Here is a 144,179-nt window from a genome sequence, read left to right as displayed (position 1 = left end):
TAATACTACGAACTAACGTATAACGTTATATACTGTTACGTTATAACGTATAACGTTATATACTATTACGTACTAACGAATAACGTTATATACTATTGCGTAATATCGTATAACGTTATATGCCATTACGTATTAACGGATAACGTTATATACTATTACGTACTAACGTATAACGTTATATACTATTACGTACTAACGTATAACGTTATATACTATTGCGTAATATCGTATAACGTTATATGCCATTACGTACTAACGGATAACGTTATATACTATTACGCAATAACGTATAACGTTATATAATACTACGGACTAACGTATAGCGTTACATAATACTACAAACTAACGTATAACGTTTTATACTATTACGTACTAACGGATAACGTTATATACTATTACGCAATAACTTATAACGTTGTATACTATTACATTATAACGTATAACGTTATATACTATTACGTACTAACGAATAACGTTATATACTATTACGTTATAACGTATAACGTTATATAATATTACGTTATAACGTATAACGTTATATACTCTTACATTATGACGTATAACGTTATATACTATTACGTACTAATGTATAACGGTTTATACTATTACGCTATAACGAAAAAAGTTATGTAGCATTACCTTATAACGTATAACGTTATATACAATTACGTACTAACGTATATCGTTATATACTATTACTTAATAGCGTATAACGTTATATAATATTACGTACTAACGTATAACGTTATATACTATTACGTACTAACGAATAACGTTATATAATGTTACGTTATAACGTATAACGTTATATACTATTACATAATAACGTATAACGTTATATACTATTACGTACTAACGTATAGCGTTATATACTGTTACGTAATAACGTATAATGTTACATAGCATTACCTTATGACATATAACGTGATGTAGTATTACCTTATAACTTATAACATTATATACTATTACGTTATAATGTATAATGTTGTATAATATTACGTACTAACTTATAACGTTGTACACTATTAAGTAATAACGTATAACGTTATATACTGTGACGTACTAACGTATAACGTTATATACTATTACGTACTAACGTACAACGATATATAATATTACCTTATAACGTATAACGTTATATACGATTACGTTATAACGTATAACGTTATATACTATTACGTTATAACGTATAACGCTATATACTATTTCGTTATAACGTATAACGTTATATACTATTACGTACTAACGAATAACGTTATATACTATTACGTATCAACGTATAACATTATATACTGTTACGTAGTAACGTATAACGTATATCGTTATATACTATTACTTAATAGCGTATAAAGTTATACACTATTACATAATAACGTATAACGTTATATACTATTACGTACTAACGTACAACGATATATAATATTACTTAATAACATATAACGTTATATACTATTACTTAATAACGTATAACGTTTTATAATATTACGTACTAACGTATAACTTTATAAACTATTACGTACTAACGAATAACGTTATATAATATTACGTTATAACGTATAAAGTTATATACTCTTACATTATAACGTATAACGTTATATACTATTACGTACTAACGTATAACGGTATATACTATTACGCGATAACGTAAAAAGTTATGTAGCATTACCTTATAACGTATAACGTTATATACGATTACGTTATAACGTATAACGTTATATACTATTACGTTATAACGTATAACGTTATATACTATTACGTATTAACGTATAACGTTATATACTATTACGTAATATCGTGTTACGTTATGTAGTATTACCGTATAACATATAACGCTATATACTATTACGTTATAACGTATAACGTTATATACTATTACGTTATAACGTATAACGTTATATACTATTACGTTATAACGTATAACGTTATATACTATTACGTATTAACGTATAACGTTATATACTATTGCGCTATAATGTGAAAAGTTATGTCGCATTACCTTATAACGTATAACGTTATATACTATTACGTTAAAACGTATAACGTTATATACTATTACGTACTAACGTATAACGTTATATACTATTACGTAATATCGTGTTACGTTATGTAGTATTGCCGTATAACATATAACGCTATATACTATTACGTTATAACTTATAACGTTATATACTATTACTTACTAACGAATAACGTTATATACTATTACGTATCAACGTATAACATTATATACTGTTACGTAGTAACGTATAACGTATAACGTTATATAATATTACGAAATAACGTATAACGTTATATACTGTTACGTACTAACGTATAACGTTATATACTATTACATAATAACGTATAACGTGATATACTATTACGTACTAACGTATAGCGTTATATACTGTTACGTAATAACGTATAAGGTTACATAGCATTAACTTATGACATATAACGTGATGTAGTATTACCTTATAACTTATAACATTATATACTATTACGTTATAATGTATAATGTTGTATAATATTACGTACTAACTTATAACGTTGTACACTATTAAGTAATAACGTATAACGTTATATACTGTGACGTACTAACGTATAACGTTATATACTATTACGTACTAACGTACAACGATATATAATATTACTTAATAACGTATAACGTTATATACTATTACTTAATAACGTATAACGTTTTATAATATTACGTACTAACGTATAACTTTATAAACTATTACGTACTAACGAATAACGTTATATAATATTACGTTATAACGTATAAAGTTATATACTCTTACATTATAACGTATAACGTTATATACTATTACGTACTAACGTATAACGGTATATACTATTACGCTATAACGTAAAAAGTTATGTAGCATTACCTTATAACGTATAACGTTATATACTATTACGTATTAACGTATAACGTTATATACTATTACGTAATATCGTGTTACGTTATATACTATTACGTACTAAGGTATAACGGTATATACTATTACGCTATAACGTAAAAAGTTATGTAGTATTACCTTATAACGTATAACGTTATATATTATTACGTTATAACGTATAACGTTATATACTATTACGTTATAACGGATAACGTTATATACTATTACGTTATAACGTATAACGTTATATACTACTACGTATTAACGTATAACGTTATATACTATTGCGCTATAACGTGAAAAGTTATGTCGCATTACCTTATAACGTATAACGTTATATACTATTACGTTATAACTTATAACGTTATATACTATTACGTACTAACGTATAACGTTATATACTATTACGTTATATCGTGTTACGTTATGTAGTATTACCGTATAACATATAACGCTATATAATATTACGTTATAACTTATAACGTTATATACTATTACTTACTAACGAATAACGTTATATACTATTACGTATCAACGTATAACATTATATACTGTTACGTAGTAACGTATAACGTATAACGTTATATAATATTACGAAATAACGTATAACGTTATATACTGTTACGTACTAACGTATAACGTTATATACTATTACATAATAACGTATAACGTGATATACTATTACGTACTAACGTATAGCGTTATATACTGTTACGTAATAACGTATAATGTTATATAGCATTACCTTATGACATATAACGTGGTGTAGTATTATCTTATAACTTATAACATTATATACTGTTACGTTATAATGTATACTGTTGTATAATATTATGTACTAACTTATAACGTTGTACACTATTAAGTAATAACGTATAACGTTATATACTGTTAAGCACTAACGTATAACGTTATATACTATTACGTACTAACGTACAACGTTATATACTATTACTTAATAACGTATAACGTTATATTCTATTACTTAATAACGTATAACGTTATATACCATTACGTACTAACGTATATCGTTATATACTATTACTTAATAGCGTATAACGTTATATACTATTACGTACTAACGTATAACGTTATATACTATTACGTACTAACGAATAACGTTATATAATATTACGTTATAACGTATAACGTTATATACTCTTACATTATAACGTATAACGTTATATACTATTACGTACTAACGTATAACGTTATATACCATTACGTTATAACGTACAACGTTATGTAGTATTACCTTATAACGTATAACGTTATATATTATTACGTTATAACGTATAACGTTATATACTATTACGTTATAACGTATAACGTTATATACTATTACGTACTAACGTATAACGTTATATACTATTACGTAATATCGAGTTACGTTATGTAGTATTACCGTATAACATATAACGCTATATACTATTACGTTATAACTTATAACGTTATATACTATTACTTACTAACGAATAACGTTATATACTATTACGTATCAACGTATAACATTATATACTGTTACGTAGTAACGTATAACGTATAACGTTATATAATATTACGAAATAACGTATAACGTTATATACTATTACGTTATAACGTATAACGTTATATAAGGGTGCGCCGTTAGAATCCGGACAAAAGAAGTTTTGTGCAGAAAGTTGTTTATTTAAGTCAATACACAAAAACACATGAAAATGTTGTTATATCTCATTTAAAGGGTCCTTGCTGAGAACTTTTATTCTATGTAACCACCCTCTGCCTCTATGACCTGCTCTATTCTTGCTCTAAAGCGCGAGCACGCTGACTTCAACTGGTCGCGTTTAATTGTCGCGAATTCTGACTCGATAGCAGCTCGTAGGGAGTTGACGTTGGGGTGCCTGCATTTATTAGTTTGTCTCTCGATAACGCCCCACACGTAATAGTCCAATGGGTTTAGGTCGGGACTGTTAGGAGGCCAGAAATCTTTCGACCAAAACATGTCCACATTGTCAGAGAGCCAATTTTGAACAAGATGACTTGTGTGAGCAGGTGCGCCATCTTGTTGAAATAAATACGGCCTTCCAGAAGCCGTAATTTCCATCCACGGCTTTATTACTGTCTTCAGGACCTCCAAATAAACCTCCTTTGTGATTCTTTCGCCTTTTTGGAAGAAGTGCGGAGGCATGACGTCGCCCTCACTTGAGACAACGCTGAACTTTTCTCGCCGGAGAAGGAGAACCCTTCTCGAACCACTCTGAGGCTGCGTATCTCTTAGCAATGTCGTATACCGTCGATCTTGGGTAGCTAAAGAATTTTATAATTTCGACCGGCGTTCTCCCGGCGCGAAGACTTTCTATAATCGCCGCTCTTCTATCGTATTCCGGGTTTTGCTTAACGAGTTCTGTCATTTTGAGGTTATAGAAGACTTATTGACATATTTAACTAACGTCAGAGTCAATCAGCACAAACATCTGAATTCTAATATGGTGGGAACTACAAATTGAATTCTGTCCGAATTCTAACGGCGCACCCTGTATACTATTACATAATAACGTATAACGTGATATACTATTACGTACTAACGTATAGCGTTATATACTGTTACGTAATAACGTATAATGTTATATAGCATTACCTTATGACATATAACGTGATGTAGTATTATCTTATAACTTATAACATTATATACTGTTACGTTATAATGTATACTGTTGTATAATATTATGTACTAACTTATAACGTTGTACACTATTACTTAATAACGTATAACGTTATATACCATTACGTACTAACGTATATCGTTATATACTATTACTTAATAACGTATAACGTTATATACTATTACTTAATAACGTATAACGTTATATACTGTTACGTAATAACGTATAACGTTATATACTATTACTTAATAACGTATAACGTTATATACTATTACTTAATAACGTATAACGTTATATACTGTAACGTAATAACGTATAATGTTATATAGCATTACCTTATGACATATAACGTGATGTAGTATTTCCTTATAACTTATAACATTATATACTATTACGTTATAATGTATAATGTTGTATAATATTACGTACTAACTTATAACGTTGTACACTATTAAGTAATAACGTATAACGTTATATACTATTACGTACTAACGAATAACGTTATATAATATTACGTTATAACGTATAACGTTATATACTCTTACATTATAACGTATAACGTTATATACTATTATGTACTAACGTATAACGTTATATACCATTACGTTATAACGTACAACGTTATATACTATTACGTTATAACGTATAACGTTATATACTATTACGTATTAACGTATAACGGTATATACTATTCCGCTATAACGTGAAAAGTTATGTCGCACTACCTTATAACGTATAACGTTATATACTACTACGTTATAACGTATAACGTTATATACTATTACGTACTAACGTATAACGTTATATACTATTACGTAATATCGTGTTACGTTATGTAGTATTACCGTATAACATATAACGCTATATACTATTACGTTATAACGTATAACGTTATATACTATTACGTACTAACGTATAACGGTATATACTATTACGCTATAACGTAAAAAGTTATGTAGCATTACCTTATAACATATAACGCTATATACTATTACGTTATAACGTATAACGTTATATAGTATTACGTACTAACGCATAACGTTATATACTGTTACGTATCAACGTATAACATTATATACTGTTACGTAGTAACGTATAACGCATATCGTTATATACTATTACTTAATAGCGTATAACGTTATATACTATTACGTACTAACGTATACCGTTATATACTATTACGTACTAACGAATAACGTTATATAATATTACGTTATAACGTATAACGGTATATACTATTACGTACTAAAGCATAGCGTTATATACTGTTACGTAATAACGTATAACGTTATATACTATTACGTATTAACGTATAACGTTATATACTATTGCGCTATAACGTGAAAAGTTATGTCGCATTACCTTATAACGTATAACGATATATACTATTACGTTATAACGTATAACGTTATATACTATTACGTACTAACGTATAATGTTATATTCTATTACGTAATATCGTGTTACGTTATGTAGTATTACCGTATAACATATAACGCTATATACTATTACGTTATAACTTATAACGTTATATACTATTACTTACTAACGAATAACGTTATATACTATAACGTATCAACGTATAACATTATATACTGTTACGTAGTAACGTATAACGTATAACGTTATATAATATTACGAAATAACGTATAACGTTATATACTGTTACGTACTAACGTATAACGTTATATACTATTACATAATAACGTATAACGTGATATACTATTACGTACTAACGTATAGCGTTATATACTGTTACGTAATAACGTATAATGTTATATAGCATTACCTTATGACATATAACGTGATGTAGTATTATCTTATAACTTATAACATTACATACTGTTACGTTATAATGTATACAGTTGTATAATATTATGTACTAACTTATAACGTTGTACACTATTAAGTAATAACGTATAACGTTATATACTGTTACCTACTAAAGTACAACGTTATATACTATTACTTAATAACGTATAACGTTATATACTATTACTTAATAACGTATAACGTTATATACCATTACGTACTGACGTATATCGTTATATACTATTAATTAATAACGTATAACGTTATATACTATTACTTAATAACGTATAACGTTATACACCATTACGTACTAACGTATATCGTTATATACTATTACTTAATAGCGTATAACGTTATATAATATTACGTACTAACGTATAACGTTATATACTATTACGTACTAACGCATAACGTTATATACTATTACGTATCAACGTATAACATTACATACTGTTACGTAGTAACGTATAACGTATATCGTTATATACTATTACTTAATAGCGTATAACGTTATATACTATTACGTACTAACGTATACCGTTATATACTACTACGTACTAACGAATAACGTTATATAATATTACGCTATAACGTATAACGTTATATACTCTTACATTATAACGTATAACGATATATACTATTACGTACTAATGTATAACGGTTTATACTATTACGCTATAACGAAAAAAGTTATGTAGCATTACCTTATAACGTCTAACGTTATATACCATTACGTACTAACGTATATCGTTATATACTATTACTTAATAGCGTATAACGTTATATAATATTACGTACTAACGTATAACGTTATATACTATTACGTACTAAAGTACAACGATATATAATATTACTTAATAACGTATAACGTTATATACTATTACTTAATAACGTATAACGTTATATAATATTACGTACTAACGTATAACTTTATAAACTATTACGTACTAACGAATAACGTTATATACTATTACGTTATATCGTGTTACGTCATGTAGTATTACCGTATAACATATAACGCTATATACTATTACGTTATAACTTATAACGTTATATACTATTACTTACTAACGAATAACGTTATATACTATTACGTATCAACGTATAACATTATATACTGTTACGTAGTAACGTATAACGTATAACGTTATATAATATTACGAAATAACGTATAACGTTATATACTGTTACGTACTAACGTATAACGTTATATACTATTACATAATAACGTATAACGTGATATACTATTACGTACTAACGTATAGCGTTATATACTGTTACGTAATAACGTATAATGTTACATAGCATTACCTTATGACATATAACGTGATGTAGTATTACCTTATAACTTATAACATTATATACTATTACGTTATAATGTATAATGTTGTATAATATTACATACTAACTTATAACGTTGTACACTATTAAGTAATAACGTATAACGTTATATACTATTACGTACTAACGTATAACGGTGTATACTATTACGCTATAACGTAAAAAGTTATGTAGTATTACCTTATAACGTATAACGTTATATATTATTACGTTATAACGTATAACGTTATATACTATTACGTTATAACGTATAACGTTATATACTATTACGTTATAACGTATAACGTTATATACTATTACGTATTAACGTATAACGTTATATACTATTGCGCTATAACGTGAAAAGTTATGTCGCATTACCTTATAACGTATAACGTTATATACTATTACGTTATAACGTATAACGTTATATACTATTACGTACTAACGTATAACGTTATATACTAGTACGTAATATCGTGTTACGTTATGTAGTATTACCGTATAACATATAACGCTATATACTATTACGTTATAACTTATAACGTTATATACAATTACTTACTAACGAATAACGTTATATACTATTACGTATCAACGTATAACATTATATACTGTTACGTAGTAACGTATAACGTATAACGTTATATAATATTACGAAATAACGTATAACGTTATATACTGTTACGTACTAACGTATAACGTTATATACTATTACATAATAACGTATAACGTGATATACTGTTACGTACTAACTTATAGCGTTATCTACTGTTACGTAATAACGTGTAATGTTATATAGCATTACCTTATGACATATAACGTGATGTAGTATTATCTTATAACTTATAACATTATATACTGTTACGTTATAATGTATACTGTTGTATAATATTATGTACTAACTTATAACGTTGTACACTATTAAGTAATAACGTATAACGTTATATACTGTTACGTACTAACGTACAACGTTATATACTATTACTTAATAACGTATAACGTTATATACTATTACTTAATAACGTATAACGTTATATACTATTACGTACTAACGAATAACGTTATATAATATTACGTTATAACGTATAACGTTATATACTCTTACATTATAACGTATAACGTTATATACTATTACGTACTAACGTAAAACGGTATATACTATTACGTTATAACGTAAAAAGTTATGTAGCGTTACCTTATAACATATAACGCTACATACTATTACGTTATAACGTATAACGTTATATAGTATTACGTACTAACGCATAACGTTATATACTGTTACGTATCAACGTATAACATTATATACTGTTACGTAGTAACGTATAACGTATATCGTTATATACTATTACTTAATAGCGTATAACGTTATACACTATTACGTACTAACGTATAACGTTATATACTATTACGTACTAACGAATAACGTTATATACTATGACGTATCAACGTATAACGTTATATACTGTTACGTAGTAACGTATAACGTATAACGTTATATAATATTACGAAATAACGTATAACGTTATATACTGTTACGTACTAACGAATAACGTTATATACTATTACGTATCAACGTATAACATTATATACTATTACGTACTAACGTATAGCGTTATATACTGTTACGTAATAACGTGTAATGTTATATAGCATTACCTTATGACATATAACGTGATGTAGTATTATCTTATAACTTATAACATTATATACTGTTACGTTATAATGTATACTGTTGTATAATATTATGTACTAACTTATAACGTTGTACACTATTAAGTAATAACGTATAACGTTATATACTGTTACGTACTAACGTATAACGTTATATACTATTACGTACTAACGTATATCGTTATATAATATTACGAAATAACGTATAACGTTATATACTATTACTTAATAACGTATAACGTTATATACCATTACGTACTAACGGATATCGTTATATACTATTACTTAATAGCGTATAACGTTATATAATATTACGTACTAACGTATAACGTTATATACTATTACGTACTAACGTATAGCGTTATATAATATTACGTTATAACGTATAACGTTATATACTCTTACATTATAACGTATAACGTTATATACTAGTACGTACTAACGTATAACGGTATATACTATTACGCTATAACGTAAAAAGTTATGTAGCATTACCTTATAACATATAACGCTATATACTATTACGTTATAACGTATAACGTTATGTAGTATTACCTTATAACGTATAACGTTATATACTATTACGTACTAACGTATAACGGTATATACTAGTACGCTATAACGTAAAAAGTTGTGTAGCATTACCTTATAACATATAACGCTATATACTATTACGTTATAACGTATAACGTTATATAGTATTACGTACTAACGCATAACGTTATATACTATTACGTATCAACGTATAACATTATATACTATTACGTACTAACGTATAGCGTTATATACTGTTACGTAATAACGTATAATGTTATATAGCATTACCTTATGACATATAACGTGATGTAGTACAACCTTATAACTTATAACATTATATACTATTACGTTATAATGTATAATGTTGTATAATATTACGTACTAACTTATAACGTTGTACACTATTAAGTAATAACGTATAACGTTATATACTATTACTTAATAACGTATAACGTTATATACTATTACTTAACAACATATAACGTTATATACCATTACGTACTAACGTATATCGTTATATACTATTACTTAATAGCGTATAACGTTATATAATATTACGTACTAACGTATAACGTTAAAATACTATTACGTATCAACGTATAACATTATATACTGTTACGTAGTAACGTATAACGTATTTCGTTATATACTATTACATAATAACGTATAACGTTATATACTATTACGTACTAACGTATAGCGTTATATACTGTTACGTAATAACGTATAATGTTATATAGCATTACCTTATGACATATAACGTGATGTAGTATAACCTTATAACTTATAACATTATATACTATTACGTTATAATGTATAATGTTGTATAATATTACGTACTAACTTATAACGTTGTACACTATTAAGTAATAACGTATAACGTTATATACTGTTACGTACTAACGTATAACGGTATATATTATTACGCTATAACGTAAAAAGTTATGTAGCGTTACCTTATAACATATAACGCTATATACTATTACGTTATAACGTATAACGTTATATAGTATTACGTACTAACGTATAACGTTATATACTATTACGTACTAACGTATAACGTTATATACTATTACGTACTAACGAATAACGTTATATAATATTACGTTATAACGTATAACGTTATATACTCTTACATTATAACGTATAACGTTATATACTATTACGTACTAACGTGTAACGGTATATACTATTACGCTATAACGTAAAAAGTTATGTACCATTACCTTATAACGTATAACGCTATATACGATTACGTTATAACGTATAACGTTGTATACTATTACGTTATAACGTATAACGTTATATACTATTACGTATTAAGGTATAACGGTATATACTATTCCGCTATAACGTGAAAAGTTATGTCGCATTACCTTATAACGTATAACGATATATACTATTACGTTATAACGTATAACGTTATATACTATTACGTTATAACGTATAACGTTATATAAGGGTGCGCCGTTAGAATCCGGACAAAAGAAGTTTTGTGCAGAAAGTTGTTTATTTAAGTCAATACACAAAAACACATGAAAATGTTGTTATATCTCATTTAAAGGGTCCTTGCTGAGAACTTTTATTCTATGTAACCACCCTCTGCCTCTATGACCTGCTCTATTCTTGCTCTAAAGCGCGAGCACGCTGACTTCAACTGGTCGCGTTTAATTGTCGCGAATTCTGACTCGATAGCAGCTCGTAGGGAGTTGACGTTGGGGTGCCTGCATTTATTAGTTTGTCTCTCGATAACGCCCCACACGTAATAGTCCAATGGGTTTAGGTCGGGACTGTTAGGAGGCCAGAAATCTTTCGACCAAAACATGTCCACATTGTCAGAGAGCCAATTTTGAACAAGATGACTTGTGTGAGCAGGTGCGCCATCTTGTTGAAATAAATACGGCCTTCCAGAAGCCGTAATTTCCATCCACGGCTTTATTACTGTCTTCAGGACCTCCAAATAAACCTCCTTTGTGATTCTTTCGCCTTTTTGGAAGAAGTGCGGAGGCATGACGTCGCCCTCACTTGAGACAACGCTGAACTTTTCTCGCCGGAGAAGGAGAACCCTTCTCGAACCACTCTGAGGCTGCGTATCTCTTAGCAATGTCGTATACCGTCGATCTTGGGTAGCTAAAGAATTTTATAATTTCGACCGGCGTTCTCCCGGCGCGAAGACTTTCTATAATCGCCGCTCTTCTATCGTATTCCGGGTTTTGCTTAACGAGTTCTGTCATTTTGAGGTTATAGAAGACTTATTGACATATTTAACTAACTTCAGAGTCAATCAGCACAAACATCTGAATTCTAATATGGTGGGAACTACAAATTGAATTCTGTCCGAATTCTAACGGCGCACCCTGTATACTATTACATAATAACGTATAACGTGATATACTATTACGTACTAACGTATAGCGTTATATACTGTTACGTAATAACGTATAATGTTATATAGCATTACCTTATGACATATAACGTGATGTAGTATTATCTTATAACTTATAACATTATATACTGTTACGTTATAATGTATACTGTTGTATAATATTATGTACTAACTTATAACGTTGTACACTATTACTTAATAACGTATAACGTTATATACTATTACGTACTAACGTATAACGGTATATACTATTACGTACTAACGAATAACGTTGTATACTATTACGTTATAACGTATAACGTTGTATACTATTACGTTATAACGTATAACGTTATATAATACTACGTACTAACGTATACCGTTATATACTATTACGTACTAACGTATAACGTTATATACTATTACGTAATAACGAATAACGTTATATACTATTTCGTTATAACGTATAATGTTATATACTATTACGTACTAACGAATATCGTTATATACTATTACGTATCAACGTATAACATTATATACTGTTACGTAGTAACGTATAACGTCTAACGTTATATACTATTACATAATAACGTATAACGTTATATACTATTACGTACTAGGGTATAAAGGTATATACTATTACGGTATAACGTAAAAAGTTATGTAGCATTATCTTATAACGTATAACGTTATATACGATTACGTTATAACGTATAACGTTATATACTATTACGTAATAACTTATAACGTTGTACACTATTAAGTAATAACGTATAACGTTATATACTGCTACGTACTAACGTATAACGGTATATACTATTACGCTATAACGTAAACAGTTATGTAGCATTACCTTATAACATATAACGCTATATACTATTACGTTATAACGTATAAAGTTATGTAGTATTACCTTATAACGTATAACGTTATATACAATTACGTTACAACGTATAACGTTATATACTATTACGTAATAACTTATAACGTTGTACACTATTAAGTAATATCGTGTTACGTTATGTCGTATTACCGTATAACATATAACGCTATATACTATTTCGTTATAACGTATAATGTTATATACTATTACGTACTAACGAATAACGTTATATACTATTACGTATCAACGTATAACATTATATACTGTTACGTAGTAACGTATAACGTATAACGTTATATACTATTACATAATAACGTATAACGTTATATACTATTACGTACTAACGTATAAAGGTATATACTATTACGCTATAACGTAAAAAGTTATGTAGCATTACCTTATAACGTATAACGTTATATACGATTACGTTATAACGTATAACGTTATATACTATTACGTACTAACGAATAACGTTGTATACTATTACGTAACAACGTATAACGTTATGTAGTATTACCTTATAACGTATAACGTTATGTACAATTACGTTACAAGGTATAACGTTATATACTATTACGTAATAACGTATAACGTTATATACTATTGTGTAAAAACATATAACGTTATATAGTACTACCTTATGACGTATAACGTTATGTAGTATTACCTTATAACGTATAACGTTATACACAATTACGTTACAACGTATAACGTTATATACTATTACGTAATAACTTATAACGTTGTACACTATTAAGTAATAACGTATAACGTTATATACTGTTACGTACTAACGTATAAGGGTATATACTATTACGCTATAACGTAAAAAGTTATGTAGCATTACCTTATAACATATAACGCTATATACTATTACGTTATAACGTATAACGTTATGTAGTATTACCTTATAACGTATAACGTTATATACTATTACGTACTGACGTATAACGGTATATACTATTACGCTATAACGTAAAAAGTTATGTAGCATTACCTTATAACACATAACGCTATATACTATTACGTTATAACGTATAACGATATATAGTATTACGTACTAACGCATAACGTTATATACTATTACGTATCAACGTATAAACGTTATATACTGTTACGTAGTAACGTATAACGTATATATTTATATACTATTACTTAATAGCGTATAACGTTATATACTATTACGTACTAACGTATAACGTTATATACTATTACGTACTAACGTATAACGGTATATACTATTACGCTATAACGTAAAAAGTTATGTAGCGTTACCTTATAACATATAACGCTATATACTATTTCGTTATAGCGTATAATGTTATATACTATTACGTACTAACGAATAACGTTATATACTATTACGTATCAACGTATAACATTATATACTGTTACGTAGTAACGTATAAGGGTATATACTATTACGCTATAACGTAAAAAGTTATGTAGCATTACCTTATAACATATAACGCTATATACTATTACGTTATAACGTATAACGTTATGTAGTATTACCTTATAACGTATAACGTTATATACTATTACGTACTAACGTATAACGGTATATACTATTACGCTATAACGTAAAAATTTATGTAGCATTACCTTATAACACATAACGCTATATAGTATTACGTTATAACGTATAACGATATATAGTATTACGTACTAACGCATAACGTTATATACTATTACGTATCAACGTATAAACGTTATATACTGTTACGTAGTAACGTATAACGTATATATTTATGTACTATTACTTAATAGCGTATAACGTTATATACTATTACGTACTAACGTATAACGTTATATACTATTACGTACTAACGAATAACGTTATATAATATTACGTTATAACGTATAACGTTATATACTCTTACATTATAACGTATAACGTTATATACTATTACGTAATAACGTATAACCTTATTTACTATTATGTAAAAACATATAACGTTATATAGTACTACCTTATGACGTATAACGTTATGTAGTATTACCTTATAACGTATAACGTTATATACAATTACGTTACAACGTATAACGTTATATACTATTACGTAATAACTTATAACGTTGTACACTATTAAGTGATATCGTGTTACGTTATGTCGTATTACCGTATAACATATAACGCTATATACTATATCGTTATAACGTATAATGTTATATACTATTACGTACTAACGAATAACGTTATATACTATTACGTATCAACGTATAACATTATATACTGTTACGTAGTAACGTATAACGTATAACGTTATATACTATTACATAATAACGTATAACGTTATATACTATTACGTACCAACGTATAAAGGTATATACTATTACGCTATAACGTAAAAAGTTATGTAGCATTACCTTATAACGTATAACGTTATATACGATTACGTTATAACGTATAACGTTATATACTATTACGTATTAACGTATAACGTTATATACTGCTGCGCTATAACGTGAAAAGTTATGTCGCATTACCTTATAACGTATAACGTTATATACTATTACGTATCAACGTATAACATTATATACTGTTACGTAGTAACGTATAACGTATAACGTTATATAATATTACGAAATAACGTATAACGTTATATACTGTTACGTACTAACGTATAACGTTATATACTATTACATAATAACGTATAACGTGATATACTATTACGTACTAACGTATAGCGTTATATACTGTTACGTAATAACGTATAATGTTACATAGCATTACCTTATGACATATAACGTGATGTAGTATTACCTTATAACTTATAACATTATATACTATTACGTTATAATGTATAATGTTGTATAATATTACATACTAACTTATAACGTTGTACACTATTAAGTAATAACGTATAACGTTATATACTATTACGTACTAACGTATAACGGTGTATACTATTACGCTATAACGTAAAAAGTTATGTAGTATTACCTTATAACGTATAACGTTATATATTATTACGTTATAACGTATAACGTTATATACTATTACGTTATAACGTATAACGTTATATACTATTACGTTATAACGTATAACGTTATATACTATTACGTATTAACGTATAACGTTATATACTATTGCGCTATAACGTGAAAAGTTATGTCGCATTACCTTATAACGTATAACGTTATATACTATTACGTTATAACGTATAACGTTATATACTATTACGTACTAACGTATAACGTTATATCCTAGTACGTAATATCGTGTTACGTTATGTAGTATTACCGTATAACATATAACGCTATATACCATTACGTTATAACTTATAACGTTATATACTATTACTTACTAACGAATAACGTTATATACTATTACGTATCAACGTATAACATTATATACTGTTACGTAGTAACGTATAACGTATAACGTTATATAATATTACGAAATAACGTATAACGTTATATACTGTTACGTACTAACGTATAACGTTATATACTATTACATAATAACGTATAACGTGATATACTGTTACGTACTAACGTATAGCGTTATATACTGTTACGTAATAACGTGTAATGTTATATAGCATTACCTTATGACATATAACGTGATGTAGTATTATCTTATAACTTATAACATTATATACTGTTACGTTATAATGTATACTGTTGTATAATATTATGTACTAACTTATAACGTTGTACACTATTAAGTAATAACGTATAACGTTATATACTGTTACGTACTAACGTACAACGTTATATACTATTACTTAATAACGTATAACGTTATATACTATTACTTAATAACGTATAACGTTATGTACTATTACGTACTAACGAATAACGTTATATAATATTACGTTATAACGTATAACGTTATATACTCTTACATTATAACGTATAACGTTATATACTATTACGTACTAACGTAAAACGGTATATACTATTACGCTATAACGTAAAAAGTTATGTAGCGTTACCTTATAACATATAACGCTACATACTATTACGTTATAACGTATAACGTTATATAGTATTACGTACTAACGCATAACGTTATATACTGTTACGTATCAACGTATAACATTATATACTGTTACGTAGTAACGTATAACGTATATCGTTATATACTATTACTTAATAGCGTATAACGTTATACACTATTACGTACTAACGTATAACGTTATATACTATTACGTACTAACGAATAACGTTATATACTATGACGTATCAACGTATAACGTTATATACTGTTACGTAGTAACGTATAACGTATAACGTTATATAATATTACGAAATAACGTATAACGTTATATACTGTTACGTACTAACGAATAACGTTATATACTATTACGTATCAACGTATAACATTATATACTATTACGTACTAACGTATAGCGTTATATACTGTTATGTAATAACGTGTAATGTTATATAGCATTACCTTATGACATATAACGTGATGTAGTATTATCTTATAACTTATAACATTATATACTGTTACGTTATAATGTATACTGTTGTATAATATTATGTACTAACTTATAACGCTGTACACTATTAAGTAATAACGTATAACGTTATATACTGTTACGTACTAACGTATAACGTTATATACTATTACGTACTAACGTATATCGTTATATAATATTACGAAATAACGTATAACGTTATATACTATTACTTAATAACGTATAACGTTATATACCATTACGTACTAACGGATATCGTTATATACTATTACTTAATAGCGTATAACGTTATATAATATTACGTACTAACGTATAACGTTATATACTATTACGTACTAACGTATAGCGTTATATAATATTACGTTATAACGTATAACGTTATATACTCTTACATTATAACGTATAACGTTATATACTAGTACGTACTAACGTATAACGGTATATACTATTACGCTATAACTTAAAAAGTTATGTAGCATTACCTTATAACATATAACGCTATATACTATTACGTTATAACGTATAACGTTATGTAGTATTACCTTATAACGTATAACGTTATATACTATTACGTACTAACGTATAACGGTATATACTAGTACGCTATAACGTAAAAAGTTGTGTAGCATTACCTTATAACATATAACGCTATATACTATTACGTTATAACGTATAACGTTATATAGTATTACGTACTAACGCATAACGTTATATACTATTACGTATCAACGTATAACATTATATACTATTACGTACTAACGTATAGCGTTATATACTGTTACGTAATAACGTATAATGTTATATAGCATTACCTTATGACATATAACGTGATGTAGTACAACCTTATAACTTATAACATTATATACTATTACGTTGTAATGTATAATGTTGTATAATATTACGTACTAACTTATAACGTTGTACACTATTAAGTAATAACGTATAACGTTATATACTATTACTTAATAACGTATAACGTTATATACTATTACTTAACAACATATAACGTTATATACCATTACGTACTTACGTATATCGTTATATACTATTACTTAATAGCGTATAACGTTATATAATATTACGTACTAACGTATAACGTTAAAATACTATTACATACTAACGAATAACGTTATATAATATTACCTTATAACGTATAACGTTATATACAATTACGTTACAACGTATAACGTTATATACTATTACGTAATAACTTATAACGTTGTACACTATTAAGTAATAACTTATAACGATATATACTGTTACGTACTAACGTATAACGGTATATACTATTACGTTATAACGTATAACGCTATGTAGTATTACCTTATAACGTATAACGATATATACTATTACGTACTAACGTATAACGGTATATACTATTACGCTATAACGTAAAAAGTTATGTAGCGTTACCTTATAACATATAACGCTATATACTATTACGTTATAACGTATAACGTTATATAGTATTACGTACTAACGTATAACGTTATATACTATTACGTACTAACGTATAACGTTATATACTATTACGTACTAACGAATAACGTTATATAATATTACGTTATAACGTATAACGTTATATACTCTTACATTATAACGTATAACGTTATATACTATTACGTACTAACGTGTAACGGTATATACTATTACGCTATAACGTAAAAAGTTATGTACCATTACCTTATAACGTATAACGCTATATACGATTACGTTATAACGTATAACGTTGTATACTATTACGTTATAACGTATAACGTTATATACTATTACGTATTAAGGTATAACGGTATATACTATTCCGCTATAACGTGAAAAGTTATGTCGCATTACCTTATAACGTATAACGATATATACTATTACGTTATAACGTATAACGTTATATACTATTACGTTATAACGTATAACGTTATATACTATTACGTACTAACGTATAACGTTATATACTATTACGTAATATCGTGTTACGTTATGTAGTATTACCGTATAACATATAACACTATATACTATTACGTACTAACGAATAACGTTATATAATATTACGTTATAACGTATAACGTTATATACTCTTATATTATAATTTATAACGTTATATACTATTACGTACTAACGTATAACGGTATATACTATTACGCTATAACGTAAAAAGTTATGTAGCGTTACCTTATAACATATAACGCTATATACTATTACGATATAACGTATAACGTTATAAAGTATTACGTACTAACGCATAACGTAATATATTATTACGTATTAACGTATAACATTATATACTGTTACGTAGTGACGTATAACGTATATCGTTATATACTATTACTTAATAGCGTGTAACGTTATATACTATTACGTACTAACGTATAACGTTATATACTATTACGTACTAACGTATAACGTTATATACTATTACGTAATAACGAATAACGTTATATACTATTACGTAATAACGTATAACCTTATATACTATTATGTAAAAACATATAACGTTATATAGTACTACCTTATGACGTATAACGTTATGTAGTATTACCTTATAACGTATAACGTTATATACAATTACGTTACAACGTATAACGTTATATACTATTACGTAATAACTTATAACGTTGTACACTATTAAGTAATATCGTGATACGTTATGTCGTATTACCGTATAACATATAACGCTATGTACTATTTCGTTATAACGTATAATGTTATATACTATTACGTACTAACGAATAACGTTATATACTATTACGTATCAACGTATAACATTATATACTGTTACGTAGTAACGTATAACGTCTAACGTTATATACTATTACATAATAACGTATAACGTTATATACTATTACGTACTAGGGTATAAAGGTATATACTATTACGGTATAACGTAAAAAGTTATGTAGCATTACCTTATAACGTATAACGTTATATACGATTACGTTATAACGTATAACGTTATATACTATTACGTACTAACGAATAACGTTGTATACTATTACGTAACAACGTATAACGTTATGTAGTATTACCTTATAACGTATAACGTTATGTACAATTACGTTACAACGTATAACGTTATATACTATTACGTAATAACGTATAACGTTATATACTATTGTGTAAAAACATATAACTTTATATAGTACTACCTAATGACGTATAACGTTATGTAGTATTACCTTATAACGTTTAACGTTATATACAATTACGTTACAACGTATAACGTTATATACTATTACGTAATAACTTATAACGTTGTACACTATTAAGTAATAACGTATAACGTTATATACTGCTACGTACTAACGTATAACGGTATATACTATTACGCTATAACGTAAAAAGTTATGTAGCATTACCTTATAACATATAACGCTATATACTATTACGTTATAACGTATAAAGTTATGTAGTATTACCTTATAACGTATAACGTTATATACAATTACGTTACAACGTATAACGTTATATACTATTACGTAATAACTTATAACGTTGTACACTATTAAGTAATATCGTGTTACGTTATGTCGTATTACCGTATAACATATAACGCTATATACTATTTCGTTATAACGTATAATGTTATATACTATTACGTACTAACGAATAACGTTATATACTATTACGTATCAACGTATAACATTATATACTGTTACGTAGTAACGTATAACGTATAACGTTATATACTATTACATAATAACGTATAACGTTATATACTATTACGTACTAACGTATAAAGGTATATACTATTACGCTATAACGTAAAAAGTTATGTAGCATTACCTTATAACGTATAACGTTATATACGATTACGTTATAACGTATAACGTTATATACTATTACGTACTAACGAATAACGTTGTATACTATTACGTAACAACGTATAACGTTATGTAGTATTACCTTATAACGTATAACGTTATGTACAATTACGTTACAAGGTATAACGTTATATACTATTACGTAATAACGTATAACGTTATATACTATTGTGTAAAAACATATAACGTTATATAGTACTACCTTATGACGTATAACGTTATGTAGTATTACCTTATAACGTATAACGTTATATACAATTACGTTACAACGTATAACGTTATATACTATTACGTAATAACTTATAACGTTGTACACTATTAAGTAATAACGTATAACGTTATATACTGTTACGTACTAACGTATAAGGGTATATACTATTACGCTATAACGTAAAAAGTTATGTAGCATTACCTTATAACATATAACGCTATATACTATTACGTTATAACGTATAACGTTATGTAGTATTACCTTATAACGTATAACGTTATATACTATTACGTACTAACGTATAACGGTATATACTATTACGCTATAACGTAAAAAGTTATGTAGCATTACCTTATAACACATAACGCTATATACTATTACGTTATAACGTATAACGATATATAGTATTACGTACTAACGCATAACGTTATATACTATTACGTAACAACGTATAAACGTTATATACTGTTACGTAGTAACGTATAACGTATATATTTATATACTATTACTTAATAGCGTATAACGTTATATACTATTACGTACTAACGTATAACGTTATATACTATTACGTACTAACGTATAACGGTATATACTATTACGCTATAACGTAAAAAGTTATGTAGCGTTACCTTATAACATATAACGCTATATACTATTTCGTTATAGCGTATAATGTTATATACTATTACGTACTAACGAATAACGTTATATACTATTACGTATCAACGTATAACATTATATACTGTTACGTAGTAACGTATAAGGGTATATACTATTACGCTATAACGTAAAAAGTTATGTAGCATTACCTTATAACATATAACGCTATATACTATTACGTTATAACGTATAACGTTATGTAGTATTACCTTATAACGTATAACGTTGTATACTATTACGTACTAACGTATAACGGTATATACTATTACGCTATAACGTAAAAAGTTATGTAGCATTACCTTATAACACATAACGCTATATAATATTACGTTATAACGTATAACGATATATAGTATTACGTACTAACGCATAACGTTATATACTATTACGTATAAACGTATAAACGTTATATACTGTTACGTAGTAACGTATAACGTATATATTTATGTACTATTACTTAATAGCGTATAACGTTATATACTATTACGTACTAACGTATAACGTTATATACTATTACGTACTAACGTATAACGGTATATACTATTACGCTATAACGTAAAAAGTTATGTAGCGTTACCTTATAACATATAAAGCTATATACTATTACGGTATAACGTATAACGTTATATAGTATTACGTACTAACGCATAACGTAATATATAATTACGTATTAACGTATAACATTATATACTGTTACGTAGTGACGTATAACGTATATCGTTATATACTATTACTTAATAGCGTATAACGTTATATACTATTACGTACTACCATATAACGTTATATACTATTACGTACTAACGAATAACGTTATATAATATTACGTTATAACGTATAACGTTATATACTCTTACATTATAACGTATAACGTTATATACTATTACGTACTAACGTATAACGTTATATACTATTACGTAATAACGTATAACGTTATATACTATTACGTAATAACGTATAACCTTATTTACTATTATGTAAAAACATATAACGTTATATAGTACTACCTTATGACGTATAACGTTATGTAGTATTACCTTATAACGTATAACAATTACGTTACAACGTATAACGTTATATACTATTACGTAATAACTTATAACGTTGTACACTATTAAGTAATATCGTGTTACGTTATGTCGTATTACCGTATAACATATAACGCTATATACTATTTCGTTATAACGTATAACGTTATGTACAATTACGTTACAACGTATAACGTTATATACTGTTACGTACTAACGTATAAGGGTATATACTATTACGCTATAACGTAAAAAGTTATGTAGCATTACCTTATAACATATAACGCTATATACTATTACGTTATAACGTATAACGTTATGTAGTATTACCTTATAACGTATAACGTTGTATACTATTACGTACTAACGTATAACGGTATATACTATTACGCTATAACGTAAAAAGTTATGTAGCATTACCTTATAACACATAACGCTATATACTATCACGTTATAACGTATAACGATATATAGTATTACGTACTAACGCATAACGTTATATACTATTACGTATCAACGTATAAACGTTATATACTGTTACGTAGTAACGTATAACGTATATATTTATATACTATTACTTAATAGCGTATAACGTTATATACTATTACGTACTAACGTATAACGTTATATACTATTACGTACTAACGTATAACGGTATATACTATTACGCTATAACGTAAAAAGTTATGTAGCGTTACCTTATAACATATAACGCTATATACTATTACGATATAACGTATAACGTTATATAGTATTACGTACTAACGCATAACGTAATATATTATTACGTATTAACGTATAACGTTATATACTGTTACGTAGTGACGTATAACATATATCGTTATATACTATTACTTAATAGCGTATAACGTTATATACTATTACGTACTAACGTATAACGTTATATGCTATTACATAATAACGTATAACGTTATATACTATTACTTATCAACGTATAACGTTATATACTATAACTTAATAACGTATAACGTTAGATACCATTACGTACTAACGTATATCGTTATATACTATTACGTAGTAACGTATAACGTTATATACTATTACGTAATAACGTATAATCTTATATACTATTATGTAAAAACACATAACGTTATATAGTACTACCTTATGACGTATAACGTTATGTAGTATTACCTTATAACGTATAACGTTATATACAATTACGTTACCACGTATAACGTTATATACTATTACGTAATAACTTATAACGTTGTACACTATTAAGTAATATCGTGTTACGTTATGTCGTATTACCGTATAACATATAACGCTATATACTATTTCGTTATAACGTATAATGTTATATACTATTACGTACTAACGAATAACGTTATATACTATTACATTATAACGTATAACGTTATATACTGTTACGTAGTAACGTATAACGTATATATTTATATACTATTACTTAATAGCGTATAACGTTATATACTATTACGTACTAACGTATAACGTTATATACTATTACGTACTAACGAATAACGTTATATAATATTACGTTATAACGTATAACGTTATATACTATTACATTATAACGTATAACGTTATATACTATTACGTACTAACGTATAACGGTATATACTATTACGCTATAACGTAAAAAGTTATGTACCATTACCTTATAACGTATAACGCTATATACGATTACGTTAAAACGTATAACGTTATATACGATTACGTTATAACGTACAACGTTATGTAGTATTACCTTATAACGTATAACGTTATATATTATTACGTTATAACGTATAACGTTGTATACTATTACGTTATAACGTATAACGTTATATACTATTACGTATTAACGTATAACGGTATATACTATTACGCTATAACGTAAAAAGTTATGTACCATTACCTTATAACGTATAACGCTATATACGATTACGTTATAACGTATAACGTTATATACTATTACGTACTAACGTATAACGTTATATACTATTACGTACTAACAAATAACGTTATATAATATTACGTTATAACGTATAACGTTATATACTCTTACATTATAACGTATAACGTTATATACTATTACGTACTAACGTATAACGTTATATATTATTACGTAATAACGTATAACGTTACATACTATTACGTAATAACGTATAACCTTATTTACTATTATGTAAAAACATATAACGTTATATAGTACTACCTTATGACGTATAACGTTATGTAGTATTACCTTATAACGTATAACGTTATATACAATTCCGTTACAACGTATAACGTTATATACTATTACGTAATAACTTATAACGTTGTACACTATTAAGTAATATCGTGTTACGTTATGTCGTATTACCGTATAACATATAACGCTATATACTATTTCGTTATAACGTATAATGTTATATACTATTACGTACTAACGAATAACGTTATATACTATTACGTATCAACGTATAACATTATATACTGTTACGTAGTAACGTATAACGTATAACGTTATATACTATTACATAATAACGTATAACGTTATATACTATTACGTACTAACGTATCAAGGTATATACTATTACGCTATAACGTAAAAAGTTATGTAGCATTACCTTATAACGTATAACGTTATATACGATTACGTTATAACGTATAACGTTATATACTATTACGTAATAACGTATAACCTTATTTACTATTATGTAAAAACATATAACGTTATATAGTACTACCTTATGACGTATAACGTTATGTAGTATTACCTTATAACGTATAACGTTATATACAATTACGTTACAACGTATAACGTTATATACTATTACGTAATAACTTATAACGTTGTACACTATTAAGTAATATCGTGTTACGTTATGACGTATTACCGTATAACATATAACGCTATATACTATTTCGTTATAACGTATAATGTTATATACTATTACGTACTAACGAATAACGTTATATACTATTACGTATCAACGTATAACATTATATACTGTTACGTAGTAACGTATAACGTATAACGTTATATACTATTACATAATAACGTATAACGTTATACACTATTACGTACTAACGTATAAAGGTATATAATATTACGCTATAACGTAAAAAGTTATGTAGCATTACCTTATAACGTATAACGTTATATACGATTACGTTATAACGTATAACGTTATATACTATTACGTACTAACGAATAACGTTGTATACTATTACGTAACAACGTATAACGTTATGTAGTATTTCCTTATAACGTATAACGTTATGTACAATTACGTTACAACGTATAACGTTATATACTATTACGTAATAACGTATAACGTTATATACTATTGTGTAAAAACATATAACGTTATATAGTACTACCTTATGACGTATAACGTTATGTAGTATTACCTTATAACGTATAACGTTATATACAATTACGTTACAACGTATAACGTTATATACTATTACGTAATAACTTATAACGTTGTACACTATTAAGTAATAACGTATAACGTTATATACTGTTACGTACTAACGTATAAGGGTATATACTATTACGCTATAACGTAAAAAGTTATGTAGCATTACCTTATAACATATAACGCTATATACTATTACGTTATAACGTATAACGTTATGTAGTATTACCTTATAACGTATAACGTTATATACTATTACGTACTAACGTATAACGGTATATACTATTACGCTATAACGTAAAAAGTTATGTAGCATTACCTTATAACACATAACGCTATATACTATCACGTTATAACGTATAACGATATATAGTATTACGTACTAACGCATAACGTTATATACTATTACGTATCAACGTATAAACGTTATATACTGTTACGTAGTAACGTATAACGTATATATTTATATACTATTACTTAATAGCGTATAACGTTATATTCTATTACGTACTAACGTATAACGTTATATACTATTACGTACTAACGTATAACGGTATATACTATTACGCTATAACGTAAAAAGTTATGTAGCGTTACCTTATAACATATAACGCTATATACTATTACGATATAACGTATAACGTTATATAGTATTACGTACTAACGCATAACGTAATATATTATTACGTATTAACGTATAACGTTATATACTGTTACGTAGTGACGTATAACATATATCGTTATATACTATTACTTAATAGCGTATAACGTTATATACTATTACGTACTAACGTATAACGTTATATGCTATTACATAATAACGTATAACGTTATATACTATTACTTATCAACGTATAACGTTATATACTATAACTTAATAACGTATAACGTTAGATACCATTACGTACTAACGTATATCGTTATATACTATTACGTAGTAACGTATAACGTTATATACTATTACGTAATAACGTATAATCTTATATACTATTATGTAAAAACACATAACGTTATATAGTACTACCTTATGACGTATAACGTTATGTAGTATTACCTTATAACGTATAACGTTATATACAATTACGTTACCACGTATAACGTTATATACTATTACGTAATAACTTATAACGTTGTACACTATTAAGTAATATCGTGTTACGTTATGTCGTATTACCGTATAACATATAACGCTATATACTATTTCGTTATAACGTATAATGTTATATACTATTACGTACTAACGAATAACGTTATATACTATTACATTATAACGTATAACGTTATATACTGTTACGTAGTAACGTATAACGTATATATTTATATACTATTACTTAATAGCGTATAACGTTATATACTATTACGTACTAACGTATAACGTTATATACTATTACGTACTAACGAATAACGTTATATAATATTACGTTATAACGTATAACGTTATATACTATTACATTATAACGTATAACGTTATATACTATTACGTACTAACGTATAACGGTATATACTATTACGCTATAACGTAAAAAGTTATGTACCATTACCTTATAACGTATAACGCTATATACGATTACGTTAAAACGTATAACGTTATATACGATTACGTTATAACGTACAACGTTATGTAGTATTACCTTATAACGTATAACGTTATATATTATTACGTTATAACGTATAACGTTGTATACTATTACGTTATAACGTATAACGTTATATACTATTACGTATTAACGTATAACGGTATATACTATTACGCTATAACGTAAAAAGTTATGTACCATTACCTTATAACGTATAACGCTATATACGATTACGTTATAACGTATAACGTTATATACTATTACGTACTAACGTACAACGTTATATACTATTACTTAATAACGTATAACGTTATATACTATTACTTAATAACGTATAACGTTATATACCATTACGTACTAACGTATATCGTTATATACTATTACTTAATGGCGTATAACGTTATATACTATTACGTACTAACGTATAACGTTATATACTTTTACGCTATAACGTAAAAAGTTATGTAGCGTTACCTTATAACATATAACGCTATATATACATATACTATTACGCAGTAACGTATAACGTTATATAATACTACGAACTAACGTATAACGTTATATACTATTGCGTAACATCGTATAACGTTATATACTATTACGTTATAACGTACAACGTTATATATCATTACGTTATAACGTATAACGTTATATAGTATTACGTACTAACGAATAACGTTATATAATACTACGAACTAACGTATAACGTTTTATACTATTACGTAATAACGTATAACGATATATACTTTTACGTACTAACGTATAACGTTATATTCTATTACGTTATAACGTATAACGTTATATACTATTACGTACTAACGATTAACGTTGTATACTATTACGTACTAACGGATAACGTTATATACTATTACGCAATAACGTATAACATTATATAATTTTACGAACTAACGTATAACGTTATATAGTACTACGAACTAACGTATAAGGTTATATACTTTAACGTTATAACGTATAACGTTATATACTATTACGTTATAACGTATAACGTTATATAATACTACGAACTAACGTATAACGTTGTATACTATTACGTTATAAAGTATAACGTTATATACAATTACGTTTTAACGTATAACGTTATATATATTACGTTATAACGGATAACGTTATATACTGTTACGCAATAACGTATAACGTTGTATAATACTACGAACTAACGTATAACGTTATATAATATTACGAACTAACGTATAACGTTATGTAGTATTACCTTATAACGTATAACATTAAATACAATTACGTTATAACGTATAACGTTATATACTATTTCGTTATAACGTATAACGTTATATACTATTACGTACTAACGTATAAAGTTATATACTATTACGTACTAACGATTAACGTTGTATACTATTACGTACTAACGGATAACGTTATATACTATTACGCAATAACGTATAACATTATATAATTTTACGAACTAACGTATAACGTTATATAGTACTACGAACTAACGTATAAGGTTATATACTTTAACGTTATAACGTATAACGTTATATACTATTACGTTATAACGTATAACGTTATATAATACTACGAACTAACGTATAACGTTGTATACTATTACGTTATAAAGTATAACTTTATATACTATTACGTACTAACGAATTACGTTATATAGTATTACGTACTAACGGATAACGTTATATACTATTACGCAATAACGTATAACGTTATATAGTACTAAGAACTAACGTATAACGTTATATAATACTACGAACTAACGTATAACGTTTTATACTATTACGTAATAACGTATAACGTTATATACTTTTACGTACTAACGTATAACGTTAAATACTATTACGTAATAACGTATAACGTTATGTAGTATTACCTTATAACGTATAACGATATATACTATTACGTTATAACGTATAACGTTATATACTATTACGTTATAACGTATAACGTTATATACTATTACGTTATAACGTATAACGTTATATATATTACGTTATAAGGGATAACGTTATATACTATTACGCAATAACGTATAACGTTATATAATACTACGTAATAACGATTAACGTTATATACTATTACGTACTAACGGATAACGTTACATACTATTACGTTATAACGTACTAGGTTATATATCATTACGTTATAACGTATAACGTTATATAGTATTACGTACTAACGATTAACGGTATATACTATTACGTACTAACGAATAACATTATATACTATTACGTACTAACGATTAACGTTATATACTATTACGTACTACCGATAACGTAATATACTATTACGCAATAACGTATAACGTTATCTAATTTTACGAATTAACCTATAACGTAATATAATACTACGAAATAACGTATAACGTTATATACTATTACCTTATAACGTATAACGTTATATACTATTACGTTATAACGTATAACGTTATATAATACTACGAACTAACGTATAACGTTATATACTATTACGTACTAACGATTAACGTTGTATACTATTACGTACTACCGACAACGTTATATACTATTACGCAATAACGTATAACGTTATATAATTTTACGAATTAACCTATAACGTAATATAATACTACGAACTAACGTATAACGTTATATACTATTACCTTATAACGTATAACGTTATATACTATTACGTTATAACGTATAACGTTATATAATACTACGAACTAACGTATAACGTTATATAATACTACGAACTAACGTATAACGTTATATACTATTACGTTATAACGTATAACGTTATATACTATTACGTACTAACGATTAACGTTGTATACTATTACGTACTAACGGATAACGTTATATACTATTACGCAATAACGTATAACATTATATAATTTTACGAACTAACGTATAACGTTATATAGTACTACGAACTAACGTATAAGGTTATATACTTTAACGTTATAACGTATAACGTTATATACTATTACGTTATAACGTATAACGTTATATAATACTACGAACTAACGTATAACGTTGTATACTATTACGTTATAAAGTATAACGTTATATACAATTACGTTTTAACGTATAACGTTATATATATTACGTTATAACGGATAACGTTATATACTGTTACGCAATAACGTATAACGTTGTATAATACTACGAACTAACGTATAACGTTATATAATATTACGAACTAACGTATAACGTTATGTAGTATTACCTTATAACGTATAACATTAAATACAATTACGTTATAACGTATAACGTTATATACTATTTCGTTATAACGTATAACGTTATATACTATTACGTACTAACGTATAAAGTTATATACTATTACGTACTAACGATTAACGTTGTATACTATTACGTACTAACGGATAACGTTATATACTATTACGCAATAACGTATAACATTATATAATTTTACGAACTAACGTATAACGTTATATAGTACTACGAACTAACGTATAAGGTTATATACTTTAACGTTATAACGTATAACGTTATACATATACTATTACGTTATAACGTATAACGTTATATAATACTACGAACTAACGTATAACGTTGTATACTATTACGTTATAAAGTATAACTTTATATACTATTACGTACTAACGAATTACGTTATATAGTATTACGTACTAACGGATAACGTTATATACTATTACGCAATAACGTATAACGTTATATAGTACTAAGAACTAACGTATAACGTTATATAATACTACGAACTAACGTATAACGTTTTATACTATTACGTAATAACGTATAACGTTATATACTTTTACGTACTAACGTATAACGTTAAATACTATTACGTAATAACGTATAACGTTATGTAGTATTACCTTATAACGTATAACGATATATACTATTACGTTATAACGTATAACGTTATATACTATTACGTTATAACGTATAACGTTATATACTATTACGTTATAACGTATAACGTTATATATATTACGTTATAAGGGATAACGTTATATACTATTACGCAATAACGTATAACGTTATATAATACTACGTAATAACGATTAACGTTATATACTATTACGTACTAACGATTAACGTTATATACTACTACGTACTACCGATAACGTAATATACTATTACGCAATAACGTATAACGTTATATAATTTTACGAATTAACCTATAACGTAATATAATACTACGAACTAACGTATAACGTTATATACTATTACCTTATAACGTATAACGTTATATACTATTACGTTATAACGTATAACGTTATATAATACTACGAACTAACGTATAACGTTATATACTATTACGTTATAACGTATAACGTTATATACTATTACGTACTAACGATTAACGTTGTATACTATTACGTACTAACGGATAACGTTATATACTATTACGCAATAACGTATAACATTATATAATTTTACGAACTAACGTTATATAGTACTACGAACTAACGTATAAGGTTATATACTTTAACGTTATAACGTATAACGTTATATACTATTACGTTATAACGTATAACGTTATATAATACTACGAACTAACGTATAACGTTGTATACTATTACGTTATAAAGTATAACGTTATATACTATTACGTTTTAACGTATAACGTTATATATATTACGTTATAACGGATAACGTTATGTACTGTTACGCAATAACGTATAACGTTGTATAATACTACGAACTAACGTATAACGTTATATAATATTACGAACTAACGTATAACGTTATGTAGTATTACCTTATAACGTATAACATTAAATACAATTACGTTATAACGTATAACGTTATATACTATTTCGTTATAACGTATAACGTTATATACTATTACGTACTAACGTATAAAGTTATATACTATTACGTACTAACGATTAACGTAATATAATACTACGAACTAACGTATAACGTTATATACTATTACCTTATAACGTATAACGTTATATACTATTACGTTATAACGTATAACGTTATATAATACTACGAACTAACGTATAACGTTATATACTATTACGTTATAACGTATAACGTTATATACTATTACGTACTAACGATTAACGTTGTATACTATTACGTACTAACGGATAACGTTATATACTATTACGCAATAACGTATAACATTATATAATTTTACGAACTAACGTATAACGTTATATAGTACTACGAACTAACGTATAAGGTTATATACTTTAACGTTATAACGTATAACGTTATATACTATTACGTTATAACGTATAACGTTATATAATACTACGAACTAACGTATAACGTTGTATACTATTACGTTATAAAGTATAACTTTATATACTATTACGTACTAACGAATTACGTTATATAGTATTACGTACTAACGGATAACGTTATATACTATTACGCAATAACGTATAACGTTATATAGTAGTGAGAACTAACGTATAACGTTATATAATACTACGAACTAACGTATAACGTTTTATACTATTACGTAATAACGTATAACGTTATATACTTTTACGTACTAACGTATAACGTTAAATACTATTACGTAATAACGTATAACGTTATGTAGTATTACCTTATAACGTATAACGATATATACTATTACGTTATAACGTATAACGTTATATACTATTACGTTATAACGTATAACGTTATATACTATTACGTTATAACGTATAACGTTATATATATTACGTTATAACGGATAACGTTATATACTATTACGCAATAACGTATAACGTTATATAATACTACGTAATAACGATTAACGTTATATACTATTACGTACTAACGGATAACGTTACATACTATTACGCAATAACGTAAAACGTTATATAATACTACGAACTAACGTATAACGTTATATAATACTACGAACTAACGTATAACTTTATATAATACTACGAACTAACGTATAACGTTATATAATACTACGAACTAACGTATAACGTTATACACTATTACGTAATAATGTATAACGATATATACTATTACGTAATAACGTATAACGATATATGCTATTACGTTATAACGTATAACGTTATATACTATTACGTTATAACGTATAACGTTATATATATTACGTTATAACGGATAACGTTATGTAGTATTACCTTATAACGTATAACGTTATATACTATTACGTTATAACGTATAACGTTACATACTACTACGTTATAACGTATAACGTTAATTATCATTACGTTATAACGTATAACGTTATATACTATTACGTAATAACGTATAACGTTATATAGTACTACGAACTAACGTATAAGGTTATATACTTTAACGTTATAACGTATAACGTTATATACTATTACGTTATAACGTATAACGTTATATAATACTACGAACTAACGTATAACGTTGTATACTATTACGTTATAAAGTATAACTTTATATACTATTACGTACTAACGAATTACGTTATATAGTATTACGTTCTAACGGATAACGTTATATACTATTACGCAATAACGTATAACGTTATATAGTAGTAAGAACTAACGTATAACGTTATATAATACTACGAACTAACGTATAACGTTTTATACTATTACGTAATAACGTATAACGTTATATACTTTTACGTACTAACGTATAACGTTAAATACTATTACGTAATAACGTATAACGTTATGTAGTATTACCTTATAACGTATAACGATATATACTATTACGTTATAACGTATAACGTTATATACTATTACGTTATAACGTATAACGTTATATACTATTACGTTATAACGTATAACGTTATATATATTACGTTATAACGGATAACGTTATATACTATTACGCAATAACGTATAACGTTATATAATACTACGTAATAACGATTAACGTTATATACTATTACGTACTAACGGATAACGTTACATACTATTACGCAATAACGTAAAACGTTATATAATACTACGAACTAACGTATAACGTTATATAATACTACGAACTAACGTATAACTTTATATAATACTACGAACTAACGTATAACGTTATATAATACTACGAACTAACGTATAACGTTATACACTATTACGTAATAATGTATAACGATATATACTATTACGTAATAACGTATAACGATATATGCTATTACGTTATAACGTATAACGTTATATACTATTACGTTATAACGTATAACGTTATATATATTACGTTATAACGGATAACGTTATGTAGTATTACCTTATAACGTATAACGTTATATACTATTACGTTATAACGTATAACGTTACATACTACTACGTTATAACGTATAACGTTAATTATCTTTACGTTATAACGTATAACGTTATATACTATTACGTAATAACGTATAACGTTATGTAGTATTACCTTATAACGTATAACGTTATATACTATTACGTTATAAAATATAACGTTATATACTATTACGTTATAACGTATAACGTTATATACTATTACGTTATAACGTATAACGTTATATATAATACGTTATAACGGATAACGTTATATACTATTAGGCAATAACGTATAACGTTATATAATACCACGAACTAACGTGTGACGTTATATAATACTACGAACTAACGTATAACGTTATGTAGTATTACCTTACAAGGTATAACGTTAAATACAATTACGTTATAACGTAGAACGTTATATACTATTACGTACTAACGATTAACGTTATATACTATTACGTACTAACGGATAACGTTATATACTATTACGCAATAACGTATAACATTATATAATTTTACGAACTAACGTATAACGTTATATAGTACTACGAACTAACGTATAAGGTTATATACTATTACGTTATAACGTATAACGTTATATACTATTACGTTATAACGTATAACGTTATATAATACTACGAACTAACGTATAACGTTATATACTATTACGTTATAAAGTGTAACGTTATATACTATTACGTTTTAACGTATAACGTTATATATATTACGTTATAACGGATAACGTTATATACTATTACGCAATAACGTATAACATTATATAATTTTACGAACTAACGTATAACGTTATATAGTACTACGAACTAACGTATAAGGTTATATACTATTACGTTATAACGTATAACGTTATATACTATTACGTTATAACGTATAACGTTATATAATACTACGAACTAACGTATAACGTTATATACTATTACGTTATAACGTATAACGTTATATACTATTACGTTATAACGTATAACGTTATATACTATTACGTACTAACGTATAAAGTTATATACTATTACGTACTAACGGATAACGGTATATACTATTGCGTAATATCGTATAACGTTATATGCCATTACGTACTGACGGATAACGTTATATACTATTACGTACTAACGAATAACCTTGTATACTATTACGCAACAACGTATAACGTTATGTAGTATTACCTTATAACGTATAACTTTATATACTATTACATTATAACGTATAACTTTATATACTATTACGTACTAACGAATTACGTTATATACTATTACGTACTAACGGATAACGTTATATACTATTACGCAATAACGTATAACATTATAGAGTACTAAGAACTAACGTATAACGTTATATAATACTACGAACTAACGTATAACGTTTTATACTATTACGTAATAACGTATAACGTTATATACTTTTACGTACTAACGTATAACGTTATATACTATTACGTAATAACGTATAACGTTATGTAGTATTACCTTATAACGTATAACGATATATACTATAACGTTATAACGTATAAGGTTATATACTATTACGTTATAACGTATAACGTTATATACTATTACGTTATAACGTATAACGTTATACATATTACGTTATAACGGGTAACGTTATATACTATTACGTTATAACGTATAACGTTATATCATACTACGAACTAACGTGTAACGTTATATACTATTACGTTATAACGTATAACGTTATATACTATTACGTTATAACGTATAACGTTATATATATTACGTTATAACGGATAACGTTATATACTAATACGTACTAACGTATAACGATATATACTATTACGCAGTAACGTATAACGTTATATAATACCACGAACTAACGTATAACGTTATATACTATTGCGTAATATCGTATAACGTTATGTAGTATTACCTTATAACGTATAACGTTATATATATTACGTTATAACGGATAACGTTATATACTATTACGCAATAACGTATAACGTTATATAATACTACGAACTAACGTATAACGTTATATACTATTACGTACTAACGGATAACGTTATATACTACTACGTACTAACGGATAACGTTATATACTATTACGTAATAACATATAACGTTATACACTTTTACGTACTAACGTATAACGTTATATACTATTACGTAATAACGTATAACGGTATGTAGTATTACCTTATAATGTATAACGTTTTATACTATTACGTAATAACGTATAACGTTATATACTTTTACGTACTAATTTATAACGTTATATACTATTACGTTATAACGTATAACGTTATGTAGTATTGCCTTATAACGTATAACGTTATATATATTACGTTATAACGGATAACGTTATATACTATTACGCAATAACGTATAACGTTATATAATACTACGAACTAACGTATAACGTTATATAATACTACGAACTAACGTATAACGTTATGTAGTATTACCTTATAACGTATAACGTTAAATACAATTACGTTATATCGTATAACGTTATATACTATAACGTTAAAACGTATAACGTTATATACTATTACGTAATAACGTATAACGTTATGTAGTATTACCTTATAACGTATAACGTTATATACTATTACGTAATAACGTATAACGTTATGTAGTATTACCTTATAACGTATAACGTTATATATGTTACGTTATAACGTATAACGTTATATACTATTACGTTATAACGTATAACGTTATATACTATTACGTAATAACGTATAACGTTATATACTTTTACGTACTAATGTATAACGTTATATACTATTCCGTAATAACGTATAACGTTATGTAGTATTACCTTATAACGTATAACGTTATATACTTGTACTTACTAACGTATAACGTTATATACTATTACGTAATAACGTATAACGTTATGTAGTATTACCTTATAACGTATAACGTTATATACTATTACGTACTAACGAATAACGTTATATACTATTGCGTAATATCGTATAACGTTATATGCCATTACGTATTAACAGATAACGTTATATAATATTACGTACTAACGGATAACGTTATATACTATTACGCAATAACATATAACGTTATATACTATTACATTATAACGTATAACGTTATATACTATTACGTACTAACGAATAACGTTATATGCTATTGCGTAATATCGTATAACGTTATATGCCATTACGTATTAACGGATAACGTTATATACTATTACGCAATAACGTACAACGCTATGTAGTATTACCTTATAACGTATAACGTTATATACTATTACGTACTAACGTATAACGTTATATACTATTACGTACTAACATATAACGTTATATACTATTACGTTATAACGTATAACGTTATATACTGTTACGTTATAACGTATAACGTTATATACTGTTACGTTATAACGTACAACGTTATATACTATTACGTACTAACGGATAACGTTATATACTATTACGCAATAACGTATAACGTTATATAATACTACGAACTAACGTATAACGTTATATAATACTACGAACTAACGTATAACGTTATATACTATTACGTACTAACGTATAACGTTATATGCCATTACGTACTAACGGATAACGTTATATGCCATTACGTACTAACGGATAACGTTATATACTATTACGTACTAACGTATAACGTTATATACAATTACGTTATAACGTATAACGTTATATACTATTACGTTATAACGTATAACGTTATATACTGTTACGTTATAACGTATAACGCTATGTAGTATTACCTTATAACGTATAACGTTATATACTATTACGTACTAACGTATAACGTTATATACTATTACGTACTAACGTATAACGTTATATACTATTACGTACTAACGTATAACGTTATATACTATTGCGTAATATCGTATAACGTTATATGCCATTACGTATTAACGGATAACGTCATATACTATTACGTTATAACGTATAACGTTATATACTATTACGTTATAACGTATAACGTTATATACTATTACGGTATAACGTATAACGCTATGTAGTATTACCTTATAACGTATAACGTTATATACTATTACGTACTAACGTATAACGTTATATACTATTACGTACTAACGTATAACGTTATATACTATTGCGTAATATCGTATAACGTTATATGCCATTACGTATTAACGGATAACGTTATATACTATTACGTTATAACGTATAACGTTATATACTATTACGTTACAACGTAAAACGTTGTATACTATTACGTTATAACGTATAACGTTATATAATACTACGTTCTAACGTATACCGTTATATACTATTGCGTAATATCGTATAACGTTATATGCCATTACGTATTAACGGATAACGTTATATACTAATACGTTATAACGTATAACGTTATATACTATTACGTTATAACGTATAACGTTATATACTATTACGTATTAACGGATAACGTTATATACTATTACGCAATAACGTATAACGTTATATAATACTACGGACTAACGTATAACGTTATATAATACTACAAACTAACGTATAACGTTTTATACTATTACGTACTAACGGATAACGTTATATACTATTACGCAATAACTTATAACGTTATATACTATTACATTATAACGTATAACGTTATATACTATTACGTACTAACGAATAACGTTATATACTATTGCGTAATATCGTATAACGTTATATGCCATTACGTATTAACGGATAACGTTATATACTATTACGTTATAACGTATAACGTTATATACTATTACGTTATAACGTATAACGTTATATACTGTTACGTTATAACGTATAACGTTATATAGTATTACATAATAACATATAACGTTATATACTATTACGTACTAACGGATAACGTTATATACTATTACGCAATAACTTATAACGTTATATACTATTACATTATAACGTATAACGTTATATACTATTACGTACTAACGTATAACGGTATATACTATTACGTACTAACGTATAACGTTATATACTATTGCGTAATATCGTATAACGTTATATGCCATTACGTATTAACGGATAACGTTATATACTATTACGTTATAACGTATAACGTTATATACTATTACGTTATAACGTATAACGATGTATACTATTACGTTATAACGTATAACGTTATATAATACTACGTTCTAACGTATACCGTTATATACTATTGCGTAATATCATATAACGTTATATGCCATTACGTATTAGCGGATAACGTTATATACTATTACGTTATAACGTATAACGTTATATACTATTACGTTATAACGTATAACGTTATATACTATTACGTACTAACGGATAACGTTATATACTATTACGCAATAACGTATAACGTTATATAATACTACGGACGAACGTATAACGTTACATAATACTACAAACTAACGTATAACGTTTTATACTATTACGTACTAACGGATAACGTTATATACTATTACGCAATAACGTATAACGTTATATAATACTACGGACTAACGTATAACGTTACATAATACTACAAACTAACGTATAACGTTTTATACTATTACGTACTAACGGATAACGTTATATACTATTACGCAATAACTTATAACGTTATATAATACTACGGACTAACGTATAACGTTATATACTATTACGTACTAACGTATAACGTTATATACTATTACGTACTAACGTATAACGTTATATACTATTACGTACTAACGTATAACGTTATATACTATTGCGTAATATCGTATAACGTTATATGCCATTACGTATTAACGGATAACGTTATATACTATTACGTTATAGCGTATAACGTTATATACTATTACGTTATAACGTATAACGTTGTATACTATTACGTTATAACGTATAACGTTATATAATACTACGTTCTAACGTATACCGTTATATACTATTGCGTAATATCATATAACGTTATATGCCATTACGTTATAACGTATAACGTTATATACTATTACGTACTAACCTATAACGGTATATACTATTACGTACTAACGAATAACGTTGTATACTATTACGTTATAACGTATAACGTTGTATACTATTACGTTATAACGTATAACGTTATATAATACTACGTACTAACGTATACCGTTATATACTATTGCGTAATATCGTATAACGTTATATGCCATTACGTATTAACGGATAACGTTATATACTATTACGTTATAACGTATAACGTTATATACTATTACGTTATAACGTATAACGTTGTATACTATTACGTTATAACGTATAACGTTATATAATACTACGTTCTAACGTATACCGTTATATACTATTGCGTAATATCATATAACGTTATATACTATTACGTACTAACGTATAACGTTATATACTATTACGTACTAACGTATAACGTTATATACTATTGCGTAATATCGTATAACGTTATATGCCATTACGTATTAACGGATAACGTTATATACTATTACGTTATAGCGTATAACGTTATATACTATTACGTTATAACGTATAACGTTGTATACTATTACGTTATAACGTATAACGTTATATAATACTACGTTCTAACGTATACCGTTATATACTATTGCGTAATATCATATAACGTTATATGCCATTACGTTATAACGTATAACGTTATATACTATTACGTACTAACCTATAACGGTATATACTATTACGTACTAACGAATAACGTTATATACTATTACGTACTAACCTATAACGGTATATACTATTACGTTATAACGTATAACGTTATATACTATTACGTACTAACGGATAACGTTATATACTATTACGCAATAACGTATAACGTTATATAATACTACGGACTAACGTATAACGTTATATAATACTACAAACTAACGTATAACGTTTTATTCTATTACGTACTAACGGATAACGTTATATACTATTACGCAATAACTTATAACGTTATATACTATTACATTATAACGTATAACGTTATATACTATTACGTACTAACGAATAACGTTATATACTATTGCGTAATATCGTATAACGTTATATGCCATTACGTATTAACGGATAACGTTATATACTATTACGTTATAACGTATAACGTTATATACTATTACGTTATAACGTATAACGTTATATACTGTTACGTTATAACGTATAACGTTATATAGTATTACATAATAACATATAACGTTATATACTATTACGTACTAACGGATAACGTTATATACTATTACGCAATAACTTATAACGTTATATACTATTACATTATAACGTATAACGTTATATACTATTACGTACTAACGTATAACGGTATATACTATTACGTACTAACGTATAACGTTATATACTATTGCGTAATATCGTATAACGTTATATGCCATTACGTATTAACGGATAACGTTATATACTATTACGTTATAACGTATAACGTTATATACTATTACGTTATAACGTATAACGTTGTATACTATTACGTTATAACGTATAACGTTATATAATACTACGTTCTAACGTATACCGTTATATACTATTGCGTAATATCATATAACGTTATATGCCATTACGTATTAGCGGATAACGTTATATACTATTACGTTATAACGTATAACGTTATATACTATTACGTTATAACGTATAACGTTATATACTATTACGTACTAACGGATAACGTTATATACTATTACGCAATAACGTATAACGTTATATAATACTACGGACTAACGTATAACGTTACATAATACTACAAACTAACGTATAACGTTTTATACTATTACGTACTAACGGATAACGTTATATACTATTACGCAATAACGTATAACGTTATATAATACTACGGACTAACGTATAACGTTACATAATACTACAAACTAACGTATAACGTTTTATACTATTACGTACTAACGGATAACGTTATATACTATTACGCAATAACTTATAACGTTATATAATACTACGGACTAACGTATAACGTTATATACTATTACGTACTAACGTATAACGTTATATACTATTACGTACTAACGTATAACGTTATATACTATTACGTACTAACGTATAACGTTATATACTATTGCGTAATATCGTATAACGTTATATGCCATTACGTATTAACGGATAACGTTATATACTATTACGTTATAGCGTATAACGTTATATACTATTACGTTATAACGTATAACGTTGTATACTATTACGTTATAACGTATAACGTTATATAATACTACGTTCTAACGTATACCGTTATATACTATTGCGTAATATCATATAACGTTATATGCCATTACGTTATAACGTATAACGTTATATACTATTACGTACCTACCTATAACGGTATATACTATTACGTACTAACGAATAACGTTGTATACTATTACGTACTAACGTATAACGTTATATACTATTGCGTAATATCGTATAACGTTATATGCCATTACGTATTAGCGGATAACGTTATATACTATTACGTTATAGCGTATAACGTTATATACTATTACGTTATAACGTATAACGTTATATACTATTACGTACTAACGGATAACGTTATATACTATTACGCAATAACGTATAACGTTATATAATACTACGGACTAACGTATAACGTTACATAATACAACAAACTAACGTATAACGTTTTATACTATTACGTACTAACGGATAACGTTATATACTATTACGCAATAACTTATAACGTTGTATAATACTACGGACTAACGTATAACGTTACATAATACTACGAACTAACGTATAACGTTATATACTATTACGTACTAACATATAACGTTATATACTATTACGTACTAACGGATAACGTTATATACTATTACGCAATAACTTATAACGTTATATACTATTGCATTATAACGTATAACGTTATATACTATTACGTACTAACGAATAACGTTATATACTATTGCGTAATATCGTATAACGTTATATGCCATTACGTATTAACGGATTACGTTATATACTATTACGCAATAACGTATAACGCTATGTAGTATTACCTTATAACGTATAACGTTATATACTATTACGTACTAACGTATAACGTTATATACTATTACGTACTAACATATAACGTTATATACTATTACGTTATAACGTATAACGTTATATACTGTTACGTTATAACGTATAACGTTATATACTATTACGTTATAACGTATAACGTTATATACTATTACGTTATAACGTATAACGTTTTATACTATTACGTACTAACGGATAACGTTATATACTATTACGCAATAACGTATAACGTTATATAATACTACGAACTAACGTATAACGTTATATAATACTACGAACTAACGTATAACGTTATATACTATTACGTACTAACGTATAACGTTATATGCCATTACGTACTAACGGATAACGTTATATGCCATTACGTACTAACGGATAACGTTATATACTATTACGTACTAACGTATAACGTTATATACAATTACGTTATAACGTATAACGTTATATACTATTACGTTATAACGTATAACGTTATATACAGTTACGTTATAACGTATAACGCTATGTAGTATTACCTTATAACGTATAACGTTATATACTATTACGTACTAACGTATAACGTTATATACTATTACGTACTAACGTATAACGTTATATACTATTATGTACTAACGTATAACGTTATATACTATTACGCAATAACGTATAACGTTATATAATACTACGAACTAACGTATAACGTTATATACTATTACGTACTAACATATAACGTTCTATACTATTACGTACTAACGGATAACGTGATATACTATTACGCAATAACTTATAACGTTATATACTATTACATTATAACGTATAACGTTATATACTATTACGTACTAACGAATAACGTTATATACTATTGCGTAATATCGTATAACGTTATATGCCATTACGTATTAACGGATAACGTTATATACTATTACGCAATAACGTATAACGCTATGTAGTATTACCTTATAACGTATAACGTTATATACTATTACGTACTAACGTATAACGTTATATACTATTACGTACTAAAATATAACGTTATATACTATTACGTTATAACGTATAACGTTATATACTGTTACGTTATAACGTATAACGTTATATACTATTACGTTATAACGTATAACGTTATATACTATTACGTACTAACGGATAACGTTATATACTATTACGCAATAACGTATAACGTTATATAATACTACGAACTAACGTATAACGTTATATAATACTACGAACTAACGTATAACGTTATATACTATTACATACTAACGTATAACGTCATATGCCATTACGTACTAACGGATAACGTTATATGCCATTACGTACTAACGGATAACGTTATATACTATTACGTACTAACGGATAACGTTATATACTATTACGCAATAACGTATAACGTTATATAATACTACGAACTAACGTATAACGTTATATAATACTACGAACTAACGTATAACGTTATATACTATTACGTACTAACGTATAACGTTATATGCCATTACGTACTAACGGATAACGTTATATGCCATTACGTACTAACGGATAACGTTATATACTATTACGTACTAACGTATAACGTTATATACTATTACGTTATAACGTATAACGCTATATACCATTACGTTATAACGTATAACGCTATGTAGTATTACCTTATAACGTGTAACGTTATATACAATCACGTTATAACGTATAACGTTATATACTATTACGTACTAACGAATAACGTTATATACTATTGCGTAATATCGTATAACGTTATATGCCATTACGTATTAACGGATAACGTTATATACTATTACGCAATAACGTATAACGCTATGTAGTATTACCTTATAACGTATAACGTTATATACTATTACGTACTAACGTATAACGTTATATACTATTACGTACTAAAATATAACGTTATATACTATTACGTTATAACGTATAACGTTATATACTGTTACGTTATAACGTATAACGTTATATACTATTACGTTATAACGTATAACGTTATATACTATTACGTACTAACGGATAACGTTATATACTATTACGCAATAACGTATAACGTTATATAATACTACGAACTAACGTATAACGTTATATAATACTACGAACTAACGTATAACGTTATATACTATTACGTACTAACGTATAACGTCATATGCCATTACGTACTAACGGATAACGTTATATGCCATTACGTACTAACGGATAACGTTATATACTATTACGTACTAACGGATAACGTTATATACTATTACGCAATAACGTATAACGTTATATAATACTACGAACTAACGTATAACGTTATATAATACTACGAACTAACGTATAACGTTATATACTATTACGTACTAACGTATAACGTTATATGCCATTACGTACTAACGGATAACGTTATATGCCATTACGTACTAACGGATAACGTTATATATTATTACGTACTAACGTATAACGTTATATACTATTACGTTATAACGTATAACGCTATATACCATTACGTTATAACGTATAACGCTATGTAGTATTACCTTATAACGTGTAACGTTATATACAATCACGTTATAACGTATAACGTTATATACTATTACGTTATAACGTATAACGTTATATACTGTTACGTTATAACGTATAACGCTATGTAGTATTACCTTATAACGTATAACGTTATATACTATTACGTACTAACGTATAACGTTATATACTATTACGTACTAACGTATAACGTTATATACTATTACGTACTAACGTATAACGTTATATACTATTGCGTAATATCGTATAACGTTATATGCCATTACGTATTAACGGATAACGTTATATACTATTACGTTATAACGTATAACGTTATATACTATTACGTTATAACGTATAACGTTATATACTATCACGTTATAACGTATAACGCTATGTAGTATTACCTTATAACGTATAACGTTATATACTATTACGTACTAACGTATAACGTTATATACTATTACGTGCTAACGTATAACGTTATATACTATTGCGTAATATCGTATAACGTTATATGCCATTACGTATTAACGGATAACGTTATATACTATTACGTTATAACGTATAACGTTATATACTACTACGTTACAACGTATAACGTTGTATACTATTACGTTATAACGTATAACGTTATATAATACTACGTTCTAACGAATACCGTTATATACTATTGCGTAATATCGTATAACGTTATATGCCATTACGTATTAACGGATAACGTTATATACTATTACGTTATAACGTATAACGTTATATACTATTACGTTATATCGTATAACGTTATATACTATTACGTACTAACGGATAACGTTATATACTATTACGCAATAACGTATAACGTTATATAATACTACGGACTAACGTATAACGTTATATAATACTACAAACTAACGTATAACGTCTTATACTATTACGTACTAACGGATAACGTTATATACTATTACGCAATAACTTATAACGTTATATACTATTACATTATAACGTATAACGTTATATACTATTACGTACTAACGAATAACGTTATATACTATTGCGTAATATCGTATAACGTTATATACTATTACGCAATAACTTATAACGTTATATAATACTACGGACTAACGTATAACGTTATATAATACTACGAACTAACGTATAACGTTATATAATACTACGAACTAACGTATAACGTTATATACTATTACGTACTAACGTATAACGTTATATGCCATTACGTACTAACGGATAACGTTATATGCCATTACGTACTAACGGATAACGTTATATACTATTACGTACTAACGTATAACGTTATATACAATTACGTTATAACGTATAACGTTATATACTATTACGTTATAACGTATAACGTTATATACAGTTACGTTATAACGTATAACGCTATGTAGTATTACCTTATAACGTATAACGTTATATACTATTACGTACTAACGTATAACGTTATATACTATTACGTACTAACGTATAACGTTATATACTATTATGTACTAACGTATAACGTTATATACTATTACGCAATAACGTATAACGTTATATAATACTACGAACTAACGTATAACGTTATATACTATTACGTACTAACATATAACGTTCTATACTATTACGTACTAACGGATAACGTGATATACTATTACGCAATAACTTATAACGTTATATACTATTACATTATAACGTATAACGTTATATACTATTACGTACTAACGAATAACGTTATATACTATTGCGTAATATCGTATAACGTTATATGCCATTACGTATTAACGGATAACGTTATATACTATTACGCAATAACGTATAACGCTATGTAGTATTACCTTATAACGTATAACGTTATATACTATTACGTACTAACGTATAACGTTATATACTATTACGTACTAAAATATAACGTTATATACTATTACGTTATAACGTATAACGTTATATACTGTTACGTTATAACGTATAACGTTATATAGTATTACGTTATAACGTATAACGTTATATACTATTACGTACTAACGTATAACGTTATATAATACTACGAACTAACGTATAACGTTATATACTATTACGTACTAACGGATAACGTTATATGCCATTACGTACTAACGGATAACGTTATATACTATTACGTACTAGCGGATAACGTTATATACTATTACGCAATAACGTATAACGTTATATAATACTACGAACTAACGTATAACGTTATATAATACTACGAACTAACGTATAACGTCATATGCCATTACGTACTAACGGATAACGTTATATGCCATTACGTACTAACGGATAACGTTATATACTATTACGTACTAACGGATAACGTTATATACTATTACGCAATAACGTATAACGTTATATAATACTACGAACTAACGTATAACGTTATATAATACTACGAACTAACGTATAACGTTATATACTATTACGTACTAACGTGTAACGTTATATACTATTGCGTAATATCGTATAACGTTATATACTATTACGTACTAACGGATAACGTTATATACTATTACGCAATAACTTATAACGTTATATACTATTACATTATAACGTATAACATTATATACTATTACGTACTAACGAATAACGTTATATACTATTGCGTAATATCGTATAACGTTATATGCCATTACGTATTAACGGATAACGTTATATACTATTACGCAATAACGTATAACGCTATGTAGTATTACCTTATAACGTATAACGTTATATACTATTACGTACTAACGGATAACGTTATATACTATTACGCAATAACGTATAACGTTATATAATACTACGAACTAACGTATAACGTTATATAATACTACGAACTAACGTATAACGTTATATACTATTACGTACTAACGTATAACGTTATATGCCATTACGTACTAACGGATAACGTTATATGCCATTACGTACTAACGGATAACGTTATATACTATTACGTACTAACGTATAACGTTATATACAATTACGTTATAACGTATAACGTTATATACTGTTACGTTATAACGTATAACGCTATGTAGTATTACCTTATAACGTATAACGTTATATACTATTACGTTACAACGTATAACGTTGTATACTATTACGTTATAACGTATAACGTTATATAATACTACGTTCTAACGTATACCGTTATATACTATTGCGTAATATCGTATAACGTTATATGCCATTACGTATTAACGGATAACTTTATATACTATTACGTTATAACGTATAACGTTATATACTATTACGTTATAACGTATAACGTTATATACTATTACGTACTAACGGATAACGTTATATACTATTACGTACTAACGTATAACGTTATTTAATACTACAAACTAACGTATAACGTTTTATACTATTACGTACTAACGGATAACGTTATATACTATTACGCAATAACGTATAACGTTATATACTATTACATAATAACATATAACGTTATATACTATTACGTACTAACGGATAACGTTATATACTATTACGCAATAACTTATAACGTTATATACTATTACATTATAACGTATAACGTTATATACTATTACGTACTAACGTATAACGGTATATACTATTACGAACTAACGAATAACGTTGTATACTATTACGTTATAACGTATAACGTTGTATACTATTACGTTATAACGCATAACGTTATATAATACTACGTACTAACGTATACCGTTATATACTATTGCGTAATATCGTATAACGTTATATGCCATTACGTATTAACGGATAACGTTATATACTATTACGTTATAACGTATAACGTTATATACTATTACGTTATAACGTATAACGTTATATACTATTACGTTATAACGTATAACGTTATATACTATTACGTTATAACGTATAACGTTATATACTATTACGATATAACGTATAACGTTATATACTATTACGTTATAACGTATAACGCTATGTAGTATTACCTTATAACGTATAACGTTATATACTATTACGTACTAACGTATAACGTTATATACTATTACGTACTAACGTATAACGTTATATACTATTACGTACTAACGTATAACGTTATATACTATTGCGTAATATCGTATAACGTTATATGCCATTACGTATTAACGGATAACGTTATATACTATTACGTTATAGCGTATAACGTTATATACTATTACGTTATAACGTATAACGTTGTATACTATTACGTTATAACGTATAACGTTATATAATACTACGTTCTAACGTATACCGTTATATACTATTGCGTAATATCGTATAACGTTATATGCCATTACGTTTTAGCGGATATCGTTATATACTATTACGTTATAACGTATAACGTTATATACTATTACGTTATAACGTATAACGTTATATACTATTACGTAATAACGGATAACGTTATATACTATTACGCAATAACGTATAACGTTATATAATACTACGGACTAACGTATAACGTTACATAATACTACAAACTAACGTATAACGTTTTATACTATTACGTACTAACGGATAACGTTATATACTATTACGCAATAACTTATAACGTTATATACTATTACATTATAACGTATAACGTTATATACTATTACGTTATAACGTATAACGTTATATACTATTACGTTATAACGTATAACGTTATATACTATTACGTACTAACGGATAACGTTATATACTATTACGTACTAACGTATAACGTTATATACTATTACGTACTAACGTATAACGTTATATAATACTACAAACTAACGTATAACGTTTTATACTATTACGTACTAACGGATAACGTTATATACTATTACGCAATAACGTATAACGTTATATACTATTACATAATAACATATAACGTTATATACTATTACGTACTAACGGATAACGTTATATACTATTACGCAATAACTTATAACGTTATATACTATTACATTATAACGTATAACGTTATATACTATTACGTACTAACGTATAACGGTATATACTATTACGAACTAACGAATAACGTTGTATACTATTACGTTATAACGTATAACGTTGTATACTATTACGTTATAACGCATAACGTTATATAATACTACGTACTAACGTATACCGTTATATACTATTGCGTAATATCGTATAACGTTATATGCCATTACGTATTAACGGATAACGTTATATACTATTACGTTATAACGTATAACGTTATATACTATTACGTTATAACGTATAACGTTATATACTATTACGTTATAACGTATAACGTTATATACTATTACGTTATAACGTATAACGTTATATACTATTACGATATAACGTATAACGTTATATACTATTACGTTATAACGTATAACGCTATGTAGTATTACCTTATAACGTATAACGTTATATACTATTACGTACTAACGTATAACGTTATATACTATTACGTACTAACGTATAACGTTATATACTATTACGTACTAACGTATAACGTTATATACTATTGCGTAATATCGTATAACGTTATATGCCATTACGTATTAACGGATATCGTTTTATACTATTACGTTATAGCGTATAACGTTATATACTATTACGTTATAACGTATAACGTTGTATACTATTACGTTATAACGTATAACGTTATATAATACTACGTTCTAACGTATACCGTTATATAATATTGCGTAATATCGTATAACGTTATATACTATTACGCAATAACGTATAACGTTATATAATACTACGGACTAACGTATAACGTTACATAATACTACAAACTAACGTATAACGTTTTATACTATTACGTACTAACGGATAACGTTATATACTATTACGCAATAACTTATAACGTTATATACTATTACATTATAACGTATAACGTTATATACTATTACGTACTAACGAATAACGTTATATACTATTACGTTATAACGTATAACGTTATATACTGTTACGTTATAACGTATAACGTTATATAGTATTACATAATAACATATAACGTTATATACTATTACGTACTAACGTATAACGGTATATACTATTACGTTCTAACGAATAACGTTGTATACTGTTACGTTATAACGTATAACGTTATATACTATGACGTTATAACGCATAACGTTATATGCCATTACGTACTAACGGATAACGTTATATGCCATTACGTATTAACGTATAACGTTATATACTATTACGTACTAACGGATAACGTTATACACTATTACGCAATAACGTATAACGTTATATAATACTACGAACTAACGTATAACGTTATATAATACTACGAACTAACGTATAACGTTATATACTGTTACGTTATAACGTATAACGTTATATACTATTACGTACTAACGAATAACGTTATATACTATTGCTTAATATCGTATAACGTTATATGCCATTACGTATTAACGGATAACGTTATATACTATTACGTTATAACGTATAACGTAATATACTGTTACGTTATAACGTATAACGTTATATACTATTACATAATAACATATAACGTTATATACTATTACGTACTAATGGATAACGTTATATACTATTACGCAATAACTTATAACGTTATATACTATTACATTATAACGTATAACGTTATATACTATTACGTACTAACGTATAACGGTATATACTATTACGAACTAACGAATAACGTTGTATACTATTACGTTATAACGTATAACGTTGTATACTATTACGTTATAACGCATAACGTTATATAATACTACGTACTAACGTATAACGTTATATACTATTACGTACTAACGTATAACGTTATATACTATTACGTACTAACGTATAACGTTATATACTATTGCGTAATATCGTATAACGTTATATGCCATTACGTATTAACGGATAACGTTATATACTATTACGTTATAACGTATAACGTTATATACTATTACGTTATAACGTATAACGTTATATACTATTACGTTATAACGTATAACGCTATGTAGTATTACCTTATAACGTATAACGTTATATACTATTACGTACTAACGTATAACGTTATATACTATTACGTACTAACGTATAACGTTATATACTATTGCGTAATATCGTATAACGTTATATGCCATTACGTATTAACGGATAACGTTATATACTATTACGTTATAACTTATAACGTTATATACTATTACGTTACAACGTATAACGTTGTATACTATTACGTTATAACGTATAACGTTATATAATACTACGTTCTAACGAATACCGTTATATACTATTGCGTAATATCGTATAACGTTATATGCCATTACGTATTAACGGATAACGTTATATACTATTACGTTATAACGTATAACGTTATATACTATTACGTTATATCGTATAACGTTATATACTATTACGTACTAACGAATAACGTTATATACTATTGCGTAATATCGTATAACGTTATATGCCATTACGTATTAACGGATAACGTTATATACTATTACGTTATAACGTATAACGTTATATACTATTACGTTACAACGTATAACGTTGTATACTATTACGTTATAACGTATAACGTTATATAATACTACGTTCTAACGAATACCGTTATATACTATTGCGTAATATCGTATAACGTTATATGCCATTACGTATTAACGGATAACGTTATATACTATTACGTTATAACGTATAACGTTATATACTATTACGTTATATCGTATAACGTTATATACTATTACGTACTAACGAATAACGTTATATACTATTGCGTGATATCGTATAACGTTATATGCCATTACGTATTAACGGATAACGTTATATACTATTACGTACTAACGGATAACGTTATATACTATTACGCAATAACGTATAACGTTATATAATACTACGGACTAACGTATAACGTTACATAATACCACGAACTAACGTATAACGTTTTATACTATTACGTAGTAACGTATAACGTTATATACTATTACGTACTAACGAATAACGTTATATAGTATTGCGTAATATCGTATAACGTTATATGCCATTACGTATTAACGGATAACGTCATATACTATTACGTTATAACGTATAACGTTATATACTGTTACGTTATAACGTATAACGTTATATACTATTACATAATAACATATAACGTTATATACTATTACGTACTAACGGATAACGTTATATACTATTACGCAATAACTTATAACGTTATATACTATTACATTATAACGTATAACGTTATATACTATTACGTACTAACGTATAACGGTATATACTATTACGAACTAACGAATAACGTTGTATACTATTACGTTATAACTTATAACGTTGTATACTATTACGTTATAACGCATAACGTTATATAATACTACGTACTAACGTATAACGTAATATACTATTACGTACTAACGTATAACGTTATATACTATTACGTACTAACTTATAACGTTATATACTATTGCGTAATATCGTATAACGTTATATGCCATTACGTATTAACGGATAACGTTATATACTATTACGTTATAGCGTATAACGTTATATACTATTACGTTATAACGTATAACGTTGTATACTATTACGTACTAACATATAACGTTATATACTATTACATTATAACGTATAACGTTATATACTATTACGTACTAACATATAACGTTATATACTATTACGTTATAACGTATAACGTTATATACTATTACGTTATAACGTATAACGTTATATACTATTACGTTATACCGTATAACGTTATATACTATTACGATATAACGTATAACGTTATATAATACTACGTACTAACGTATACCGTTATATACTATTGCGTAATATCGTATAACGTTATATGCCATTACGTATTAACGGATAACGTTATATACTATTACGTTATAACGTATAACGTTATATACTGTTACGTTATAACGTATAACGTTATATACTATTACGTTATAACGTATAACGTTATATACTATTACGTTATAACGTATAACGTTATATACTATTACGTTATAACGTATAACGTTATATACTATTACGTTATAACGTATAACGTTATATACTATTACGTACTAACGGATAACGTTATATACTATTACGCAATAACGTATAACGTTATATAATACTACGGACTAACGTATAACGTTACATAATACTACGAACTAACGTATAACGTTTTATACTATTACGTAGTAACGTATAACGTTATATACTATTACGTACTAACATATAACGTTATATACTATTACATTATAACGTATAACGTTATATACTATTACGTACCAACATATAACGTTATATACTATTACGTACTAACGGATAACGTTATATACTATTACGCAATAACTTATAACGTTATATACTACTACATTATAACGTATAACGCTATATACTATTACGTACTAACGAATAACGTTATATACTATTGGGTAATATCGTATAACGTTATATGCCATTACGTATTAACGGATAACGTTATATACTATTACGTTATAACGTATAACGTTATAAACTATTACGTTATAACGTATAACGTTATATACTATTACGTTATAACGTATAACGCTATGTAGTATTACCTTATAACGTATAACGTTATATACTATTACGTACTAACGTATAACGTTATATACTATTACGTACTAACATATAACGTTATATACTATTATGTTATAACGTATAACGTTATATACTGTTACGTTATAACGTATAACGTTATATACTATTACGTTATAACGTATAACGTTATATACTATTACGTACTAACGTATAACGTTATATACTATTACGTACTAACGGATAACGTTATATACTATTACGCAATAACGTATAACGTTATATAATACTACGAACTAACGTATAACGTTATATAATACTACGAACTAACGTATAACGTTATATACTATTACGTACTAACGTATAACGTTATATGCCATTACGTACTAACGGATAACGTTATATGCCATTACGTACTAACGAATAACGTTATATACTATTGCGTAATATCGTATAACGTATTATGCCATTACCTATTAACGGATAACGTTATATACTATTACGTTATAACGTATAACGTTATATACTATTACGTTATAACGTATAACGCTATGTAGTATTACCTTATAACGTATGACGTTATATACTATTACGTACTAACGTATAACGTTATATACTATTACGTACTAACGTATAAAGTTATATACTATTGCGTAATATCGTATAACGTTATTTGCCATTACGTATTAACGAATAACGTTATATACTATTATGTTATAACGTATAACGTTATATACTATTACGTTACAACGTATAACGTTGTATACTATTACGTTATAACGTATAACGTTATATAATACTACGTTCTAACGTATACCGTTATATACTATTGCGTAATATCGTATAACGTTATATGCCATTACGTATTAACGGATAACGTTATATACTATTACGTTATAACGTATAACGTTATATACTATTACGTTATAACGTATAACGTTATATACTATTACGTACTAACGGATAACGTTATATACTATTACGCAATAACGTATAACGTTATATAATACTACGGACTAACGTATAACGTTACATAATACTACGAACTAACGTATAACGTTTTATACTATTACGTACTAACGGATAACGTTATATACTATTACGCAATAACTTATAACATTATATACTATTACATTATAACGTATAACGTTATATACTATTACATTATAACGTATAACGTTATATACTATTACGTACTAACGAATAACGTTATATACTATTGCGTAATATCGTATAACGTTATATGCCATTACGTATTAACGGATAACGTTATATACTATTACGTTATAACGTATAACGTTATATACTGTTACGTTATAACGTATAACGTTATATACTATTACATAATAACATATAACGTTATATACTATTACGTACTAACGGATAACGTTATATACTATTACGCAATAACTTATAACGTTATATACTATTACATTATAACGTATAACGTTATATACTATTACATAATAACATATAACGTTATATACTATTACGTACTAACGTATAACGGTATATACTATTACGTCCTAACGAATAACGTTGTATACTGTTACGTTATAACGTATAACGTTATATACTATTACATTATAACGTATAACGTTTTATACTATTACGTACTAACGGATAACGTTAAATACTATTACGCAATAACTTATAACGTTATATACTATTACATTATAACGTATAACGTTATATACTATTACGTACTAACGAATAACGTTATATACTATTACGTTATAACGTATAACGTTATATACTGTTACGTTATAACGTATAACGTTATATACTATTACATTATAACGTATAACGTTATATACTATTACGTACTAACGAATAACGTTATATACTATTACGTACTAACGTATAACGTTATATACTATTACGTTATTACGTATAACGTTATATACTATTACGTACTAACGGATAACGTTATATACTATTACGCAATAACGTATAACGTTATATAATACTACGGACTAACGTATAACGTTATATAATACTACAAACTAACGTATAACGTTTTATACTATTACGTACTAACGGATAACGTTATATACTATTACGCAATAACTTATAACGTTATATACTATTACATTATAACGTATAACGTTATATACTATTACGTACTACCGAATAACGTTATATACTATTGCGTAATATCGTATAACGTTATATACTATTACGCAATAACTTATAACGTTATATAATACTACGGACTAACGTATAACGTTACATAATACTACGAACTAACGTATAACGTTATATACTATTACGTACTAACATATAACGTTATATACTATTACGTACTAACGGATAACGTTATAGACTATTACGCAATAACTTATAACGTTATATACTATTACATTATAACGTATAACATTATATACTATTACGTACTAACGAATAACGTTATATACTATTGCGTAATATCGTATAACGTTATATGCCATTACGTATTAACGGATAACGTTATATACTATTACGCAATAACGTATAACGCTATGTAGTATTACCTTATAACGTATAACGTTATATACTATTACGTACTAACGTATAACGTTATATACTATTACGTACTAACATATAACGTTATATACTATTACGTTATAACGTATAACGTTATATACTGTTACGTTATAACGTATAACGTTATATACTATTACGTTATAACGTATAACGTTATATACTATTACGTACTAACGGATAACGTTATATACTATTACGCAATAACGTATAACGTTATATAATACTACGAACTAACGTATAACGTTATATAATACTACGAACTAACGTATAACGTTATATACTATTACGTACTAACGTATAACGTTATATGCCATTACGTACTAACGGATAACGTTATATGCCATTACGTACTAACGGATAACGTTATATACTATTACGTACTAACGTATAACGTTATATACAATTACGTTATAACGTATAACGTTATATACTTTTACGTTATAACGTATAACGTTATATACTGTTACGTTATAACGTATAACGCTATGTAGTATTACCTTATAACGTATAACGTTATATACTATTACGTACTAACGTATAACGTTATATACTATTACGTACTAACGTATAACGTTATATACTATTATGTACTAACGTATAACGTTATATACTATTACGTTATAACGTATAACGTTATATACTATTACGTTATAACGTATAACGCTATGTAGTATTACCTTATAACGTATAACGTTATATACTATTACGTACTAACGTATAACGTTATATACTATTACGTTATAACGTATAACGTTATATACTATTACGTTATAACGTATAACGTTATATACTATTACGTTATAACGTATAACGCTATGTAGTATTACCTTATAACGTATAACGTTATATACTATTACGTACTAACGTATAACGTTATATACTATTACGTACTAACGTATAACGTTATATACTATTGCGTGATATCGTATAACGTTATATGCCATTACGTATTAACGGATAACGTTATATACTATTACGTTATAACGTATAACGTTATATACTATTACGTTACAACGTATAACGTTGTATACTATTACGTTATAACGTATAACGTTATATAATACTACGTTCTAACGTATACCGTTATATACTATTGCGTAATATCGTATAACGTTATATGCCATTACGTATTAACGGATAACTTTATATACTATTACGTTATAACGTATAACGTTATATACTATTACGTTATAACGTATAACGTTATATACTATTACGTACTAACGGATAACGTTATATACTATTACGTACTAACGTATAACGTTATATACTATTACGTACTAACGTATAACGTTATATAATACTACAAACTAACGTATAACGTTTTATACTATTACGTACTAACGGATAACGTTTTATACTATTACGCAATAACTTATAACGTTATATACTATTACATTATAACGTATAACGTTATATACTACTACGTACTAACGAATAACGTTATATACTATTGCGTAATATCGTATAACGTTATATGCCATTACGCATTAACGGATAACGTTATATACTATTACGTTATAACGTATAACGTTATATACTATTACGTTATAACGTATAACGTTATATACTATTACGTTATAACGTATAACGCTATGTAGTATTACCTTATAACGTATAACGTTATATACTATTACGTACTAACGTATAACGTTATATACTATTACGTACTAACGTATAAAGTTATATACTATTACGATATAACGTATAACGTTATATACTATTTCGTACTAACGGATAACGTTATATACTCTTACGCAATAACTTATAACGTTATATACTATTACATTATAACGTATAACGTTATATACTATTACGTACTAACGTATAACGGCATATACTATTACGAACTAACGAATAACGTTGTATACTATTACGTTATAACTTATAACGTTGTATACTATTACGTTATAACGCATAACGTTATATAATACTACGTACTAACGTATACCGTTATATACTATTGCGTAATATCGTAAACGTTATATGCCATTACGTATTAACGGATTACGTTATATACTATTACGTTATAACGTATAACGTTATATACTATTACGTTATAACGTATAACGTTATATACTATTACGTTATAACGTATAACGTTATATACTATTACGTTATAACGTATAACGTTATATACTATTACGTTATAACGTATAACGTTATATACTATTACGATATAACGTATAACGTTATATACTATTACGTTATAACGTATAACGCTATGTAGTATTACCTTATAACGTATAACGTTATATACTATTACGTACTAACGTATAACGTTATATACTATTACGTACTAACGTATAACGTTATATACTATTACGTACTAACGTATAACGTTATATACTATTGCGTAATATCGTATAACGTTATATGCCATTACGTATTAACGGATAACGTTATATACTATTACGTTATAGCGTATAACGTTATATACTATTACGTTATAACGTATAACGTTGTATACTATTACGTACTAACATATAACGTTATATACTAGTACATTATAACGTATAACGTTATATACTATTACGTACTAACATATAACGTTATATACTATTACGTTATAACGTATAACGTTATATACTGTTACGTTATAACGTATAACGTTATATACTATTACATAATAACATATAACGTTATATACTATTACGTACTAACGGATAACGTTATATACTATTACGCAATAACTTATAACGTTATATACTATTACATTATAACGTATAACGTTATATACTATTACGTACTAACGTATAACGGTATATACTATTACGAACTAACGAATAACGTTGTATACTATTACGTTATAACTTATAACGTTGTATACTATTACGTTATAACGCATAACGTTATATACTATTACGTTATAACGTATAACGCTATGTAGTATTACCTTATAACGTATAACGTTATATACTATTACGTTATAACGTATAACGTTATATACTATTACGTTATAACGTATAACGTTATATACTATTACGTTATAACGTATAACGTTATATACTATTACGTTATAACGTATAACGCTATGTAGTATTACCTTATAACGTATAACGTTATATACTATTACGTACTAACGTATAACGTTATATACTATTACGTACTAACGTATAAAGTTATATACTATTACGATATAACGTATAACGTTATATACTATTTCGTACTAACGGATAACGTTATATACTCTTACGCAATAACTTATAACGTTATATACTATTACATTATAACGTATAACGTTATATACTATTACGTACTAACGTATAACGGTATATACTATTACGAACTAACGAATAACGTTGTATACTATTACGTTATAACTTATAACGTTGTATACTATTACGTTATAACGCATAACGTTATATAATACTACGTACTAACGTATACCGTTATATACTATTGCGTAATATCGTAAACGTTATATGCCATTACGTATTAACGGATTACGTTATATACTATTACGTTATAACGTATAACGTTATATACTATTACGTTATAACGTATAACGTTATATACTATTACGTTATAACGTATAACGTTATATACTATTACGTTATAACGTATAACGTTATATACTATTACGTTATAACGTATAACGTTATATACTATTACGATATAACGTATAACGTTATATACTATTACGTTATAACGTATAACGCTATGTAGTATTACCTTATAACGTATAACGTTATATACTATTACGTACTAACGTATAACGTTATATACTATTACGTACTAACGTATAACGTTATATACTATTACGTACTAACGTATAACGTTATATACTATTGCGTAATATCGTATAACGTTATATGCCATTACGTATTAACGGATAACGTTATATACTATTACGTTATAGCGTATAACGTTATATACTATTACGTTATAACGTATAACGTTGTATACTATTACGTACTAACATATAACGTTATATACTAGTACATTATAACGTATAACGTTATATACTATTACGTACTAACATATAACGTTATATACTATTACGTTATAACGTATAACGTTATATACTGTTACGTTATAACGTATAACGTTATATACTATTACATAATAACATATAACGTTATATAATATTACGTACTAACGGATAACGTTATATACTATTACGCAATAACTTATAACGTTATATACTATTACATTATAACGTATAACGTTATATACTATTACGTACTAACGTATAACGGTATATACTATTACGAACTAACGAATAACGTTGTATACTATTACGTTATAACTTATAACGTTGTATACTATTACGTTATAACGCATAACGTTATATAATACTACGTACTAACGTATACCGTTATATACTATTGCTTAATATCGTAAACGTTATATGCCATTACGTATTAACGGATTACGTTATATACTATTACGTTATAACGTATAACGTTATATACTATTACGTTATAACGTATAACGTTATATACTATTACGTTATAACGTATAACGTTATATACTATTACGTTATAACGTATAACGTTATATACTATTACGTTATAACGTATAACGTTATATACTATTACGTTATAACGTATAACGTTATATACTATTACGATATAACGTATAACGTTATATACTATTACGTTATAACGTATAACGCTATGTAGTATTACCTTATAACGTATAACGTTATATACTATTACGTACTAACGTATAACGTTATATACTATTACGTACTAACGTATAACGTTATATACTATTACGTACTAACGTATAACGTTATATACTATTGCGTAACATCGTATAACGTTATATGCCATTACGTATTAACGGATAACGTTATATACTATTACGTTATAGCGTATAACGTTATATACTATTACGTTATAACGTATAACGTTGTATACTATTACGTACTAACATATAACGTTATATACTAGTACATTATAACGTATAACGTTATATACTATTACGTACTAACATATAACGTTATATACTATTACTTTATAACGTATAACGTTATATACTATTACGTACTAACGTATAACGTTATATACTATTACGTACTAACGTATAACGTTATATACTATTGCGTAATATCGTATAACGTTATATGCCATTACGTACTAACGGATAACGTTATATACTATTACGTACTAACGTATAACGTTATATACAATTACGTTATAACGTATAACGTTATATACTATTACGTTATAACGTATAACGTTATATACTGTTACGTTATAACGTATTACGCTATGTAGTATTACCTTATAACGTATAACGTTATATACTATTACGTTATAACGTATAACGTTATATACTATTACGTTATAACGTATAACGTTATGTACTATTACGTTATAACGTATAACGTTATATACTATTACGTTATAACGTATAACGTTATATACTATTACGTTATAACGTATAACGTTATATACTATTACGTACTAACGGATAACGTTATATACTATTACGCAATAACGTATAACGTTATATAATACTACGGACTAACGTATAACGTTACATAATACTACGAACTAACGTATAACGTTTTATACTATTACGTAGTAACGTATAACGTTATATACTATTACGTACTAACATATAACGTTATATACTATTACATTATAACGTATAACGTTATATACTATTACGTACCAACATATAACGTTATATACTATTACGTACTAACGGATAACGTTATATACTATTACGCAATAACTTATAACGTTATATACTACTACATTATAACGTATAACGTTATATACTGTTACGTTATAACGTATAACGTTATATACTATTACGTTATAACGTATAACGTTATATACTATTACGTACTAACGTATAACGTTATATACTATTACGTACTAACGGATAACGTTATATACTATTACGCAATAACGTATAACGTTATATAATACTACGAACTAACGTATAACGTTATATAATACTACGAACTAACGTATAACGTTATATACTATTACGTACTAACGTATAACGTTATATGCCATTACGTACTAACGGATAACGTTATATACTATTACGTTATAACGTATAACGTTATAAACTATTACGTTATAACGTATAACGTTATATACTATTACGTTATAACGTATAACGCTATGTAGTATTACCTTATAACGTATAACGTTATATACTATTACGTACTAACGTATAACGTTATATACTATTACGTACTAACATATAACGTTACATACTATTACGTTATAACGTATAACGTTATATACTGTTACGTTATAACGTATAACGTTATATACTATTACGTTATAACGTATAACGTTATATACTATTACGTACTAACGTATAACGTTATATACTATTACGTACTAACGGATAACGTTATATACTATTACGCAATAAATTATAACGTTATATAATACTACGAACTAACGTATAACGTTATATAATACTACGAACTAACGTATAACGTTATATACTATTACGTACTAACGTATAACGTTATATGCCATTACGTACTAACGGATAACGTTATATGCCATTACGTACTAACGAATAACGTTATATACTATTGCGTAATATCGTATAACGTTATATGCCATTACGTATTAACGGATAACGTTATATACTATTACGTTATAACGTATAACGTTATATACTATTACGTTATAACGTATAACGTTATATACTATTACGTTATAACGTATAACGCTATGTAGTATTACCTTATAACGTATAACGTTATATACTATTACGTACTAACGTATAACGTTATATGCCATTACGTACTAACGGATAACGTTATATGCCATTACGTACTAACGAATAACGTTATATACTATTGCGTAATATCGTATAAGGTTATATGCCATTACGTATTAACGGATAACGTTATATACTATTACGTTATAACGTATAACGTTGTATACTATTACGTTATAACGTATAACGGTATATAATACTACGTACTAACGTATACCGTTATATACTATTGCGTAATATCGTATAACGTTATATACTGTTACGTTATAACGTATAACGTTATATACTATTACGTTGTAACGTATAACGTTACATACTATTACGTACTAACGTATAACGTTATATACTATTACGCAATAACGTATAACGTTATATAATACTACGAACTAACGTATAACGTTATATAATACTACGAACTAACGTATAACGGTATATACTATTACGTACTAACGAATAACGTTGTATACTATTACGTTATAACGTATAACGTTATATAATACTACGAACTAACGTATAACGTTATATAATACTACGAACTAACGTATAACGTTATATACTATTACGTACTAACGTATAACGTTATATGCCATTACGTACTAACGGATAACGTTATATGCCATTACGTACTAACGAATAACGTTATATACTATTGCGTAATATCGTATAACGTTATATGCCATTACGTATTAACGGATAACGTTATATACTATTACGTTATAACGTATAACGTTATATACTATTACGTTATAACGGATAACGTTATATACTATTACGCAATAACTTATAACGTTATATACTATTACATTATAACGTATAACGTTATATACTATTACGTACTAACGAATAACGTTATATACTATTGCGAAATATCGTATAACGTTATATGCCATTACGTATTAACGGATAACGTTATATACTATTACGTTATAACGTATAACGTTATATACTGTTACGTTATAACGTATAACGTTATATACTATTACATAATAACATATAACGTTATATACTATTACGTACTAACGGATAACGTTATATACTATTACGCAATAACTTATAACGTTATATACTATTACATTATAACGTATAACGTTATATACTATTACGTACTAACGTATAACGGTATATACTATTACGTACTAACGAATAACGTTGTATACTATTACGTTATAACGTATAACGTTGTATACTATTACGTTATAACGCATAACGTTATATAATACTACGTAGTAACGTATACCGTTATATACTATTGCGTAATATCGTATAACGTTATATGCCATTACGTATTAACGGATAACGTTATATACTATTACGTTATAACGTATAACGTTATATACTATTACGTTATAACGTATAACGTTATATACTATTACGTTATAACGTATAACGTTATATACTATTACGTACTAACGTATAACGTTATATACTATTACGTACTAACGGATAACGTTATATACTATTTCGCAATAACGTATAACGTTATATAATACTACGAACTAACGTATAACGTTATATAATACTACGAACTAAAGTATAACGTTATATACTATTACGTACTAACGGATAACGTTATATACTATTACGTACTAACGTATAACGTTATATACTATTACGTACTAACGGATAACGTTATATACTATTTCGCAATAACGTATAACGTTATATAATACTACGTACTAACGTATACCGTTATATACTATTGCGTAATATCGTATAACGTTATATGCCATTACGTATTAACGGATAACGTTATATACTATTACGTTATAACGTATAACGTTATATACTATTACGTTATAACGTATAACGTTATATACTATTACGTTATAACGTATAACGTTATATACTATTACGATATAACGTATAACGTTATATACTATTACGTTATAACGTATAACGGTATGTAGTATTACCTTATAACGTATAACGTTATATACTATTACGTTATAACGTATAACGTTATATACTATTACGTACTAACGGATAACGTTATATACTATTACGCATTAACGTATAACGTTATATAATACTACGGACTAACGTATAACGTTACATAATACTACAAACTAACGTATAACGTTTTATACTATTACGTACTAACGGATAACGTTATATACTATTACGCAATAACTTATAACGTTATATACTATTACATTATAACGTATAACGTTATATACTATTACGTACTAACGAATAACGTTATATACTATTACGTTATAACGTATAACGTTATATACTGTTACGTTATAACGTATAACGTTATATACTATTACATAATAACATATAACGTTATATACTATTACGCAATAACTTATAACGTTATATACTATCACGTTATAACGTATAACGTTATATACTATTACGTACTAACATATAACGTTATATACTATTACGTTATAACGTATAATGTTATATACTGTTACGTTATAACGTATAACGTTATATACTGTTACGTTATAACGGATAACGTTATATACTATTACGTACTAACGGATAACGTTATATACTATTACGCAATAACGTATAACGTTATATAATACTACGAACTAACGTATAACGTTATATAATACTACGAACTAACGTATAACGTTATATACTATTACGTACTAACGTATAACGTTATATACTATTGCGTAATATCGTATAACGTTATATGCCATTACGTATTAACGGATAACGTTATATACTATTACGTTATAACGTATAACGTTGTATACTATTACGTTATAACGTATAACGTTATATAATACTACGTACTAACGTATACCGTTATATACTATTGCGTAATATCGTATAACGTTATATACTGTTATGTTATAACGTATAACGTTATATACTATTGCGTAATATCGTATAACGTTATTTTACTATTACGTACTAACCGATAACGTTATATACTATTGCGTAATATCGTATAACGTTATATGCCATTACGTACTAACGGATAACGTTATATACTATTACGTACTAACGTATAACGTTATATACAATTACGTTATAACGTATAACGTTATATACTATTACGTTATAACGTATAACGTTATATACTGTTACGTTATAACGTATAACGTTATATACTATTACACAATATCATATAACGTTATATACTATTACGTACTAACGGATAACGTTATATACTATTACGTACTAACGGATAACGTTATAGACTATTACGCAATAACGTATAACGTTATATAATACTACGGACTAACGTATAACGTTACATGATACTACAAACTAACGTATAACGTTTTATACTATTACGTACTAACGGACAACGTTATATACTATTACGCAATAACTTATAACGTTATATACTATTACATTATAACGTATAACGTTATATACCATTACGTACTAACGAATAACGTTATATACTATTACGTTATAACGTATAACGTTATATGCTGTTACGTTATATCGTATAACGTTATATACTATTACACAATAACATATAACGTTATATACTATTACGTACTAACGCATAACGTTATATACTATTACGCAATAACTTATAACGTTATATACTATTACATTATAACGTATAACGTTATATACTATTACGTACTAACGTATAACGTTATATACTATTACGTACTAACATATAACGTTATATACTATTACGTTATAACGTATAACGTTATATACTGTTACATTATAACGTATAACGTTATATACTATTACGTTATAACGTATAACGTTATATACTATTACGTACTAACGTATAACGGTATATACTATTACGTACTAACGAATAACGTTGTATACTATTACGTTATAACGTATAACGTTGTATACTATTACGTTATAACGTATAACGTTATATAATACTACGTACTAACGTATACCGTTATATACTATTGCGTAATATCGTATAACGTTATATGCCATTACGTATTAACGGATAACGTTATATACTATTACGTTATAACGTATAACGTTATATACTATTACATTATAACGTATAACGTTATATACTATTACGTACTAACGTATAACGTTATATACTATTACGTTATAACGTATAACGTTATATACTATTACGTACTAACATATAACGTTATATACTATTACGTTATAACGTATAACGTTATATACTATTACGTACTAACGTATAACGTTATATACTATTACGTACTAACGGATAACGTTATATACTATTACGCAATAACGTATAACGTTATATAATACCACGAACTAACGTATAACGTTATATAATACTACGAACTAACGTATAACGTTATATAATACTACGAACTAACGTATAACGTTATATACTGTTACGTTACAACGTATAACGTTGTATACTATTACGTTATAACGTATAACGTTATATAATACTACGTTCTAACGTATACCGTTATATACTATTACGTTATAACGTATAACGTCATATACTGTTACGTTATAACGTATAACGTTATATACTATTACATAATAACATATAACGTTATATACTATTACGTACTAACGGATAACGTTATATACTATTACGCAATAACTTATAACGTTATATACTATTACATTATAACGTATAACGTTATATACTATTACGTACTAACGTATAACGGTATATACTATTACGTACTAACGTATAACGTTATATACTATTGCGTAATATCGTATAACGTTATATGCCATTACGTATTAACGGATAACGTTATATACTATTACGTTATAACGTATAACGTTATATACTATTACGTTATAACGTATAACGTTGTATACTATTACGTTATAACGTATAACGTTATATAATACTACGTTCTAACGTATACCGTTATATACTATTGCGTAATATCATATAACGTTATATGCCATTACGTATTAGCGGATAACGTTATATACTCTTACGTTATAACGTATAACGTTATATACTATTACGTTATAACGTATAACGTTATATACTATTACGTACTAACGTATAACGTTATATACTATTACGTACTAACGGATAACGTTATATACTATTTCGCAATAACGTATAACGTTATATAATACTACGAACTAACGTATAACGTTATATAATACTACGAACTAAAGTATAACGTTATATACTATTACGTACTAACGGATAACGTTATATACTATTACGCAATAACTTATAACGTTATATACTATTACATTATAACGTATAACGTTATATACTATTACGTACTAACGAATAACGTTATATACTATTGCGAAATATCGTATAACGTTATATGCCATTACGTATTAACGGATAACGTTATATACTATTACGTTATAACGTATAACGTTATATACTGTTACGTTATAACGTATAACGTTATATACTATTACATAATAACATATAACGTTATATACTATTACGTACTAACGGATAACGTTATATACTATTACGCAATAACTTATAACGTTATATACTATTACATTATAACGTATAACGTTATATACTATTACGTACTAACGAATAACGTTATATACTATTACGTAGTAACGAATAACGTTGTATACTATTACGTTATAACGTATAACGTTGTATACTATTACGTTATAACGCATAACGTTATATAATACTACGTACTAACGTATACCGTTATATACTATTGCGTAATATCGTATAACGTTATATGCCATTACGTATTAACGGATAACGTTATATACTATTACGTTATAACGTATAACGTTATATACTATTACGTTATAACGTATAACGTTATATACTATTACGTTATAACGTATAACGTTATATACTATTACGATATAACGTATAACGTTATATACTATTACGTTATAACGTATAACGGTATGTAGTATTACCTTATAACGTATAACGTTATATACTATTACGTTATAACGTATAACGTTATATACTATTACGTACTAACGGATAACGTTATATACTATTACGCATTAACGTATAACGTTATATAATACTACGGACTAACGTATAACGTTACATAATACTACAAACTAACGTATAACGTTTTATACTATTACGTACTAACGGATAACGTTATATACTATTACGCAATAACTTATAACGTTATATACTATTACATTATAACGTATAACGTTATATACTATTACGTACTAACGAATAACGTTATATACTATTACGTTATAACGTATAACGTTATATACTGTTACGTTATAACGTATAACGTTATATACTATTACATAATAACATATAACGTTATATACTATTACGCAATAACTTATAACGTTATATACTATCACGTTATAACGTATAACGTTATATACTATTACGTACTAACATATAACGTTATATACTATTACGTTATAACGTATAATGTTATATACTGTTACGTTATAACGTATAACGTTATATACTGTTACGTTATAACGGATAACGTTATATACTATTACGTACTAACGGATAACGTTATATACTATTACGCAATAACGTATAACGTTATATAATACTACGAACTAACGTATAACGTTATATAATACTACGTACTAACGTATAACGTTATATACTATTACGTACTAACGTATAACGTTATATACTATTGCGTAATATCGTATAACGTTATATGCCATTACGTATTAACGGATAACGTTATATACTATTACGTTATAACGTATAACGTTGTATACTATTACGTTATAACGTATAACGTTATATAATACTACGTACTAACGTATACCGTTATATACTATTGCGTAATATCGTATAACGTTATATACTGTTACGTTATAACGTATAACGTTATATACTATTACGTTATAACGTATAACGTTATATACTATTGCGTAATATCGTATAACGTTATTTTACTATTACGTACTAACCGATAACGTTATATACTATTGCGTAATATCGTATAACGTTATACGCCATTACGTACTAACGGATAACGTTATATACTATTACGTACTAACGTATAACGTTATATACAATTACGTTATAACGTATAACGTTATATACTATTACGTTATAACGTATAACGTTATATACTGTTACGTTATAACGTATAACGTTATATACTATTACACAATATCATATAACGTTATATACTATTACGTACTAACGGATAACGTTATATACTATTACGTACTAACGGATAACGTTATAGACTATTACGCAATAACGTATAACGTTATATAATACTACGGACTAACGTATAACGTTACATGATACTACAAACTAACGTATAACGTTTTATACTATTACGTACTAACGGACAACGTTATATACTATTACGCAATAACTTATAACGTTATATACTATTACATTATAACGTATAACGTTATATACCATTACGTACTAACGAATAACGTTATATACTATTACGTTATAACGTATAACGTTATATGCTGTTACGTTATATCGTATAACGTTATATACTATTACACAATAACATATAACGTTATATACTATTACGTACTAACGGATAACGTTATATACTATTACGCAATAACTTATAACGTTATATACTATTACATTATAACGTATAACGTTATATACTATTACGTACTAACGTATAACGTTATATACTATTACGTACTAACATATAACGTTATATACTATTACGTTATAACGTATAACGTTATATACTGTTACATTATAACGTATAACGTTATATACTATTACGTTATAACGTATAACGTTATATACTATTACGTACTAACGTATAACGGTATATACTATTACGTACTAACGAATAACGTTGTATACTATTACGTTATAACGTATAACGTTGTATACTATTACGTTATAACGTATAACGTTATATAATACTACGTACTAACGTATACCGTTATATACTATTGCGTAATATCGTATAACGTTATATGCCATTACGTATTAACGGATAACGTTATATACTATTACGTTATAACGTATAACGTTATATACTATTACATTATAACGTATAACGTTATATACTATTACGTACTAACGTATAACGTTATATACTATTACGTTATAACGTATAACGTTATATACTATTACGTACTAACATATAACGTTATATACTATTACGTTATAACGTATAACGTTATATACTATTACGTACTAACGTATAACGTTATATACTATTACGTACTAACGGATAACGTTATATACTATTACGCAATAACGTATAACGTTATATAATACCACGAACTAACGTATAACGTTATATAATACTACGAACTAACGTATAACGTTATATAATACTACGAACTAACGTATAACGTTATATACTGTTACGTTACAACGTATAACGTTGTATACTATTACGTTATAACGTATAACGTTATATAATACTACGTTCTAACGTATACCGTTATATACTATTACGTTATAACGTATAACGTCATATACTGTTACGTTATAACGTATAACGTTATATACTATTACATAATAACATATAACGTTATATACTATTACGTACTAACGGATAACGTTATATACTATTACGCAATAACTTATAACGTTATATACTATTACATTATAACGTATAACGTTATATACTATTACGTACTAACGTATAACGGTATATACTATTACGTACTAACGTATAACGTTATATACTATTGCGTAATATCGTATAACGTTATATGCCATTACGTATTAACGGATAACGTTATATACTATTACGTTATAACGTATAACGTTATATACTATTACGTTATAACGTATAACGTTGTATACTATTACGTTATAACGTATAACGTTATATAATACTACGTTCTAACGTATACCGTTATATACTATTGCGTAATATCATATAACGTTATATGCCATTACGTATTAGCGGATAACGTTATATACTATTACGTTATAACGTATAACGTTATATACTATTACGTTATAACGTATAACGTTATATACTATTACGTACTAACGGATAACGTTATATACTATTACGCAATAACGTATAACGTTATATAATACTACGGACTAACGTATAACGTTACATAATACTACAAACTAACGTATAACGTTTTATACTATTACGTACTAACGGATAACGTTATATACTATTACGCAATAACTTATAACGTTATATAATACTACGGACTAACGTATAACGTTATATACTATTACGTACTAACGTATAACGTTATATACTATTACGTACTAACGTATAACGTTATATACTATTACGTACTAACGTATAACGTTATATACTATTGCGTAATATCGTATAACGTTATATGCCATTACGTATTAACGGATAACGTTATATACTATTACGTTATAGCGTATAACGTTATATACTATTACGTTATAACGTATAACGTTGTATACTATTACGTTATAACGTATAACGTTATATAATACTACGTTCTAACGTATACCGTTATATACTATTACGTACTAACATATAACGTTATATACTATTACGTACTAACGGATAACGTTATATACTATTACGCAATAACTTATAACGTTATATACTATTACATTATAACGTATAACGTTATATACTATTACGTACTAACGAATAACGTTATATACTATTGCGTAATATCGTATAACGTTATATGCCATTACGTATTAACGGATAACGTTATATACTATTACGTTATAACGTATAACGTTATATACTATTGCGTAATATCGTATAACGTCATATGCCATTACGTATTAACGGATAACGTTATATACTATTACGTTATAGCGTATAACGTTATATACTATTACGTTATAACGTATAACGTTGTATACTATTACGTTATAACGTATAACGTTATATAATACTACGTTCTAACGTATACCGTTATATACTATTACGTACTAACATATAACGTTATATACTATTACGTACTAACGGATAACGTTATATACTATTACGCAATAACTTATAACGTTATATACTATTACGTACTAACGTATAACGTTATATACTATTACGTACTAACATATAACGTTATATACTATTACGTACTAACGGATAACGTTATATACTATTACGCAATAACTTATAACGTTATATACTATTACATTATAACGTATAACGTTATATACTATTACGTACTAACGTATAACGGTATATACTATTACGTACTAACGTATAACGTTATATACTATTGCGTAATATCGTATAACGTTATATGCCATTACGTATTAACGGATAACGTTATATACTATTACGTTATAACGTATAACGTTATATACTATTACGTTATAACGTATAACGTTGTATACTATTACGTTATAACGTATAACGTTATATAATACTACGTTCTAACGTATACCGTTATATACTATTGCGTAATATCATATAACGTTATATGCCATTACGTATTAGCGGATACAGTTATATACTATTACGTTATAACGTATAACGTTATATACTATTACGTTATAACGTATAACGTTATATACTATTACGTACTAACGGATAACGTTATATACTATTACGCAATAACGTATAACGTTATATAATACTACGGACTAACGTATAACGTTACATAATACTACAAAGTAACGTATAACGTTTTATACTATTACGTACTAACGGATAACGTTATATACTATTACGCAATAACGTATAACGTTATATAATACTACGGACTAACGTATAACGATACATAATACTACAAACTAACGTATAACGTTTTATACTATTACGTACTAACGGATAACGTTATATACTATTACGCAATAACTTATAACGTTATATAATACTGCGGACTAACTTATAACGTTATATACTATTACGTACTAACGTATAACGTTATATACTATTACGTACTAACGTATAACGTTATATACTATTACGTACTAACGTATAACGTTATATACTATTGCGTAATATCGTATAACGTTATATGCCATTACGTATTAACGGATAACGTTATATACTATTACGTTATAGCGTATAACGTTATATACTATTACGTTATAACGTATAACGTTGTATACTATTACGTTATAACGTATAACGTTATATAATACTACGTTCTAACGTATACCGTTATATACTATTACGTACTAACATATAACGTTATATACTATTACGTACTAACGGATAACGTTATATACTATTACGCAATAACTTATAACGTTATATACTATTACATTATAACGTATAACGTTATATACTATTACGTTATAACGTATAACGTTATATACTATTACGTTATAACGTATAACGTTGTATACTATTACGTTATAACGTATAACGTTATATAATACTACGTTCTAACGTATACCGTTATATACTATTGCGTAATATCATATAACGTTATATGCCATTACGTATTAGCGGATAACGTTATATACTATTACGTTATAACGTATAACGTTATATACTATTACGTTATAACGTATAACGTTATATACTATTACGTACTAACGGATAACGTTATATACTATTATGCAATAACGTATAACGTTATATAATACTACGGACTAACGTATAACGTTACATAATACTACAAACTAACGTATAACGTTTTATACTATTACGTACTAACGGATAACGTTATATACTATTACGCAATAACGTATAACGTTATATAATACTACGGACTAACGTATAACGTTACATAATACTACAAACTAACGTATAACGTTTTATACTATTACGTACTAACGGATAACGTTATATACTATTACGCAATTACTTATAACGTTATATAATACTACGGACTAACGTATAACGTTATATACTATTACGTACTAACGTATAACGTTATATACTATTGCGTAATATCGTATAACGTTATATGCCATTACGTATTAACGGATAACGTTATATACTATTACGTTATAGCGTATAACGTTATATACTATTACGTACTAACGAATAACGTTATATACTATTGCGTAATATCGTTTAACGTTATATGCCATTACGTATTAACGGATAACGTTATATACTATTACGTTATAACGAATAACGTTATATACTATTGCGTAATATCGTATAACGTCATATGCCATTACGTATTAACGGATAACGTGATATACTATTACGTTATAGCGTATAACGTTATATACTATTACGTTATAACGTATAACGTTGTATACTATTACGTTATAACGTATAACGTTATATAATACTACGTTCTAACGTATACCGTTATATACTATTACGTACTAACATATAACGTTATATACTATTACGTACTAACGGATAACGTTATATACTATTACGCAATAACTTATAACGTTATATACTATTACGTACTAACGTATAACGTTATATACTATTACGTACTAACATATAACGTTATATACTATTACGTTATAACGTATAACGTTATATACTGTTACGTTATAACGTATAACGTTATATACTATTACGTTATAACGTATAACGTTATATACTATTACGTACTAACGTATAACGGTATATACTATTACGTTGTCACGTACGAAATACCGCAGACAAAATCCGACTAAACAAAGCGATAAGATAACGAAATTCCAAGCGCCTTAGCATAAGTAAGCAACGGATAATATCCGGTCACTCTATACGTTCTCAGAAATATATGACCGAAGCCTTTTCCCACTCTCACTCTATACGTTCTCAGAAATATATGACCGAAGCCTTTTCCCTCTCCCACGAACAAAAGAATTTAAATACTCACCCTAAAATCATCCAAGTCAGTCTTGAATAATCACGCCTAGAGCTCGGAAGTGTATCGCAAATAAATAAAAGTTCCTTTTTTAATTACTTCTCCTTTTTCTTTATTATTTTACGTGACATTTTGGCGATCCTGCCAGGATCCATTCGCTTCAGTGAAAACGAAATTACGATTTCGGCGTACGCGCATCATTGAAGATTGAAGGATCAGCGGACCACTGCGAATCTTTGCTACTACAACGCCCTGCAGCAACTTTCAACGTTCCACTACGGTGAAACTAGACGAGAGGACTACGGTCAGCGCAGAGCAAGCCTACGAATAAGATTCGGAATCTGGAACCAACCAGAGAGGAAAACATCCCAGAGACTCCTCAACGGCCATAGCTACTACGGTAAGCCGAAAATCTGGATTCATTTGTACACTACCGTACGAGAAAATCAAGTTTCTCAAGCGTTTCGAGCGTTTCGAGCTCAAATAGCAACAATAGTTCGGACTCAGTAAACTTAAATAGAATCATGTCCGCGCCGAGAAAAGATAAAATCGAAACCGTTAATACTGCCTCTGCAACCGAAGTTATGGACAATTCAACCCGTGCCACACTCGAGCGATTCGAACTTCTTGTGCGACGAATAGAAGAGGCGCAACGAATAGCCGATACCGAAAACAAAAAACGTGCAGCGGAGATAGAACTATTAGGAAAACATATCACTAAATTAAGTTTAGGACGTGACGGTACTACCGAGTTAGGCTCCCTTGTTACGATGGATGAGTCTAATACCAGCAATATTCAGAGAAAGCAACCACCTGTAAAACCTAACGAAGCGGACGATACGGACAGTGAAGAAGAAGCAGTAAGATGTGACAACCCCATGTACGATGCAAAAACCTGCTTAGACTTTATCCCCATACTCAACGGACAAGATGATATAGGAGTAGAAGGGTTCATTAAACGGGTAAGGGAAGCTCGAGCCGAATGTAGAGAAAAACGCACATTACTACGACTAATTTTGACGCAAAGAATCATCGGAGAAGCGGAACGTAGTATCCGTCACTCTGAAATCGAGAACTACGAGGACCTATTTGAAAGCCTCAGAAAATTTGTATCCGTAAGCATTACTTCCAATGGAGCTCGTGATAAGTTGCAACGTACGCGACAAACCGAATCGGTACACAATTATGTGAAGAGGTTTCGACACAACCTCAACGAACTGATATACGCGCTCCAACATGAAATTCGCGATCCAGTACGCCGAGCAGTCGCCATAGATCTTGAAACCGAACGAGCGACCAAAATTTTCGTGCTGAATTTAAAACCCGAAATAGAGATACGCACATCAGCTACAAGGCCAAAGAATCTCCAAGAAGCGCAAGATGCAGCTTTCGAGGCGGAGTTAGTCATAGGGGAGATCGAACGCAACAAAAGATTAGGAAGAACAATATATCAACCAATTGGGAGAGCTAAAGCCCGATTCCAAGGAACACCTAAACCAATGCCAAGAAACTTCCAGCAAGCTGAGCGAACGCCACTTACCCAAAGAACTCAACTGAAGTGCTTCAAATGCAGCCAAATCGGACATGTCTCCAATCAGTGTAAAAATTTTCAAACACCCAGCCAACACCCGAGACCACCAGCAGTCCACAATCTCGAGACACGCAACACAGAAACGGAAACTTACGACAAAACAACGGAAGACCAAGGAAAATTCCAAGAGTCAACACCACGACAGGCAAGCTTCTCACAATACGGTTTAACACAAGGACTGGACACGAGACACACCTCATCGACACAGGAGCAGGAATCAACCTATTGAAAAGGGACAAGGTAGACTGTCAAACCTTCAAGACCGACGAACCTCGAATGTTCTCCATGGGACAAGACAGATATACCACTAACGAATTTATTATATCTAAATTGTTTGGCAAGGAACATAAATTTTATATAGTACCGGATGACTTTCCCTTAATAGAAGATGGAATAATAGGTCTACCTTGTTTAGAGAAGTATCAATATGAAATCTCCAACGATAGATTAAAACTTGACAATAATATTTTGTACTTTCAGAAACCGGAAACGATACAACCAGGCGAAAAAAGAGTTCGAACCATCTACCTCGAAGGCAAACCAACGCGAGTATGCTTCTTCAATTCTGGTGAGACAAACCATGAAATTTCTAACGACATTGATAACAGTAAAGAATTAGATCAAATTGCTAGATTTAAAACCGTAGTGAGAACAAATCATATTGAACGCGAACTCCGCGAACCCATAGAGAAAATATTAATACATTACGTCGACGTATTCAATTTAGAAACAGACCTTTTACCATGTACTAATCTGACAAAACATACAATCACATTAAAACAAGACAAAATCATAAACACCAAATCATACAGACCACCAGAGTGCCACAAACGAGAAATCGAGGAACAAATAACAGACATGCTAAATAAAAACATTATAGAAGAATCAGACTCTCCTTTCAATTCACCAGTATGGGTTGTTCCCAAGAAGTTAGACTCGTCAGGAAAACAGAAATGGAGAATAGTTATTGACTTTAGAAAACTAAACGAACTGACTGACCAAGACGCCTACCCATTACCCGACATAGAAGACATATTAAGCCAACTAGGTGACGCGAAGTTTTTCTCAGCACTCGATCTATCATCCGGTTTTCATCAAATCCCTATGGACGAAGACTCAAAGAAATACACCGCTTTCTCAACACCACAAGGACATTTCCAATTTAACAGAATGCCTTTTGGACTCAAAAACGCACCAGCCACATTCCAAAGAATGATGGATACAGCGTTACGCGGATTAATTAATAAACATTGCTTTGCATATTTAGACGACATTATTATATTTGGAAGCACTATTCAAAAACATAATGAGAACTTAGCCATAGTATTACAAAGACTAAGAGAATTAGGACTAAAAATCCAACCAGATAAATGTGAATTTCTAAAACCAGAACTCGAATATTTAGGACACATAGTAACGTCAGAAGGAGTAAAACCCAACCCGAAGAAAATAGAAGCAGTCGAGAACTTTAAAATTCCTAGAAACCTTACCGAAGTCAAATCATTCTTAGGACTCGTGGGATACTACCGGAAATTTATACGTAACTTCTCTAAAATAGCCAAACCCCTGACGGACCTAAACAAAAAAGACACCAACTTCCATTGGACGGACAAACAACAAAACAGTTTCGATACACTCAAACGAAAACTTTGTCAAGCACCTGTTCTGTCATACCCAGATTTCTCTAAAACATTCGTATTAACGACAGACGCTAGTAACGAAGGACTAGGAGCCGTACTATCACAAGACGGACACCCGTGCTGCTACATCTCTCGAACACTAAACCCTCCAGAGAAAAATTATACGACTACAGAAAAAGAATTATTAGCTATCGTATGGGCATTAAAACGACTACGACAATACTTGTTAGGAAGAAAATTTGTTATTAGAACAGACCATCAAGCCTTGAAATGGTTGAATAATTGCAAAGACCCGTCATCTAGATTAATGCGATGGAGACTAAAACTAGAGGAGTACGAATACACGATCGAATACGTTAAAGGCAAAGAAAACCCAGTCGCAGATAGCTTATCTAGAATTCACGCGATTCAAAAGGTAGAAATCCCTAAGGGAACAGTAACATTAGATTTCTTACAACATTTTAATACATGGAAAAAGAAGTCAGAAATCCCAAAGCGATTAGAAATAAAACCTAACGACCAATCCTTCTATCAATTAACTAAAACAGAATTAGGAGAGTTCGACGAGGCAATATGGTTACGGAAAATCGACAACATATTACGAAATAACAAGAAAGTAGGTATAGGAGACAATACGTTTACAGAATTAGAAAAAAACCAGATCAAACTCATACTTATATATTTCAATGATACCCGATACCCTGTCATTTTCGCGTGGGACCTAATCCAAGAATTAACCGAGGAAGAGATAGAGAAAATAATTCACGAAAATCATAACGGTACGATAGGACATTTAGGGGTACAAAAGACCTACCAAAGAATAAAGGAGCGATATAAAATTCCATATTTATTGAATAAAGTCGAAGAGTTTATAAAGAAATGTGAAGCTTGTCAAAAGGAGAAATTAACGCGTATTAGACCGAAAGAAGAACCAATAATATCTGACACACCATTACAACCTAACGACAAAATTGCTATGGACATCATAGGACCTATGACCAAAACTAAGAAAGGAAACCAATTTATACTCTCAATACATGACGAACTGACAAAATACTTGATCCTAGTACCACTAAAAACACAACGGACAGAATCCATAATAAATGCACTCTTAGAACACTACATTTACATATTTTCTGCACCCAAGACAATTCTAACAGACCAGGGACAAAACTTCATTAGTGAACTTATGTTAAAATTCGAAGAGGCATTTAAGATTAAACACATTAAAACCACTAGCTTTCACCCTCAGTCAAACGGATCTCTAGAAAGAACACACGCCGTAGTAAAAGATTTAATCCGTACAAGTCTGCATGATAACAATGATAAAGAATGGGATGAGATATTAAACTTCATATGTTTGGGTTATAATACAGCCGTACACGAAGGTACCGGATTTTCACCTTTTAAACTAACGTTCGGTAGAGACGCAAACCTACCATCGGCAATCGCGAAAACTTCGAATTTAACTTACAATGATATGTTCTCACTCTGGCAAAAGCAGTTAAATAAATATTTAGATATCGCGAGAAAAACATTAATAAACAGTAAGAAACGATACCTTCGAGACCAAAAGAGAAAGATAGTTCGAATTCAAACGGTATTTAAAGAAGGAGATTTTGTATTAATCCATAATGATCACAAAAGGGACAAATTGGACACTGAATGGTTAGGACCATACAGAATCCACTCTGTCAAAACCCCTTATTACGAAATCTTAATTGATAACATTATAAAGAAAATACACGGTAATCGTTTAAAACCTTACTTTCCAGGTCGACGCTCCTCTTTATCAGAATAATGTCCGCGCAAATAAGTATTACACCACTAGAACTTAAAGGATTCGTGTTTAAATAATGTCTGACACAGAAGTTTCTACTGTTTCAAATTTCTCTTCTGATCGAAAAAGAGAGAATTAAAAGTTACGCTATTCGTGCTTTCTATGTTGATATTCTTTGTAAATTTATTTTATGACAAATTTTGAGGTTGAGTATCTAATATTAACGCACGTGTACTAACTCCAATTCATTTGCAGCATCGCAAAACTATCGTATATAAAATTGAAGGTTTATAGAAGAGGAAATGAAACATTGGAAATTCACATTACCCGTAATTATAATAGTATTCCGTAAACATAATACAGCGGCATTTTATGAGACGGAAACATAGGTTTTCTACGTTGCTGACAGGATGATAATATGGTACTGATTTTTTAATAGAACCTTGCGTTACTTGGCTTTCGATTATACATTTTGCGTTTGTTTCTATAAACTCTTAACAAAATATTTATTTTATAAACTAATAAGGATGTACGTGAAAAATTTCATTTTTATTTGGTGAAAATCTCAAATGCGAAATGTGATGCCAGGACTAACATGCATATGTATTCAAGATAAGAAACAGAAGAAAATAATTCCCTATGATTCAATCTGTTGAAGTGAATTTCTAGAATTTAATGTTACTCTGTAATAAAATTGAGATACTAGAAGGAAAGGATATTTGTATAGCGATACTGCCAATATTATTATAGGATTAGACATTAGCACGCCACGAAAGCCTTCGATAGTCAATCAAAGTACGAGAAACTTCGACGATGCACATAGATTATAGTATAACTATAGGGTTTCATTATAGGGGATGCTTCGGAGTAGGCACAGTTTGATATGTAATGCTTTTTCAAGCACGTTAGAAAAAAAAATAATTGGTAAACTGTGGATATTTATGCAATTTTATGACTAACCTAACACCAATCTAACTAGAAATTAAGATTTATAATAGACGTTGTACTTGAAATATCGTTTTATACTTCTGTATATTATATGCATTCTGCAGATATTTGGATCCTAAATTTATCAAAAATGCATAAGCACCCACGGTCGAATAATTGGTATGTAAAAATGAGATTGGCGATCTTTTTCTTTTTTTTATCATTCATGTAAAACACACGAATCTAATTGTACACGGCCTAAACAAGATAGGAGTATTCAAATGCGTCAAGAAATGTATACCAAATAATCCATGTATTAATTTATTTTGCTGTCGAAATGAAACCGTGATCAATAGCCACGATGCTACATCCCCACCAAGCGCCCCGGTCGCCACATCCAACGTCTATACCCCAACCGACTCATACCACTTCGAAGAAAGAGAGGGATCAGCTGTGATTTTCGAGCCACGCCGAGTCCAATTCCACAAGAGTCTCCTGAGGAAAACTTGAGGGACCAAGTTCAATCTAAGAAGGGGGGAATGTCACGTACGAAATACCGCAGACAAAATCCGACTAAACAAAGCGATAAGATAACGAAATTCCAAGCGCCTTAGCATAAGTAAGCAACGGATAATATCCGGTCACTCTATACGTTCTCAGAAATATATGACCGAAGCCTTTTCCCACTCTCACTCTATACGTTCTCAGAAATATATGACCGAAGCCTTTTCCCTCTCCCACGAACAAAAGAATTTAAATACTCACCCTAAAATCATCCAAGTCAGTCTTGAATAATCACGCCTAGAGCTCGGAAGTGTATCGCAAATAAATAAAAGTTCCTTTTTTAATTACTTCTCCTTTTTCTTTATTATTTTACGTGACAACGTACTAACGAATAACGTTGTATACTATTACGTTATAACGTATAACGTTGTATACTATTACGTTATAACGTATAACGTTATATAATACTACGTACTAACGTATACCGTTATATACTATTGCGTAATATCGTATAACGTTATATGCCATTACGTATTAACGGATAACGTTATATACTATTACGTTATAACGTATAACGTTATATACTATTGCGTAATATCGTATAACGTCATATGCCATTACGTATTAACGGATAACGTTATATACTATTACGTTATAACGTATAACGTTATATAATACTACGTTCTAACGTATACCGTTATATACTATTGCGTAATATCATATAACGTTATATGCCATTACGTATTAGCGGATAACGTTATATACTATTACGTTATAACGTATAACGTTATATACTATTACGTTATAACGTATAACGTTATATACTATTACGTTATAACGTATAACGTAATATACTATTACGTACTAACGGATAACGTTATATACTATTACGCAATAACGTATAACGTTTTATACTATTACGTACTAACGGATAACGTCATATACTATTACGCAATAACTTATAACGTTATATAATACTACGGACTAACGTATAACGTTACATAATACTACGAACTAACGTATAACGTTATATACTATTACGTACTAACATATAACGTTATATACTATTACGTACTAACGGATAACGTTATATACTAATACGCAACAACTTATAACGTTATATACTATTACATTATAACGTATAACGTTATATACTATTACGTACTAACGAATAACGTTATATACTATTGCGTAATATCGTATAACGTTATATACTATTACGCAATAACGTATAACGCTATGTAGTATTACCTTATAACGTATAACGTTATATACTATTACGTACTAACGTATAACGTTATATACTATTACGTACTAACATATAACGTTGTATACTATTACGTTAAAACGTATAACGTTGTATACTATTACGTTATAACGTATAACGTTATATAATACTACGTACTAACGTATACCGTTATATACTATTGCGTAATATCGTATAACGTTATATGCCATTACGTACTAACGAATAACGTTGTATACTATTACGTTATAACGTATAACGTTATATACTATTACGTACTAACGTATAACGTTATATACTATTACGTACTAACGGATAACGTTTTATACTATTACGCAATAACGTATAACGTTATATAATACTACGAACTAACGTATAACGTTATATAATACTACGAACTAACGTATAACGTTATATAATATTACGTACTAACGGATAACGTTATATACTATTACGCAATAAATTATAACGTTATATACTATTACATTATAACGTATAACGTTATATACTATTACGTACTAACGAATAACGTTATATACTATTGCGTAATATCGTATAACGTTATATGCCATTACGTATTAACGGATAACGTTATATAATATTACGTACTAACGGATAACGTTATATACTATTACGCAATAACATATAACGTTATATACTATTACATTATAACGTATAACGTTATATACTATTACGTACTAACGAATAACGTTATATACTATTGCGTAATATCGTATAACGTTATTTGCCATTACGTATTAACGGATAACGTTATATACTATTATGTTATAACGTATAACGTTATATACTATTACGTACTAACATATAACGTTATATACTATTACGTACTAACGGATAACGTTATATACTATTACGCAATAACTTATAACGTTATATACTATTACGTACTAACGTATAACGTTATATACTATTACGTACTAACATATAACGTTATATACTATTACGTTATAACGTATAACGTTATATAGTGTTACGTTATAACGTATAACGTTATATACTATTACGTTATAACGTATAACGTTATATACTATTACGTACTAACGAATAACGTTGTATACTATTACGTTATAACGTATAACGTTATATACCATTACGTTATAACGTATAACGTTATATACTGTTACGTTATAACGTATAACGCTATGTAGTATTACCTTATAACGTATAACGTTATATACTATTACGTACTAACGTATAACGTTATATACTATTACGTACTAACGTATAACGTTATATACTATTACGTACTAACGTATAACGTTATATACTATTGCGTAATATCGTAAAACGTTATATGCCATTACGTATTAACGGATAACGTCATATACTATTACGTTATAACGTATAACGTTATATACTATTACGTTATAACGTATAACGTTATATACTATTACGGTATAACGTATAACGCTATGTAGTATTACCTTATAACGTATAACGTTATATACTATTACGTACTAACGTATAACGTTATATACTATTACGTACTAACGTATAACGTTATATACTATTGCGTAATATCGTATAACGTTATATGCCATTACGTATTAACGGATAACGTTATATACTATTACGTTATAACGTATAACGTTATATACTGTTACGTTACAACGTAAAACGTTGTATACTATTACGTTATAACGTATAACGTTATATAATACTACGTTCTAACGTATACCGTTATATACTATTGCGTAATATCGTATAACGTTATATGCCATTACGTATTAACGGATAACGTTATATACTAATACGTTATAACGTATAACGTTATATACTATTACGTTATAACGTATAACGTTATATACTATTACGTACTAACGGATAACGTTATATACTATTACGCAATAACGTATAACGTTATATAATACTACGGACTAACGTATAACGTTATATAATACTACAAACTAACGTATAACGTTTTATACTATTACGTACTAACGGATAACGTTATATACTATTACGCAATAACTTATAACGTTATATACTATTACATTATAACGTATAACGTTATATACTATTACGTACTAACGAATAACGTTATATACTATTGCGTAATATCGTATAACGTTATATGCCATTACGTATTAACGGATAACGTTATATACTATTACGTTATAACGTATAACGTTATATACTATTACGTTATAACGTATAACGTTATATACTGTTACGTTATAAAGTATAACGTTATATACTATTACATAATAACATATAACGTTATATACTATTACGTACTAACGGATAACGTTATATACTATTACGCAATAACTTATAACGTTATATACTATTACATTATAACGTATAACGTTATATACTATTACGTACTAACGTATAACGGTATATACTATTACGTACTAACGTATAACGTTATATACTATTGCGTAATATCGTATAACGTTATATGCCATTACGTATTAACGGATAACGTTATATACTATTACGTTATAACGTATAACGTTATATACTATTACGTTATAACGTATAACGTTGTATACTATTACGTTATAACGTATAACGTTATATAATACTACGTTCTAACGTATACCGTTATATACTATTGCGTATTATCATATAACGTTATATGCCATTACGTATTAGCGGATAACGTTATATACTATTACGTTATAACGTATAACGTTATATACTATTACGTTATAACGTATAACGTTATATACTATTACGTACTAACGGATAACGTTATATACTATTACGCAATAACGTATAACGTTATATAATACTACGGACTAACGTATAACGTTACATAATACTACAAACTAACGTATAACGTTTTATACTATTACGTACTAACGGATAACGTTATATACTATTACGCAATAACGTATAACGTTATATAATACTACGGACTAACGTATAACGTTACATAATACTACAAACTAACGTATAACGTTTTATACTATTACGTACTAACGGATAACGTTATATACTATTACGCAATAACTTATAACGTTATATAATACTACGGACTAACGTATAACGTTATATACTATTACGTACTAACGTATAACGTTATATACTATTACGTACTAACGTATAACGTTATATACTATTACGTACTAACGTATAACGTTATATACTATTGCGTAATATCGTATAACGTTATATGCCATTACGTATTAACGGATAACGTTATATACTATTACGTTATAGCGTATAACGTTATATACTATTACGTTATAACGTATAACGTTGTATACTATTACGTTATAACGTATAACGTTATATAATACTACGTTCTAACGTATACCGTTATATACTATTGCGTAATATCATATAACGTTATATGCCATTACGTTATAACGTATAACGTTATATACTATTACGTACTAACGTATAACGTTATATACTATTACGTACTAACGAATAACGTTGTATACTATTACGTTATAACGTATAACGGTGTATACTATTACGTTATAACGTATAACGTTATATAATACTACGTACTAACGTATACCGTTATATACTATTGCGTAATATCGTATAACGTTATATGCCATTACGTATTAACGTATAACGTTATATACTATTACGTTATAACGTATAACGTTATATACTATTACGTTATAACGTATAACGTTGTATACTATTACGTTATAACGTATAACGTTATATAATACTACGTTCTAACGTATACCGTTATATACTATTGCGTAATATCATATAACGTTATATGCCATTACGTATTAGCGGATAACGTTATATACTATTACGTTATAACGTATAACGTTATATACTATTACGTTATAACGTATAACGTTATATACTATTACGTACTAACGGATAACGTTATATACTATTACGCAATAACGTATAACGTTATATAATACTACGGACTAACGTATAACGTTACATAATACTACAAACTAACGCATAACGTTTTATACTATTACGTACTAACGTATAACGTTATATACTATTACGTACTAACGTATAACGTTATATACTATTGCGTAATATCGTATAACGTTATATGCCATTACGTATTAACGGATAACGTTATATACTATTACGTTATAACGTATAACGTTATATACTGTTACGTTACAACGTAAAACGTTGTATACTATTACGTTATAACGTATAACGTTATATAATACTACGTTCTAACGTATACCGTTATATACTATTGCGTAATATCGTATAACGTTATATGCCATTACGTATTAACGGATAACGTTATATACTAATACGTTATAACGTATAACGTTATATACTATTACGTTATAACGTATAACGTTATATACTATTACGTACTAACGGATAACGTTATATACTATTACGCAATAACGTATAACGTTATATACTATTACGTTGTAACGTATAACGTTATATACTATTACGTTATAACGTATAACGCTATGTAGTATTACCTTATAACGTATAACGTTATATACTATTACGTACTAACGTATAACGTTATATACTATTACGTACTAACGTATAACGTTATATACTATTGCGTAATATCGTATAACGTTATATGCCATTACGTATTAACGGATAACGTTATATACTATTACGTTATAACGTATAACGTTATATACTATTACGTTACAACGTATAACGTTGTATACTATTACGTTATAACGTATAACGTTATATAATACTACGTTCTAACGTATACCGTTATATACTATTGCGTAATATCGTATAACGTTATATGCAATTACGTATTAACGAATAACGTTATATACTATTGCGTAATATCGTATAACGTTATATGCCATTACGTATTAACGTATACCGTTATATACTATTGCGTAATATCATATAACGTTATATGCCATTACGTATTAGCGGATAACGTTATATACTATTACGTTATAACGTATAACGCTATGTAGTATTACCTTATAACGTATAACGTTATATACTATTACGTACTAACGTATAACGTTATATACTATTACGTACTAACGTATAACGTTATATACTATTGCGTAATATCGTATAACGTTATATGCCATTACGTATTAACGGATAACGTTATATACTATTACGTTATAACGTATAACGTTATATACTATTACGTTATAACGTATAACGTTGTATACTATTACGTTATAACGTATAACGTTATATAATACTACGTTCTAACGTATACCGTTATATACTATTGCGTAATATCATATAACGTTATATGCCATTACGTATTAGCGGATAACGTTATATAGTATTACGTTATAACGTATAACGTTATATACTATTACGTTATAACGTATAACGTTATATACTATTACGTACTAACGGATAACGTTATATACTATTACGCAATAACGTATAACGTTATATAATACTACGGACTAACGTATAACGTTACATAATACAACAAACTAACGTATAACGTTTTATACTATTACGTACTAACGGATAACGTTATATACTATTACGCAATAACTTATAACGTTACATAATACTACGGACTAACGTATAACGTTACATAATACTACGAACTAACGTATAACGTTATATACTATTACGTACTAACATATAACGTTATATACTATTACGTACTAACGGATAACGTTATATACTATTACGCAATAACTTATAACGTTATATACTATTACATTATAACGTATAACGTTATATACTATTACGTACTAACGAATAACGTTATATACTATTGCGTAATATCGTATAACGTTATATGCCATTACGTATTAACGGATAACGTTATATACTATTACGCAATAACGTATAACGCTATGTAGTATTACCTTATAACGTATAACGTTATATACTATTACGTACTAACGTATAACGTTATATACTATTACGTACTAACATATAACGTTATATACTATTACGTTATAACGTATAACGTTATATACTGTTACGTTATAACGTATAACGTTATATACTATTACGTTATAACGTATAACGTTATATACTATTACGTACTAACGGATAACGTTATATAGTATTACGCAATAACGTATAACGTTATATAATACTACGAACTAACGTATAACGTTATATAATACTACGAACTAACGTATAACGTTATATACTATTACGTACTAACGTATAACGTTATATGCCATTACGTACTAACGGATAACGTTATATGCCATTAAGTACTAACGGATAACGTTATATACTATTACGTACTAACGTATAACGTTATATACAATCACGTTATAACGTATAACGTTATATACTATTACGTTATAACGTATAACGTTATATACTGTTACGTTATAACGTATAACGCTATGTAGTATTACCTTATAACGTATAACGTTATATACTATTACGTACTAACGTATAACGTTATATACTATTACGTACTAACGTATAACGTTATATACTATTACGTACTAACGTATAACGTTATATACTATTGCGTAATATCGTATAACGTTATATGCCATTACGTATTAAAGGATAACGTTATATACTATTACGTTATAACGTATAACGTTATATACTATTACGTTATAACGTATAACGTTATATACTATTACGTACTAACGGATAACGTTATATACTATTACGCAATAACGTATAACGTTATATAATACTACGGACTAACGTATAACGTTACATAATACTACAAACTAACGTATAACGTTTTATACTATTACGTACTAACGGATAACGTTATATACTATTACGCAATAACGTATAACGTTATATAATACTACGGACTAACGTATAACGTTACATAATACTACAAACTAACGTATAACGTTTTATACTATTACGTACTAACGGATAACGTTATATACTATTACGCAATAACTTATAACGTTATATAATACTACGGACTAACGTATAACGTTATATACTATTACGTACTAACGTATAACGTTATATACTATTACGTACTAACGTATAACGTCATATACTATTACGTACTAACGTATACCGTTATATACTATTGCGTAATATCATATAACGTTATATGCCATTACGTATTAGCGGATAACGTTATATACTATTACGTTATAACGTATAACGCTATGTAGTATTACCTTATAACGTATAACGTTATATACTATTACGTACTAACGTATAACGTTATATACTATTACGTACTAACGTATAACGTTATATACTATTGCGTAATATCGTATAACGTTATATGCCATTACGTATTAGCGGATAACGTTATATACTATTACGTTATAACGTATAACGTTATATACTATTACGTTATAACGTATAACGTTATATACTATTACGTACTAACGGATAACGTTATATACTATTACGCAATAACGTATAACGTTATATAATACTACGGACTAACGTATAACGTTACATAATACAACAAACTAACGTATAACGTTTTATACTATTACGTACTAACGGATAACGTTATATACTATTACGCAATAACTTATAACGTTATATAATACTACGGACTAACGTATAACGTTACATAATACTACGAACTAACGTATAACGTTATATACTATTACGTACTAACATATAACGTTATATACTATTACGTACTAACGGATAACGTTATATACTATTACGCAATAACTTATAACGTTATATACTATTACATTATAACGTATAACGTTATATACTATTACGTACTAACGAATAACGTTATATACTATTGCGTAATATCGTATAACGTTATATGCCATTACGTATTAACGGATAACGTTATATACTATTACGTTATAACGTATAACGTTATATACTATTACGTTATAACGTATAACGCTATGTAGTATTACCTTATAACGTATAACGTTATATACTATTACGTACTAACGTATAACGTTATATACTATTACGTACTAACGTATAACGTTATATACTATTGCGTAATATCGTATAACGTTACATGCCATTACGTATTAACGGATAACGTTATATACTATTACGTTATAACGTATAACGTTATATACTATTACGTTATAACGTATAACGTTATATACTATTACGTACTAACGGATAACGTTATATACTATTACGCAATAACGTATAACGTTATATAATACTACGGACTAACGTATAACATTACATAATACTACAAACTAACGTATAACGTTTTATACTATTACGTACTAACGGATAACGTTATATACTATTACGCAATAACGTATAACGTTATATAATACTACGGACTAACGTATAACGTTACATAATACTACAAACTAACGTATAACGTTTTATACTATTACGTACTAACGGATAACGTTATATACTATTACGCAATAACTTATAACGTTATATAATACTACGGACTAACGTATAACGTTATATACTATTACGTACTAACGTATAACGTTATATACTATTACGTTATAACGTATAACGTTGTATATTATTACGTTATAACGTATAACGTTATATAATACTACGTTCTAACGTATACCGTTATATACTATTGCGTAATATCGTATAACGTTATATGCCATTACGTATTAGCGGATAACGTTATATACTATTACGTTATAACGTATAACGTTATATACTATTACGTTATAACGTATAACGTTATATACTATTACGTACTAACGGATAACGTTATATACTATTACGCAATAACGTATAACGTTATATAATACTACGGACTAACGTATAACGTTACATAATACTACAAACTAACGTATAACGTTTTATACTATTACGTACTAACGGATAACGTTATATACTATTACGCAATAACTTATAACGTTATATACTATTACATTATAACGTATAACGTTATATACTATTACGTACTAACGAATATCGTTATATACTATTACGTTATAACGTATAACGTTATATACTGTTACGTTATAACGTATAACGTTATATACTATTACATAATAACATATAACGTTATATACTATTACGTACTAACGTATAACGGTATATACTATTACGTTCTAACGAATAACGTTGTATACTGTTACGTTATAACGTATAACGTTATATACTATTACGTTATAACGCATAACGTTATATGCCATTACGTACTAACGGATAACGTTATATGCCATTACGTATTAACGTATAACGTTATATACTATTACGTACTAACGGATAACGTTATATACTATTACGCAATAACGTATAACGTTATATAATACTACGAACTAACGTATAACGTTATATAATACTACGAACTAACGTATAACGTTATATACTGTTACGTTATAACGTATAACGTTATATACTATTACGTACTAACGAATAACGTTATATACTATTGCTTAATATCGTATAACGTTATATGCCATTACGTATTAACGGATAACGTTATATACTATTACGTTATAACGTATAACGTAATATACTGTTACGTTATAACGTATAACGTTATATACTATTACATAATAACATATAACGTTATATACTAATACGTACTAATGTATAACGTTATATACTATTACGCAATAACTTATAACGTTATATACTATTACATTATAACGTATAACGTTATATACTATTACGTACTAACGTATAACGGTATATACTATTACGAACTAACGAATAACGTTGTATACTATTACGTTATAACGTATAACGTTGTATAATATTACGTTATAACGCATAACGTTATATAATACTACGTACTAACGTATACCGTTATATACTATCGCGTAATATCGTATAACGTTATATGCCATTACGTATTAACGGATAACGTTATATACTATTACGTTATAACGTATAACGTTATATACTATTACGTTATAACGTATAACGTTATATACTATTACGTTATAACGTATAACGTTATATACTATTACGTTATAACGTATAACGTTATATACTATTGCGTAATATCGTATAACGTTATATGCCATTACGTATTAACGGATAACGTTATATACTATTACGTTATAACGTATAACGTTATATACTATTACGTTACAACGTATAACGTTGTATACTATTACGTTATAACGTATAACGTTATATACTATTACGTACTAACGTATAACGTTATATACTATTACGTACTAACGTATAACGTTATATGCCATTACGTACTAACGGATAACGTTATATGCCATTAAGTACTAACGAATAACGTTATATACTATTACGTACTAACGTATAACGTTATATACAATTACGTTATAACGTATAACGTTATATACTATTACGTTATAACGTATAACGTTATATACTGTTACGTTATAACGTATAACGCTATGTAGTATTACCTTATAACGTATAACGTTATATACTATTACGTACTAACGTATAACGTTATATACTATTACGTACTAACGTATAACGTTATATACTATTACGTACTAACGTATAACGTTATATACTATTACGTACTAACGTATAACGTTATATACTATTGCGTAATATCGTATAACGTTATATGCCATTACGTATTAACGGATAACGTTATATACTATTACGTTATAACGTATAACGTTATATACTATTACGTTATAACGTATAACGTTATATACTATTACGTTATAACGTATAACGCTATGTAGTATTACCTTATAACGTATAACGTTATATACTATTACGTACTAACGTATAACGTTATATACTATTACGTACTAACGTATAACGTTATATACTATTGCGTAATATCGTATAACGTTATATGCCATTACGTATTAACGGATAACGTTATATACTATTACGTTATAACTTATAACGTTATATACTATTACGTTACAACGTATAACGTTGTATACTATTACGTTATATCGTATAACGTTATATAATACTACGTTCTAACGAATACCGTTATATACTATTGCGTAATATCGTATAACGTTATATGCCATTACGTATTAACGGATAACGTTATATACTATTACGTTATAACGTATAACGTTATATACTATTACGTTATATCGTATAACGTTATATACTATTACGTACTAACGAATAACGTTATATACTATTGCGTAATATCGTATAACGTTATATGCCATTACGTATTAACGGATAACGTTATATACTATTACGTTATAACGTATAACGTTATATACTATTACGTTACAACGTATAACGTTGTATACTATTACGTTATAACGTATAACGTTATATAATACTACGTTCTAACGAATACCGTTATATGCTATTGCGTAATATCGTATAACGTTATATGCCATTACGTATTAACGGATAACGTTATATACTATTACGTTATAACGTATAACGTTATATACTATTACGTTATATCGTATAACGTTATATACTATTACGTACTAACGAATAACGTTATATACTATTGCGTGATATCGTATAACGTTATATGCCATTACGTATTAACGGATAACGTTATATACTATTACGTACTAACGGATAACGTTATATACTATTACGCAATAACGTATAACGTTATATAATACTACGGACTAACGTATAACGTTACATAATACCACGAACTAACGTATAACGTTTTATACTATTACGTAGTAACGTATAACGTTATATACTATTACGTACTAACGAATAACGTTATATAGTATTGCGTAATATCGTATAACGTTATATGCCATTACGTATTAACGGATAACGTCATATACTATTACGTTATAACGTATAACGTTATATACTGTTACGTTATAACGTATAACGTTAAATACTATTACATAATAACATATAACGTTATATACTATTACGTACTAACGGATAACGTTATATACTATTACGCAATAACTTATAACGTTATATACTATTACATTATAACGTATAACGTTATATACTATTACGTACTAACGTATAACGGTATATACTATTACGAACTAACGAATAACGTTGTATACTATTACGTTATAACTTATAACGTTGTATACTATTACGTTATAACGCATAACGTTATATAATACTACGTACTAACGTATACCGTTATATACTATTGCGTAATATCGTATAACGTTATATGCCATTACGTATTAACGGATTACGTCATATACTATTACGTTACAACGTATAGCGTTATATACTATTACGTTATAACGTATAACGTTATATACTATTACGTTATATACTATTACGTTATAACGTATAACGTTATATACTATTACGTTATAACGTATAACGTTATATACTATTACGTTATAACGTATAACGTTATATACTATTACGATATAACGTATAACGTTATATACTATTACGTTATAACGTATAACGCTATGTAGTATTACCTTATAGCGTATAACGTTATATACTATTACGTACTAACGTATAACGTTATATACTATTACGTACTAACGTATAACGTTATATACTATTACGTACTAACGTATAACGTTATATACTATTGCGTAATATCGTATAACGTTATATGCCATTACGTATTAACGGATAACGTTATATACTATTACGTTATAGCGTATAACGTTATATACTATTACGTTATAACGTATAACGTTGTATACTATTACGTACTAACATATAACGTTATATACTATTACGTACTAACGTATAACGTTATATACTATTACGTACTAACATATAACGTTATATACTATTACGCAATAACGTATAACGTTATATACTATTACGTACTAACGTATAACGTTATATACTATTACGTACTAACGTATAACGTTATATACTATTACGTACTAACGTATAACGTTATATGCCATTACGTACTAACGGATAACGTTATATGCCATTACGTACTAACGAATAACGTTATATACTATTGCGTAATATCGTATAACGTATTATGCCATTACGTATTAACGGATAACGTTATATACTATTACGTTATAACGTATAACGTTATATACTATTACGTACTAACGGATAACGTTATATACTATTACGCAATAACGTATAACGTTATATAATACTACGGACTAACGTATAACGTTACATAATACAACAAACTAACGTATAACGTTTTATACTATTACGTACTAACGGATAACGTTATATACTATTACGCAATAACTTATAACGTTACATAATACTACGGACTAACGTATAACGTTACATAATACTACGAACTAACGTATAACGTTATATACTATTACGTACTAACGTATAACGTTATATACTATTACGTTATAACGTATAACGTTATATACTATTACGTACTAACGGATAACGTTATATACTATTACGCAATAACGTATAACGTTATATAATACTACGGACTAACGTATAACGTTACATAATACAACAAACTAACGTATAACGTTTTATACTATTACGTACTAACGGATAACGTTATATACTATTACGCAATAACTTATAACGTTACATAATACTACGGACTAACGTATAACGTTACATAATACTACGAACTAACGTATAACGTTATATACTATTACGTACTAACGTATAACGGTATATACTATTACGAACTAACGAATAACGTTGTATACTATTACGTTATAACTTATAACGTTGTATACTATTACGTTATAACGCATAACGTTATATAATACTACGTACTAACGTATACCGTTATATACTATTGCGTAATATCGTATAACGTTATATGCCATTACGTATTAACGGATTACGTCATATACTATTACGTTACAACGTATAGCGTTATATACTATTACGTTATAACGTATAACGTTATATACTATTACGTTATATACTATTACGTTATAACGTATAACGTTATATACTATTACGTTATAACGTATAACGTTATATACTATTACGTTATAACGTATAACGTTATATACTATTACGATATAACGTATAACGTTATATACTATTACGTTATAACGTATAACGCTATGTAGTATTACCTTATAGCGTATAACGTTATATACTATTACGTACTAACGTATAACGTTATATACTATTACGTACTAACGTATAACGTTATATACTATTACGTACTAACGTATAACGTTATATACTATTGCGTAATATCGTATAACGTTATATGCCATTACGTATTAACGGATAACGTTATATACTATTACGTTATAGCGTATAACGTTATATACTATTACGTTATAACGTATAACGTTGTATACTATTACGTACTAACATATAACGTTATATACTATTACGTACTAACGTATAACGTTATATACTATTACGTACTAACATATAACGTTATATACTATTACGCAATAACGTATAACGTTATATACTATTACGTACTAACGTATAACGTTATATACTATTACGTACTAACGTATAACGTTATATACTATTACGTACTAACGTATAACGTTATATGCCATTACGTACTAACGGATAACGTTATATGCCATTACGTACTAACGAATAACGTTATATACTATTGCGTAATATCGTATAACGTATTATGCCATTACGTATTAACGGATAACGTTATATACTATTACGTTATAACGTATAACGTTATATACTATTACGTACTAACGGATAACGTTATATACTATTACGCAATAACGTATAACGTTATATAATACTACGGACTAACGTATAACGTTACATAATACAACAAACTAACGTATAACGTTTTATACTATTACGTACTAACGGATAACGTTATATACTATTACGCAATAACTTATAACGTTACATAATACTACGGACTAACGTATAACGTTACATAATACTACGAACTAACGTATAACGTTATATACTATTACGTACTAACGTATAACGTTATATACTATTACGTTATAACGTATAACGTTATATACTATTACGTACTAACGGATAACGTTATATACTATTACGCAATAACGTATAACGTTATATAATACTACGGACTAACGTATAACGTTACATAATACAACAAACTAACGTATAACGTTTTATACTATTACGTACTAACGGATAACGTTATATACTATTACGCAATAACTTATAACGTTACATAATACTACGGACTAACGTATAACGTTACATAATACTACGAACTAACGTATAACGTTTTATACTATTACGTACTAACGTATAACGTTATATACTATTACGTACTAACGTATAACGTTATATACTATTGCGTAATATCGTATAACGTTATATGCCATTACGTATTAACGGATAACGTTATATACTATTACGTTATAACGTATAACGTTATATACTATTACGTTATAACGTATAACGTTATATACTATTACGTTATAACGTATAACGCTATGTAGTATTACCTTATAACGTATAACGTTTTATACTATTACGTACTAACGGATAACGTTATATACTATTACGCAATAACTTATAACGTTATATACTATTACATTATAACGTATAACGTTATATACTATTACGTACTAACGAATAACGTTATATACTATTGCGTAATATCGTATAACGTTATATACTATTACGCAATAACTTATAACGTTATATAATACTACGGACTAACGTATAACGTTATATAATACTACGAACTAACGTATAACGTTATATAATACTACGAACTAACGTATAACGTTATATACTATTACGTACTAACGTATAACGTTATATGCCATTACGTACTAACGGATAACGTTATATGCCATTACGTACTAACGGATAACGTTATATACTATTACATACTAACGTATAACGTTATATACAATTACGTCATAACGTATAACGTTATATACTATTACGTTATAACGTATAACGTTATATACAGTTACGTTATAACGTATAACGCTATGTAGTATTACCTTATAACGTATAACGTTATATACTATTACGTACTAACGTATAACGTTATATACTATTACGTACTAACGTATAACGTTATATACTATTATGTACTAACGTATAACGTTATATACTATTACGCAATAACGTATAACGTTATATAATACTACGAACTAACGTATAACGTTATATACTATTACGTACTAACATATAACGTTCTATACTATTACGTCCTAACGGATAACGTTATATACTATTACGGAATAACTTATAACGTTATATACTATTACATTATAACGTATAACGTTATATACTATTACGTACTAACGAATAACGTTATATACTATTGCGTAATATCGTATAACGTTATATGCCATTACGTATTAACGGATAACGTTATATACTATTACGCAATAACGTATAACGCTATGTAGTATTACCTTATAACGTATAACGTTATATACTATTACGTACTAACGTATAACGTTATATACTATTACGTACTAAAATATAACGTTATATACTATTACGTTATAACGTATAACGTTATATACTGTTACGTTATAACGTATAACGTTATATACTATTACGTACTAACGAATAACGTTATATACTATTGCTTAATATCGTATAACGTTATATGCCATTACGTATTAACGGATAACGTTATATACTATTACGTTATAACGTATAACGTAATATACTGTTACGTTATAACGTATAACGTTATATACTATTACATAATAACATATAACGTTATATACTATTACGTACTAATGGATAACGTTATATACTATTACGCAATAACTTATAACGTTATATACTATTACATTATAACGTATAACGTTATATACTATTACGTACTAACGTATAACGGTATATACTATTACGAACTAACGAATAACGTTGTATACTATTACGTTATAACGTATAACGTTGTATAATATTACGTTATAACGCATAACGTTATATAATACTACGTACTAACGTATACCGTTATATACTATCGCGTAATATCGTATAACGTTATATGCCATTACGTATTAACGGATAACGTTATATACTATTACGTTATAACGTATAACGTTATATACTATTACGTTATAACGTATAACGTTATATACTATTACGTTATAACGTATAACGTTATATACTATTGCGTAATATCGTATAACGTTATATGCCATTACGTATTAACGGATAACGTTATATACTATTACGTTATAACGTATAACGTTATATACTATTACGTTACAACGTATAACGTTGTATACTATTACGTAATAACGTATAACGTTGTATACTATTACGTACTAACGTATAACGTTATATACTATTACGTACTAACGTATAACGTTATATGCCATTACGTACTAACGGATAACGTTATATGCCATTAAGTACTAACGAATAACGTTATATACTATTACGTACTAACGTATAACGTTATATACAATTACGTTATAACGTATAACGTTATATACTATTACGTTATAACGTATAACGTTATATACTGTTACGTTATAACGTATAACGCTATGTAGTATTACCTTATAACGTATAACGTTATATACTATTACGTACTAACGTATAACGTTATATACTATTACGTACTAACGTATAACGTTATATACTATTACGTACTAACGTATAACGTTATATACTATTACGTACTAACGTATAACGTTATATACTATTGCGTAATATCGTATAACGTTATATGCCATTACGTATTAACGGATAACGTTATATACTATTACGTTATAACGTATAACGTTATATACTATTACGTTATAACGTATAACGTTATATACTATTACGTTATAACGTATAACGCTATGTAGTATTACCTTATAACGTATAACGTTATATACTATTACGTACTAACGTATAACGTTATATACTATTACGTACTAACGTATAACGTTATATACTATTGCGTAATATCGTATAACGTTATATGCCATTACGTATTAACGGATAACGTTATATACTATTACGTTATAACTTATAACGTTATATACTATTACGTTACAACGTATAACGTTGTATACTATTACGTTATATCGTATAACGTTATATAATACTACGTTCTAACGAATACCGTTATATACTATTGCGTAATATCGTATAACGTTATATGCCATTACGTATTAACGGATAACGTTATATACTATTACGTTATAACGTATAACGTTATATACTATTACGTTATATCGTATAACGTTATATACTATTACGTACTAACGAATAACGTTATATACTATTGCGTAATATCGTATAACGTTATATGCCATTACGTATTAACGGATAACGTTATATACTATTACGTTATAACGTATAACGTTATATACTATTACGTTACAACGTATAACGTTGTATACTATTACGTTATAACGTATAACGTTATATAATACTACGTTCTAACGAATACCGTTATATGCTATTGCGTAATATCGTATAACGTTATATGCCATTACGTATTAACGGATAACGTTATATACTATTACGTTATAACGTATAACGTTATATACTATTACGTTATATCGTATAACGTTATATACTATTACGTACTAACGAATAACGTTATATACTATTGCGTGATATCGTATAACGTTATATGCCATTACGTATTAACGGATAACGTTATATACTATTACGTACTAACGGATAACGTTATATACTATTACGCAATAACGTATAACGTTATATAATACTACGGACTAACGTATAACGTTACATAATACCACGAACTAACGTATAACGTTTTATACTATTACGTAGTAACGTATAACGTTATATACTATTACGTACTAACGAATAACGTTATATAGTATTGCGTAATATCGTATAACGTTATATGCCATTACGTATTAACGGATAACGTCATATACTATTACGTTATAACGTATAACGTTATATACTGTTACGTTATAACGTATAACGTTAAATACTATTACATAATAACATATAACGTTATATACTATTACGTACTAACGGATAACGTTATATACTATTACGCAATAACTTATAACGTTATATACTATTACATTATAACGTATAACGTTATATACTATTACGTACTAACGTATAACGGTATATACTATTACGAACTAACGAATAACGTTGTATACTATTACGTTATAACTTATAACGTTGTATACTATTACGTTACAACGCATAACGTTATATAATACTACGTACTAACGTATACCGTTATATACTATTGCGTAATATCGTATAACGTTATATGCCATTACGTATTAACGGATTACGTCATATACTATTACGTTACAACGTATAGCGTTATATACTATTACGTTATAACGTATAACGTTATATACTATTACGTTATATACTATTACGTTATAACGTATAACGTTATATACTATTACGTTATAACGTATAACGTTATATACTATTACGATATAACGTATAACGTTATATACTATTACGTTATAACGTATAACGCTATGTAGTATTACCTTATAGCGTATAACGTTATATACTATTACGTACTATCGTATAACGTTATATACTATTACGTACTAACGTATAACGTTATATACTATTACGTACTAACGTATAACGTTATATACTATTGCGTAATATCGTATAACGTTATATGCCATTACGTATTAACGGATAACGTTATATACTATTACGTTATAGCGTATAACGTTATATACTATTACGTTATAACGTATAACGTTGTATACTATTACGTACTAACATATAACGTTATATACTATTACGTACTAACGTATAACGTTATATACTATTACGTACTAACATATAACGTTATATACTATTACGCAATAACGTATAACGTTATATACTATTACGTACTAACGTATAACGTTATATACTATTACGTACTAACGTATAACGTTATATACTATTACGTACTAACGTATAACGTTATATGCCATTACGTACTAACGGATAACGTTATATGCCATTACGTACTAACGAATAACGTTATATACTATTGCGTAATATCGTATAACGTATTATGCCATTACGTATTAACGGATAACGTTATATACTATTACGTTACAACGTATAACGTTGTATACTATTACGTTATAACGTATAACGGTATATAATACTACGTTCTAACGTATACCGTTATATACTATTGCGTAATATCGTATAACGTTATATGCCATTACGTATTAACGGATAACGTTATATACTATTACGTTATAACGTATAACGTTATATACTATTACGTTATAACGTATAACGTTATATACTATTACGTACTAACGGATAACGTTATATACTATTACGCAATAACGTATAACGTTATATAATACTACGGACTAACGTATAACGTTACATAATACTACGAACTAACGTATAACGTTTTATACTATTACGTACTAACGGATAACGTTATATACTATTACGCAATAACTTATAACATTATATACTATTACATTATAACGTATAACGTTATATACTATTACATTATAACGTATAACGTTATATACTATTACGTACTAACGAATAACGTTATATACTATTGCGTAATATCGTATAACGTTATATGCCATTACGTATTAACGGATAACGTTATATACTATTACGTTATAACGTATAACGTTATATACTGTTACGTTATAACGTATAACGTTATATACTATTACATAATAACATATAACGTTATATACTATTACGTACTAACGGATAACGTTATATACTATTACGCAATAACTTATAACGTTATATACTATTACATTATAACGTATAACGTTATATACTATTACGTACTAACGTATAACGGTATATACTATTACGAACTAACGAATAACGTTGGATACTATTACGTTATAACGTATAACGTTGTATACTATTACGTTATAACGCATAACGTTATATAATACTACGTACTAACGTATACCGTTATATACTATTGCGTAATATCGTATAACGTTATATGCCATTACGTATTAACGGATAACGTTATATACTATTACGTTATAACGTATAACGTTATATACTATTACGTTATAACGTATAACGTTATATACTATTACGTTATAACGTATAACGTTATATACTATTACGTTATAACGTATAACGTTATATACTCTTACGATATAACGTATAACGTTATATACTATTACGTTATAACGTATAACGCTATGTAGTATTACCTTATAACGTATAACGTTATATACTATTACGTACTAACGTATAACGTTATATACTATTACGTACTAACGTATAACGTTATATACTATTACGTACTAACGTATAACGTTATATACTATTGCGTAATATCGTATAACGTTATATGCCATTACGTATTAACGGATAACGTTATATACTATTACGTTATAGCGTATAACGTTATATACTATTACGTTATAACGTATAACGTTGTATACTATTACGTTATAACGTATAACGTTATATAATACTACGTTCTAACGTATACCGTTATATACTATTGCGTAATATCGTACAACGTTATATGCCATTACGTATTAGCGGATAACGTTATATACTATTACGTTATAACGTATAACGTTATATACTATTACGTTATAACGTATAACGTTATATACTATTACGTACTAACGGATAACGTTATATACTATTACGCAATAACGTATAACGTTATATAATACTACGGACTAACGTATAACGTTACATAATACTACAAACTAACGTATAACGTTTTATACTATTACGTACTAACGGATAACGTTATATACTATTACGCAATAACTTATAACGTTATATACTATTACATTATAACGTATAACGTTATATACTATTACGTACTAACGAATAACGTTATATACTATTACGTTATAACGTATAACGTTATATACTGTTACGTTATAAGGTATAACGTTATATACTATTACATAATAACATATAACGTTATATAGTACTATTACGTACTAACGTATAACGGTATATACTATTACGTACTAACGAATAACGTTGTATACTGTTACGTTATAACGCATAACGTTATATGCCATTACGTACTAACGGATAACGTTATATGCCATTACGTATTAACGTATAACGTTATATACTATTACGTACTAACGGATAACGTTATATACTATTACGTACTAACGTATAACGTTATATACTATTGCGTAATATCGTATAACGTTATATGCCATTACGTATTAACGGATAGCGTTATATACTATTACGTTATAACGTATAACGTTATATACTATTACGTTATAACGTATAACGTTATATACTATTACGTTATAACGTATAACGCTATGTAGTATTACCTTATAACGTATAACGTTATATACTATTACGTACTAACGTATAACGTTATATACTATTACGTACTAACGTATAACGTTATATACTATTGCGTAATATCGTATAACGTTATATGCCATTACGTACTAACGAATAACGTTATATACTATTGCGTAATATCGTATAACGTTATATTCCATTACGTATTAACGGATAACGTTATATACTATTACGTTATAACGTATAACGTAATATACTGTTACGTTATAACGTATAACGTTATATACTATTACATAATAACATATAACGTTATATACTACTACGAACTAACGAATAACGTTGTATACTATTACGTTATAACGTATAACGTTGTATACTATTACGTTATAACGCATAACGTTATATAATACTACGTACTAACGTATACCGTTATATACTATTGCGTAATATCGTATAACGTTATATGCCATTACGTATTAACGGATAACGTTATATACTATTACGTACTAACGTATAACGTTATATACTATTACGTACTAACGTATAACGTTATATACTATTGCGTAATATCGTATAACGTTATATGCCATTACGTATTAACGGATAGCGTTATATACTATTACGTTATAACGTATAACGTTATATACTATTACGTTATAACGTATAACGTTATATACTATTACGTTATAACGTATAACGCTATGTAGTATTACCTTATAACGTATAACGTTATATACTATTACGTACTAACGTATAACGTTATATACTATTACGTACTAACGTATAACGTTATATACTATTGCGTAATATCGTATAACGTTATATGCCATTACGTATTAACGGATATCGTTATATACTATTACGTTATAACGTATAACGTTATATACTATTACGTTACAACGTATAACGTTGTATACTATTACGTTATAACGTATAACGCTATGTAGTATTACCTTATAACGTATAACGTTATATACTATTACGTACTAACGTATAACGTTATATACTATTACGTACTAACGTATAACGTTATATACTATTGCGTAATATCGTATAACGTTATATGCCATTACGTATTAACGGATAACGTTATATACTATTACGTTATAACGTATAACGTTATATACTATTACGTTGCAACGTATAACGTTGTATACTATTACGTTATAACGTATAACGTTATATAATACTACGTTCTAACGAATACCGTTATATACTATTGCGTAATATCGTATAACGTTATATGCCATTACGTATTAACGGATAACGTTATATACTATTACGTTATAACGTATAACGTTATATACTATTACGTTATATCGTATAACGTTATATACTATTACGTTATAACGTATAACGTTATATACTGTTACGTTATAACGTATAACGCTATGTAGTATTACCTTATAACGTATAACGTTATATACTATTACGTACTAACGTATAACGTTATATACTATTACGTACTAACGTATAACGTTATATACTATTATGTACTAACGTATACCGTTATATACTATTGCGTAATATCGTATAACGTTATATGCCATTACGTATTAACGGATAACGTTATATACTATTACGTTATAACGTATAACGTTATATACTATTACGTTATAACGTATAACGTTATATACTATTACGTTATAACGTATAACGCTATGTAGTATTACCTTATAACGTATAACGTTATATACTATTACGTACTAACGTATAACGTTATATACTATTACGTACTAACGTATAACGTTATATACAATTACGTTATAACGTATAACGTTATATACTATTACGTTATAACGTATAACGTTATATACTGTTACGTTATAACGTATAACGCTATGTAGTATTACCTTATAACGTATAACGTTATATACTATTACGTACTAACGTATAACGTTATATACTATTACGTACTAACGTATAACGTTATATACTATTATGTACTAACGTATACCGTTATATACTATTGCGTAATATCGTATAACGTTATATGCCATTACGTATTAACGGATAACGTTATATACTATTACGTTATAACGTATAACGTTATATACTATTACGTTATAACGTATAACGTTATATACTATTACGTTATAACGTATAACGCTATGTAGTATTACCTTATAACGTATAACGTTATATACTATTACGTACTAACGTATAACGTTATATACTATTACGTACTAACGTATAACGTTATATACTATTGCGTAATATCGTATAACGTTATATGCCATTACGTATTAACGGATAACGTTATATACTATTACGTTATAACGTATAACGTTATATACTATTACGTTACAACGTATAACGTTGTATACTATTACGTTATAACGTATAACGTTATATAATACTACGTTCTAACGTATACCGTTATATACTATTGCGTGATATCGTATAACGTTATATGCCATTACGTATTAACGGATAACTTTATATACTATTACGTTATAACGTATAACGTTATATACTATTACGTTATAACGTATATCGTTATATACTATTACGTACTAACGGATAACGTTATATACTATTACGTACTAACGTATAACGTTATATACTATTACGTACTAACGTATAACGTTATATAATACTACAAACTAACGTATAACGTTTTATACTATTACGTACTAACGGATAACGTTATATACTATTACGCAATAACTTATAACGTTATATACTATTACATTATAACGTATAACGTTATATACTACTACGTACTAACGAATAACGTTATATACTATTACGTAATATCGTATAACGTTATATGCCATTACGCATTAACGGATAACGTTATATACTATTACGTTATAACGTATAACGTTATATACTATTACGTTATAACGTATAACGTTATAACGTATTACGCAATAACGTATAACGTTATATACTATTACATAATAACATATAACGTTATATACTATTACGTACTAACGGATAACGTTATATACTATTACGCAATAACTTATAACGTTATATACTATTACATTATAACGTATAACGTTATATACTATTACGTACTAACGTATAACGGTATATACTATTACGTACTAACGTATAACGTTATATACTATTGCGTAATATCGTATAACGTTATATGCCATTACGTATTAACGGATAACGTTATATACTATTACGTTATAACGTATAACGTTATATACTATTACGTTATAACGTATAACGTTGTATACTATTACGTTATAACGTATAACGTTATATAATACTACGTTCTAACGAATACCGTTATATGCTATTGCGTAATATCGTATAACGTTATATGCCATTACGTATTAACGGATAACGTTATATACTATTACGTTATAACGTATAACGTTATATACTATTACGTTATATCGTATAACGTTATATACTATTACGTACTAACGAATAACGTTATATACTATTGCGTGATATCGTATAACGTTATATGCCATTACGTATTAACGGATAACGTTATATACTATTACGTACTAACGGATAACGTTATATACTATTACGCAATAACGTATAACGTTATATAATACTACGGACTAACGTATAACGTTACATAATACCACGAACTAACGTATAACGTTTTATACTATTACGTAGTAACGTATAACGTTATATACTATTACGTACTAACGAATAACGTTATATAGTATTGCGTAATATCGTATAACGTGATATGCCATTACGTATTAACGGATAACGTCATATACTATTACGTTATAACGTATAACGTTATATACTGTTACGTTATAACGTATAACGTTATATACTATTACATAATAACATATAACGTTATATACTATTACGTACTAACGGATAACGTTATATACTATTACGCAATAACTTATAACGTTATATACTATTACATTATAACGTATAACGTTATATACTATTACGTACTAACGTATAACGGTATATACTATTACGAACTAACGAATAACGTTGTATACTATTACGTTATAACTTATAACGTTGTATACTATTACGTTATAACGCATAACGTTATATAATACTACGTACTAACGTATACCGTTATATACTATTGCGTAATATCGTATAACGTTATATGCCATTACGTATTAACGGATTACGTTATATACTATTACGTTACAACGTATAACGTTATATACTATTACGTTATAACGTATAACGTTATATACTATTACGTTATAACGTATAACGTTATATACTATTACGTTATAACGTATAACGTTATATACTATTACGTTATAACGTATAACGTTATATACTATTACGATATAACGTATAACGTTATATACTATTACGTTATAACGTATAACGCTATGTAGTATTACCTTATAACGTATAACGTTATATACTATTACGTACTAACGTATAACGTTATATACTATTACGTACTAACGTATAACGTTATATACTATTACGTACTAACGTATAACGTTATATACTATTGCGTAATATCGTATAACGTTATATGCCATTACGTATTAACGGATAACGTTATATACTATTACGTTATAGCGTATAACGTTATATACTATTACGTTATAACGTATAACGTTGTATACTATTACGTACTAACATATAACGTTATATACTATTACATTATAACGTATAACGTTATATACTATTACGTACTAACATATAACGTTATATACTATTACGTACTAACGTATAACGTTATATACTATTGCGTAATATCGTATAACGTTATATGCCATTACGTATTAACGGATAACGTTATATACTATTACGTTATAACGTATAACGTTGTATACTATTACGTTATAACGTATAACGTTATATAATACTACGTACTAACGTATACCGTTATATACTATTGCGTAATATCGTATAACGTTATATGCCATTACGTATTAACGGATAACGTTATATACTATTACGTTATAACGTATAACGTTATATACTGTTACGTTATAACGTATAACGTTATATACTATTACGTTATAACGTATAACGTTATATACTATTACGTTATAACGTATAACGTTATATACTATTACGTTATAACGTATAACGTTATATACTATTACGTTATAACGTATAACGTTATATACTATTACGTACTAACGGATAACGTTATATACTATTACGTACCAACATATAACGTTATATACTATTACGTACTAACGGATAACGTTATATACTATTACGCAATAACTTATAACGTTATATACTACTACATTATAACGTATAACGCTATATACTATTACGTACTAACGAATAACGTTATATACTATTGGGTAATATCGTATAACGTTATATGCCATTACGTATTAACGGATAACGTTATATACTATGACGTTATAACGTATAACGTTATAAACTATTACGTTATAACGTATAACGTTATATACTATTACGTTATAACGTATAACGCTATGTAGTATTACCTTATAACGTATAACGTTATATACTATTACGTACTAACATATAACGTTATATACTATTACATTATAACGTATAACGTTATATACTATTACGTACCAACATATAACGTTATATACTATTACGTACTAACGGATAACGTTATATACTATTACGCAATAACTTATAACGTTATATACTACTACATTATAACGTATAACGCTATATACTATTACGTACTAACGAATAACGTTATATACTATTGGGTAATATCGTATAACGTTATATGCCATTACGTATTAACGGATAACGTTATATACTATGACGTTATAACGTATAACGTTATATACTATTACGTACTAACATATAACGTTATATACTATTACGCAATAACGTATAACGTTATATAATACTACGGACTAACGTATAACGCTACATAATACTACGAACTAACGTATAACGTTTTATACTATTACGTACTAACGGATAACGTTATATACTATTACGCAATAACTTATAACATTATATACTATTACATTATAACGTATAACGTTATATACTATTACATTATAACGTATAACGTTATATACTATTACGTACTAACGAATAACGTTATATACTATTGCGTAATATCGTATAACGTTATATGCCATTACGTATTAACGGATAACGTTATATACTATTACGTTATAACGTATAACGTTATATACTGTTACGTTATAACGTATAACGTTATATACTATTACATAATAACATATAACGTTATATACTATTACGTACTAACGGATAACGTTATATACTATTACGCAATAACTTATAACGTTATATACTATTACATTATAACGTATAACGTTATATACTATTACGTACTAACGTATAACGGTATATACTATTACGAACTAACGAATAACGTTGTATACTATTACGTTATAACGTATAACGTTGTATACTATTACGTTATAACGCATAACGTTATATAATACTACGTACTAACGTATACCGTTATATACTATTGCGTAATATCGTATAACGTTATATGCCATTACGTATTAACGGATAACGTTATATACTATTACGTTATAACGTATAACGTTATATACTATTACGTTATAAAGTATAACGTTATATACTATTACGTTATAACGTATAACGTTATATACTATTACGTTATAACGTATAACGTTATATACTATTACGTTATAACGTATAACGTTATATACTATTACGTTATAACGTATAACGTTATATACTATTACGATATAACGTATAACGTTATATACTATTACGTTATAACGTATAACGCTATGTAGTATTACCTTATAACGTATAACGTTATATACTATTACGTACTAACGTATAACGTTATATACTATTACGTACTAACGTATAACGTTATATACTATTACGTACTAACGTATAACGTTATATACTATTGCGTAATATCGTATAACGTTATATGCCATTACGTATTAACGGATAACGTTATATACTATTACGTTATAGCGTATAACGTTATATACTATTACGTTATAACGTATAACGTTGTATACTATTACGTTATAACGTATAACGTTATATAATACTACGTTCTAACGTATACCGTTATATACTATTGCGAAATATCGTACAACGTTATATGCCATTACGTATTAGCGGATAACGTTATATACTATTACGTTATAACGTATAACGTTATATACTATTACGTTATAACGTATAACGTTATATACTATTACGTACTAACGGATAACGTTATATACTATTACGCAATAACGTATAACGTTATATAATACTACGGACTAACGTATAACGTTACATAATACTACAAACTAACGTATAACGTTTTATACTATTACGTACTAACGGATAACGTTATATACTATTACGCAATAACTTATAACGTTATATACTATTACATTATAACGTATAACGTTATATACTATTACGTACTAACGAATAACGTTATATACTATTACGTTATAACGTATAACGTTATATAGTGTTACGTTATAACGTATAACGTTATATACTATTACATAATAACATATAACGTTATATACTATTACGTACTAACGTATAACGGTATTTACTATTACGTACTAACGAATAACGTTGTATACTGTTACGTTATAACGCATAACGTTATATGCCATTACGTACTAACGGATAACGTTATATGCCATTACGTATTAACGTATAACGTTATATACTATTACGTACTAACGGATAACGTTATATACTATTACGCAATAACGTATAACGTTATATAATACTACGAACTAACGTATAACGTTATATAATACTACGAACTAACGTATAACGTTATATACTGTTACGTTATAACGTATAACGTTATATACTATTACGTACTAACGAATAACGTTATATACTATTGCGTAATATCGTATAACGTTATATGCCATTACGTATTAACGGATAACGTTATATACTATTACGTTATAACGTATAACGTAATATACTGTTACTTTATAACGTATAACGTTATATACTATTACATAATAACATATAACGTTATATACTATTACGTACTAACGGATAACGTTATATACTATTACGCAATAACTTATAACGTTATATACTATTACATTATAACGTATAACGTTATATACTATTACGTACTAACGTATAACGGTATATACTACTACGAACTAACGAATAACGTTGTATACTATTACGTTATAACGTATAACGTTATATACTATTGCGTAATATCGTATAACGTTATATGCCATTACGTATTAACGGATAACGTTATATACTATTACGTTATAACGTATAACGTTATATACTATTACGTTACAACGTATAACGTTGTATACTATTACGTAATAACGTATAACGTTATATACTATTACGTACTAACGTATAACGTTATATACTCTTACGTACTATCGTATAACGTTATATGCCATTACGTACTAACGGATAACGTTATATGCCATTAAGTACTAACGGATAACGTTATATACTATTACGTACTAACGTATAACGTTATATACAATTACGTTATAACGTATAACGTTATATACTATTACGTTATAACGTATAACGTTATATACTGTTACGTTATAACGTATAACGCTATGTAGTATTACCTTATAACGTATAACGTTATATACTATTACGTACTAACGTATAACGTTATATACTATTACGTTATAACGTATAACGTTATATACTATTACGTACTAACGTATAACGTTATATACTATTGCGTAATATCGTATAACGTTATATGCCATTACGTATTAACGGATAACGTTATATACTATTACGTTATAACGTATAACGTTATATACTATTACGTTATAACGTATAACGTTATATACTATTACGTTATAACGTATAACGCTATGTAGTATTACCTTATAACGTATAACGTTATATACTATTACGTACTAACGTATAACGTTATATACTATTACGTACTAACGTATAACGTTATATACTATTGCGTAATATCGTATAACGTTATATGCCATTACGTATTAACGGATAACGTTATATACTATTACGTTATAACGTATAACGTTATATACTATTACGTTACAACGTATAACGTTGTATACTATTACGTTATAACGTATAACGCTATGTAGTATTACCTTATAACGTATTACGTTATATACTATTACGTACTAACGTATAACGTTATATACTATTACGTACTAACGTATAACGTTATATACTATTGCGTAATATCGTATAACGTTATATGCCATTACGTATTAACGGATAACGTTATATACTATTACGTTATAACGTATAACGTTATATACTATTACGTTGCAACGTATAACGTTGTATACTATTACGTTATAACGTATAACGTTATATAATACTACGTTCTAACGAATACCGTTATATACTATTGCGTAATATCGTATAACGTTATATGCCATTACGTATTAACGGATAACGTTATATACTATTACGTTATAACGTATAACGTTATATACTATTACGTTATATCGTATAACGTTATATACTATTACGTACTAACGGATAACGTTATATACTATTACGCAATAACGTATAACGTTATATAATACTACGGACTAACGTATAACGTTATATAATACTACAAACTAACGTATAACGTTTTATACTATTACGTACTAACGGATAACGTTATATACTATTACGCAATAACTTATAACGTTATATACTATTACATTATAACGTATAACGTTATATACTATTACGTACTAACGAATAACGTTATATACTATTGCGTAATATCGTATAACGTTATATACTATTACGCAATAACTTATAACGTTATATAATACTACGGACTAACGTATAACGTTACATAATACTACGAACTAACGTATAACGTTATATACTATTACGTACTAACATATAACGTTCTATACTATTACGTACTAACGGATAACGTTATATACTATTACGCAATAACCTATAACGTTATATACTATCACATTATAACGTATAACGTTATATACTATTACGTACTAACGAATAACGTTATATACTATTGCGTAATATCGTATAACGTTATATGCCATTACGTATTAACGGATAACGTTATATACTATTACGCAATAACGTATAACGCTATATACTATTACATTATAACGTATAACGTTATATACTATTACGTACTAACGAATAACGTTATATACTATTGCGTAATATCGTATAACGTTATATACTATTACGCAATAACTTATAACGTTATATAATACTACGGACTAACGTATAACGTTACATAATACTACGAACTAACGTATAACGTTATATACTATTACGTACTAACATATAACGTTCTATACTATTACGTTATAGCGTATAACGTTATATACTATTACGTTATAACGTATAACGTTGTATACTATTACGTTATAACGTATAACGTTATATAATACTACGTTCTAACGTATACCGTTATATACTATTGCGAAATATCGTACAACGTTATATGCCATTACGTATTAGCGGATAACGTTATATACTATTACGTTATAACGTATAACGTTATATACTATTACGTTATAACGTATAACGTTATATACTATTACGTACTAACGGATAACGTTATATACTATTACGCAATAACGTATAACGTTATATAATACTACGGACTAACGTATAACGTTACATAATACTACAAACTAACGTATAACGTTTTATACTATTACGTACTAACGGATAACGTTATATACTATTACGCAATAACTTATAACGTTATATACTATTACATTATAACGTATAACGTTATATACTATTACGTACTAACGAATAACGTTATATACTATTACGTTATAACGTATAACGTTATATAGTGTTACGTTATAACGTATAACGTTATATACTATTACATAATAACATATAACGTTATATACTATTACGTACTAACGTATAACGGTATTTACTATTACGTACTAACGAATAACGTTGTATACTGTTACGTTATAACGCATAACGTTATATGCCATTACGTACTAACGGATAACGTTATATGCCATTACGTATTAACGTATAACGTTATATACTATTACGTACTAACGGATAACGTTATATACTATTACGCAATAACGTATAACGTTATATAATACTACGAACTAACGTATAACGTTATATAATACTACGAACTAACGTATAACGTTATATACTGTTACGTTATAACGTATAACGTTATATACTATTACGTACTAACGAATAACGTTATATACTATTGCGTAATATCGTATAACGTTATATGCCATTACGTATTAACGGATAACGTTATATACTATTACGTTATAACGTATAACGTAATATACTGTTACTTTATAACGTATAACGTTATATACTATTACATAATAACATATAACGTTATATACTATTACGTACTAACGGATAACGTTATATACTATTACGCAATAACTTATAACGTTATATACTATTACATTATAACGTATAACGTTATATACTATTACGTACTAACGTATAACGGTATATACTACTACGAACTAACGAATAACGTTGTATACTATTACGTTATAACGTATAACGTTATATACTATTGCGTAATATCGTATAACGTTATATGCCATTACGTATTAACGGATAACGTTATATACTATTACGTTATAACGTATAACGTTATATACTATTACGTTACGACGTATGACGTTATATACTATTAGGTAATAACGTACCACGATATATACTATTACGTACTAACGTATAACGTTATATACTCTTACGAACTATCGTATAACGTTATATGCCATTACGTACTAACGGATAACGTTATATGCCATTAAGTACTAACGGATAACGTTATATACTATTACGTACTAACGTATAACGTTATATACAATTACGTTATAACGTATAACGTTATATACTATTACGTTATAACGTATAACGTTATATACTGTTACGTTATAACGTATAACGCTATGTAGTATTACCTTATAACGTATAACGTTATATACTATTACGTACTAACGTATAACGTTATATACTATTACGTTATAACGTATAACGTTATATACTATTACGTACTAACGTATAACGTTATATACTATTGCGTAATATCGTATAACGTTATATGCCATTACGTATTAACGGATAACGTTATATACTATTACGTTATAACGTATAACGTTATATACTATTACGTTATAACGTATAACGTTATATACTATTACGTTATAACGTATAACGCTATGTAGTATTACCTTATAACGTATAACGTTATATACTATTACGTACTAACGTATAACGTTATATACTATTACGTACTAACGTATAACGTTATATACTATTGCGTAATATCGTATAACGTTATATGCCATTACGTATTAACGGATAACGTTATATACTATTACGTTATAACGTATAACGTTATATACTATTACGTTACAACGTATAACGTTGTATACTATTACGTTATAACGTATAACGCTATGTAGTATTACCTTATAACGTATTACGTTATATACTATTACGTACTAACGTATAACGTTATATACTATTACGTACTAACGTATAACGTTATATACTATTGCGTAATATCGTATAACGTTATATGCCATTACGTATTAACGGATAACGTTATATACTATTACGTTATAACGTATAACGTTATATACTATTACGTTGCAACGTATAACGTTGTATACTATTACGTTATAACGTATAACGTTATATAATACTACGTTCTAACGAATACCGTTATATACTATTGCGTAATATCGTATAACGTTATATGCCATTACGTATTAACGGATAACGTTATATACTATTACGTTATAACGTATAACGTTATATACTATTACGTTATATCGTATAACGTTATATACTATTACGTACTAACGGATAACGTTATATACTATTACGCAATAACGTATAACGTTATATAATACTACGGACTAACGTATAACGTTATATAATACTACAAACTAACGTATAACGTTTTATACTATTACGTACTAACGGATAACGTTATATACTATTACGCAATAACTTATAACGTTATATACTATTACATTATAACGTATAACGTTATATACTATTACGTACTAACGAATAACGTTATATACTATTGCGTAATATCGTATAACGTTATATACTATTACGCAATAACTTATAACGTTATATAATACTACGGACTAACGTATAACGTTACATAATACTACGAACTAACGTATAACGTTATATACTATTACGTACTAACATATAACGTTCTATACTATTACGTACTAACGGATAACGTTATATACTATTACGCAATAACCTATAACGTTATATACTATCACATTATAACGTATAACGTTATATACTATTACGTACTAACGAATAACGTTATATACTATTGCGTAATATCGTATAACGTTATATGCCATTACGTATTAACGGATAACGTTATATACTATTACGCAATAACGTATAACGCTATGTAGTATTACCTTATAACGTATAACGTTATATACTATTACGTACTAACGTATAACGTTATATACTATTACGTACTAAAATATAACGTTATATACTATTACGTTATAACGTATAACGTTATATACTGTTACGTTATAACGTATAACGTGATATACTATTACGTTGTAACGTATAACGTTATATACTATTACGTACTAACGGATAACGTTATATACTATTACGCAATAACGTATAACGTTATATAATACTACGAACTAACGTATAACGTTATATAATACTACGAACTAACGTATAACGTTATATACTATTACGTACTAACGTATGCCGTTATATGCCATTACGTACTAACGGATAACGTTATATGCCATTACGTACTAACGGATAACGTTATATACTATTACGTACTAACGTATAACGTTATATACTATTACGTTATAACGTATAACGTTATATACTATTACGTACTAACGGATAACGTTATATACTATTACGCAATAACGTATAACGTTATATAATACTACGAACTAACGTATAACGTTATATAATACTACGAACTAACGTATAACGTTATATACTATTACGTACTAACGTATAACGTTATATGCCATTACGTACTAACGGATAACGTTATATGCCATTACGTACTAACGGATAACGTTATATACTATTACGTACTAACGTATAACGTTATATACAATTACGTTATAACGTATAACGTTATATACTATTACCTTATAACGTATAACGTTATATACTGTTACGTTATAACGTATAACGCTATGTAGTATTACCTTATAACGTATAACGTTATATATTATTACGTACTAACGTATAACGTTATATGCCATTACGTATTAACGGATAACGTTATATACTATTACGTTATAACGTATAACGTTATATACTATTACGTTATAACGTATAACGTTATATACTATTGCGTAATATCGTATAACGTTATATGCCATTACGTATTAACGGATAACGTTATATACTATTATGTACTAACGTATAACGTTATATACTATTGCGTTATAACGTATAACGTTATATACTATTACGTTATAACGTATAACGCTATGTAGTATTACCTTATAACGTATAACGTTATATACTATTACGTACTAACGTATTACGTTATATACTATTACGTACTAGCGTATAACGTTATATACTATTGCGTAATATCGTATAACGTTATATGCCATTACGTATTAACGGATAACGTTATATACTATTACGTTATAACGTATAACGTTATATACTATTGCGTTATAACGTATAACGTTATATACTATTACGTTATAACGTATAACGCTATGTAGTATTACCTTATAACGTATAACGTTATATACTATTACGTACTAACGTATTACGTTATATACTATTACGTACTAGCGTATAACGTTATATACTATTACGTACTAACGTATACCGTTATATGCCATTACGTACTAAGGGATAACGTTATATGCCATTACGTACTAACGGATAACGTTATATACTATTACGTACTAACGTATAACGTTATATACTATTATGTACTAACGTATAACGTTATATACTATTGCGTAATATCGTATAACGTTATATGCCATTACGTATTAACGGATAACGTTATATACTATTACGTTATAACGTATAACGTTATATACTATTACGTTATAACGTATAACGTTATATACTATTACGTTATAACGTATAACGCTATGTAGTATTACCTTATAACGTATAACGTTATATACTATTACGTACTAACGTATTACGTTATATACTATTACGTACTAGCGTATAACGTTATATACTATTGCGTAATATCGTATAACGTTATATGCCATTACGTATTAACGGATAACGTTATATACTATTACGTTATAACGTATAACGTTATATACTATTACGTTACAACGTATAACGTTGTATACTATTACGTTATAACGTATAACGTTATATAATACTACGTTCTAACGAATACCGTTATATACTATTGCGTGATATCGTATAACGTCATATGCCATTACGTATTAACGGATAACGTTATATACTATTACGTTATAACGTATAACGTTATATACTATTACGTTATTACGTATAACGTTATATACTATTACGTACTAACGGATAACGTTATATACTATTACGCAATAACGTATAACGTTATATAATACTACGGACTAACGTATAACGTTATATAATACTACAAACTAACGTATAACGTTTTATACTATTACGTACTAACGGATAACGTTATATACTATTACGCAATAACTTATAACGTTATATACTATTACATTATAACGTATAACGTTATATACTATTACGTACTACCGAATAACGTTATATAATACTACAAACTAACGTATAACGTTTTATACTATTACGTACTAACGGATAACGTTATATACTATTACGCAATAACTTATAACGTTATATACTATTACATTATAACGTATAACGTTATATACTACTACGTACTAACGAATAACGTTATATACTATTGCGTAATATCGTATAACGTTATATGCCATTACGCATTAACGGATAACGTTATATACTATTACGTTATAGCGTATAACGTTATATACTATTGCGTAATATCGTATAACGTTATATGCCATTACGTATTAACGGATAACGTTATATACTATTACGTTATAACGTATAACGTTATATACTATTACGTTACAACGTATAACGTTGTATACTATTACGTTATAACGTATAACGTTATATAATACTACGTTCTAACGTATACCGTTATATACTATTGCGTAATATCGTATAACGTTATATGCCATTACGTATTAACGAATAACTTTATATACTATTACGTTATAACGTATAACGTTATATACTATTACGTTATAACGTATATCGTTATATACTATTACGTACTAACGGATAACGTTATATACTATTACGTACTAACGTATAACGTTATATACTATTACGTACTAACGTATAACGTTATATAATACTACAAACTAACGTATAACGTTTTATACTATTACGTACTAACGGATAACGTTATATACTATTACGCAATAACTTATAACGTTATATACTATTACATTATAACGTATAACGTTATATACTACTACGTACTAACGAATAACGTTATATACTATTGCGTAATATCGTATAACGTTATATACTATTGCGTAATATCGTATAACGTTATATGCCATTACGTATTAACGGATAACGTTATATACTATTACGTTATAACGTATAACGTTATATACTATTACGTTATAACGTATAACGTTATATGCCATTACGTATTAACGGATAACGTTATATACTATTACGTTATAACGTATAACGTTATATACTATTACGTTACAACGTATAACGTTGTATACTATTACGTTATAACGTATAACGTTATATAATACTACGTTCTAACGTATACCGTTATATACTATTGCGTAATATCGTATAACGTTATATGCCATTACGTATTAACGAATAACTTTATATACTATTACGTTATAACGTATAACGTTATATACTATTACGTACTAACGTATACCGTTATATGCCATTACGTACTAAGGGATAACGTTATATGCCATTACGTACTAACGGATAACGTTATATACTATTACGTACTAACGTATAACGTTATATACTATTATGTACTAACGTATAACGTTATATACTATTGCGTAATATCGTATAACGTTATATGCCATTACGTATTAACGGATAACGTTATATACTATTACGTTATAACGTATAACGTTATATACTATTACGTTATAACGTATAACGTTATATACTATTACGTTATAACGTATAACGCTATGTAGTATTACCTTATAACGTATAACGTTATATACTATTACGTACTAACGTATTACGTTATATACTATTACGTACTAGCGTATAACGTTATATACTATTGCGTAATATCGTATAACGTTATATGCCATTACGTATTAACGGATAACGTTATATACTATTACGTTATAACGTATAACGTTATATACTATTACGTTACAACGTATAACGTTGTATACTATTACGTTATAACGTATAACGTTATATAATACTACGTTCTAACGAATACCGTTATATACTATTGCGTGATATCGTATAACGTCATATGCCATTACGTATTAACGGATAACGTTATATACTATTACGTTATAACGTATAACGTTATATACTATTACGTTATTACGTATAACGTTATATACTATTACGTACTAACGGATAACGTTATATACTATTACGCAATAACGTATAACGTTATATAATACTACGGACTAACGTATAACGTTATATAATACTACAAACTAACGTATAACGTTTTATACTATTACGTACTAACGGATAACGTTATATACTATTACGCAATAACTTATAACGTTATATACTATTACATTATAACGTATAACGTTATATACTATTACGTACTACCGAATAACGTTATATAATACTACAAACTAACGTATAACGTTTTATACTATTACGTACTAACGGATAACGTTATATACTATTACGCAATAACTTATAACGTTATATACTATTACATTATAACGTATAACGTTATATACTACTACGTACTAACGAATAACGTTATATACTATTGCGTAATATCGTATAACGTTATATGCCATTACGCATTAACGGATAACGTTATATACTATTACGTTATAGCGTATAACGTTATATACTATTGCGTAATATCGTATAACGTTATATGCCATTACGTATTAACGGATAACGTTATATACTATTACGTTATAACGTATAACGTTATATACTATTACGTTACAACGTATAACGTTGTATACTATTACGTTATAACGTATAACGTTATATAATACTACGTTCTAACGTATACCGTTATATACTATTGCGTAATATCGTATAACGTTATATGCCATTACGTATTAACGAATAACTTTATATACTATTACGTTATAACGTATAACGTTATATACTATTACGTTATAACGTATATCGTTATATACTATTACGTACTAACGGATAACGTTATATACTATTACGTACTAACGTATAACGTTATATACTATTACGTACTAACGTATAACGTTATATAATACTACAAACTAACGTATAACGTTTTATACTATTACGTACTAACGGATAACGTTATATACTATTACGCAATAACTTATAACGTTATATACTATTACATTATAACGTATAACGTTATATACTACTACGTACTAACGAATAACGTTATATACTATTGCGTAATATCGTATAACGTTATATGCCATTACGCATTAACGGATAACGTTATATACTATTACGTTATAACGTATAACGTTATATACTATTACGTTATAACGTTTAACGTTATCACGTATTACGCAATAACGTATATCGTTATATACTATTACATAATAACATATAACGTTATATACTATTACGTACTAACGGATAACGTTATATACTATTACGCAATAACTTATAACGTTATATACTATTACATTATAACGTATAACGTTATATACTATTACGTTCTAACGTATAACGGTATATACTATTACGTACTAACGTATATCGTTATATACTATTGCGTAATATCGTATAACGTTATATGCCATTACGTATTAACGGATAACGTTATATACTATTACGTTATAACGTATAACGTTATATACTATTACGTTATAACGTATAACGTTGTATACTATTACGTTATAACGTATAACGTTATATATTACTACGTTCTAACGTATAACGTTATATACTATTACGTACTAACGGATAACGTTATATACTATTACGCAATAACGTATAACGTTATATAATACTACGGACTAACGTATAACGTTACATAATACCACGAACTAACGTATAACGTTTTATACTATTGCGTAATATCGTATAACGTTATATGCCATTACGTATTAACGGATAACGTTATATACTATTACGTTATAACGTATAACGTTATATACTGTTACGTTATAACGTATAACGTTATATACTATTACATAATAACATATAACGTTATATACTATTACGTACTAACGGATAACGTTATATACTATTACGCAATAACTTATAACGTTATATACTATTACATTATAACGTATAACGTTATATACTATTACGTACTAACGTATAACGGTATATACTATTACGAACTAACGAATAACGTCGTATACTATTACGTTATAACTTATAACGTTGTATACTATTACGTTATAACGCATAACGTTATATAATACTACGTACTAACGTATACCGTTATATACTATTGCGTAATATCGTAAACGTTATATGCCATTACGTATTAACGGATTACGTTATATACTATTACGTACTAACGTATAACGGTATATACTATTACGAACTAACGAATAACGTCGTATACTATTACGTTATAACTTATAACGTTGTATACTATTACGTTATAACGCATAACGTTATATAATACTACGTACTAACGTATACCGTTATATACTATTGCGTAATATCGTAAACGTTATATGCCATTACGTATTAACGGATTACGTTATATACTATTACGTTATAACGTATAACGTTATATACTATTACGTACTAACGTATAACGTTATATGCCATTACGTACTAACGGATAACGTTATATGCCATTACGTACTAACGGATAACGTTATATACTATTACGTACTAACGTATTACGTTATATACAATTACGTTATAACGTATAACGTTATATACTATTACGTTGTAACGTATAACGTTATATATTGTTACGTTATAACGTATAACGCTATGTAGTATTACCTTATAACGTATAACGTTATATACTATTACGTACTAACGTATAACGTTATATACTATTACGTACTAACGTATAACGTTATATACTATTACGTTATAACGTATAACGTTATATACTATTACGTTATAACGTATCACGTTATATACTATTACGTTATAACGTATAACGCTATGTAGTATTACCTTATAACGTATAACGTTATATACTATTACGTACTAACGTATAACGTTATATACTATTACGTACTAACGTATAACGTTATATACTATTGCGTAATATCGTATAACGTTATATGCCATTACGTATTAACGGATAACGTTAAATACTATTACGTTATAACGTATAACGTTATATACTATTACGTTACAACGTATAACGTTGTATACTATTACGTTATAACGTATAACGTTATATAATACTACGTTCTAACGTATACCGTTATATACTATTGCGTAATATCGTATAACGTTATATGCCATTACGTATTAACGGATAACTTTATATACTATTACGTTATAACGTATAACGTTATATACTATTACGTTATAACGTATAACGTTATATACTATTACGTACTAACGGATAACGTTATATACTATTACGTACTAACGTATAACGTTATATACTATTACGTACTAACGTATAACGTTATATAATACTACAAACTAACGTATAACGTTTTATACTATTACGTACTAACGGATAACGTTATATACTATTACGCAATAACTTATAACGTTATATACTATTACATTATAACGTATAACGTTATATACTACTACGTACTAACGAATAACGTTATATACTATTGCGTAATATCGTATAACGTTATATGCCATTACGCATTAACGGATAACGTTATATACTATTACGTTATAACGTATAACGTTATAACGTATTACGCAATAACGTATAACGTTATATACTATTACATAATAACATATAACGTTATATAATATTACGTACTAACGGATAACGTTATATACTATTACGCAATAACTTATAACGTTATATACTATTACATTATAACGTATAACGTTATATACTATTACGTACTAACGTATAACGGTATATACTATTACGTACTAACGTATAACGTTATATACTATTGCGTAATATCGTATAACGTTATATGCCATTACGTATTAACGGATAACGTTATATACTATTACGTTATAACGTATAACGTTATATACTATTACGTTATAACGTATAACGTTGTATACTATTACGTTATAACGTATAACGTTATATATTACTACGTTCTAACGTATAACGTTATATACTATTACGTACTAACGGATAACGTTATATACTATTACGCAATAACGTATAACGTTATATAATACTACGGACTAACGTATAACGTTACATAATACCACGAACTAACGTATAACGTTTTATACTATTACGTAGTAACGTATAACGTTATATACTATTACGTACTAACGAATAACGTTATATACTATTGCGTAATATCGTATAACGTTATATGCCATTACGTATTAACGGATAACGTTATATACTATTACGTTATAACGTATAACGTTATATACTGTTACGTTATAACGTATATCGTTATATACTATTACGTACTAACGGATAACGTTATATACTATTACGTACTAACGTATAACGTTATATACTATTACGTACTAACGTATAACGTTATATAATACTACAAACTAACGTATAACGTTTTATACTATTACGTACTAACGGATAACGTTATATACTATTACGCAATAACTTATAACGTTATATACTATTACATTATAACGTATAACGTTATATACTACTACGTACTAACGAATAACGTTATATACTATTGCGTAATATCGTATAACGTTATATGCCATTACGCATTAACGGATAACGTTATATACTATTACGTTATAACGTATAACGTTATATACTATTACGTTATAACGTATAACGTTATCACGTATTACGCAATAACGTATATCGTTATATACTATTACATAATAACATATAACGTTATATACTATTACGTACTAACGGATAACGTTATATACTATTACGCAATAACTTATAACGTTATATACTATTACATTATAACGTATAACGTTATATACTATTACGTTCTAACGTATAACGGTATATACTATTACGTACTAACGTATAACGTTATATACTATTGCGTAATATCGTATAACGTTATATGCCATTACGTATTAACGGATAACGTTATATACTATTACGTTATAACGTATAACGTTATATACTATTACGTTATAACGTATAACGTTGTATACTATTACGTTATAACGTATAACGTTATATATTACTACGTTCTAACGTATAACGTTATATACTATTACGTACTAACGGATAACGTTATATACTATTACGCAATAACGTATAACGTTATATAATACTACGGACTAACGTATAACGTTACATAATACCACGAACTAACGTATAACGTTTTATACTATTGCGTAATATCGTATAACGTTATATGCCATTACGTATTAACGGATAACGTTATATACTATTACGTTATAACGTATAACGTTATATACTGTTACGTTATAACGTATAACGTTATATACTATTACATAATAACATATAACGTTATATACTATTACGTACTAACGGATAACGTTATATACTATTACGCAATAACTTATAACGTTATATACTATTACATTATAACGTATAACGTTATATACTATTACGTACTAACGTATAACGGTATATACTATTACGAACTAACGAATAACGTCGTATACTATTACGTTATAACTTATAACGTTGTATACTATTACGTTATAACGCATAACGTTATATAATACTACGTACTAACGTATACCGTTATATACTATTGCGTAATATCGTAAACGTTATATGCCATTACGTATTAACGGATTACGTTATATACTATTACGTACTAACGTATAACGGTATATACTATTACGAACTAACGAATAACGTCGTATACTATTACGTTATAACTTATAACGTTGTATACTATTACGTTATAACGCATAACGTTATATAATACTACGTACTAACGTATACCGTTATATACTATTGCGTAATATCGTAAACGTTATATGCCATTACGTATTAACGGATTACGTTATATACTATTACGTTATAACGTATAACGTTATATACTATTACGTACTAACGTATAACGTTATATGCCATTACGTACTAACGGATAACGTTATATGCCATTACGTACTAACGGATAACGTTATATACTATTACGTACTAACGTATTACGTTATATACAATTACGTTATAACGTATAACGTTATATACTATTACGTTATAACGTATAACGTTATATATTGTTACGTTATAACGTATAACGCTATGTAGTATTACCTTATAACGTATAACGTTATATACTATTACGTACTAACGTATAACGTTATATACTATTACGTACTAACGTATAACGTTATATACTATTACGTTATAACGTATAACGTTATATACTATTACGTTATAACGTATCACGTTATATACTATTACGTTATAACGTATAACGCTATGTAGTATTACCTTATAACGTATAACGTTATATACTATTACGTACTAACGTATAACGTTATATACTATTACGTACTAACGTATAACGTTATATACTATTGCGTAATATCGTATAACGTTATATGCCATTACGTATTAACGGATAACGTTATATACTATTACGTTATAACGTATAACGTTATATACTATTACGTTACAACGTATAACGTTGTATACTATTACGTTATAACGTATAACGTTATATAATACTACGTTCTAACGTATACCGTTATATACTATTGCGTAATATCGTATAACGTTATATGCCATTACGTATTAACGGATAACTTTATATACTATTACGTTATAACGTATAACGTTATATACTATTACGTTATAACGTATAACGTTATATACTATTACGTACTAACGGATAACGTTATATACTATTACGTACTAACGTATAACGTTATATACTATTACGTACTAACGTATAACGTTATATAATACTACAAACTAACGTATAACGTTTTATACTATTACGTACTAACGGATAACGTTATATACTATTACGCAATAACTTATAACGTTATATACTATTACATTATAACGTATAACGTTATATACTACTACGTACTAACGAATAACGTTATATACTATTGCGTAATATCGTATAACGTTATATGCCATAACGCATTAACGGATAACGTTATATACTATTACGTTATAACGTATAACGTTATAACGTATTACGCAATAACGTATAACGTTATATACTATTACATAATAACATATAACGTTATATACTATTACGTACTAACGGATAACGTTATATACTATTACGCAATAACTTATAACGTTATATACTATTACATTATAACGTATAACGTTATATACTATTACGTACTAACGTATAACGGTATATACTATTACGTACTAACGTATAACGTTATATACTATTGCGTAATATCGTATAACGTTATATGCCATTACGTATTAACGGATAACGTTATATACTATTACGTTATAACGTATAACGTTATATACTATTACGTTATAACGTATAACGTTGTATACTATTACGTTATAACGTATAACGTTATATATTACTACGTTCTAACGTATAACGTTATATACTATTACGTACTAACGGATAACGTTATATACTATTACGCAATAACGTATAACGTTATATAATACTACGGACTAACGTATAACGTTACATAATACCACGAACTAACGTATAACGTTTTATACTATTACGTAGTAACGTATAACGTTATATACTATTACGTACTAACGAATAACGTTATATACTATTGCGTAATATCGTATAACGTTATATGCCATTACGTATTAACGGATAACGTTATATACTATTACGTTATAACGTATAACGTTATATACTGTTACGTTATAACGTATAACGTTATATACTATTACATAATAACATATAACGTTATATACTATTACGTACTAACGGATAACGTTATATACTATTACGCAATAACTTATAACGTTATATACTATTACATTATAACGTATAACGTTATATACTATTACGTACTAACGTATAACGGTATATACTATTACGAACTAACGAATAACGTTGTATATTATTACGTTATAACTTATAACGTTGTATACTATTACGTTATAACGCATAACGTTATATAATACTACGTACTAACGTATACCGTTATATACTATTGCGTAATATCGTAAACGTTATATGCCATTACGTACTAACGGATTACGTTATATACTATTACGTTATAACGTATAACGTTATATACTATTACGTTATAACGTATAACGTTATATACTATTACGTTATAACGTATAACGTTATATACTATTACGTTATAACGTATAACGTTATATACTATTACGTTATAACGTATAACGTTAAATACTATTACGTTATAACGTATAACGTTATATACTATTACGATATAACGTATAACGTTATATACTATTACGTTATAACGTATAACGCTATGTAGTATTACCTTATAACGTATAACGTTATATACTATTACGTACTAACGTATAACGTTATATACTATTACGTACTAACGTGTAACGTTATATACTATTACGTACTAACGTATAACGTTATATACTATTGCGTAATATCGTATAACGTTATATGCCATTACGTATTAACGGATAACGTTATATACTATTACGTTATAGCGTATAACGTTATATACTATTACGTTATAACGTATAACGTTGTATACTATTACGTACTAACATATAACGTTATATACTATTACATTATAACGTATAACGTTATATACTATTACGTACTAACATATAACGTTATATACTATTACGTTATAACGTATAACGTTATATACTATTACGTACTAACGTATAACGTTATATACTATTACGTACTAACGTATAACGTTATATACTATTGCGTAATATCGTATAACGTTATATGCCATTACGTACTAACGGATAACGTTATATACTATTACGTACTAACGTATAACGTTATATACAATTACGTTATAACGTATAACGTTATATACTATTACGTTATAACGTATAACGTTATATACTGTTACGTTGTAACGTATTACGCTATGTAGTATTACCTTATAACGTATAACGTTATATACTATTACGTTATAACGTATAACGTTATATACTATTACGTTATAACGTATAACGTTATGTACTATTACGTTATAACGTATAACGTTATATACTATTACGTACTAACGGATAACGTTAAATGCCATTACGTACTAACGAATAACGTTATATACTATTGCGTAATATCGTATAACGTTTTATGCCATTACGTATTAACGGATAACGTTATATACTATTACGTTATAACGTATAACGTTATATACTATTACGTTATAACGTATAACGTTATATACTATTACGTTATAACGTATAACGCTATGTAGTATTACCTTATAACGTATAACGTTATATACTATTACGTACTAACGTATAACGTTATATACTATTACGTACTAACGTATAAAGTTATATACTATTACGATATAACGTATAACGTTATATACTATTACGTACTAACGGATAACGTTATATACTATTACGCAATAACTTATAACGTTATATACTATTACATTATAACGTATAACGTTATATACTATTACGTACTAACGTATAACGGTATATACTATTACGAACTAACGAATAACGTTGTATACTATTACGTTATAACTTATAACGTTGTATACTATTACGTTATAACGCATAACGTTATATAATACTACGTACTAACGTATACCGTTATATACTATTGCGTAATATCGTAAACGTTATATGCCATTACGTATTAACGGATTACGTTATATACTATTACGTTATAACGTATAACGTTATATACTATTACGTTATAACGTATAACGTTATATACTATTACGTTATAACGTATAACGTTATATACTATTACGTTATAACGTATAACGTTATATACTATTACGTTATAACGTATAACGTTATATACTATTACGTTATAACGTACAACGTTATATACTATTACGATATAACGTATAACGTTATATACTATTACGTTATAACGTATAACGCTATGTAGTATTACCTTATAACGTATAACGTTATATACTATTACGTACTAACGTATAACGTTATGTACTATTACGTACTAACGTATAACGTTATATACTATTACGTACTAACGTATAACGTTATATACTATTGCGTAATATCGTATAACGTTATATGCCATTACGTATTAACGGATAACGTTATATACTATTACGTTATAGCGTATAACGTTATATACTATTACGTTATAACGTATAACGTTGTATACTATTACGTACTAACATATAACGTTATATACTATTACATTATAACGTATAACGTTATATACTATTACGTACTAACATATAACGTTATATACTATTACGTTATAACGTATAACGTTATATACTATTACGTACTAACGTATAACGTTATATACTATTACGTACTAACGTATAACGTTATATACTATTGCGTAATATCGTATAACGTTATATGCCATTACGTACTAACGTATAACGTTATATACTATTACGTACTAACATATAACGTTATATACTATTACGTTATAACGTATAACGTTATATACTGTTACGTTATAACGTATAAGGTAATATACTATTACGTTATAACGTATAAGGTAATATACTATTACGTACTAACGGATAACGCTATATACTATTACGCAATAACGTATAACGTTATATAATACTACGAACTAACGTATAACGTTATATAATACTACGAACTAACGTATAACGTTATATACTATTACGTACTAACGTATAACGTTATATGCCATTACGTACTAACGGATAACGTTATATGCCATTACGTACTAACGTATAACGTTATATACAATTACGTTATAACGTATAACGTTATATACTATTACGTTATAACGTATAACGTTATATATTGTTACGTTATAACGTATAACGCTATGTAGTATTACCTTATAACGTATAACGTTATATACTATTACGTACTAACGTATAACGTTATATACTATTACGTACTAACGTATAACGTTATATACTATTATGTACTAACGTATAACGTTATATACTATTGCGTAATATCGTATAACGTTATATGCCATTACGTATTAACGGATAACGTTATATACTATTACGTTATAACGTATAACGTTATATACTATTACGTTATAACGTATCACGTTATATACTATTACGTTATAACGTATAACGCTATGTAGTATTACCTTATAACGTATAACGTTATATACTATTACGTACTAACGTATAACGTTATATACTATTACGTACTAACGTATAACGTTATATACTATTGCGTAATATCGTATAACGTTATATGCCATTACGTATTAACGGATAACGTTATATACTATTACGTTATAACGTATAACGTTATATACTATTACGTTACAACGTATAACGTTGTATACTATTACGTTATAACGTATAACGTTATATAATACTACGTTCTAACGTATACCGTTATATACTATTGCGTAATATCGTATAACGTTATATGCCATTACGTATTAACGGATAACTTTATATACTATTACGTTATAACGGATAACTTTATATACTATTACGTTATAACGTATAACGTTATATACTATTACGTTATAACGTATAACGTTATATACTATTACGTACTAACGGATAACGTTATATACTATTACGTACTAACGTATAACGTTATATACTATTACGTACTAACGTATAACGTTATATAATACTACAAACTAACGTATAACGTTTTATACTATTACGTACTAACGGATAACGTTATATACTATTACGCAATAACTTATAACGTTATATACTATTACATTATAACGTATAACGTTATATACTACTACGTACTAACGAATAACGTTATATACTATTGCGTAATATCGTATAACGTTATATGCCATTACGTATTAACGGATAACGTTATATACTATTACGTTATAACGTATAACGTTATATACTATTACGTTATAACGTATAACGTTGTATACTATTACGTTATAACGTATAACGTTATATATTACTACGTTCTAACGTATAACGTTATATACTATTACGTACTAACGGATAACGTTATATACTATTACGCAATAACGTATAACGTTATATAATACTACGGACTAACCTATAACGTTACATAATACCACGAACTAACGTATAACGTTTTATACTATTACGTAGTAACGTATAACGTTATATACTATTACGTACTAACGAATAACGTTATATACTATTGCGTAATATCGTATAACGTTATATGCCATTACGTATTAACGGATAACGTTATATACTATTACGTTATAACGTATAACGTTATATACTGTTACGTTATAACGTATAACGTTATATACTATTACATAATAACATATAACGTTATATACTATTACGTACTAACGGATAACGTTATATACTATTACGCAATAACTTATAACGTTATATACTATTACGTTATAACGTATAACGTTATATACTATTACGTTATAACGTACAACGTTATATACTATTACGATATAACGTATAACGTTATATACTATTACGTTATAACGTATAACGCTATGTAGTATTACCTTATAACGTATAACGTTATATACTATTACGTACTAACGTATAACGTTATATACTATTACGTACTAACGTATAACGTTATATACTATTACGTACTAACGTATAACGTTATATACTATTGCGTAATATCGTATAACGTTATATGCCATTACGTATTAACGGATAACGTTATATACTATTACGTTATAGCGTATAACGTTATATACTATTACGTTATAACGTATAACGTTGTATACTATTACGTACTAACATATAACGTTATATACTATTACATTATAACGTATAACGTTATATACTATTACGTACTAACATATAACGTTATATACTATTACGTTATAACGTATAACGTTATATACTATTACGTACTAACGTATAACGTTATATACTATTACGTACTAACGTATAACGTTATATACTATTGCGTAATATCGTATAACGTTATATGCCATTACGTACTAACGTATAACGTTATATACTATTACGTACTAACATATAACGTTATATACTATTACGTTATAACGTATAACGTTATATACTGTTACGTTATAACGTATAACGTTATATACTATTACGTTATAACGTATAAGGTAATATACTATTACGTACTAACGGATAACGCTATATACTATTACGCAATAACGTATAACGTTATATAATACTACGAACTAACGTATAACGTTATATAATACTACGAACTAACGTATAACGTTATATACTATTACGTACTAACGTATAACGTTATATGCCATTACGTACTAACGGATAACGTTATATGCCATTACGTACTAACGGATAACGTTATATACTATTACGTACTAACGTATAACGTTATATACAATTACGTTATAACGTATAACGTTATATACTATTACGTTATAACGTATAACGTTATATATTGTTACGTTATAACGTATAACGCTATGTAGTATTACCTTATAACGTATAACGTTATATACTATTACGTACTAACGTATAACGTTATATACTATTACGTACTAACGTATAACGTTATATACTATTATGTACTAACGTATAACGTTATATACTATTGCGTAATATCGTATAACGTTATATGCCATTACGTATTAACGGATAACGTTATATACTATTACGTTATAACGTATAACGTTATATACTATTACGTTATAACGTATAACGGTATATACTATTACGAACTAACGAATAACGTTGTATACTATTACGTTATAACTTATAACGTTGTATACTATTACGTTATAACGCATAACGTTATATAATACTACGTACTAACGTATACCGTTATATACTATTGCGTAATATCGTAAACGTTATATGCCATTACGTATTAACGGATTACGTTATATACTATTACGTTATAACGTATAACGTTATATACTATTACGTTATAACGTATAACGTTATATACTATTACGTTATAACGTATAACGTTATATACTATTACGTTATAACGTATAACGTTATATACTATTACGTACTAACGGATAACGTTATATACTATTACGCAATAACTTATAACGTTATATACTATTACATTATAACGTATAACGTTATATACTATTACGTACTAACGTATAACGGTATATACTATTACGAACTAACGAATAACGTTGTATACTATTACGTTATAACTTATAACGTTGTATACTATTACGTTATAACGCATAACGTTATATAATACTACGTACTAACGTATACCGTTATATACTATTGCGTAATATCGTAAACGTTATATGCCATTACGTATTAACGGATTACGTTATATACTATTACGTTATAACGTATAACGTTATATACTGTTACGTTATAACGTATAACGTTATATACTATTACATAATAACATATAACGTTATATACTATTACGTACTAACGGATAACGTTATATACTATTACGCAATAACGTATAACGTTATATAATACTACGGACTAACGTATAACGTTACATAATACCACGAACTAACGTATAACGTTTTATACTATTACGTAGTAACGTATAACGTTATATACTATTACGTACTAACGAATAACGTTATATACTATTGCGTAATATCGTATAACGTTATATGCCATTACGTATTAACGGATAACGTTATATACTATTACGTTATAACGTATAACGTTATATACTGTTACGTTATAACGTATAACGTTATATACTATTACATAATAACATATAACGTTATATACTATTACGTACTAACGGATAACGTTATATACTATTACGCAATAACTTATAACGTTATATACTATTACATTATAACGTATAACGTTATATACTATTACGTACTAACGTATAACGGTATATACTATTACGAACTAACGAATAACGTTGTATACTATTACGTTATAACTTATAACGTTATATACTATTACGTTATAACGTATAACGTTATATACTATTACGATATAACGTACAACGTTATATACTATTACGTTATAACGTATAACGCTATGTAGTATTACCTTATAACGTATAACGTTATATACTATTACGTACTAACGTATAACGTTATATACTATTACGTACTAACGTATAACGTTATATACTATTACGTACTAACGTATAACGTTATATACTATTGCGTAATATCGTATAACGTTATATGCCATTACGTACTAACGGATAACGTTATATACTATTACGTTATAACGTATAACGTTATATAATACTACGGACTAACGTATAACGTTACATAATACTACAAACTAACATATAACGTTTTATACTATTACGTACTAACGGATAACGTTAATACTATTACGTTATAACGCATAACGTTATATGCCATTACGTACTAACGGATAACGTTATATGCCATTACGTATTAACGTATAACGTTATATACTATTACGTACTAACGGATAACGTTATATACTATTACGCAATAACGTATAACGTTATATAATACTACGAACTAACGTATAACGTTATATAATACTACGAACTAACGTATAACGTTATATACTGTTACGTTATAACGTATAACGTTATATACTATTACGTACTAACGAATAACGTTATATACTATTGCGTAATATCGTATAACGTTATATGCCATTACGTATTAACGGATAACGTTATATACTATTACGTTATAACGTATAACGTAATATACTGTTACGTTATAACGTATAACGTTATATACTATTACATAATAACATATAACGTTATATACTATTACGTACTAACGGATAACGTTATATACTATTACGCAATAACTTATAACGTTATATACTATTACATTATAACGTATAACGTTATATACTATTACGTACTAACGAATAACGTTATATACTATTGCGTAATATCGTATAACGTTATATGCCATTACGCATTAACGGATAACGTTATATACTATTACGTTATAACGTATAACGTTATAACGTATTACGCAATAACGTATAACGTTATATACTATTACATAATAACATATAACGTTATATACTATTACGTACTAACGGATAACGTTATATACTATTACGCAATAACTTATAACGTTATATACTATTACATTATAACGTATAACGTTATATACTATTACGTACTAACGTATAACGGTATATACTATTACGTACTAACGTATAACGTTATATACTATTGCGTAATATCGTATAACGTTATATGCCATTACGTATTAACGGATAACGTTATATACTATTACGTTATAACGTATAACGTTATATACTATTACGTTATAACGTATAACGTTGTATACTATTACGTTATAACGTATAACGTTATATATTACTACGTTCTAACGTATAACGTTATATACTATTACGTACTAACGGATAACGTTATATACTATTACGCAATAACGTATAACGTTATATAATACTACGGACTAACGTATAACGTTACATAATACCACGAACTAACGTATAACGTTTTATACTATTACGTAGTAACGTATAACGTTATATACTATTACGTACTAACGAATAACGTTATATACTATTGCGTAATATCGTATAACGTTATATGCCATTACGTATTAACGGATAACGTTATATACTATTACGTTATAACGTATAACGTTATATACTGTTACGTTATAACGTATAACGTTATATACTATTACATAATAACATATAACGTTATATACTATTACGTACTAACGGATAACGTTATATACTATTACGCAATAACTTATAACGTTATATACTATTACATTATAACGTATAACGTTATATACTATTACGTACTAACGTATAACGGTATATACTATTACGAACTAACGAATAACGTTGTATACTATTACGTTATAACTTATAACGTTGTATACTATTACGTTATAACGCATAACGTTATATAATACTACGTACTAACGTATACCGTTATATACTATTGCGTAATATCGTAAACGTTATATGCCATTACGTATTAACGGATTACGTTATATACTATTACGTTATAACGTATAACGTTATATACTATCACGTTATAACGTATAACGTTATATACTATTACGAAATAACGTATAACGTTATATACTATTACGTTATAACGTATAACGTTATATACAATTACGTAATACGTATAACGTTAAATACTATTACGTTCTGACGTATTACGTTATATAGTATTACGATATAACGTATAACGTTATATACTATTACGTTATAACGTATAACGCTATGTAGTATTACCTTATAACGTATAACGTTATATACTATTACGTACTAACGTATAACGTTATATACTATTACGTACTAACGTATAACGTTATATACTATTGCGTAATATCGTATAACGTTATATGCCATTACGTATTAACGGATAACGTTATATACTATTACGTTATAGCGTATAACGTTATATACTATTACGTTATAACGTATAACGTTGTATACTATTACGTACTAACATATAACGTTATATACTATTACATTATAACGTATAACGTTATATACTATTACGTACTAACATATAACGTTATATACTATTACGTTATAACGTATAACGTTATATACTATTACGTACTAACGTATAACGTTATATACTATTACGTACTAACGTATAACGTTATATACTATTGCGTAATATCGTATAACGTTATATGCCATTACGTACTAACGGATAACGTTATATGCCATTACGTACTAACGGATAACGTTATATACTATTACGTACTAACGTATAACGTTATATACAATTACGTTATAACGTATAACGTTATATACTATTACGTTATAACGTATAACGTTATATACTGTTACGTTATAACGTATTACGCTATGTAGTATTACCTTATAACGTATAACGTTATATACTATTACGTTATAACGTATAACGTTATATACTATTACGTTATAACGTATAACGTTATGTACTATTACGTTATAACGTATAACGTTATATACTATTACGTTATAACGTATAACGTTATATACTATTACGTTATAACGTATAACGTTATATACTATTACGTACTAACGGATAACGTTATATACTATTACGCAATAACGTATAACGTTATATAATACTACGGACTAACGTATAACGTTACATAATACTACGAACTAACGTATAACGTTTTATACTATTACGTAGTAACGTATAACGTTATATACTATTACGTACTAACATATAACGTTATATACTATTACATTATAACGTATAACGTTATATACTATTACGTACCAACATATAACGTTATATACTATTACGTACTAACGGATAACGTTATATACTATTACGCAATAACTTATAACGTTATATACTACTACATTATAACGTATAACGCTATATACTATTACGTACTAACGAATAACGTTATATACTATTGGGTAATATCGTATAAAGTTATATGCCATTACGTATTAACGGATAACGTTATATACTATTACGTTATAACGTATAACGTTAAATACTATTACGTTATAACGTATAACGTTATATACTATTACGATATAACGTATAACGTTATATACTATTACGTTATAACGTATAACGCTATGTAGTATTACCTTATAACGTATAACGTTATATACTATTACGTACTAACGTATAACGTTATATACTATTACGTACTAACGTATAACGTTATATACTA

Source organism: Bombus pascuorum, unplaced genomic scaffold (genome assembly GCF_905332965.1).
Source record: "Bombus pascuorum unplaced genomic scaffold, iyBomPasc1.1, whole genome shotgun sequence".
NCBI lineage: Eukaryota > Metazoa > Arthropoda > Insecta > Hymenoptera > Apidae > Bombus > Bombus pascuorum.
Note: the sequence above shows the minus strand (reverse complement) of the source record.